This window comes from Lygodium microphyllum, chromosome 30 (genome assembly GCF_053477565.2).
Source record: "Lygodium microphyllum isolate KBCC chromosome 30, Lygodium_microphyllum_v1.1.10, whole genome shotgun sequence".
Lineage (NCBI taxonomy): Eukaryota > Viridiplantae > Streptophyta > Polypodiopsida > Schizaeales > Lygodiaceae > Lygodium > Lygodium microphyllum.
In genome coordinates this window covers 119,206,246-119,350,424 of record NC_141164.1, presented here as the reverse complement: position 1 = coordinate 119,350,424, position 144,179 = coordinate 119,206,246, and the positions used below count along the sequence as shown (strand labels likewise).

Below are 144,179 nucleotides of genomic sequence, written 5' to 3'. Positions count from 1 at the left end.
GGTACGTTAGTCCCCCTCCTCAAAGAGGCTGGAGCTCTCTGGCTCTGACCATCGAATTCGACACTAGCTTGGCTGATAATCGGGTTCCGCGCGCGCAACGTTGCGCACCTGTTACACAACACCCTCTTTAAGGTAGATCTAGACATGGAAGACAACATGCAGTCAGAGAGATAATCCAAGTCTGGGCTTTGGGATTAGGTTAACTCGGCATATCGTCATGACCATTCCATCCGTCTATTCATGTACATAGCATTTCACACCATCAACAATCTCAATCAAAAACATGGTATAACTTGGCTTCATGGCATCTTACACCCAGATTTTCTTATTTCTCCCCTCCCCTCTTTTCTGTTCTGGGTTCTACATACGAAGGATTATTTGTTGTACCATGCTTCCTCTTAGTCACTAAGACGTTCTCAATTTCAGCTTCTCTTCATCTCACAATTGAAATCTCAGACTGTATTAAAGCTCCTTAGTCCTTATGGTTCTGTTTCGTAGCTGATTTGGGTACTTAGAGTTTTGATCAAAACCCTAGACGTTGCTTTATTACTTTTTGCTGCTGGATTGAGTCCTAAGCATTGCATTATTATTATTTCATGCTAGTTGCAGTTGTGTGCATATTTGGAAGTGTTGAGGAGAGGACCTAGCTGACCGGGGTGGGGGGGGATCCGATCGTACACTCAGTTTGCAGCACATTCGGCCTCCTCATCAATTCTTTCCAAGTTGGGCTAATGCCATGACTCGCGAGTCGTGATCATCAGATCAGCAGGCTTTAGACATGTGCTGTGTACCTGTGTTCAGCATAAAAAACAAACAAACGTCCACAGGCACAGAACTATCTTTTTTGTTATTCACGCATGTGTCAAACGTTTCGTTGTCTCCTCGTCGATCAGAATTGAAACTCCCGTTCTCTGGCCAGTCGGTCGGTCGGGTCTGTCCGGTTTGAGTCTGTCCAGTCAACTCAATGGCTTTCGTCACTCGTGGAAAGAGTTTGTCTTGCGGTGGAGTATTGTAGGAATCTAAAAGCAGTGAAACATCCATTTGCACACGGCTCCTTGCAAGTTGCCAGGTCCCCTCTCCTTTCAGAACACAATAAAACAGTAAAGTCTTATGCAGTGACTTTCGAGTCCTCCACGCAACCTTCCAGGCAATTATAGCCATGGCATGTGTTACCATAAGCGCTGGTACTCGGGACGCGAATAGATGTCTACACGATAATAGCTATGCCATTTGTGACCATGGGCGCTCGTCCTTTCCTTCCAATCTTCTACGCGTTACATGGCTCGTACCATACATTCACCACTCGTCAAAAAAAGTTTTGTCGCATTCATAGTCTCTTTTTGCACTTGTTTTTGTGACTTATAAGCGGCGCATCACTTAAGCTGCTTGTATTGCCCCTGTAGGCTGTCAGCCTTCTCTCTCTCGAGTCTCAAGTTTTGCACGAAACCCAAAACGGTTCACATATTCTCAATGTACTGATTTAGGCCGCTTACCCACTGCCATAGCCCACCCAATCTACGCCCAATGGGTGGGCACACGAAAAGTCTACTTGGGCGGTCACTTGTCTGTTGGGCAGCAGATACTTTCTTAGCCAATAAGTGTTTGTTCATGTTCCGTCCGCAATCGTTAACACACCGGCCACCATCTCTATACTTGACACTTCTTAAATTATCCCCTAATCACATGTGAATGAAGGGATGCTATGATGATGATCATTAGTGATATAACAATTAATATTTGAATACTTGATTAAACACAATCATCGATGCTAGGGAATACCAAATGAGTACACAAAAAAATGAGATTTCTTTTTGTTTTTTGTTCCGTGATTTCATGCAAGGAAAAAGGTATGGTAAAAGACGGTTCAATTTATAGTTTAAGGAACTTTATTTCCAATATAGATGAATCAAAAGCTTTTCGATTTCAAGAGTAGTGTTGAAAGAGTAGATAACACAAGTTCATGTTATTGATGGGGAAAAGGGGATACAATTCATAAAACTAACACATATTACTAACATAATAATCCATATTAATCATTATTGGCACTTACTATTATTATTGCAATCCATGATTTACACAATCATTAGCTATAAGTATCACAAATTGATGTTACAAAACCAAAAAAAAAGTGATTAATAAAACTAACATAAATTAATATTGAAAAGAGAGTAGGGGAGTTGAACCCCTTTTACCATGTTGTTGAGGCATGGCTCTACCCAGCTCTCTGTAGAAAGGTGAAAAGAGGGAAATTTTATTAGCACACCACACCTCTTTCCACTTGCAATGCAGATGCTGTAGAAGTTTACTCACCGTTGTCTTCGTCGTTGATCTCCTCCCCGGAGTCAAAATCACCAAAGACTATTGTCACATTTGCATCCTCCCTCTCAAGACATGGCTCCGTCAATGTTGTCTCTTTGAGTTGCTCCCCTAGGTTGGCTTGCCCCTGGTGCTGGCTCTGTTGATTGAGCTCTTTGAATTGCTTGCATGGTACCTATGTTTGTTAGCATAGCAACCTCTACTAATCCATTCCTCAAACTATTTTGTTGGTCCATGTCTTGATGAGGTGTATTACTCTCTCTCAAGTTCCATTGTCACTTCACGTATCTATGCATCATCAAAACTATCTCCATGCACAATGCATATATTATGTAGAACAAGGCATGCTACCACAATCTTCAGGACATTTTGTAAAAGCATGTTACATCTCTTCAATAATATACGAAATTGCACTTTAATAAAGGATGTTGAATGCTCTTTTAACTAGCATATGAGTACTTGATTGCATGTAATTCCAATAATAACGTTCCAAAGATAGTCCATCCTTACTCTTGAAAGAAGGAAGCATCCAAAAGTGTGCAAGATAAGCACAATCGCCTAGTAGACAGTATTGTCCCAAAGCTTTGTTTGTGCATCATTTTCCTAGATCTGAACATTAAAAAACATTCCAATTATGCATAGAACCTGCCCAGCTAACGTCATAGTCCCAAACAACACAATTGTTGCCACAATGATTTGCAGAATAATTGAGTGTGGAAGCCCTTTCTATTAAAATATTCTTCATGGTTTTCTCTTGGGGCAATGATGGGTATATGGCTACCATCTACTACACCAACGACATATGATATACCTCGAAAGTCTTGAAATGCATCTATATATTTTTGCATTTTTTATGATGTTGACTACTTTGTATGTACATACCATGCAATCCAGATGCAGCCACTACATCGCAAAAGTCCAAAACAACCAATTGTTAAATGAAGTTGAGACACTGTACAAATCAGCTATAAGTCCCAAATTTGAGCTGCTCACCAGGCAATGCAAAGCCACACTGACCCACTTCTCAATATGTATTGCTCTTCGATAGTTCGTGTTTTTGCATCACATTTGTGGTGCTAACTTCACGACGATGAGATATTCAAATGTACTCCTGCTGACTCATAAGCTACTTTTAAACCTTCTGTTTGAATAACTCCCCAGAAGCCCCTGCTCCATAAAAATTTGTGGTCTAGGATAAGCCCAGCACGATCGTCGATCATCCCTTCAATTACCTATCCTAGCTCGACGTGCAACGTAACCTCGAGCCATTCACTCCATCAAAGTATGCAATTGCATATTGTCATCGTCCATGTTATCCAGATCACTTAACAATAGCTAAAACATTGCCATGACAGCAACTACAACACCGATGACACACATTATCAAAATATTTTCATTGTCCATTCTTCTATCAAAAGATCTGACGAGACTTTATGAGACAATAATTGAAGAGAGATGTATAAGTAGACTTTAAAAATATTTATATTTTTTTAAGTTCCAAATTCATCAACTATTGAAACCATCATTCTTTTTTAAAAATTTTGATTACATTTAATAGACCAGATACAGAGGAGGGAGACAAGTGTATCCGTGATAACGAGCTTGCACTCTTCAAATGCTTTCTTTTCCTCTAAGTTTGCTTTTTAGTTGGCTAACATTGATCGAGCGGTGCTAGCTACATCACTGACAGACTCCTCTATCTTTCTACCCTTCTTATTGTGTGCTCCTTAGCTAGTCATTTGATCTTGCCCGATCTTCGAAGGCTCATTAGAGCCAATGTCTTCCTAAGTGTGTTCACCTAGACCTTGAAGACTGATGTAATGTTGTCTTTTGAAAAGAAGACAACCCACCAGCAAATGAGGCATGTGCATCATTGACAACATTGGCACAATTCCACATATATTCATCCACAAGATCATACCATTGGCAAGTGATATTGCGATCATTGCTTGATATGGCATTGTGGGCCTTATTCTTTCTATATGACTCATAAACGCGTCCCCAATATTTTCTGCATGCCTCACCATCTTTGTCGAACTCCGGAAATAGTGATGCTAACTGTGTGGCTACCTTGGACCATATATCCACTCCTTGCTTTGGTAGCTTTGAGAATTCTACACTCATGGATCTTCAGATCTGAATGAGCTGCCCTGTCCATGCATCCTTCCACTGAGCAAACTATTTTTTTGTGGTTGTTGCACAATCTTGTGCCTCAAGTGTGACTTCCTAATTCTTTCCTTTTTGCACCCTCTTTGGTTTAGGAGGTTTTGGTGCATCAAAGTCCAATGAAGTTCGCCCTATGATGGACACTGCTTATTGGCATTTTTGGAATGTGGCACCATTGGTACTTGGATCTAAACCACATTAGCCTCATCACATGTGTCCTAGACTCTATCACAAGAACTTATTCCTTGCGGTTCTTGTTGTGGTGGTGCTGAGGGGCCATGTTGAGGACTATGTGGAATTGGACAAAGAATTATATTATTCTATATTGTTGTGGGTTCCTCTATACCTAACTGTCTTGGTCGTTGGAACAATGTGAATTGAGGAGAAAAAGGATTGATCAAAGGAGGGCGGTTTGGAAGCACATTTAGAGAAATATCACCACCTAGACTTTGGCTTGGAATGTGGCTTGGAACACCCACACTTTGCCTTGAAAAGTACATAAAGTCATTACTGCATATTCCATCCTGGCTCATTTCAGACATGAACTGTTGAAACTCCTCCATGGGAGTGCTTTCTTGTGAATCCATTGAGCTCCACCTTACTATGCATGAAAATAACAAAATGATTTTAAAAGTTGCTTGTCATGTGGAAAGTATCGTTGAAACTCATTACAAAGGAATGAGTTGTAGCTCTTTCCTATGCTCCATGCATTCACTTGTCTTTGATCAATATAGTTATTTACAATATGTGGATGGACTGAGGTTATTGTTCTTTACATAATTGATCCATTATTGTTCTTTACATAACTTTATGAGACAATCCGTATACAATATCATTGTATACATAACTTTATGATACACTGATTCAAGTCATGCATAACCAATTTGGAGCAATTCAATATATAGATCAAGCAGTGCTAACATTGATCGTAATGTGTCTACATGAATAAACATGCTCAAACTTTAAAAAAATTGTGCATAACTTTATGAGACAATCCGTATATAAGATCATTGTATGCATAGCTTTATGAGACAATTTGTATATGCATAATTAGTGTATGCATAACTTTATGAGACAATTTCAATATATGCATAATAAGTGTACACATAACCTTACAAGACAATCTGTAACCATAATCATTGTATAATCAGTGTATACATATTCAAATCAGGTATCATAATCTACACATTATCAACTTATACATAATCATGTATGATAATCACTACATAATTAGTATATACATAATCAGCGTATACATATTCAAATCATGTATGACAATCTATACATAATTAGTGTATACACATTCAAATCATGCAAGATTAGTCTGGATGCAATCAAATGAAGCATAACCCGTTTGTAATATATCAATATATGTATAATCAATATAGGCATGACGAATTTGTCAACATTCAATTTATAGATTAGGCTTTAATCAATTCATTAATGTATTGAACATGCAATCCATTAACCCCAATGTAAGAGAAAAAATGGGGGACAATACGTTTAGATTGGTTAATACTTAAAAAGTAGATATGTATGGATCAATCATGCAATCCAACAATCCCAATGCAAGAGAGACGGCCTACTACGTAGGGGGAACTATGGAGAGGGCACAACCTACATGAAAGAGCCAATTTTGGAGTAGCACTTTCAAATCATCTGGAGGAAGAATTGAAATCACACCATGGGATACTTGTGAATTGAATGCTTTCGCTTGTGGTGCTACTTAGATTGAGACACCAATATGGGGGGGGGGGGGGGGGGGGGAGCCTAAAATTGAAGCCTTCAATAAGGTGATTGCAATATTTGCAACTTGGAATTAAAAATTGCTATGGAAGAATCAATACCATGCAATCTTAGGAATGTGAAGTGTCATATTTCCAAAGCTTGGCTTATAACATGTCCATAACTACAAATGATGCTATTCCCAACTTAGGACAAACAAAGATATCCAACACAACCAGGCTCGAAATAGGTGCATACTATTTTGAAACAATTGTAACACTATCCAATTCAACCCATGACAGTGGTAGTAATTAAATTCTAGTCATCGTGAATTTCAAACTAAACTTTGAGCTGTGGAAAATTAAAGACATATTCATTAGCTGAAGGGAAATCAAAGAGCAATCTACCTAGTGTCAAAGTAGGGTGGCTCTTTCAATATGAATCAAATAGACATCTAGCAAAGGCAGCACCAGTACAAGGCAACCTAGATTTTGAAATAAGCAAGCAACATTTGGTCTTAAGTCTTATTACATCCATTAAATGTCCTAAATTCAATGAATAGCAGAAGCATATTGTCCAATTCAGTCCATGATGGTGGTAGCAAGTATATCTCAAAATCTACAAAGATCTGGGGATAAATTTCTATCATCATGAATTTTGAATTGAACTTTGAGCTATGAAAAATTAGAAACATATTCATCAGCTCTGAAGGGAAATCAAAGAGCAATCTACCTAATGTTAGCAGGGTGGTTCTTTCAATACGAATCAAATAGACTTCCAAAATCAAATATTTACATCTCCTAAATTCAATGAATAGCAGAAGTATAATTCATGTATTCTCATTATTACATTCATTACAAAATGGTTTCCTATTGTTATTTTCAAAATTTGATAGGGGCTACTGCAAATGTGAGATGACAAGGGATGAGAGAGCACCTGTGATAGATAAGATCATAGCCTTCAAGCACCTACAAACATAAAAAATGAAGCCATGCGTTGGCTCAATAGAGATGGACTGCACAAGCAACATGCAAAAAAAATCACAGGCATGGCTTCCCACCACTTTTATACAACAATAGTGTCGACAACGGCTTCTTTGCAAACAAGAAAGGGAGGGAGGGACCCGGCACACTGCAAGTAATTGGTGAGAGAGATGGAGGGACATGGCTTGGAGGCCTATGAACGAACTCAAACAGGGGACCTCCCCCGCCATGTGGAAGTCCAAAATAGGGTGGGGGGAGCATTCAATACCCCCCCTGTTGGACCTGTCAAGTGTCCCATGTGTATAAGAGGGGGGTGCCCTTTTTTGTTTTGGCCCCTTCTTATTGGCCCGACCTTGTGGACTTGGGCAACTGTATTTGGGTGTGTAACGGCCCTTGTAATGGCCCTTAAAATCATAACATGGTAATTCATGGAGGGATATCTTTTATATTTTTTAAAAAAGATGTGTGTGGGAAGAGCTTGCAATAAATAAAGGGTATACCACTAAACTTCCAATAAATATTAGCAAAAAAAATGTATGTATGGGAAGAGCTTGCAATAAATAAAGGGTATATGAATGAACACTCCCATGTGAGAAACTTTTAAAATGTCAAGCCACGCCATTTATATGTGTTGAAATATCTATTGAAATGGATATATCAGGATGACTATCAAAATGGTTTTCGAAATGATCATCGCCATACATTGATGGACATATCGATGATAATTCCCATGGACATTTTGAAGTTGTTTCGAATCATATTTTTTATGCATATTTCGACATGCGCAAAGAATTTTTTTGACATTACAAACGATGCAACCAAAGGTATCAAGATTGGCTTACAATCATTCATACCATACTTTTTCAACACATCCAAAGCATACTATCTTTGCGACAACCGTATACCCTCTGGAGTTTGTATTATCTCTAAACTAAGAAAATAGTGTAGCTCTCCAAATCCTTCATCTCAAACTCGTCCTTGTGAAGAATCTTCACATGGTCAATCTTTGTCTCTGATGCCAGGAGGCATATTCCACGGTGGATTCCGTGAGGTTTTACGATGGATTCCGTAAACTTAGATGACCGGGGCTCATACACAAAGTGGATTCTTTGTGCGAGAAGTTAATGGGGACATCTGTCCTTTTCGGGCGTTTCATTAATTTAGTGTGTACATGGGTGATTCCATAGCGGGTGATTCCGCAAAATGCATATTAAATTAATAAACGTTTATGAGTTTAGAGTGCACACTCGTAATAAATTAAGGTTAGGATTTATTTCTAACCAGTTGATTTATTTATGTAGCTGAAGACTGCTAGGTATTCACTTTTGTCGGTTTAATTGTATTATTTTACTAACGATTGTGAATGCTTCAATTGATGTGTAGAGATAGCAGCAGTGGCGGATGAAAGCATTGGAGTCTAGCGAGTATTCGACCTATGGATTATAGTTTGATAGGCGCCACGTCTATATTTTGTCATGTCTATTGAGGCATTGATTATTTATTATTATTTTGTATGCACCTATGCGCACGGATATGTTATTTCTATTTGGACATTGAGATTGGGCGTGCCAGACTCTATGGGCACCGTCCATTAGCTTTATTTCCTATTTTTGTAGAAAGCAAACTCAAAAGCTAAAAGCTTGTCATATTTTTGTAAATTGGGCTATTATTGAGCATGAAGATGGAAATATATATAAAATACATGCTTTGTGAAGCGCTCACACAAGGCATGGGGGGAGATTGAACCCAATTGGTCTCTTGCTTCTTGTCGTTCATGCTTTTACATTGTTTTTTGTGCAAAAAAGTAGAGTTCATTGTTCTTGGGGACCTTCCGAGATTCACTACGTGAGCATACAGCGACCGATCTATGCACCAGTGGTATCAGAGCGGAGCTGAGATCAAGAGCTTCCAATCGCTATCCATCTCGGGCGAAGGCGGAGCTCCTGAAACGATCGGGCTCTACAGTCAATCTCGTCGCGAACCGTCGATATAGGCAGACTTTTGGCGATCGAGAACCCCTGTTTCTACTCTCAGATCGCAAAGGACCAAGCTGTACAGGCGTAGGACCACGCATTCATCTCCTTCATCAAGTCGTCAAAAACCAGAGCTAAGTTTCAATTACAAGCCTAAAAGCTTTAAAAAATCAAAAGTCTTAAAGCTTAGTTAAGCTTTAATAAGCTTAACCACGAAAATTCATCTCCGGCGGCGTTAGTATAATCTCGCCGAGTTCAATCACGTCGTCAACATACTGCGATACCCGAAAATCAGATTTGGCTTGGTAAGCCATAAGTTCCATAACTAAGCTAAGTCATTCAAAGCTCTTAACTCCAGCAAGTCAACAAACTTCAGGTCCTGCGCACTAGAAAATCAAGTTCTGCAAGTCGACTGTAATCAAGTCTTGCAAGTTCACTAAGTCGGCTAAGTCTGCAACTCTGCAAGTCGGCTAAGTCCGCAACTCTGCAAGTCAGACTAGTCAACTGGAGTCAGAACTGACTAGTGCTCAAAACTCCTAGAAGGGTTGTTCCTGCGCAGAAACTCTGAACTGCAAAGATGTTCATGGCAAGGTATTCTACCCATCCACAGGTTCGCTGAAGTATTTTCAGCATACGAAGAAGAAAATATTGCAGATTTTCTGAAAATTGAGAAAGAAATACCCAAAAACACATAGCCTTGTAACCCCGAATTTGAGCTACGCTCATCCCGCTAACCTGATTTTGAGTAAGAAAGGTCTTTTGAGTTTTACAGGATGACGGAACCACATATGGATGATCCTATGGTGGCTGAAGACGACCTACCTGAGCCTACAATGGAACAAAAGCTGGATCTAATCATGATGCAATTGGAAGAAGAACGAAGGGCTAGGCAAGCATTGCAAGCGCAATTGACAAAATTACAAAGAGCATCTACCGACAAAGAAGAACCTCAAGCTGAAGATTTGATTCGATGTACCATCGACGCCACTCTTGAAGCTCAAACCATTCGCAAGGAATCAAAGATAAGTAAATGAAGTTTCAAATTCCGCACTTTCAATGGCATACGAGAAGGAAAGACTGTTTTATCATTCATTAGCCAGTTTGATGACTATTTCCATGAGAAAACCTATCCAGAAAAAGATAAAATCAAGTGTGTTACTAATCATTTGGTAGACAGAGCATCACTTTGGTGGACTGTAGTACGCAAGAGCATAGAATATCCTGCTACTTGGGAAGATTTCAAGAAGAAGTTCATGCAGAATTTCCTTCCACCGCAATTTCATGAGAAGGCTATCAAGCAGCAGGATCTACTTCAACAACGGGATTGTGAGCCTATACCACAGTATACAGAGCGTTTTTGGAATGCACTCCTACAGCTACGCATGCTTGAAGACGTACTAGAGACGACACATAAGCGGAAGTATATGTCTAGACTTCTTGGACATTACTACGCTGAAGTAAACATGTTCAAGCCTGCTACCCTTGAAGACGCCATCTCACTAGCTCACGACACTGAAGATAAGTTATGCGGTAGAGACAGACGACCACAGCAATTCCAAGCCAATGGTAATTATGGATCTAAACAATTCAATCCCAATTTTAGAAGGTTTAATCCAGGTCGTTTCTCTTCACCATCTTTCCGCAAGAATTGGGCTAAACCACCTGCATTACCATCCAATGTCAATCCAAATCCTAAGCCTATTCCACAAGCAAATCCAAATATACCCAGACTTCCAGCCATTGCAAATAATGTAGCCAAAGCCAAGTCAATAGTATGCTATAAATATCACCAGCTCGGACATCTCGCAGCAAATTGTCATTCAAAGAAGCCACCAGCTCATATCAACTATCTTAGAGCCATGGACGAAGACAAACATGAAGATATGCCTGATTTCACTGAAGATGAGGATGACACTACTACTATTCCTGACACTTTACCAGGTATGCCTACTCCACATTCATTATTGACTATGAAGTGTTTGGTGCATGGAAAGGAAAAGGCTATCTTGCATGATGACGGTAGTACTCATGACTTTATTTCAGCAAAATTGGTAAAGGAATTGAAATTACAGGCTGTACCTACGCATTATCGCATAAAAGCTGCATTTTTAGGCACTAGGTATAATGGTACACAAGAAGTTCAAGATTTAGAGATTCAAATTGGTTCATACACTGAAAGAAGAAACTTCTTAGTTGTTCCATTACAGTCAAGTGACATTATTTTAGGAATGCCTTGGCGACACCAGCATAATCCAAATATAGATTATTCCACACACACAATGCATATTAATTTTCAAGGAAAATCTATTACATTATATGGTATGCATGCATCTAATGTTTTTCCACTGCTTTCGCATACTCAAGCAAAACGTGCATTACGCAAGAGTAGTAAATCATATCTCATTTGGGTGAATGAATTGCAAGTAAAGGAAAATCATATGCACCCTAGGCATAAGGAATTTCTTGCATATTTTAAGGACTGTTTTGCCGAAGACCTACCACCAGGTTTACCTCCTTCACGTCCAGAAGACCATAAGATTGATTTGATACCTGGCACACAACCACCTTGCAAAGCACCATATAGGCACAATCAGATAGAGCAAAAAGAAATCCAGAGTCAAGTTGAAGAATTACTAAATAGAGGTTTAATTCGACCTAGTAATTCTCCATTCGGTGCACCTGTACTCTTAGTCAAGAAAAAGAATAATACCTATCGTATGTGTATTGACTACCGAGCTTTAAATAAGATCACTGTAAAGAATAGATATCCTATACCTAGAGTTGATGACCTTATGGACAAAGTGCAAGGATCTTCTATATTTAGTAAAATTGACCTTAAGTCTGGATATCATCAGGTGAGGCTAAATAAATCTGACATATTTAAGACTGCATTTAGAACACAGTTTGGCCATTACGAATTCTTAGTCATGCCATTCGGATTGACTAATACACCTGCCACTTTCAGTAGAATGATGAACCGTATCTTTTTAAAATATCAGTACTGTGTGATTGTTTTCTTTGATGATATTTTGGTGTTTAGTCAAAATGAAAAAGAGCATTATGAGCATTTGTCATTAGTTTTTCAATTATTGAAAGAAAATCAATTGTTTGCAAATCCTGAAAAGAGTGAATTCTTTAAGACAGAAATTGAGTATTTAGGTCATATTGTATCATCTGAAGGAATTAAAGTTGATCCTAAGAAAATTGATGCAATATTGCATTGGCCTGTTCCTAAAAACGTGCATGAGTTACGCTCATTCCTTGGTCTTGCTAGTTTCTATAGGAAGTTTGTCCGTAATTTTTCATTACTTGCTTTACCATTAACCAAACTTCTCAAGAAAGGAATTGTTTATCAATGGACCGAAAATCAGCAGAAATCCTTTGACTTACTGAAACATGCATTAACCAATGCCCCTGTTTTACAGTTGCCTGACTTTAATAGACCATTCTTTCTAGTTGTGACTGATGCTAGCGGATCAGGAATAGGAGCCGTACTAATGCAAGACAATCATCCTATAGCATATTCTAGTTGTAAGTTGAGACCCTCTGAGCTGAAATATTCCACTTATGACAAAGAACTATTAGCAGTTGTACAAGCATTAAGACAGTGGAAACACTACTTAATGGGTTCAGAATTTATGATAAAGACCGACCAGCAAAGCATTAGACATTTACTTAGCCAACCCCAAATTTCTGACCGTCATATCAAATGGGCTTCCTTTATTCAAAGTTTTCATCCTATCATTCAATACCAACCTGGAAAAGAAAATGTAGTTGTTGATGCATTGAGTAGAAGACCTGCAATTCATAATATTTCTGTCATATCTTTTGATTCTTTGATTGCTATGAAAGATACATATCACCAGGATATTACTTTTCATTCTGATTGGAATAAATTAGTACAAAATAATCTCATTCCTATTGATTCATTGTCATATAATGATGGATTTATGTTTTATGAAAAGAGACTGTGTGTTACTATTCCATTCCGATCTTTTGTTTTGAATGAAATTCATTGTCCCCCATATCAAGGTCATAGAGGTATCATATCTACATTACGTATGTTAACTGAAGATTTTTATTGGCCGCATATGGATACAGATGTATCTAATTTCGTTTCTGAATGTTTGATTTGTCAAAGAGTTAAGAGACATCATGGTAAACAGTATGGATTACTAATGCCTTTGTCTATTCCATCTAAACCTTGGGAACAAATCTCTATGGATTTCATTACTGGTTTACCAAATACTAAATCTAACCATGATATGATTTGGACAGTTGTAGATAGATTTAGTAAGCAAGCATATTTCATTCCATGTAAGAAAACTTTAACAGCATCACAGGCAGCACAGCTATTTTTGAAAACTGTTTTTACTAATCATGGATTGCCCAAAGTTATCATTTCAGATCGTGATCCTAGATTTTGTAACAATTTTTGGATTACACTATTTGCTAATCTAGGCACAAAGATTGATTTCTCATCTGCATTTCATCCAGAAACTAATGGACAAACAGAAGCCACAAACAGCACCATTCTAGATCTTTTACGTGCATATACTATCTCTAAACCTCAGACATGGGACACTCATTTGCATTTATTACAGTTTGCATATAACAATACACCGCACACATCTACAAAGAAAGCACCGTTTGAAGTTATTTATGGATATAGATTATCTACACCTGTTGCATCTTTGTCTAATAGAATTCAGAGTGCTGATGATATTGCTAGTATTCATAACAGTATTTTTGATGAGGTTAAGGATATGATTGCTAAAGCCCAACAATCATATACCAAACAAGCCAACAAGAAAAGACAAGCCATGAATTTCAAAGTTGATGATTATGTTTGGCTGAGAATAGAAAAACGTAGACTGCAAAGTGTAGATAGGCATCCAGTTGTCAAACTAGCTCCTAGATTCTATGGACCATTTAGAATCATTCATAAGATTAATGATAATGCATTCAAGTTAGAATTACCATCTCATTGGAAAATTCACAATACATTTCACATTAGTTTATTGAGACCATTTAGAGGCCAATTACCTATCCACCCTGTTTATGAAAACCCACCTTTATTAGAGAAAGAGACTGAAATACTTGAACCAGAAGCTATCATAGACACTGACTATATGACCACTAGAACTGGCCGAAGGTATTCTAGATATCTAGTTAAATTTAAGAACCATCCTGTAGAGGAAGCACAATGGATGCACGCTAGAGACTTAAATGCTTTCCCCACTCTGTTAGCTCCACATTGAGCTAATAGCAATTGAGGTCAATTGCTATCCCACCCCGGGGGTATGATACCAGGAGGCATATTCCACGGTGGATTCCGTGCCACGGTGGATTCCGTGAGGTTTTACGGTGGATTCCGTAAACTTAGATGACCGAGGCTCATACACAAAGTGGATTCTTTGTGCGAGAAGTTGATGGGGACGCCTGTCCTTTTCGGGCGTTTCATTAATTTAGTGTGTACATGGGTGATTCCATAGCGGGTGATTCCGCAAAATGCATATTAAATTAATAAGCGTTTATGAGTTTAGAGTGCGCACTCGTAATAAATTAAGGTTAGGATTTATTTCTAACCAATTAATTTATTTATGTAGCTGAAGACTGCTAGGTATTCACTTTTGTCGGTTTAATTGTATTATTTTACTAACGATTGTGAATGCTTCAGTTGATGTGTAGAGATAGCAGCAGTGGCGGATGAAAGCATTGGAGTCTAGCGAGTATTCAACCTATGGATTATATTTTGATAGGCGCCATGTCTATATTTTGTCACGTCTATTGAGACATTGATTATTTATTATTATTTTGTATGCGCCTATGCGCACGGATATGTTATTTCTATTTGGACATTGAGATTGGGCGTGCCAGACTCTATGGGCACCGTCCATTAGCTTTATTTCCTATTTTTGTAGAAAGCAAACTCAAAAGCTAAAAGCTTGTCATATTTTTGTAAATTGGGCTATTATTGAGCATGAAGATGGAAATATATATAAAATACATGCTTTGTGAAGCGCTCACACAAGGCATGGGGGGAGATTGAACCCAATTGGTCTCTTGCTTCTTGTCGTTCATGCTTTTACATTGTTTTTTGTGCAAAAAGGTAGAGTTCATTGTTCTTGGGGACCTTCCAGGATTCACTACGTGAGCATACAGCGACCGATCTGCGCACCAGTCTCATTATCACCCACAATGATTAAGTAATCTATATATATACTAACAACCACAATATCCACATCGCTCTCATATACGTAAAGTGAGTGATCAACCTATGCTCTACAAAAACCAATCCTAACAAGATATTCTGCAATCTTGTCATGCCATGCCGCAAGTGCTTACTTCACTCCGTATAAGGCATTACGAAGTATACATACATAATTAGGATAATCGTCATCCACATAACCAAGTGGCTACTAAACATAAACTTCTTCTTGGAAATCCCCATGTAAGAAGACATTTTTAGTATCCATATGATGCATGATCCAACCTTTTAATATAGCCACTACTATGATATCTCTCACAATATCCATTTTAGCCATTGGAGCAAAAGTCTCCTCTAATGAATACCATGAGTCTTTGTGTACCCTTTGCCACCTAGCCTTACCTTATAGTGCTCAACTAATCCATCAAACTTAGGCTTCACTTTCTAAACTCTTTTGCAATATCCAATAGCTTTTTTGCCCTCTGATAGAGGCACTAAATCCCATGTTTCATTTACCTTAAGTGATGTTATATCCTTATCCATACCATTATCCCAATGCTCATTACCTGTCGCATGCTCAAAACTCTTATGCTCTATATTTTGCATAACCTTAGCCATGTATGCATAGTGATGAGCTACATAGCTATCATAAGTCAATCGCTCAATGGGCTTTCTTCCTCTTTTTGACCTACATGAAATTAGATCACTACTAGGTGTCTTAACATCCTCTTGTGCTACCACAAGATACATGCCTTATACCGACGTTCAAAGCGATGAAAATGTTTACCAAAAAAATTACTCCCATCATCGCTAAATATGTCAGTACTAGCGATACCATAGAACCGTCGCTATTTGCGTCACTATTGGCACCGCTATTTACACCGATATTAGCGATGCGTGTAGTAAATTTGTGACACTAATAACGACAGTTACAGAGGGAAAAAAATTGTGGTAGGGTAGCTTGAGCACTGTGTGCTGTATTTGGGCCATACAAAAGGGTTACAGTAAAGTGTACAATGGCTGTCAAAATGAAAGCAAATGTACTTGAATCCACAAGATTGATACATAAAATAAATATAAGATCTCTTAATGAAAGTGCTCATGGAATCATGGCAAGATACAAAGGATGATAATAACATAGTGCATAAGAAATGCCTACATAAATCACAAGACCAAAAAAGAAGAGGATGTGCACTCCACGGATGCAAGCGCGAGCTATAGATCCTCGCCATCCAAAAGCTCGTCTTGCCGTAAAGGAGCATCAAACGGACTCTATAAAAAAAGAAACAACTACACAACAATCCATCATACAATAATGCATTTTAATTAAAATTAGTAACTACGAATAAGAAATATGAGTGACTTACTGAGCCGTCACCTGTATACAATCTATCGATCAATGTAGTGAGACCGTGTCTCTCTGCATATCGAGTCTCTAGGCCGGTGGGATCGCAATTTGTAATGGAGTACTGCAAAGAAAACAAAATTCAAATGTTAGAAACACTATTGTCAATACAAGAGATATTGCAAAAAAATAAGCGAGAAGAACAAAAGAAAAACATACAAAGTCCTCCAAATAAGTCATGTGGCCACCACTCCCAAGATGATGGACCACTCCTGCCTCCAGTCGTGCCCTCACTGCCTTGCGCTGTTGTCTCAACATCCTGGAGAATCTGTAGCCTCCTCTTTGAGTCGGTGCCAATCATCTGCATCTAGCCACTCAGGCTTTGAGGCCCCACTCTTAAGTGCCTTGCATGCGTCCCATTGTCTGTGTGACATGTATGCACGCATGCACTCCATCATCTAGCTTGTGGAAAACCTATCTACTACGGTAGGTACTAGAAACTCCTCATGCAAGGATGATACTATGTAGTCCTTGCTCCCCTTCGATATGTTCTTCCAATGATCCAAGACGTTGTGTCGAAAAACTTGTTAGTACAACTCTCTCATACGATCCATCACCCTCCTCCCCTCATCATTCATGATGACAGCTCCTGTTCTATCATCTATAAGGTATCCATACCCCTTTGGGGTATATCTAGGATGTGTCCTCTCCCACCTGTGGCTGTGCCCCTGGGCATATCCAAGAGACCCCTATACATCTGGTATACCCACGAGGGTGGTATCTCTCAGAGTAGCACCCATAGGGGTGCCACTTGCGGACGGCTAAGCAAAGGCTGGAGTGACTGGAGTAGACATCCCCATAGATGACACAACTCTAGCAGAACGATGATACGGAGACACTACGTCGGTACCTCCACAACAACCACTTGAACCGCCCTCTCTTGAACCTGCACGAGACTGCGAGCTCACTGCATCCACGTCTCTACAGCATCCCCCAAAACCACTCCCTCCGTCTAGCCCAAGTCTAGAGCGTCGACCTCATCTACTAGAAACCAAAGCATCAGCACGTACCAAAGTAGATCTAATGGAACGGCTTGATGGTGTCTGAGACAACTCCTGGTCCGCCATATCTCTGAATCAAGCCATCTAATCTGGAGATATACATGTGTGAAGATCTCCTGTAGCTCCTCGTCGCTCATCCCTCGACTCATCGTGATGTCCAAATATCCACAAAGGTCACTTGCACATACAAAAATTGATGTTAGCATAATCAATATAAAGATTCAAGCAAAGCACAGTAATATAACTCTAAAATTTTTTATCTTACTTAAAATGCATGGTAATATAAAGTAGGTGGATGCTCCAAGTATGACGTAGTCTATGGTCTCATGTCAATATCCTGACACAACTCCACATATACTGGAAGGTCGATAGAAAGGTCACCACAAAAGGATGAGTCCATCTCATTCTCAAAGAATTCTTGGCCTCCTGTCTCTCCATCATTGTTATTCAATTCTGCCTCCTCTACATGCTCCAAGCTTTGGGCGGCCTCCACCCCTTATAATATCGATGCCTCTATCTGCATACTATCCTCATCTACGTTGGGAATATTTCTTTCATCATATACTCTCGCAATCAGTTCATGACCCTCCGACAAGAAAGAGACATGTCCTTGATATACCATCTTCTTCATGGTTTGTGACCTTCGGGAATCTAACTGTGGCCCACACACTGGACATGCATAATAACCTCAAGTAACAAGACATGTCCCAACACCTCTATTTAGTGAACACAAACTTGAACGAGCTATGATAGATATGACCAATGAGAATGAAAGCCTACTTACCTAAGCACTCCCCGAATCCCAAAAAGTCATGCATGGTCTATATGAGAATGGCTCGTATATTGGCAGACTGTTGACCATCACACTTTCTCATATCTTCCACATCGACCCCCTCCTCCCACAAAATCTTAAGCTCATCGACTAATGGATGGAGATAGACATCCATATTCTTGACTTTGTAGTGGCCAAGAACAAGCAAGCTAAGTATTAGGTGTCATTTCTTCATAGAAAGTCATGGCGGGATGTTGTAGTTAACAAGGACTACAGGCTACACACTGTAAGAAGTTGAGTGGAGACCAAATGGGTTCACGCCATCCATAGCAAGATGACCGAGTCGAAGATTCCTTGGCTCTCATGCAAAGCGTGGAAAGGTAGACTCAATGTGGCTCCATGCTTGTGAATCCGTTGATATTCGTTGAACCCCATCTGTGGATCTATTCTGTGCATGCCACGTTGTCAAGCTCGCCAAGCCCGACGTATGAAACATCTGATGTATACAGTGGAAAGTATCCAAGAACTTTTTGAGGGATGGTTTGCCCTTGCAATTCCTGTCAATACCTGTGAACACCACACTTTGGACATGTCTCCATAGTCTCATACTCTCCTCAAAACAACACGCAATCATTGATACATGCATGGATACTATTGTAGTCCATACCAAGATTTCGTAAAACACGTCATGCATCATCACGAGACGCATGCATGGTATTTTCAAGTGGTAATATATGATACTTTAGCAACCTAAAAATAAATCATAAAACACCATGAAAAAGCACAACTATTTTTTATAATGGTACCGAAAAGAAATCAACAAAGCATATGTAGAAGGTACCTGAAAAACTTAGTCACAGTCGCATCGCTCCACCCGTATTTGGCTTGCACACTTAGGAGTGCAAGCAATATCTTCAGGTGAGATACTCGACACCCATCATATAATGGTATGGATACTTCCTCTCTAAGTGGATCAGATGTCTTAGCATCCATGGGTATCAATGCATCGATCATTGCCTCCATCTCAAGCTCCAAGATTGTAGAAAAGTCTGAAAGGTTGCATGTCTCCTCTAGTATTGACAGTATAGACTGGGTAGTGCCTTCCAAGTGGTGGATTAGCTTAAGCACTCCATCCATCGGATGCCCACGAACTCTTCTAACTGGTCGCAATAGGTGCACTCCTCCTTGGGATGAGATATCACCTCCCTGTAATAAATTTTACGACTACATCCAATGTTTTTGTATATGATATTCAATTAGTTTGCAAACACAATGCATGATTGATATATACTTTTATTACTGCTTGCTCAAAGTCTGAGATCGTATGATCAACGATCTCCGATTAAAACTCACCAAAGCATCGTACGTATTCTATAGACCATCGACGTTTTCGTCTAATTGCCAGCTTGCATTGAGAGCAAGGACATGGGACACGCTGATTAAGATACACCTTGCAATCTTGAACATCATGACCTTCATCATTTTCCATTTGGTCTACGTTATGACAAACAATTTATTTTTGTTTTCGTTCTCTTTTTCTTTCTTAAATTGTTTGAGAAGGTATTTCTTCTCTTGTAACTAAAATTAACGTCAACTAAATTATTGGTTTTCTCCCGCTTTCTTTGCACCTTTCTTTGCGCTCTTCGTTTTATGTACTTCTCTCCCCTTTCTCTTTCATATTTTCTTTGTCTTTCATGTTTATTCTCTCTTTCTCTTTCTCTCTTCCTCTTCCTTTCTTATTCTCCCTCTCTTTCTTTGTTGCCCCTCTCTTTATTTCTCTCCACCCCCTTATGGGTGGGCCTACAGTATGTAAAGTCTAATATGCTATACATGGGAGCGAGGTGGAAGCGAGGGACTAGCTATCCTACGTCGGAGTGTTCCCCATCCCGTGCTATTGCACCGGACCTCGCCACCTTTTTTCCTATCCCCTTGTGTTTTCTATATCCCCTCATGTTTTCTCATTCTTTCTCCTCTCTCCCTCCCTCGCTCTCTCTATTTCTCTCTTTCTTTATTATGTTTCATGTTTATTCCCTCTCTCTCTCTCGTTCTTTCTTCCTTTTTCTTTCTTCTTCTCCTCTCATTTCCTTTTTCTCCCTCAATGCACATCATTTTTTTAAATACAAAAAATGAAGAAATTAAAGAATAAGAACAAACCCTCTCTTTGTTTTTCTCTACCCCCTCGTGTTTTCTCATTCATTCTCCTCTCTCCCTCCCTCTCTCTCTCTATTTCTCTCTTTATTTATTATGTTTCATGTTTATTCCCTCTCTCTCTCTCGCTCTTTCTTCCTTTTTCTTTCTTCTTCTCCCTCTCTCATTTCCTCTCTTTCTCCCTCAATGCATCTCATTTTCAACAAAAACAAACAAAAGAAAAGGAGAAAGAACAAGAACAAACCAAGAGGGAGCAATGCACTCACCGCAAGGTCCCGAGGATGAATTATTTGTCTCCTCTTCATGACAACGGCTTCTCTTTGCCCTTCATGCACTTCCTCCTCTTCTTCGTGAACAGCGATGGCAGCGGCAGTGAGAAGCTCTCCTTCTCTCTCTTTCTCTCTTTATCCCTCTCCCTCCCAAAAAGCACTTTCTATTTCGCTCTCTCTTTCGTTCTTTGCGGAAAAAATGCCACGCTTGGGTTTTGGCCCATTTTTTTGTTTGGGGACCGTCGCTATTTGCGACACAAATAGCGACGCCGCTAATATGCGTCAGAACAACACGTCGCTATATTCCAATATCCTTGTAGTGTGCCTTCCTTACACTAGGTGTATTAATAGATGAAATCCCAAACTCTTCATCCAAGCTTTACTCATAATCATTTGAATCCACATCAACATGAAAGAAACTCGATGATGTATCATATAGGTAAAAAGCCAAATCTATCCTTGAAAGTATTGGAATGTATTGCTTATGTGCATATTCTTGATGAGTTGCAAAGTAAATTGGATCCCAAAGCAAATAAATGTGTATTTGTGGGATATTCTCTTGAGCAAAAGGGATACAAATGTTATAACCCTATTACACATGAGTTGAGAGCTAGTAGAAATGTCATCTTTGATGAAATGACTAGCTAGTATAGCAATGTGCAGGATAGGGTTAGGGTTAACATACATGAGAGTGTGGCTATATAGAAAATAGGTCAACAGATAGACATTGATTGTGGGCCACATAAGTCTCCTAGTCATGGATTAGTTGATAGACCTTGGAGTGATAGATTATGATCACATGTCACTTCACCAAGTACATCAAAACTATCAATGAAAGGTAATGAGCCCATAAGGAGAAGGTTGGGGACTCACCTATTATGACTTTTTCTTAGGTATCATGCCACATACATCAACTGTAGATGTCCTATTCATAATCTATACAACAATAGCAACTACTTCAGCCCAATATTAATCAGGCAAGTCTCTTTCAAAAATCAATGTTTGAAACACCTCTATAATATGCCTATTTTTTCACTAGCAGCTCCATTTTAATGCCAAGTGTACCTACATGTAAACTATCTTTGAGTACCATTTTTTCACAAGAAATCAAAAACGTCATTAGAGAAGTATTCCCCCCTACCATCCAACCTTAGGCATTTAATATGCAATCTTATCTCCTTCTCGACTAATCCTTAAAGCTTTTAAAGTGAGTGTCCACCTCACTTTTCACATGCATAAAGTAAACCCATAATTTTTTAGTTGATTGTCAATGAAGGAGATATAATACTTGTAACCACTCTCATAACCACTAATAGTTGCAATCTTTGTAGGATCCCATTCATCAGAATATATAATGCTCAAGTGGCTTCTTGCATATATGCTTTTTATGTGAAAAAGTATGTCTTGACTACTTTTCAGATTGACAATCTCTATATACTTTATGCATCCCATCAATTGTGAAATTTGATAAGATATCTATAATTTGTTTTGACTGCACATGTTTCAAACGTTGCACATTTACATGACCAATCTGCTTATGCTAAATTTCAATGTCAGCCACAATACTTGAATCTTATGAAAACATAGAGACATCCATTTTACGCAGCAAGAGTAAACAATATGTCAATATGTTTGCCTTTTTCAATCAATCTAATATACTAGAATGAGAAGAAAAAAGTGAGAAAATTATTAGCATGATGATGCCATTGATGATACTTGGAAAAAGTTATCATGAAACACAATTAACTTGGAGAATGAAAATGGTTTATTTCCTTTGCGGAAAGAGTTTGGAACCTTGAAAGGAGAGAGAGTGTGGGATTGCAAAAGGACAAGATGAATGGGGTGGTGAACTAAGTTTGGAACCTTGAAAGGAGAGAGAGTATGTGCTTTCTAGATGGACATCAAGTGTCATGGGTCTTTTCATGCTTCATGATGGTTGGAAATGTTGATGGTCACATTGCACTTTTTCTTTTCTAAAAGTGGATTATGATACAAGGTGGAAGAGGACTTGGAGGGGTGCATGAAGTTCTCTTTCTTTTATGTGTTAGCTTGGTGTTGATATTCCTATGGTGCCTTAACATTTCTTATTGACAAAATTCGGTGCTTAAAATATTTAGAGAGCTCTTTGCTTTGTTTCTTCCTATGTATACATATTCAGTATTGTGAATTTTGTGGTACTCCATGGCTTGAGTTTGCATATGAAATTGTATTTTCTTAATGGGTTGTATATAAGCACTACCTCATGATTAATAGGGTATGATGCCTATAGGGTGGCTAGGTCACGGTATCAGGGTAAATCCCTTGGGTTGCATTGTTTATACCCATCACGAATAGCTACCTTGGGGGGTTCATTACATATATATCCTCTATATCACATACGTTCAAAGTTCATAGGGTTACAAATAGGGCAAGCAACAAAGGGAAGAAGCGGGGAAAGAGATATGATAAATTTGAGTTTCTCTTAAGAAAGAGGGGGAAGTTGAAAAGGGGAAAAATGAAGAGTCAAACATTTAAAAAAAAGAAAATGAAAATTCAAGTTACAAAATTCCAAGAAGCGTCAGCATTGTATTCCCCACATTTTCCCTTATTTTGCTGAGGGAAGATTTTGGGCCATGATATGGCTAGAAGATTCATGTTACATGAATCTAGAATCCCAACTCTCTCATTGGTTAGGCCTATATTTGTTTATTCACTCCTTAAGGGCAAAAAAGAGAGTCCATATTTCTCCTAATGGGAGCATCGATAAGAGTTTAATGACTTAGTACTCTTATTTACTCATTTGGATTCACACAACTACACATTAAAAACATGAGAGAATCAAATGAGAGTCGCAATCCTTGGATCAGTACCATGATTCTCTTCAATTCCCTTTGGTTTATATGCCCTTATGAGTAGTAGGGTTCTAGTGGTACTCCTCTCCTTTGTCAATCACCCCCTCATGGTGTCAAGACTTTCAATAACAAGAGTAAAAGGTCACCAACATGTTCTCTCTAGGTCAAATGTAAAATGACCCCAATTACCCCCTCATGGTGTCAAGACTTTCGATAGCAAGAGTAAAAGGTCACCAATATGCTCTCTTTACCCAAGCTCGAAGATTTTCTTCACAAAACTTTACAGGTATATTGTTCTCTTTCGTTGGATGTTCTATGGTAAAGTTTTATCTCGTTTCGACAAAACCTGTGCAAGTTATGTGCATTCTCTAACATGTAATTTATTTTGCTTTGGTACTCTAGGAGTCTCTTACAGTCATGAACAATGATCTTTTGAACACAACTTCTTCTTCAGCATCTTAAGGTTTTTTTGTAAACAAAGTTACAGGTATATTGTCTTGTTTTTTTGTTGCTCCATAGTTATCTCATTTGGACAAAATGTATGCAAGCTATATGCATACTAAGTTTTCCTTTGTTGTTTTACTCCAACAATCTTCAAGTCAACTTCTTAAAAACTCAACTTCTTCAACATCTTTGGGCTTCTTTGCAAAGAGAGCCACATCTAGACAAGGTGGCCGATCTAGTAGCCAAGGAAGGTTGCAAGACTTTGCATTGAAGGAGTATATTGGCCAGCTTGTGAGCGATATTATTGTATTCCATAAGACATGCTCTCTGGCTTTTGCTGAGAACTTCTTGAAGTTGAGGGCACTAATGAACGTTGGGCTCTTCAAGACCATCCCAACGAACTCTACTCGGAGAAAGTAGTGTTACTTTGACGTTCGAAGCTCCTCTACTTATTCTCTAGTACTAGGTTTGGGCCACTTTTTTCCATGGTGGCCCGTGGCATGGTTGCTGTGTTGAAGACCCCAATGTCATTAGACAAGAACTACTAGGGAAAAATGTGTTGCTGCCTATGATCAAGAAGGGGAGTCTAGCTCAAAGAAGCCTAGGAGAGAGTAGATGTACTTAGTGCCAAATGATATCACATCACCAATGTAATATGATTTGTAATCTTCTCTTGAAGTAATAAAAATCGATATTTTTTGGATTTGCGTGCAATGTACTTTGTCATATGTATCGTTTATTATTGTTTTTAACTTGAATGTTACGTTTATTTATTAGATTTATATGCAATATGATTCCTACCCTAAATTTAATACGTACTACTTTATCGAGTTCGTGTACAACATGTATTCATTCGAACACATGTAACGATAACTCAAAGACATAAATAAAATAAATAACAAGTGAATAAACAAAAATAAGACGTGCTATCCACAAATCCCTATCGGTGACGGTGACTCTCCTTGCATGTACTGCTACATGACCAAGTCTCTGAACAAGATGACTTAAGCTTTGGCAGCTTCTTACAGTACAAGGAGGGCTTGGGCAGTCCAGCGATCGGGTTATTGCAAGCGTGTTCCATCTAGGAAGTGCCTCCTATTGTTCTTAATGAGTATGTCATCCATAACCTCATGCACTAGCTTCTAGAACGGAGCCTTTGGTATCAGGAGATACGTGGTCTTCTAGTAATGGCAAATCTCACGAAGAGCCACTGTGCCTAGCTTCCATCAATGCTTGTGATGCTGGTGTGGTGGTGGTGGTGGTGGATCTAGGGGAGGTGGCCTCTGCATAGGATTGTAGGGGGTGTCTTTGGGCCACTTGCTTGGTGCATGCCGTGTGTTCTAGGAGAGAAAACTCAAAACTCAAAAGTGAAATGTGTAAAGTGAGGTGAAACTTTAAACTTATAGCAAAGCTTTCTAAAAACCCTTAAACCTGAATGTATCCAGGCTTTGGAAAAATATGATCAGTGATCTGATGGACATGAAATTTTACTTATGGACTCCTCTAGGGTACATCAACTATTGAAAAAGTTTTTGGTCTCATCAAAGGTCTCTGGAACACCTGTCCGGAGGTCGGCATTTAGGGCCTTGAATCCCCAGACGCGAGCCTCCGGACATGCATCCCAAAGACTTTTGATGGGGCCAATTTTTTAATGTCCATGAGTTTTTATGATGCCTGGCGTGTGGGTGAAGTTTCACCATATTTCGATTTATAAAATTGACGGTTCAATCATTTTTTTAAAATGCATTAACTGGATTATACTTCACTGATAACAGAAAAACTCACCACCACACTGAGTGTGTGCAACTGCATATTAAATGTGTTGTCAACCAAACTACATGAATTATTGGAAACTAAAAAATTCACAAAAAAAAAGTCATGGGTCAAATGGAATATCGCATATCGAATATAGTGTTATCAAATCGCTAAATATTGTAAAGATATAGTGCATCGGCCCATGTACAACTGATCACTTATGTATGCATGATTGCACATTGAATTTATCCTCAACAAACTACTTTCAAAATTAGAAAATTGGAAATACGCACAATGCAAATCATGGCAAAATAGAAGATTAAATATCAAATTCGGCACTACAAAACCATGAAATACATGGTAGATAGTGCATTGCACCAAGTACAACTAGAGCTAGGCAAAATTTAGTGCCATTTTGAAGACCATTGCTATCAAATACTTGAAGGTCTACTAGAAAGGTAAACCAAAACTAAGCTCCTTACAATTTACAACCAAAACTAAGCTAAAAACATAGATCCAATTACAAGGTAGCTTCTCAAAGCATATTGTTGACATTAAGATTAAATGCATCCTTATTGTTGCAGATCCTACGAACAAGAACCATATCTATGGGCTTAATAGTGATACGTCGGGCATGAATGGCTAAAAGTTGAGAATCACCCATTAAATCAATCAATTAACTTTTAGTTGCTTCTTGGAGAGCAAGCAAGGCTTAGCTTGATCATCGCCCCACATTCTTGCTTGGTTCCTTAAAAAAAACTTGTGATGATGCCCTAACTACAAATCTTGCAGTATTTCTCACACCAACCTAGAGAATGGTGCCCTAGGAATAATCAAGTTGGTACTCTTCTGGAATTTCCTTATCTCATGTAGCACAGCTATGCTTGGTCTCCATCTTCGCTTCTTATGTGTTGGACGATTGAGTTGTGAGTCTTGACCAATTATTGTCATTACTACCATTTCTATCTCTAATAGTCAATGCATGAGAAATGTGGGTTGCATCAATGCTCTTTTTATTTACTTCTTCTATTAGTAGAGCATTCTCTACATCACTGTATTTAAAACCATCCTTAGGGGGATGACCACTCATAGCAGTACAAGAGGTATCATATGACTCAGGTAGTGTAACACAAGCAAGGACAAAGACTTGACATGATCTTCAAACAAAATGCCGTGCCGTAAAAGCTGGCTTAAAATGGAATGAAACTCATTCAAATGAGTAGATATAGATGTACCCTCTATGCAAAGATCCACAAGCTTCTTCAACCAATACAACTGAGATGTATGACTTTACTTGTCATAAAGATCACAAATCTTTTTCCATAATGCATAAGCACTACCCTTAGTATCAATGCCATTAAAATACACATGCTAATGACAAAATGATAGTGGACTTACATAGCTCATCAAGTTTTGCTCTATCCTTTGCATCATAAAGCTCAAGCTTTATGCCATCTAATTTCAATGGTTTAACCTACCTCTTTTGCACCAAAACTTGCCATATCTACATCTTCCAGTATTGGAAGTTATTACCATCAAGATTTTCAATAATGAAATAACATTGTCGGCTTATGAACTTGCCATAATGAACGTAAATATATGCAAATGAAAAGAGTACGGTGTCGTGCCACTATGCGCACACCGTGTAAAAAAATCTAGAGTGTGGCTTCCTTTTAGATTTAGAGAGCCAATGCCACTTTAGGCATTAGTGTTAGTGTCCATAATTCAAAATATTAGATTTTTTGGACAAGTTTTTAGTCAATTTTTTATATTCTAGATATTATCTCTTGTAAAAAAATCCATAAAACTATAGACAACTTCTAGATTAGGATGAGATGTAAAAGAAAGCATGTAGCTTCCAGCCAATTTGAGAGGATTTTATGTAAAAATAGAGATTGAGGAAATTGCGCAACACGCAATCACTGTTTTTAGGCAGTGAACAGCACTTCGAAGTGGGAGATGAAGAATGAGTGATCTGGCTTAATTTTGGTCAGGTGTCCTGGTATTTAACCCCCATTTCAGAGCTAATGGAGGCATCAGATTGGTGATCTGAGCAGCATAGAGTAAGGTATTATTTTGTACACGTTTTTGTTTATTAGAGTTATATTTTCTCATAATGCTGAAAGAAACTGACAAGCTTCATCTCTGTTAGTATTCTTCTATATTTTCTAATTCTTTTTGGGAGTATTCTTCTACATCTTCAATCTCTTAGAACCCCTTCTCTTCTGTCTACTCCTCTCCCTAAATCTACATTCACCCTGGTGTCTCTTATCTTTAAGAACTTGGCTTGAAACCTTCAACCCTTCTCTTATATCTACCATCTCCGGAGTAAAAGCTCTTGAACCCCCATACATTCTTCTCTTGCCAAAATGTGGTGACCTTCAACCCTACGTGCTGCGACAACGGGTCAATGTAAATTCAGCAAATTAGCCCCAAAATCGATCCAAAAGGGGAAGAAAAATAGTGGAAACAAATAAAGGTATAGCTTTCCACAAATTGCAATCAAAATAGTGCCAAAATAAATTGTTTGCTTGCAAAAAAATAATGAAAAACTGTAATTACAGCAATGTTGAAATAAAGGCATCTATATATGTCAACCCAACTATGGGCAAATAGCCAAGAATGCAAGCTCCCATTGACAAGGATATATGGATAGAAACTAAGATACAAAGAATTCAAATAGTAGGGACTAAGCATAGACCACTAGTATCAAAGATTATCATGAACTCAAAGTGTCAGTAAACTATACATCCCATAAGTATATACATAATGCATGTAGAATATCTCAAATACACAACTAACTAAGTTAAGAGCAATGTACTTAATACATAACCAATATGCATGTATACATCACTGATAAATTGGTAATAGAGATAAGTGTCGGTGTCTGAACAAAGCATATGAAATCAAACTAGCTCATAAGCAAAAGTAACTACATCCAATAGCATACAAGAGAGCATATACATAAACCAAGAGTCCCGTTGTCTCAAAGATCCAAGCTTTGTCAAAGTAATGGCAAGCATCTCCCATTGGAAGTGAATCCAAAATGCAAAATGAACAAGCAAAGCTCAAGACATATACATCAAAGCATCTAGGAAGTCAAAGCCCATCACAAATACATCCGGGAGCACAAATGTCCAATGAAGCTTCAATAGCCATAAGTGAGTAAGCGTAGAAGCTCAAAGCAATTGAACAAATCCCAAGTACATAAAATATAGCTCAAATCCAAGTACCAAAGCATATCATAACCATAACTGAGCTCATACATCAATGCTAGACATCACCATAGAGATGTAGCATACCCAAAATACCATGTAGGCACAATAGGCATTCAAAGCATGAAGCTCATTATCGTATACTTGCTATCCAAACTATTATTACAGAAGAAAACATGTCAACATTCTTGAGCTAATCAAGCTCTAATCAACCCAAAATCCTTTCCAGAGATTAATCCATCATCCACGCACTACAAACATTTCCCATAAGCATTAGTAGAGCATAAACTAATCAAATGCTTACTATCTAAACTAGAATTTTTCTATTCTATGTAAAACAAAGAACAAAAAACTTCATATAATCAACTATGTGACTACTTAATCTGTATCTCTCATTGCACTCTTTATTTCAAGCTATAGAACACATGAATCTAATATCATATGCAAAAGTTATAGCCAAAATATGAAGGTGTTATCAAGCTGCTATAGCTATATATGAGTTCTGTAGCATGCTTTGTATCTACTCAAAATGAATAGAGAAGCACTCAAAAAAGCTCAACTAAGCCTTGGGAAGCTCTTTGATAAGCTAGGAGCAAGCTTGAACAAGCCAGGTGAAGGAAAGGGTCAATGCATACCTTGAGAGGAAGAAACAATGGCTGCCATGAAACCTTGAGCTAAAGCTTCTTCATGGGCTGAGCAAATTGATCAATGAAGCTTCTTGAATACAAGCTTTGATGCTAATTGAAAGATAGAGCCCAAGTGGAAGCATGTAAGCAGAAGCAAAAGCTATGGCAAATGGACACACACATAGACCGTATGTGGGAACTCCAACAGTTACAATGTGTGGCCTACTTTTTCTTATTCTATTTTCCTAAGAGAATAAAGAATAAAGTGACATGATAGGTGCTTGCCACACCTACAGTGTATAAATGTGCAAGTCTGTATACAATAAATGTCAATAGCTAGGCACATGCAATCTTTAACCCCCAACATAGGTATTGGTAAGTTGGTGCTTGATGTCATTCTCCTTCAAGTAATCAACAAACTCGTTTGAAGTGAGATCTCATCCTCTAATACCTCCAAAATCCCTTTACCTTCTTGCTTATTGCATTGTTTACAAGATTTTGCTAATGCTTGAACTTAGAAAATATTTTTACCTTATCTTTAAGAGAGTACTCCCGCATATTTATAGATATAATCATGCATAAAAAGAATAAAGGAAAAAAATCCTCCCAAAGATTGAGTAGTCATCTTATCATAGAGATCAATATGCAGTAGCTTTGGAAGATTCTTTGCCCGAACGGTACTCTAATTGGAAAATGACTTTCTTTGTTGTTTGCCTATCAAATGAGCTTCACATGCTTGCCATATTTCACCAAAGGTAGGTAAGTGTCTAACCAACCCAATCTTCTACATTTCTTTGAGCATGGTGAAGCCAATGTGGAAAAATTTCTTGTGCCAAATATTATTAATGCTTTACCCAATGATGGCCATAAGAGCTATAAGTTCACATAGGTTGTCTCACCTCACTCCTTTGCCAACTACATTTCAAGTACCATTAAGAATCTCTACCCCCATGCTATCAAAGGCAATTTTGCGTATATGATTTGTAATTGAGGCTATGAATAACAAGTTTTCCTAAATTTGATGTACATGCAATGTATATGAAAGCTTCTTAGACTCTCCATTTGATGTAAGAAATGAAATAATAGATGTTTCTTCAACTAGGCATCTTGTATCATATCAGTATCAAAGTGATGGGTTCTCTTAAAGGCCTTAGAGAACTATATCACTCTTTCTTACCAATAATCTAACATGAAGCTCCACTATTTAGCACCCTAGATTCATCTACCTTTATTATTTGAACTAAGGATCAACCCTCCTAGTTGCTAAGAACAACTCCAACTGAGCTTCAGTAGTGTTCATGAAGTTTTTATCTTTGGAAAAATACCTTATATTACCATTCTTTTGATCACTCTCTTTCTTTATGCATTCCTTAACCATATGATTGCTCTTTCTATAAAAATGGAAATTTCATTTGAATCTCTTATTTGCATCCTTCTTATTCTCACCCTTAGCTTTGGTGTTTGTTTTGTGAAAGCAACATCTTCACCATCGTTTCAATCACGGCTCTTAAGTTGCATGTCCTCATTCAATAACATGGCACTAAACTTTTGAAAAACAAGAGAAGAAGCTCCAACCTATATATTCAATGCTATGATTTGACAATCATACATAGGGTGCAAAACTTGGATGTGTTTCCCATCTTTGCTATCTCAATTGTTGCCATTTGATCACATAGATTCCTAATTGACATAATGGATATCTCTACTACTTCTCCATCACAATGAACACAAGTACAATAGAGATAATGGGGAGAACAACAATATCCTCTTTGACCAAAGTGATACAATTGATAATTGAAGGCTCTATTCATTTGTACACTCCTACAAGAGTCAATGATATTCTAGAATACCAAAGATTGACTAGCCATAGGCACACATGGGAGGTTTGCTTTGACTCATCGCTCATGCGGTCCAATCGACCCATCAACCATCCACATATATGGCATATACTAGTTTAGGGAATATTTTTATCTTATCTACATCCATTTGACCTAGTAGTTAACTCCACATAGACCATCTCATAATGATTTGGTGTTCAAAGTTCCTCACACCATTTGACACTTAGTGCATAGATAGACAATTGAGAGGTGGGTGTTTCAATGTCCTCCAACAATATGATAGTGGAGGGGTTACAATTTATAGTGGCAAGGAATCACCCTTAGGGGTAGAGATTGAAGAAGATAAAGTGGGCCATTCAAGGCGTGGCATTGAAGAAGAAGGATTTGTTTAGCAAAGAGAGGTTGCCATGGGATTTAAAGTAGTGGTAGTGGAGATAGGAAGGATATTATTCCTTCTTGGAGGGGAGTCTTGTAGTGCAATAGGGCGAGTGAAGTGACAATCTTCATCATAGACCTTATTTATTTCTCATGAAGGAGGAAGAATTGAGTTGAGGTGGTTGCTTGAGTATGAAGAAGGATCGATGACAATAGTTGCAGCTATGGTGAAAGAGTGAGCTGACATAGGTAGGGGATTTTACAAGCCTTGAAGTTATTTTTGATGGAGGTTGGCAATCCAAACATTATAGGTGAAGAAGAAAAATGATTAGCAAAGCCAAAAGTAACCACATTGTTTGTGGTGACCAAAACCAAGCTATGAAAAGAATAGGGTCTGTGGGGTGTTGCATATAGAGTGTTGAAGTAACTAGGAGTTTGATATATTGATAGTACTTGAATAGAAGAACAAAAAAATATTTACAAATGTTATTGATTTTCTTGTACAACTACCACAAAAATGGAGGCGGATGCACTCAGAACCAACACTAACAGACACTGACATCACTTTCAACGTTCAAAGTCTAGGTTTAAGAGCGCACAAAGGTACTCAAGACTCAATCCAGAGGGTATTGCTGAAATCAAAGTCTATACATCACTTAGGGACCAACCAATCACCACATAGTTCTACCAAATACAAGAGCAAATCATTGACAGATACAATGACTAAGGAAATACTAGAGAGATTAAGCTTGAGAGCATCATGGACATGTGGTAGAGAGAAAGAGAAAGAGAGAGCTATTTTGATTTGGAAAGGATCAGACTAGATGTGATTGAGATTGCCTTTGTGAGGCTTCATGTTGTTGTTATGAGTAGTGTTTGAGTTCTTACCCAGAATAAATTAGATCCTAAGGCTAGGGTCCCAATAGTGACACTCCTTTGTAATTCAAAAATCAAATGTGAGTAGTAGAGGTCATTTCCATTGTTTGCCACTTGCATGTTGTTGGGTGAGATAGCCTTAAGAGAAGCATAGTTGGTCAAAACTTGAAAATTGTGGCCTTATAAAACCTAATGTAGATACCAAACTGTAAGTAGCATTAGAAATTCACTCTTTAGAGGTACCTAATGATAATTGAGATTTAATGTATTTCTTATTTCTCCTTTTGATATAGTGCGCCATCATTGTCCCTCCAATAGGAAAAGAGGGTTTCCTTTTTGTCAAGATACTTACTAGCATAACACCCACCAACTAGCCTGGTCAGCACTGTCAACTAGGCTTGCTAACCACAATTGGCATCACTGCAAAGCTTGTGAAGCTACACCTTGCTTCACATTTTGTTGAGAAAAGGGAAGCAATTGTGTGATATTAGAATGTGCTTTTGGGAAATTATTGTAAACTTACATATTGTCATGGGTAGCCTCCTAATCACACCTCATGCTTAGGTTGCTTACACACTATCCCATATGGCCATAACAGTGAGAAAAATTCCAACATTTTCTTTGTACATAGTCCACACTCAAATATGTCTAAAAAACATGGCTAGCCCATTGTTTAAAGCTTAATCTTTTGATAAATACAATTTTTCTTGTTGGGTATCGATTTAAGCCTTGAGTGCAAAAGATTCCCTTTACATATGCGTGCTTCACCCCTTCATTTTGCATGTTGATTCGTTGCATGGGCCTTTGTGTAACCATCCTCAATTATAGCCTATAGGGCGTGGGTAGTGTCCAACACTTGCAAATATTTTTCATTATCTTTAATATATTTCAAAATTGTAAGCATTTCCAAAAAAGAGAAACTAGATTGACACATGCATTTTGATGTATTCACTAAGATACAGATTGTCATTATATGCACCAAAATCGAGTGGGAAAAGAAATGGCAATAATGTGATCTTGAAAATGATACCTAGGCAATATGAGATTGTTGTTGGCAAGCCATTTGCTATGAGCATTGTTGTTCTTTCTAGAAGCTAGTTATTATTCTGTAGTAAGATGATGTATGCAAACTCATGTTGTTTGGTTTTTGGAATGCCTAGGGCTCGAATGTGTAGTTGAGTAGACCATAATCTACTTTGTTTTTTGCATCTAACATTATGGCAAATAGGGAGCTATCATGGTGGATTTTTAGAATTCTTTTAATTCATTGCTTGCTACAGATATAGAGACCTATCTTTGGATATGGATGTTCTGCTATTATGTTGTATTTTGGCATCATTGGATTATGTCACATACTAAAAGCAAAGACATTGACAATGCCAAATGTTGTTAAATGAAGCATGGTGGATTGTTGAGCAAATGATGCATCATTCTAAGACACCAAGGGATTGTCAAAAATCGATCATTGGTCCAACGTTCCACTTGTGATTGTTTGCTATTTTTGTTTTAGACATTGAGATTGGTCATGCACATCAATGATGATGCTCAAAAGCTATAGCTATAGTGGATGAGCATGGAGAATCCTTTTTGTATAGTTTGGCAATGGGGCAATTATGTACTTATTCTAATCTTTGTTTGCACATCACATTTCATATTTTGTTATTATGATCTTGACTTGGTGTTGTTGACATGGTATAATAAGGATTGTGCTAAAAAAGTTGTTGAAACTTGCATTTGTTCAATACATTGATCACTTATTTGTGAGAGGAGGTACGATGCTACATTGTGACTATTCCACAAGATTGTGCTTAAAAGAGTTGTTGAAACTTGAATTTGTTCAATACATTGATCACTTATTTGTGAGAGGAGGTATGATGCTACATTGTGACTATTCCACAAGATTTGCACATTGTTAGTGTGCCAATAATGTTTGCATATTCAATTGCCCAAGATGATTCAAATTTTTAAATATCGTACCAATTGTGACAAATTGTTTTAGTAGTGTTTTCTAAGAGGTTATAGTTTTCGTTTTCCTGGAAGACCTTAATGAGGCCTTACGATTTGGCATTTGTATGGAGTTGATTGTTTGTATTCTATTAGTGTAGAAATGTATGTTTTTCATGAGAGAATAGAGCCATTCTATGTTTAAATATAGGTTAAGCAAAATAAAACATCCCTTTTTTTAACTATGCATTTGATAAATAACACTCACGATTTTTTATAGCTAATTAGATTTCACTCCAAACTCGTTGTGTTGATGAAGAACACCTTGTAAAACATAAAACAAAAAAACCAAAAATTCACTTAGCCAAAGTTTAAGATGTGGTTTTTACATTTGACTTTTCTTATTGTTTAAGATTTCACTTATAACTTTGTAAAAGCATACCAATAACAAGTACTATGCCATAGGGTTGATTGGACTAATGAAGTCAATTCCCCATTTCTCAAATGGTTGGCGTGCTAACACTAGGGTCAATTCCATTTTGTCCTTATGAATAAGAACTTTCTATCTATTGGCACTCATCATAGTGCTTCACAAACTTAGCTACATCGCAAAATAGCGTTGGCCACTATAATTGAGACTAGAGCACCTTGTGTGCTATGGTGTCTCCACTGAAATGTCCTCCAGCAATCCCACCATGTGCTTCCATGAGCATATTGTGGATTTCATGTTCACAAACACATCTCCTTAAGAGTCCATCTTGTCCTAACCAATGCAATTGATCAGTAATCAACTGATAGGGTTGGATCTTTAAGATTAGTCTCCTTAACATAGCTTTTTCAATGGGTCATTCAACTCTCATTTAAGCAATCCATTCTGTAGGATGTGGACCACACCATTTGCCCAATATGGAGTGAGGTCTACTCTAAACAAATCTCGTTCATTGGAAATTCTAAAAATATGTGCATTTAGTAGGTCATCAATGATATCCTATCCAACTACTTCACCTATGGGTATGCAAGACATGTGATCTGCCATATAGTAATGTTTACCTTTGTGCACTTCCATAGAGAAGTCAAATTCCAAAAGCAGAAGTAACCATCAAGCAATGCGTCCTGTTGCACATGGTTTGTTCACAAGATAAAGCAATGCTTGATGATCCACAAACAAGGTAAATGGTGTCACTAGAAGATAGTGTATAAACTTCTTTATGACAAACACCATGGCTAACCCTTCCCTCTCTATTGTGGAATAGTTTATTTTCACATCAGTGAGTTTTCTGCTAGCAAAGCTCACTGTGATAATCAAGGTTATACTCACCAAGTTGGCATAACACTACCCCCATGGCAAACTTTGATGAATCAATGTACACATGGAAGGTAATGGACTAATCTGGGGCTCTTAGGATAGGAGCTAAAGTTAGATCCTGTTTAAGCTTTTTATAGGCTTGCTGACATTCTTTCATCCACTTGAATACTATCAATAGCTTGTACAAAGGTCTAGCAATTAATGCAAAGTTCAGCACAACACTACAAGATATAGACCTTATAGCGACGTTTAAAGCGACGAAAATACAAACAACAAAATTTGCCCCCGTCGTCGGCGTCGTTATTGACGACGCCATAGAATCGTCGCTATATGCGTCGCTATCTGCGTCGCATTTGCGACGCATATAGCGACCCATATAGCGACGGTTACAGAGAATTTGCGACGCTCATAGCGACGCGAGCAGTAAATATGCAACACAAATAGCGATGGTAATAGAGAAAAAAAAAATTGTGGCAGGGCAGATTGCATTGTGTGATGTATGAGAGCCATACAAAATAGTTTCTGCACTGTTGCATACAAAGCGCTTGCAAACAAAAAGAATGTATGCTAAAATCATAAAACTAATACATGAAATAAATACATGATCACATAAAATGCGATTGGTACAATCATGAAACGATATCACTAATACATAAAAAATGTCTACATAGATCAGGCGACTAAAAACTAAAGGTGTGTGAGCTCTAAGGATCCAAGGGCGAGCTACAAATCCTCGTCCCCTGAAAGCTCGTCCCGCCGCAAAGGAGCATCAAACGGATTCTGTAGAAAAGGAAATAACATATCAATCCACCATACAACAATGCATTCAAATATCTCATGGTAACTACGGACAAGAAAGATGAGTGACTTACAGGGCCGCCGCGTCTATACAATCGATCGATCAATGCCCTGAGACCGTGCCTCTCTGCATATCGAGTCTCAAGGCCTTGCGGATCGCGATTTGTAATGGAGTGCTGCAAAGAAAACAAAATGCTAACTGTTAGAAACATGATTGTCAGTACAAAGAATATCTCAAAAAAAACAAATAAGCAAAACAAAAGAGAAACTTACAAAGTCCTCCAAATATGTCCTGTGGCCGCCACTCCCAAGATGATGCACCGATCCGGCCTCGATTTGTGCCCTCGCCGTCTCCCGCTGCTGACTCCAACGTCCTGGCGAATCTGTAGCCTCCTCCCTCAGTCGGCGCCAGTCGTCTGCATCTAACCACTCGGGCTTTGGAGCCCCACTCTTGATTCCCTTGCGTGCGTCGGATCGTCTATGTGACATGTATGCACGCATGCAATCCATCATCCAGCCCGTAGAGAATCTATCTACTGCGGCTGGCACCGGGAACTCCTCGTGCAAAGATGCTACTATGTAGTCCTTGCTCCCCTCCGGTATGTTCCTCCAATGATCCAGGACGTTGTGCCGAAAAACTTGTTGGCACAACTCCCTCATGCGAGCCATCACCCTCCTCCCCTCATCATTCATGATGATGGCTCCTGACCTACTATCCACTAGGTATCCATAACCCCTAGGAGTCTGCCTAAGATGGACCTACTATCCACTAGGTATCCACTCCTCCATTGAGACCTCTGTCCCTTCGCTGGATGCTGCGGTCAAGACTCCATGCAACCATCGTGTTGACATAAACCGTGGCATCTCCTCCATGCCTTCGGGATATCGAATCGGTCGGTGACGCATACTGCGTCAGAATTCAGCTCGCGCTTCCTCTCGATCTTGCCTTGCAATCTGGTACTTGGCGAGCCACGTCTCCATGGAGGCATGGTGCAACATACAAAAGCGATTCACCTTCTCTTCCATTGAGGCATCCATTCTTTTTTCTACCCCATTTCCAACCACCACATCTCCAGTCAGCCTATCATCGTCCTTCAGCGTCCATAGCATTTCATTGTCTGGTTCCACCGTTGGTAGCCATTGTGAGATATGCACTAACGCCTCTGACACCAACCAACGTTCTGCCATGCTACCTTCTGGACGAGCTCGTTGTCGCACAAAGCCTTTCAGGGTTTTCATGAAGCGCTCCAGGAAGAATATCCATCGCGTATGGACAGGTCCAGCAATCTCCACTTCATCCACAAGATGCACAAGAAGGTGAACTTGTATCGTGAGCATGCTAGTGGGCAGGTATTTCTCAAAGAGACAGACCGTCTCAACTGCTCCCCACCTTGCGGATTCAATAGAGGACGTCTTAATCTCTTTCTGTGAGATCCATTGCACCAAAGTCGACAACTTGTAAATGGCCCCGCGAATTTCTGGAGTAAGGCATCCCGCGATCGCTATCGGTAGGACAAACTGCCACAAATGAGAAAGCATTATGAATAATGGTCACTTTTCAAATTTCAAAATGTCCACGCTAATTAAAATCCATTCTGTTCACAAACTTGACATATCTTATGCCAATCAGGGGATTTTAGCCCAGACATTTGGTCATCTTTAGAAAATGCGGACCTCAGAGAACGCATCATACCCGTCGGAGTGCGGATAGACTTGATTACTTGCTTCACAATGCGCTCTTCTTTGGTAGACAAAACCCAGGGAGCGTGAGGAAGCTGCACTCCCCCTTCAGCACTCGACTGCGGCCAAAGCGCCTCCATCTTACCTACCTCCTTTAAATCCATTCGTGACCCTATAGAGTCTCTCTTTCCTGTGATGTGGTCCCATAGCAAGCTGCCCACATTCTTGAAAATATGCATGGGATCCAACAAGTGGTTGACCTATAAGTGGGTCCAATATGGCAACTCGTAGAAAACTGAGAACCGTTGCATTTCATTTGGATGTGATTCCGGGTTTACCATTTTCAGCTCATACCAGCTTGCAGCGTTCATACGTGCTGGAGGTCGTCTAAGAAAACCTTCCCTGAGTTCATGATCCTCCGGCAAGAAAGCGGTGTGTCCTTGATATACCATCTTCTTCATGGTTCGTGACCTTCGGGAGTCTAACTGTGGCCCACACAATGGACATGCATGATAACCTGAGGTAACCAGACCTGTAAGGCGAGCCACGACCTATTGAATACTTGATTGAATGAAATAAAATATAGATATTACCAGCGAGAACAAAGGTCTACTCACCTAAGCACTCTCCCAATCCCGGAAAGTCATGCATTATCCACATGAGAATGGCTCGAATGTTTGTTGACCGCCGACTATCGCACCTGCTCATATCTTGCACCGTGACCCCCTCCTCCCACAAAATCTTAAGCTCATCGACTAATGGACGAAGATACACGTTCATATTTTTTACTTTGTAGCGGCCCGGGACGAGCAAGCTAAGGATGAGATGTCCTTTCTTCGTAGAAAGCCATGGAGGGATGTTGTAGTTGACAAGCACTATAGGCCACACACTGTAAGAAGTCGAGCGCAGACCGAATGGGTTCACACCATCCATGGCGAGACCGAGCCGAAGATTCCTTGGCTCTCGCGCAAAGCCTGGGAAGGTAGAGTCAATGTGGCTCCATGCGCGCGAATCTGCTGATATTCGTTGAACTCCATCCGTGGACCTATTCTGCACATGCCACGTTGTCAAGCTTGCCATGGCAGATGTGCGAAACATGTGGTTTATGCGGGGGATGAGCAGAAAGTGTCTAAGAACTTTTTGAGGGATGGTTTGCCCTTGCAAGTCCTATCGATACCTGTGAGCACCACACTTTGGACATGTCTCCATAGTCTCGTATTCATCTCGAAATAATATGCAGTCGTTGATACATGCATGGATGTTATTGTAGTCCATGCCAAGCTTCCGTAAAACATGTCGTGCATCATCACGAGACTCAGGCATGGTATTTGCAGGTGGTAATATATGATATTTCAATAACCTGAAAAAAATCATAAAATACCTTGAAAAAACACAAATGTTTGCAATAATACTGTTTTTTAAAAAAATCAATGAAGCCTGTGTGTAAGGTACCTGAATAACTCAGTCACACTCGTATCGCTCCAACCGTATTTTGCTTGCACACTTAAGAGTGCAAGCAATGTCTTCAACCGAGATACTCGGCACCCATCATATAATGGTATGGATGCTTCCTCTCTAAGCGGGTCAGATGTCTCAACATCCATGGGAATCAATGCATCGATCATTGCCTCCATCTCAGGCTCCAAGATTGTAGGCAGGTCGGGAAGGTTGTCTGTCTCCTCTGGCATTGACGGTATAGATGGGCCTTGCGAGTGGTCGATTGGCTCCTGCAATCCATCCATCGCACGTCCACGAACTCTTCTAATTGGCCGCAAAGGGTGCACTCCCCCTTGGGTCGAGACATCACCCCCCTGGATAGAAAATTTGCCAACAAGACCCAATCTTATTGTGTATGGTTTTCAATTAGCTTGAGAGTACAATGCATGATTAATATTAACTTCAAATTACCGTTTGCTGAAAATCCGCAATCGCTTGATCAATGATCTCAGATTGAAACTCGCCAAATCGTCGTACGTGTTCTATAGACAATCGGCGTTTTCGTCTAATTGCCAACTTGCATTGAGAGCAAGGACATGGGACACGCTGATTAAGATACGTCTCGCGGTCTTGAACAATAAGACCTTCTTCGTTTTCCATCTTATCTACATTACAGCAAACGAGACTTAAATGGATAGCTTTATGGAGATGTACGTCAAGTTGCAAGTTGACCATAAATCTTGCATTGTATATAGTAGTTGAGAGATTTTCGGATGTTATATCTTGGCCTTGTATCATGCTCAAGGATTTGTTTGTCCCGGTAGATAATTATTTGTTATATCTCGGCTTTGAGTATAAGTAATCCATTTTAAAATTAATGCGCGCCATCTATGAAATTTAATAACTATAGTAATAAAATTTATTTCAATCAATTCTACTCATAGTCATAAGACCTGAGAGAAATTATCCTATACTCAATTCAAGGGTTTCTTCTTCTATAACAATACTTTTGGGTTCATTTTGATGAAGTACCGTAATGACCATTAGCTAGGGTATCATTTTCTTTTAGTCCTTCCGTTAACTAGTTGCCATGATTTCTAATTTGGCATGCCTATAAAGTTAATACAAAAACAATGAATTATGCATATCACAATTAGATCCCCTACTTGGACATTATGAAGGAATTGACTATTTTTAAGCCATCTTAAAGAGTCACCAATGTACGTGGCCCATGGCAAAGCACATTGCATACCATTATCAATAAGTCTATTATCTTAAATTTCCTTCCCCTCCCTCTCCCTCTCTTTCTCTCCTTCTCTCTCCCTCTCCCTCTCTTTCTCTCTTTCTCTCTTTCTCTCTCATTTCCTCTCCTAAACAAGCAAAAAAAAAGTGATTCAAACAACAAACAACCAAACCCGTCGTGAGAGAGAGAATGCACTCTCTCTCTCTCACCCTCTCCCTCTCCCTCTCGTTCTCTTTCTCTCCCTCTCTCATTTCCTTCCCCTCCCTCTCCCTCTCCCTCTCTTTTCTCTTTTTCTCCCTCTTCCTCTCTATCTCTCTTTCTCTCTTATTTCCTAAACAAGCAAAAAATAAAGTGATTTAAACATCCTCCAAGCAAAAGGGAGAGGGAGAGAGACAATGCACTCTCCCTCTCTTTCTCTTTCTATCCCTCTCTCATTTCCTTCCCCTCCCTCTCGCTCTCTTTCTCTCTCATTTCCTCTCCTAAACAAGCAAAAAATAAAGTGATTTAAACATTAAACAAGCAAAAGGGAGAGGGAGAGAGAGAATGCACTCTCCCTCCTTCTCCCTCTCTTTCTCTTTCTCTCCCTCTCTCATTTCCTCCCCCTCCCTCTCCCTCTCCCTCTCCCTCTCTTTCTCTTTCTCTTTCTCTTTCTCTCCCTTTCCCTCTCCCTCTCCTTCTCTCTTACTCTCTCGTTTCCTCTCCTAAACAAGCAAAAAAGAAAGTGATTTAAACATTAAACAAGCAAAAGGGAGAGGGAGAGAGAGAATGCATTCTCCCTCTCTTTCTCTTTCTCTCCCTCTCCCTCTCCCTCTCTTTCTCTCCCTCTCTCTCCCTCTCCCTCTCCTTCTCTTTCATTTCCTCTCCTAAACAAGCAAAAGAGAATGATTTAAACCTTGAACAAGCAAAAGAAAGAGAGAGGGAGACTCACCAATGAGATATGGCGAGCGTGGGGCGGCTTCTCTTTGCAATGAGGGCTCCTCCTCTCCTTCGCGAACAACGGCGGCGGCGGCGGCGGCAGCAAGTCTTCTTCCTCTTCTTCTCTCACAAAGCCTTCGCTCTCTCCCTCGCTCTCACTCTCAAAAGTCAAAGCAAAAGAAATGAAAACCGCGCTCGGGTTTCGGCCGCTTTTTTTTTCCCTGCGACGTCGCTATTGGCGTCGTTATTTGCGTCGCAAATATGCGACGCAAATAGCGACACCGATATCCGCCGTCGCTAATCGGCGTCGCTAATTGCCCAATTCCTTGTAGTGCAAATCGTCGATAGTACTCTATGTGGCCTAAGAAGCATTAAACTCCCTTAAAGTTGTTCAAGGAGAGAAGGTCTATAATCACCCTAACTTTCAAGGAGTGTGTGGCTATTCCATTCCTTGATACAATTTCCCTAAAATACAACCGTGCTTCATCCAAAACTAGCACTTCAAGGGGTTCAGTGAGAGACCGTATTGCCTACACTGCTCAAAGTCTATTCATAGCCTTTCTAAGTGCTCTCTCTAGTTCATATGGATGCACAAGTCATCAACAAGCACCTCCAAACAATTTCTAAGTATGTCCTTGAAGATGGTACATGTAAGGCATTGAAAGGTAGCAGGGGTATTAGTCAGCCCAAATGACATGACTATGTAGGCAAACATCTCCCATTCAGTGGTGAATGCCATCTTGTGTCAAGATTGTGGGAGAGAAGGAAGGAGTCTCACTTGTAGCTTTCTTGCTTGCACAATGGGAGAATACACACAAGGGTGGAGGCTAAAAACAGTTTTCCTCTTCTTAGTTGTGTAAGCCAAAAAGAACTCTAATACAAAGAAATAGAAGAACCCTATATATGGGTCTCAAACCAAAGACAACTAACTAAGGTGGCATACTAACTGAGCCACGAAGTAGAGTAGATAAGGATAGTTGTCGTCTAGCTATTATTCATGGGCGGTGTACCAACCGCATCTATAACTGACAAGTCGGTGTCATAAATGCACAACGGTCACCCTGGCATATCACGAGTGGAGCTCGATATCTCAACACTCCCCCTCGAGCTCAATCCCAATTCTTGCACACCAAGCAGGTCTCTAAACTTGCGTAGCTTCTCTGCGCCCAATGCCTTCGTAAATATGTCAGCTACCTGATCCTCTGTGCTGACATAAACTAGATCAATAAGACCTAGTAAAACCCTCTCTCGAACATAGTGATAATGCACCTCAATGTACTTTATTCTAGCATGATAGACTGGGTTATTTACCAAGTGTATACTACTCATGTTGTCACAATAAATGACAACTGGCCCATCTGTAGACTGATGCATATCATAAAGTAGCTTATGCAACCAAGCTACCTCACATGCAGCCATTGCTGCACCCCTGTACTCAGCCTCTGTGCTCGACAAGACAACTGTAGGCTGTTTCTTGCTGCTCCAAGTGACTGCAGCACTCCCAAAAGAGAACACATATCCATTGGTAGATCGTCTATCAGAAATACTACCAGCCCAATCAGCATCAGTGTATCCATGCAGCTATATCTGAACCCCAGTCTCATAAAATAGTCCATACTGCAATGTGGACTTCACATACCTGAGTATGCGTCTAGCCGCATCCAAATGCGGTTTCCTTGGAGCCTGCATAAACTGACTTACCAATCCAACAACATAGCTCAAATCTGGCCTGGTAATAGTCATATAAATCAAGCTTCCTACTATGCGTCTGTACACAGTAGGGTCTTCCAGAAGCTCACCTGCATCTGCGCTCAGCTTCACATTCTGCTCCAAAGGAACTGAAATAGGCTTACAGCCTGTCATCCCATATTTGGACAGCATGTCCAATCCATACTGCCTCTGCAAGAGTTGTATCCCACTTGGTGATCTAATCACCTCAATGCCCAAGAAATAACGCAGCTCTCCCAATGTCTCTGCACATAAGCATACGATGCAATTTCTGTGGTAACTTTTCACCGACCTGTAGAACAGTGGTCGCACAGCATAAAACTGGGCCTTTTTCTGAGTGCGTGCAGAAAACTTCCGCCTCTAAAACAGGCCCCGAAATGGCCTCAAATCAAAAAAACAGGGTCGCTAAGGGCTAAAGCCCTTACCCGCAGCATATACTGCCCTCTTGCTTCACCGCGAAGGGCGTCTCAACTTGAGACAATGCACTTCTGCAATTTCCGGCTGTGCTACTTGCAGAGATCTGCTCCCAAAACAGAAAATGAAAGCAATACTGCTTCTCTTACCAGAAAACCGCGAGCTTGGCTTGCTTTCTTGAGCTCCTTACCACGAACAAGGCTCTGATACCATGTCAAGATTGTGGGAGAGAAGGAAGGAGTCTCACTTGTAGCTTTCTTGCTTGCACAATGGGAGAATACACACAAGGGTGGAGGCTGAAAACAGTTTTCCTCTTCTTAGTTGTGTAAGCCAAAAAGAACTCTAATACAAAGAAATAGAAGAACCCTATATATGGGTCTCAAACCAAAGACAACTAACTAAGGTGGCATACTAACTGAGCCACGAAGTAGAGTAGATAAGGATAGCTGTCGTCTAGCTATTATTCATGGGCGGTGTACCAACTGCATCTACAACTGACAAGTCGGTGTCATAAATGCACAACGGTCACCCTGGCATATCACGAGTGGAGCTCGATATCTCAACATCTTGTGCATGTCGTCCGAATAGACTTGCACTCAGTTATAGCCTGAGAAGCCATCCAAGAAACTTTAGGCTTCCTTTCCTACCACTCTCTCTAGAATGTGCTCAGTGTATGGTAATGGATGGTTGTCTCTCTTTGTAGCTACATTGACCTTTTTAAAGTTCACGCACACTCAAATCTTTCCATTCTATTTCATGACTATCACAATAGGTGATACCCATTCCGTGTGCTCTATCTTGTAAATGAATCCTGCAACTAGTAGCTTATCAATCTCTTCATTCGTTGTGCATGTGTATGCTTAGGATTCATTGCGTATGGTCATTGCTTAATTGGTAGTGCATCAAGGGTCATAGGAATATTATGAGTCATTATACTTGGATATATTCCTTTTAACTCACCTAAGGACGATGCAAACACGTCAAAGTATCCCCTTATTAAGAGATTTATGAGATTAGTCTCTTCCTCCTTAGTTAGGTCAGCCATTATGTACACGGGTCGAGGCTTGTCCCCTTTCCTTGCCAAGTTCACTTCTTTAACTCTGGATGATCCTTCAATGGGCTCACTTGCTTGGCCTTTCCACTTGGCTCCTACTAACACTACTATTCAATTAGCCTTCCTAAACTTCGTGAAGCGCTTGGGCAAATCCTAGGTTTTCTTTTGTCAATCCGCTTCCTTCTAAAAGACTTCAACTATTTCCTTCTCTCTTTCTTTAGCCTCTTGTGTCTTGGGTGGATTGAGAGGCCCCCCTTGGTGCATTTGGTCCTAGAGTTGAGGCATTTTAGGGTCATTATCAGATTTTACATCTTCTGACTCGGATTTGTACTCATAATCCTCACTAGAAGAGCTATCTCCCCTAGTAGTTGTAGCTTGGAGGCTAACTCCACTCCAAATAATGATGTGGTCACAATCTACCTTGACAACTCCTTCATTCACTCTAAAAGCTTTGACCTCTCGGGGTTTAGAATCTACCCTGATTTGCTCCATCACTCTTCCATTGATGTCATATTCTATGGTCTCCACTTCCTAATTGCTTTTCTCATTGATGGAACAATAGTACCCATACTCATCATTGGAATTCTTATACTCAAATTGTGCATTGTTTTCAGGGTTCCTATCCTCAAGTTTCTTCTCACTTGTAATGAGAGGCTAGTTGTCTAAAAGGTTCAAGTCATGCACCTTAGTTGTCTAAAAGGTTCAAGTCATGCACCTTAGTCCATTGTCACTCCTTACTCTCCTTGAGATCCTTAAGGGGCTTTAGGTTTGCAACTGGGTTTCCAGCTAGCTCACTTGTCAGGTTCTCAAGGATTCTATGGAGTTTCAATTTGTTAGTTGGGACATGATAGGTGATTGGTGTCCGTCAGTTGATGGAACTCCTAGCCATCATGCATAGCGGCACTATGGGTAGGTTAGAAGTTGTGACTTTGTTGGGTTTGCTAGCTGAGTATACAGCTTGCCTATATTCATCCTCATCATTTGAGAATGGTTGATCGATGATTGCCAACACATGCATCCAATCGCGCTCATCCTCAAGACAAAAAATGTACTTAGTTAAAGGCCCATAATCACTTCTGGCCTTTGAATCACCCTTCAACATGGCAGAGATGGCGTCTAGGTCCATTGGTGAGGTTTTCCAAGTGTCCACCTCTACTCGGACTGCTTCTAATCTAGTGCCTAAGAATACCAAGCCATTACCCCAATCCTCTATTACTCGGGCATTCCTCATCCAACGTCTGCCTAGTAGGATATCATAATCAACTCCCTTCACAACTATGAAGTTCATGGAGAATTGCATTCCCGCTATCTTTAAAGGCCAATCCTTTAGGACTGTGAAGGGTCTAGCCTTCATCCCATTCACTAGAGTGACATTGAACTGTGTAGTTTCTATCGGTGGGTTTCCCCAAACTTACAAGACTGCATAGCTAAGTGCACTAACTGCTACTCTTGTGTCTACTATCCCCTTTCGCATAGTATCCCCTAGGGCAATGATAGGTAAGAGTGTGTGCATCTTAGTGCCTTCCCAAAAGATATTCACTTGTGGGGACTTGGATGCGGCATTAAGCTTGGTATGTGCATCATGGCATCATGATCAAGCAAGTCTTACGGTTCATGTCTATTAGTTTATTCTACCCATTGCTTCAACCCTTGCCATAGTGCAAGGTCTTGCCTAAGCAATTCTCCTAGTGGCAATGTTACCGGAGTTGATATAAGTGTGTTCAGTAAATTTCCAACCGTCTTTCCCTCCTCGGCTTCATGGGATTCTTGCCAATGCCCTTGGTCAGCCTATCTATTCATGGCATCCATGCTTTGCCTATGCAATTGTGCATGTGGTGATGTTGCCTCCCCTGCTCTCAAGTACATAAAAGAGACTAGTGGGCTCATGGTTGAGAGTTCATTGATCTCATCCTCAATGATAGGCTTAGCATCTTGTAAGTGAGCTTATGCTTCTTCTATCCATTCCTTGATCTTATCCATAGCCTTTACTTGCTAGTTGGGATCATGGTACTCTCCAACCTTAGCACTTCCCTTCTTCCTCATCGTAGGAGTAGATGTTTTTGCTTTTGTATCAATAACCTGCTTTCCCTTTGTTAAGGTGGTCACTTTCTATTTTGAGTGTTACTTTTGCATCATTCCTCTTTTTTCTCCTTCATTGACTCTTCTTCCTTATAGAGGGTACATCTAGGTTGCTAGGTCTAGATAATGAGACATTGGTCTGCTTTGTTTGGGCTTGTGTCATGACATTTATAGGGATGGATGTGGCATTGTTGTCCAATGACTCAACACAAAAGAGTCCAAGTGACACAAATGGCATGATTGCCAAACTAGTGGAGGTTTTTTGCCTTGGGTAACTGACAAAAAATGTGTTTAACTCTGCATTTGGGACACCTCAAGTTGGCCTTCTCCCTATTTTCTTACTCCTTTTTAGGGCAATGGGATGAGATATGCCCTAGATGGCTGCACATCCAATATGCCATGGGCTCATGGTTTTGACCTCCTCCTAGGCCTCTACCTCTCCCTTTGCCTAAAGCCATGACTAGCACAGGCCTGAAGTCCATCAATATGGGATTGCCCTCCTCATTGTAAGAGGCATAAGGATTCATGTACGAGTCTTTCTCCAATGGTTCCTCTACAAAGTGCACTGGAGCATCACTTGGTGGATGGGTTATTATAGGTCCTAGCAATCTAGCAATTATTGTTGGGTTAATATCGATCCTTGGAGTAGTTAGCTTTGAATTTTTAGGTGCAAGTAGAGCCAAAGGGGCTCCTCTTCCAAGGTAAGGCTGCCGAACTCCTGGATAGTATGGCTAAGCATAGGGTTGCTGATATGGCAATTGTCTTGGTAATCGACAATGCATAGCATCATGCAGCATGAATCTTTCACAGTTGGCACTAGGACCGGGATCTAGGATCACGACATTAAGATGGCTCCCTCCACAATGCACACAATGTACGTGAAGTCACATTGGCCTTCCTATCGACTCCTATAGTGTGGTTAGCTCATCTATCACTTGGGTTTGGTTGACATGTTTTCCTTTATCTTGTTTGCTAGGAACTGATCATTCGCTAAGTGTTGTGGTTCTCTCGCTATTTCTAAATATGTTGTTCCCTTGTTATGTAACCCAAGAGCTTCTCTTTGCGAGCAAGTCATCCACTTGTGTATATCCCTTTGTAGGTTTGAGTTGCTCGCTAAGGCCTTATGGAGTTCTTCATTGCAAATTCCACTAATGAAGATGGTGGTGACCACTCTCTCATTGGGTCACTCAATTGCAAGTATCCTCTTGTAAAGACTCCTCACATGAGTGACATAGTCTCGTATACCCTCTTTGTCTCTTTGGTTGACATTCATCAGCTTAACAATGAGGTTATCAGAGTATCATGATTCCAAGAATCACTTGATGAAGATATTCTTCAAATTATTAAAATTATTGCGTTCGACATTATCTAAATTGGTAAACCAAGTTCGTCCTTTGTCTCCTAAGCAAAGACCAAATGCGTATGCCCGTTGAGCAGGGTCCATGAGGTTGTTAGTCTCGCACACCTGCTCAAACTGCATAATGAATCTATAGGGGTCATTACTGCTTGATATTTGTCATGTTGCTTGGCAACTATGGGTATCTTTGTTTGGCTCTTAGTATTTGGGGTAACTCCTAGACTAGCTTAGTAATGATGCTGCCAAGGCTGTCCCACTTTGCTCAGCACTAGTATTGTCTAGCAATTGCTTTGTGAGTAGCTTGCTTACTGTAAGATCTACTTCTAAGGCTCTCTCTCTCTATCAACATTTTCTCCCGTTTTGAGCCCTTTGCTCCTAGCTATAGCTCACTATGTGTTGCAGTGCAATCCTTTCTAACCTTCTCTTCTCCTCAAGGTCAGCTATGATATTGCCTAGGTCTTCCTTGACGTAACAGCTCTATGGACTCATTTGCAGATCTGGGTTTCAATGATTATGGGACAGCTAGCTGTAGACCCTAACAGGACTTGGAATGATTAAAAATGGTCAATTTTGGTGTTGTGGACAACTCATCCGAGTCCTAGACTCGACCCAAGAAAAATGACCATCCGAGTGGTTAGACTCGTCGACCTCAGATGAGGGGTGCCCATTCAAGTGTTCAAGTCGATCGTCTGAGGCCTGAAAGATGGTGTGAGTCCGAGTGGACTCTTATTCGATTTGAACGTCTAAATGGACTAAAGGTACCTGGACATCCAAGTCTAAGGAGAATTCTATTGTTTAAGCCCTATGAGTCACCATCCGTGTAGCACAAGAAAAAATGTCGAATGGTACAAAATTGATTCAAATGATTCAATACACTACTTGCTACTACACCCAGGGTTCTAGCTTAATGCAACAAACATCAATGAAGACTCAAGACATACCTGGAACACCTGAATGCGAGGATACCATAGATTGTTGTTGCTGCTACCTCTCGACCTATAGCTCTCTATCTCTCTCTCTCAATCTCTCAATGTGCAAATGAGTTCTCTATTTCCCCTTTCTCACCTTTTGTTTCACTCCTTCTCCCCTTACTCTCTATTTTCCTTCCTAAGCATTAAAAATCTTTTTCCTTTCTTTCTTTGTTACCCTATTTCCTGATTATACAGAGACTTACCTTTTCCTTCTTTTCTACTTAATTCCCAAACCTTAATGTCTCAAACCTTATCAAAATACACTTCTCCTACTCTAATCAATGCACAAAAGCTTCCTAAACTTGAACTATTCCATAAGAGAGATTGAATAGCCTCCGGCTCCCTCACTTCCTACCTAAAACCAAGTGTCGTTTCTAGCATTGGGACTATCTTCCACTTTTGATTTTTTCGAATTTCCCGTCTTGGTATTTCTGAGGGTTAACAATGAATATTGCTTGACCTTAGCTGTCATTGTGAAGGCACTATCTTATGACTATCGCCAATGTTCTCACAGTCATAATCAATTTATCAAGGTGCTGTCTCATTGGTTATCCATTTGGTTCATCCATCATCCTTACAAGGTAATCAACGATATCTAGTTAATAAGTATACTTTTTGGATTTATCAGTTGATTCATTGCATGTGATGCATCAATGACAATGCATTAGCCAGTGATTACATGTATGTTGTAATGCATAGCCACGATTGTGTGTGTGCACATTCTGCACTCAAGTATTAATCATTGATAGTCACATCAATGATTATGTGTGAGTTGCACAATGTGCCATCAATGTTTTTTGAACATGAAACTAATTATTATTCTACTTACAATTAATGTAGTTTGCTTATTTGGTTCATCTAATTGTTTCATCCTTAGTTTAGCAAAGGGAATTAGAATCGTCATGCTCAATTTAGTAAAGGAAACTAGAATCTTCATATATACAATCTTTCAAAAGGTTAGAATTTACCTTTTCTCTTTGTTATCATTGTCAATAATAAAGAAAAGAAAAGAAAAGAAAAGTATATATCTTCTTAAAAGACGTAGGAATGGCACCTTCCTCCCCATAATTATAAAACCACAAAGAGACTTATGATAGCTCTTTGGCATCTTGGTTATATACCTTCTTGATAATCCATAGAAAATTCTCACCGTACTATGCTCAAGCTAACGGTCAAGCCGAATCCATGAACAAAATCTTAGTGAATATCCTAATGAAGGTAGTCTTTGCTTCATGCAATGACTAGGACAACAAGCTCGTGGCAGTTTTATGGGCATATATGACAGCCTACAAAACAGCCATAGGATAGACCCCATTCAAATTGACCTATGGAATTGATGTGATTCTACCATTAGAATTTTTTGTTTTAAGCTTGAGAATAGAATCTAGGACAAATAGGAGAGCAAATAAGCATGGACAAATCAATTGATAGAGCTAGAATGCCTATGTGAGACTCGTCTCGTTGCAACCCATGCCCTAATTTGCGAGAAGGCACGACGCAAGAGTCAGTTTGACAAACATGTCAAACAACAAGACTTCAAGCAAGGAGACCTAGTCTTGCTGTACTTTGTTGAGGGACACAACCAAAATATGAAATTCAGGGGATTGGGACCTTTCAAGGTTTGCAATATCAGTAGAACAGGCAATGTCGAACTTGAAATCCTAGAGGGGGAGAGCATAGGTTTTTTCAACGAAAGTTGCATAAAAAAACATTACCCTCTGTCACATCCACTCCATGAACCTCCGATGATCGAACCAGCAATGAATGTGAGAGCTTCACCAATGAAGTCCAAGGAGGAGGATGAGGAAGTAGTAGCACCAGCCTATCTGAGAATAACATTGACCACTCGAAAGGCATTAACCTTTGATGCACTAATTAATGAGGGAGTTTCCTCTAACATCTTCATGTATGATCATTGGACCGCTACAGGTCAACCCCAATTGCAACCAACCAATGCAAAACTCAGCCTATTTGGGGGGCAGCCCTATCCACTCTTGGGGAAATGTAAACTAATGGTTTCGATCAAGACTGAGAGCCTACCCATCATCTTTTATGTGCTACCTAACAAAAAAAGTGTTGGCAAGGAATCATTATTGGATCGTGTGTTCAAAAGCAAGTTGACTGTAATGTTGATTACGACTCGCAGTGCATCCACCTTACCAATGACATGCCGTCAAGATTTTCGAGTATGATTGGATATATGTGGCCCCAATTTCATTTTAGGGTATTAGCCATGATAAAAAATTGGCCATTAGATGACAATATCATGCTACACCCATACTTGGATAGAATCCTAACCAAGGAGAAGCTCCACGTTGCAAGACGAATCAACTCAAGTGACCTCTTGACCGACATATTGACTTACATCACATAAGTGGGCATTTGTCCACAGGACACGGACTATCATGCAACACTATAGTATAATCCAAAGTTTTATGACTGGCTCTTGAAACAATAAGGCATACTAAGAACACACTGAAGGCCCTTCAACATTTACTTCTACAATCCTAGGGTGATTTTCATCATTTCCAAGGGGGAGCAGGTAAAGTGGAAGGTGAATGAAAGATCAAAATAGGAATTGAACTTCAAAAGAAAAAATGATAAATGCAATTTTTTTCTTCTTTTAGTAAATATGTTCCATGAAGTTATTGCATGAAATGTATGGATCGATTGATGTGAAAGTTCTCATTTTGTGATTCATACATTTCATCATCTAATAGTGTTTTTTCTAGTTGCTTTATCTTCTATGCAAGAAATACCCTTTAAGGAGAACTTATTTAGGGCTATTATATAGTGACAGGAACCCAAATGGCATGGCAATAGGATAAAACCAACAATCTCCCATTCTTCTCGAAGGAGGAACACAAAAAATATGGCTTGGCCATGGAGATACGTGCCTTCAACTAGCTAAAATACCACATCATCCATAACTTGGGGGAGTTGGTGATATTACAAGAGGCAATCATGCAGATAATAGAACAGTGTAATCTTGCTAGGTACCTGGAGAAGGTGGGGCAAGACATAGACCATGGCAAAATGCACTGAGTTTCTAAAGAGCTTTGATACCCAAAAGAATAGCGGCATGGTAATATTCAGGCAAGGAGATGTCATTGGAGGGTGGAAGTTGAAATTAGCCCAGAAATTGTGGAGAAGGCCTTGGGGCTAGTGGACAAGTCGAAGAAGAGGCTGAATAAAAATGTTTTTGGGATGCTGGGAATGGACAAGAAGAAAGTCTACGTGAATGACATAATCAACTTGGCTGATATCCTCGAGCCCACCATCAGACTACAAACAAAGATGCAACTTGGCTGATATCCTCGAGCCCACCATCAGACTACAAACAAAGATGGTCCACACCCTCTTCTCAAGTCAAAGGTATAATGCCCTAATGACAAGAATAGGAGTACCCTTGATGGAAAGCCTTATAGCAAATGCATTGGACAAGGTGAATTGGAATGCCTACGCTCGAAAAACAATTCAAACATTAGATAAGGTGCTAGCAATAGTACCAAGGGCAACAGGGGGAGAGTCTCTAGCTACAACATCAATGTCAGCGAGGAAAAAATCAGTGTCAAAGGCATCAACCGAAGGGTTTGTAGGGGTACTGGGAGCTATAATCTAAGAAGCCTTGGGGGAGATGGAAAGAGAAGAAGTAGTAGAAGAAACCCCCTAACAATCACCAATCCAAGAGAAGCATCACTCCCCCACTCTAGTGAGCCCTCCCGCTTCATTCTCAATAGGGAATGAGAGGGAGGAAGAATTCAATAGAGATCAATAGGAGAAGGCAGAACAAGCCACTAAGGAGAAAGAAGCCGACTGCCCCACTCAACAGTAGCAAAAAGCCTCAAGTGAAAGACAAAGCAAACATTAGGGCTTCGAGAGCCATCAAGCCAAGGAGAAAGAAAAAGGATCACACTGAAAATCCCTATCAGGAGAACCAAGTCCATCACGGAAGAAAACAGGAAATTGCAGAGGGTGAAAGAGGAATCCAAGAAACTTGAAGAGGAGCTCAAAAAGAGACAAGAGGAAGATGAAGAAAGATTGAGACAAGAGGAGGAGAAGTAGATAGCTTTGTCCATTAGAAGATCAGTGGAGCAATCCTCCCAATCTCAAGAGTTAGCTATGATTAGCTCCACATGAGAGGACGTGCCAAGCACAAGTACTGCCGTGGAGGAGGGGGTGAAAAGATCAATTCTGGAAGGCAAAGGAAAGGCTCCTTACACGCAATTCCACTAGTCATGGCCTTGACACCCACTCAATGCAAGGAACCCTCGAGGGGGAAGTTAATGAAAGCAATGTCATGGCTTGGATGCAGTACCTCATGAGCAAAGTGCAAGAACTCGCACCTGCACTAAGCGAAGGAGCCCTACTTGCAGGAACTAAAAGGCCAAGCAACTAATGTTGAATCATACAAAGTGTCGAAGGTACCCAACTTGGAAGTATCAACTACTTTGGTGCCCTCAACCATGCGCAACACAAAAGAGTATAATGTGCTGGTAAAAGAACCACAAAGCCAACTTGACAAGATGTCTAAAGAGAAAAAGGCTGCACTCGTTGAGCTAGAAGAAGAAAAGAATGCCTTCACAACCTACTGCTAAGAAAAAACAAGCCAGATGATCATAATAACTAGGGAGGTGATGGCATTAAAAGAAGATTTAAAGGCAAGGCGAGGCGAAGAAAGTCTAAAAGGATTATATGACGAAGAAAGGGAGAGCCGCATTGCTCTAGAGGCACAATGTGCTCTTGTATCTCAAGACAGGAAATGCCTTGAAGAAGAGATTGATAGGTTGAAGCAACAAAGATAACATCTATAAAAAGAACTACAAGAAGCAAAGGCACAAAGTGAGTAAGAAGAAAGGAGAAAGATGGCATAATTGCATAACCAACTCCACATAGCTCTTCATGAGCAGGAAATCCTAAAGGAATAAGTAGAGCATCGAAACCAAGAAAAAGAACAAATGAATATATTATTGTGAGAGCAAGAGTAGGTCATCATGACCCTAGCCCAATACTAAAACCAAGGTTTGGAGCAAATGAAAGAGAAGGAAAAAGAACGGGCAACCATGAATAATGATAGAATTAAATACTTAACTAACTGACTGGCCCATTCAGAGAGTGAACACGTCATGGCGGAACAAACCTGTAGCGGTAGAGATAAGGATGTTGGAGCAGCAAAGAGCCTTTTTAAATATAGTGCTAAATGTAACCCGGTCAAGAGAGAAAGTGACAATTGAGAAAGTCAAAAGGAAATTAGAGTTGGAAATGAGAGCAGTTAAACATGAACTCCATGCCAAGGCACCCAAATCTAGCACCATCTTGGGAGTAGAGGAGCAAAGAGCCCATTTAATCAAAGTTAGATTAACCATGCAAGAACTCGAATTGCTAGGGTTTAGGGAGTCAGAGCAACGAGCATAGCCTCTCCCTCAAAAATTGAGAGAGCCAACACTTGAAGAGGGGTTGGACTTTGAGCATGACCACATTGTAGAAGAGAAGCCATAAGAACTAAGCTCCCCTTTGCAACCACAAGCACAACTAGAATACCAAGGGGAGGAAGGCATACCACCCAAAAGAATGGTGGAGATGAGGCATAGGTGGAGAGAGTAGGTAGAACTAGTATGAAGAAAACTCTAAGCCAAGCCACTACAAGTTCCTCATGTGGCCATCCCTTAAGGAGAGAAGTGTGATCCTATGAGCTAGAGCCAAGAATTTGCAGTGTGGAAGCAATGGGAAAATCACAACTGTCCCTTTGAATTTGCCTTCACATTCCCTCGAACGTTGTACAGGGTGTTATCTCCAAGGGTGGTGGAGGATGTGATAAATCTCTAGGCAAGGCTAGGAAAGAGATGTTTAGAGGAGAGAATGAGACACCCCACAAGGCGGCAAACAAGAGCCTATGGATTATTGGGAAGACAAGGTAGTGGAGGTGCCCAAGAAAGTGAAAGGGTATGAGGCACAACTTAAGTAGCATAGAAATATGTGGGACTCTAACCTAGATGCCTGGATGGCTTTCTATAGCACCCTACCATATGAGAGGAATGATCCTACCTACATGCTTTACCCGTAGAGGATTGGAGTTGATTTCAATCGAGAGGTGAATGGTAGGTATGACTTCCCTATGATCTACAATGTGAGTGCCGCATCTCCAGAAGAATGCTTAACCTTCATTGAAAGGAACCTCCGCCCATCAATAGCGGGCTTCCTTATAACATTCTCCTCATGCCCAAATCTTGCTTTCATTACCACATGTAATTATCTTTGCCTTTTGCAAATACTACTAAAATAAAAGCCTACTATGGAGGAAGAGTGGTTACCAACCCTCTTTTTTGATATTAATGCAAGAATAGATAGTTGCAAAATGGCCTGTGAGAGCCACCCTCTTGCCAACATTTTGCATGAGTCTATTAAAAGATATGAGTGAGAATAGGTTCATTGGGTGCAACCATCCATTTTTGTCATCTACACCCCTCAATGTAAGAGTCAATTTGAAGGGCTATATGCAAAGTAGAGCCTTCCTAAGCAAATCTTTTAAGCCTCCCCGCAGCTTGGCCCTTGCCCATGAACAAGATGCCACTTAACGTGCTTCCTTGTAATTTAAAAAAAAGATAAAAAGAAAAAGTAAAAAAAAGAGATGAAGAGAAAGAAGTAAAAAAGAATAGAAAACAAAAAATGAAATCCCTCCAATTGCATTCTATGACTGTCACAACCACTGCACCTAGGAATCACCCTAGCCCCTCCTTCACTTCACAACTTAGGGCACATCAAGGGTGGGACATGTTTACAAGACCTGTCTCCCTAAGTCACTCACAACACCTTCCTTTACATGAACTGGGTCCTCAAGTGTAGGACAACACCTTAGGCTTATGATTCAGCCAATCTCTCAGTTCCACTATTACTTGCACAATGCACTACTACACAGTAAGGTAGACACACCCCCTAGGAAGTGCACTCTTCTTCTTTTAGGTATATTGTACGATAGCATGGCAAGCCAACAACTACGGAAGCCTCCTTCAACCAACCATCTATCTTCAACATCGGCAACATTCAAACCTTGCTTCACAGAGCGTCTCCAATATGACTTACCTTTCCAAAGGCCCCAAGAACCATTCCATACCGACCCTCAATATTTTTAGCTTGTACTATCGTGTGCCATGGGACTGGCACCCACTTGGGAGGGAGGTAATATTAATCATTAGAAGACTAAGATGAAAAATTTGGAAAAATTGAAAGTGGAAGATAGTCTTAAGGCAAGAGGAAGAGGGAGGACAAAGGCACACTAAAAAAAAATTTAAAGACGTGTATCACATGAAAAATTCTAAATGTAAAAGGAAGTGCACAATAATAAGTGCACCTTAATATTTTAGCAAGAAGAGCACCGGGCATGTTGTAATTTATTTTGTAAAAGAGCGTGGAGCTCTCTTCTATGCAAGTTGTAAATAATGAGAGGCACGGGCTAAGGCCAATGCTAATAGGAAGGAGGAGAAAAAAGAGTGGAATAATGAACAAAAGCTGGCAGACCAAAAAGGGAATGCCTGCCCAAGGAGGAGGAGATATGATATGTATAAAAGTCAAAAAGTGAATGGAGCTCATTCTTGGTGTGTGGCCAAACTTGCTCTTTTCTTGCTTCTTGCTCTTGTTTCATTCTTGTATATGAGAGAGGAAAAGAGTGTGCGTGTGAGAGCGAGGGACCTTGGAGAAGCTCTTCTTCTCCTCTCATCATCATCATCATCATCATTTTCTCTTCTCCTATCTCTCATGCTTATGACTATGGAGATTGAAGCTTGGAGCTTGGAGCTTGGAGACGGAGCTTGCTTGAGAGTGCAACTTGGATAGTGGAGCTACTTGTGGATTTGTGGGAGGAGGCAACTCAATTGGATTCAAATGTAAGCTCACTGCATTTGTGTGTGGGAGAGTGTGTACGGCTATGTGAGAGGTAACCATAGCTCTCGACTTGAAACGCTTGAAGTAATAAGTGATCTGGGGGTTTTGGCAGTGTGCTTGCAAGAGTGATGACTACTTTGAGAATGTTGATAACGACTACTAGGAAATACCTAATATAATAATGCTTTTCTTGCTAAGCTTTTGCAGCTATGAATGTTTTAATGCCATGTTACAATGCTTTTTGCAATAGTTTGCAATGCTTTAAGCCAAGAAAAACAGATAATGCATTTTGTAACAGTTTTCAATGTTTTTTACAATTGTTCTAGTTGAGAAAGCGTTCCTATTTCTCATAAAGTGATGATTAGCTAGCTGCACACGTAGAAAGCAAGGACCGAAGATTCAATACCCAGAGAGGACCCGGACGAATCCTACCGAATCCAGTAAATGGTATATATTTACGATACCTACTTCACTAGAAGGATGGTCAAACGAAACAGGACAGGCACAGGCAGTAAAAGAGAGAGAGGGAGAGAGAGCGTGCATGAAGAGTCCGATGGAGGCGGAGAGGCGGAATGGAGATGGAGGAGGAGACGTGGTGCTGATCACGGGATGCTCCAAGGGGGGCTTGGGCCACGCCCTGGCCCTTGCGTTTGCCCAGGCTGGCTGCCGTGTCGTCGCCACGGCGCGCTCCCTGGCCTCCATGGAGGGCCTCCTTGACGATGAGGATGCCAAGACCAAGGGGCAGCTCCGCATTGAGACCCTTCGGCTGGACGTGACCTCGCAGGAGTCCAGGGAGGAGGCCGTCGCTACCGTGCTGGATCACTATGGCCGTATCGACATCCTCGTCAACAACGCAGGCGTGCACTGCATTGCGCCTGTGGCCGAGATGCCCTTGTCCCTTCTCCACAGCGCATTCAACACCAATGTATTCGGTATCATCTCTCTCATATTCATGGTTTGAGTTAGTTAGTTAGTTAGTGTGTGACGCGCGCGCACGTACTCGCTCAATATGTCAGTCACGCCTTTGGAGTGTTAGTTAGTCAGTTAGTTTGTGTGTGTGTGTGCGTGTGTGCCCCGTCAACAATGCAGGCGTGCACTGCATTGCGCCTGTGGCCTGTGGCCGAGATGTCCTTGTCCCTTCTCCACAGCGCATTCAACACCAATGTGTTCGGTATCATATCTCTCACATTCATGGTTTGAGCTAGTTAGTTAGTTAGTTAGTTAGTGTGTGTGTGTGTGTGTGCGCGCCTGGGTGCGCACGTACTCGCTCAATATGTCAGTCACGCCTTTGGAGTGTTAGTTACTCAGTTAGTTTGTGTGTGTGCGCCCCTGTGAGTGCACATTACCGAATATGTCAGTTACACCTTTGGAGTGTTAAATGGTTTGTTCATCCATGTCGCGTGATTTCTCTCGACACATTGATATATCACTGCATATCACAAACTTATCTGGAAGAGATTTCTCAAGGACATGCAGTTCAAGGCTCCTCTGCTGTTTTCAATTATTTCATCAGTCCCAGCTCTATCTAGTAAACTAGTTAACTAAGGCACAGCTGCTCAGTCACTGTAGCCATTCCTAAAATTTCAGCTCTCCACAAGGAGGATGAACAGGGCAGAAGCTGGGAACAGCCAATCAGGTGCTGGGGCAGTCAGAATGGCTGTCTAACAGGCAGAAAATAGTGACCAGCAGGCAGGCGATAGTTGAAACTTTGAAAATGCAGCAGCTTGACTGGTCATGGGGTAGTAGAAGGGGCCGATCTCCACATTTGGGCTGGAAATGCAGTAGGTAGAAGCCTCTAGAAGTGCAGGCAGCAGTTGTAGATCACCACACCAGGAGCTGAAGAAGGTGGCAGGAGGTGGGTGATGATGCTGGCAGCCATGTTATGAGGTAGACTGAATGGGGTAGAATGGAACGGGATGCAAGTGACTATGCATACTATCTAAATGTAGACAAGGAACCAACTATGTTACATAGAAACACTTTTAGCATTAAAGTTTGCATTTCGGGGTTGTTTAATTGAGCTAATGAAGGTTTAATGGTCACAGCAATGCTAGGTTTTCAAATCATGTATCCTCCTTCCCCCCCTTAAAAGAAAAGAAAAGAAAAGAAAAACCAAAACACACACAACACACACACAGGTATGCGTGCGCGCGCGCACACACACACACAGAGTATACATGGCTCTTGACTCAATTCCTCAAGTTGTGCCAATAAGTGTATAATCCATCTTGATTGTCTTTTAGTTGTTAGGTTGTATGGGATCTCTTCCTTTACAAATCATACAATGGTGTTGGCTACCCAAAGTGTTGGGAATTCTTCACCTAGGGGTCCCTTATGTGTGTGAAGAGCTTGGTCACTAGTCTATCATGGTCCTAGGCCCTACCATTTTGTAAATGGACAATGGCTTCCTTCACTATGTTGGTATTCAAGATTGTTAAATTTATGAGGCATGCCTCTAGGGGTTGGTAATTGGGGGAGGGGTATTAGCAGCCATATCTAGTGGTTGACTTCTTCTGATGGTTAGGTTCTTACGTTTACTCACCATCTGTCATTGGAAATAGCATGAAGGTGCTTCGTGTTCAAGGTGCATGTGTTACACATGCTAGTAGCATCCATCTTGAGCAATGACCAAAGCCGCCATCAGATTTGTAGTTGCATCACTTATAGCTTCTTATGCTCTTCTAGCTCATTCTTCTGTGAAGGAGGCAGATTCAACATTGTTATGGAGAAATTAGAAGAAGATCTTCTATTTCCAAGTGCCAAGATTAAGGCGAATCTTCTCACTTCCTATTCTATTAGCTTGAGTCTTATCCCCAATACATCTATCCCTATTGGTTTGTTTGAAGATCACAAGCCTCTTTTATCCGTTCACTTATGAATCAAATTGAAGAGATGTTAAAAAAAAGCTTGGATTTGTTTGAAACATAATCTCCAAATCAACAATTTGGCAATGTGAGGTTACATTTGGCTATCCTCCTAGTCTCCTTCAAGCCTTGTTGAAATCCTCCTATAAAGAGAAATATTGGAAGGTGTAATATGACTCATTGTGTGAGTTGCGCTATCATTGTCATTGGAGAGTGATGCTTCCATGGTGTGGCAACCCTCTTTTTACCAACTCTTTTCATTGACATGTCCTTTAATTTCATGTAGGATCAAATTAAAGCTTGGGAGGCTCAAAATGAAAAGCACCTAAAAGTTAAATGTACTGTTACCCTCTTGCTATTAGCATTCTTGTATTTTTTATGTTTGTCATCTCCCAGTAGTGAGCTTTGTTAGAGTTTGATGGAGATAGTGAGCTTTGACTGTTCATGCATTTTAGTTTTCAGGTCTTGCACTACAGTACATTTCAGTTTTTTAGTGAGTTTAGTGTGTTTGCACTGCTGTTTAGTCACTTGACACCCAAGGCTGCATTCACACATGTATGGCAGTTTTAGGGGCTGACAATTTGTTTTTACCAGGTCAGTTGCATTAAAATCAGCTGCATGTAGCTGTCAGGCAGTTTTGGGGCTGTTTACAATGTAGAGCTGTTAGCCTGCCATATTTTGACAGTCTGCCGTCTCTTGGTTGTGAGCTTTGTTAGAGTTTGACGGAGACATTGGAGCATTGATTGTGTTTGCTCATTCAGTTTGTGTACATGTCTTCACTCAGTTAGTGTTAAGCGTGTTCACATGGTGTATGCAACCATTTTGTAGCCCTCCTAGAGGTTGCCCAACCCTATGATTGTGATCAGCCCCAGATGATGCTGTCATAATTTTTGTGTGCATTTATGGCTGGTTGGCCAGTTTTTGATTTGGCTGATCGCATATTTTTAGCCCATTTGGGGCAGTCGGCCAGATTTGGGGGCGTTAGGCTATCTATAGCACCCCCACCAGCTGGGGCAGATCATTGTCTTCTTTCTTCTGCATGTTGCACACTTTGTCTGCGTCTTTGTCTCCGTCACCATCTCTATCTCCAGTGCTCTTGATCCAATGCCCTCATTGATGTTGTGGGCTGCATGCAGCGATTGATCAGTCCATCATTGTATTCAAAATTCTTTCCAGATTTGTGCAAATTTCTCTTCCATTCCTGTTGTCTTTCTCTTCTCCTTTTTCTCCATGTTCGTGTTCCTCTTCCATTGCACACTCTCACAACAGCAGCCCCCCCTTCATTTTCAGCACATCTTATTTTGCAGATTTCAACACATTCTCTCCGTCAGCCTACATATTCCTTTGTCGTTAGCGTGATCCGGTGCCCTCATCAATGCCTTGGGCTGTTTGTAGGGAGATTGATCAGTCCAGATTTTATTCAGCATTCCATTTTCAGATTAGTGAAGATTTTTCCTTTCATTCTTTGCATTCATATCAATCACTCTTCGCTTCTCTCTTCGTGTTTGTGTTTCTTCTTTGGTTGTGCATTCTCAGATGGTATCAAAGCCAAAAGAGAGGATCTAGAGGTTGTACAAAGAGGATACCACAGATATCTTCCTGTATTTGTGCAAGTTTACATGCTAAACAGCCATCCAAGAGATGTTTGTGCAAGTTTACATGCGAAACAGCCATCCAAGAGATGGTGATTGCTGCCAACTGTTGGTGATGGCATTTTCAACCTTGACAACATCAAAACATAGAGCTATTTCCAACGTGTGTAGCATCTACAGCCTATTTTGTAGTAGTGTAGGTGACCACTCCTTTGCTTTTTGCTTAGGCAGCTCGATGTCCAAATGCAACAGATTCTTTTGTGTGTTTGTGCAAATACTTCGAAGGATAAATGGATTACCGGTTTGATTGGTTCGATGATAGTGATGAGGGCCATCAAAGCTTAGAATATCAATGCTCCCTTTGATTACGTGGTGAGAACTATTACAATCATCAAGATGGTGAGGAAGGGCATGAAGGAGACCAAAGATTGGAGCCCTAATCCAATAGAGGTTGGGACTTAGACAGGTCCAAAATATCGATGTAGTCGAGGCCTCATAGATCCCCACCTTCTCTCTTTGTTTCCACATGGGCTCCCATTGAGGGACCTTGCTTGGTTGTTATGACACCCTTTGTGTAGGTGCTTGTTCTTCCCACATTGCCTAAGAAGGATTATTTGGATGGCACAAACTACTCCCTTTGGTCTTGCAAAGTGGAGTGTATCTTGGATACTTTCAACTTATGGGATTTTGTCATTGCCATCCAGTGCTGAGACTAATATTGAATCGATTGATGAGTAAGTGGCTCTTTGAGGTAGGCTCAACTCTTGAGCCCGTTTCTCCCTATTTATGAGCTGCAAGGATTGAGTGCTTATACATGTTAGGAATCCACTCCGCAGTAGGGTTAAGACCAAGTTGTCTTTTTATACGAGGTCAAGACCTTTGCACATCGGTTCACTCTTAAGAAGAATCTCTGAATGCCATTTGTTGATGATTGTCCTTTCATAAAGGATTGTATCAACAAAATGGAGGAATGGTTGAATGAACTTGCATCCCTTGATAGGAAGGTATCATTTGAAGATATGGTTGTGACTCTCTTTACCAAGGATTGTGATGACGTGATCATCTCATTATTACTATATGTTCACTTACAAATTTTATGTTAATAACATTCAAATTAATGTTAACCTTCCACAACTTGCTATATTGACGATCTCAATAGGCTTTTGCATTTTCTCGAGCAGGCTTGCAAGGCTTTTAAAAAAGTCAGGTGGGCCGTCAAAATGAAAAATCCTCTACGAATAGAGGGCCTCACCATCATTTACCCCTCCTAGTTTTGAGGTGAGTCTCTTAGGGAGTTCATCCTTCTTAGGGTGAAGAACTCTCCTACAAGATAAAATCTCGGGAGTATCCTATGTATTGAGTGGATGGTCCTGAGAAACTTCTACTCTTGCTATAGAGATACTTAAAGACATAGAACCAGAACGCATCCATACAAAATTGAGTTGCTTGTTTTAGTTGGAGCAAGAGGTAATCCTTGATTGTTTGCTATTTTGTTCATGCTTTTGAAGAGATCTTGGAACAAAGCGCTTAATCTCTTGGGTAATTGGTCCTCTTATGGGCCCTACTTATTGTATAGATGAAGCATTGGGTTATGTATTATTAGTGAAACGTTTGTAATATTTAGATATTGGACTAACGTCCTAGCTTGGGCAATGTTAGTTTATGTTTTAGACATTTTTTGCTAATTGGACCATGTTATCCTTCATTGGGAAAAAATAGTTCATTAGTATTTGTTGGTCATTAGTTTGAATAAGTATTTCAATGCTGATTATTACTTGCATTTCATTTCATCCTTTTGATTCATAGGTTCTCAATTGCATCATGTTGCAACTTTCATACATCTTAAAACTAGATCAAAGATTGCAAATAAAATCACATTACATTGCAAAACATTGAAGACCACTAGTTGATGTGGATGTGAGTGTGTGCATAATTATGTTTATGATTGAAGTTTAAATGTTTGATTGCTTCATGGATTGCTATATTCCTTTATTATTGTGTTGCCTTATTACGTGTATTGTGGCGAGTAGCATCACACATCATTTAACCCCATGTGAATTACAATTTCTTCAATAGGGAACAACGATTTCCAAGTTTTCAAAGATATGTGGTGTTTTTTTCTTTGACACTAGCAATGCACAATCAGGTCCTAGCTCTAAGAAGAAGTCACAAGGGATAGAATGGCAATTTGCCAAAAACTTTTTAGGTGGATATATGCACTAGGAGTGTAAGGTTGGTCACATTGTGAAGTTTGGTGATGCCTCTCATATTAGTGACCACGTTAGGAATATCATACTTGGAGGTTGATACATTTGCCTTGCACAATGATGCTATCAATGTGGCTTGCTAGAAAACATAGAAAGCTTGCAAGTTCTCTTTAGGGCCCTTGGGAGACTAGAAAAGGTCGATGGGATTTTTTGATGTTACCATGTCAAAGTGACCTACTTCAAAGTGAATAAAAACGAGGGTGATTATGTAAACATGGTAACTACTTAGCCTAATCACATGAAATTTTATGTAATTACGTAAATATATGATCCTTGCTCTTGACTCATCTCCCATCTTCCAAGCACGATGTTTTCTACACTAGCCTACTTACCTCTAGGGTTTGGGACATTATACTTTGGGAGGAGTTTGTTCTATTGTTTTTGGAACATGGTTCTTAACACAAGGAGATAGGATTCGATAGGATTGGTGTCAGAATAGGCGACGAAGCAAAGAGATAGTAGGATTTGTGGGGAGAAACATAGAGTGTGTACTGTAAACAGTGAGAGAAGAAAAACTCAAAAAATACAAAAGAACAAGATGGTGAAGCACTGAATCATGCTATGTGTTGAGAGAGAAGAAAAACTCAAAAAATACAAAAGAACAAGATGGTGAAGCACTGAATTATGCTATGTGAAGGAAAACTAATACAGAAGAGCCGAAGTTCAGATTATGTCTGCACTGTCATGTTTGAATCAGGCAGTAGCACTTGAAGGAAATTTGGATAGTGAAGGGAATGAAATACAATCCTTCGGGCAATGGGCTATCGAAGTAATCACTGGAAGGTGAATGATAGTTGCCAAGGGAGCAAAGTGCAGTAGTCAGATGCCTTCAGGAATGAAGGAGATGATCAGTAGCTGTTGAGGGAGTGAAGCGTAGTCCTCAGATGTGCTAGGAAGTGGGCCAGGTTGCAAAATGCAAATGCTTGGGTGTGTAAGAGCTTTCAAACATAGGGAGAGTAGCCGAGATGTTGATGCTTGGATGAAGATGATGACACCAAATGTGTGGAGTGTCCCTAGGTTGCAAAATGCAAATGCGTGGGTCAATGGGGATGACGCTTGATGTTGGGAGTAAAGGCGCCTCTGCCTAGTTGCCCATGTATTACTACACTGACAGCATTTGCCACTATACACTGCAGGTGGCAGGCGCCTGTCACCATCACTTTATTCTTTATTCTTTTAGTGACAGTTTGAATAAAGGAAGGCTTGGTCACACATTGTGACTGTTGGAGTTCCCATTTTGTCTCTCTCTTTTTTGCTCTCGCTCTCTCGCCATAGCTCTTGCAAGCAAACTTTGATCCTTCTCACCTTTCAACTGGTATCAGAGCATGGTTGCTTGAGCATTCCGACTTGGTTTGTGACTCCTTCAACTTCCTATTGATTATCTACACTCATTGGGTCTCCTTCTCGGCAGCCATAGCCGATCTTCTCGAGCTCCCGTTACTCCTCGGTTTCTCAAGCACCTTCTCGGCCCCTTTGGGCACCCTCAAGGTATTGCATCAGAGGTATTTCTTCATTGGCTTAAGGGTTTCATTGAGTTCACAAGTCTACAGGTTTGAGAAGAGAAAGGGGGCAGCACCATTGAAGCTCTTGTACTTCATATCTCATCATAGACCTCTTGTGGCTACTTGAGGCTTCTTGTGTGTCTCCCTTGACACTTGGTAAAGCCCTTGAGCACCTTGAATCACATCAGCAGAAGCAACAAAACCCTCTAGTTAGCCAGCGTGATTTGCGCCAATTCATGGCAGCCCTTGGACAGCTCATCTTCCACTTGCTAGTGATCATGCTTGGACTCTTGGGCATTGTGGCACTACTTGGATTGATCCTTGGCATGCTTTGAGCCTTGTAGAGGCTTTGGGGCACTGATATTCAGCTCCAGTTTGATTGTATGAACAACAGACCTGCTGTCTATGTCTATAATTGACATTTACATCTACATTGGAGCTCTCTATGTTAGCAGAGTATTTGTCAGCTCATGTGTGAGTCTGAGCTTGATCTGGGCTGGGCATTTTTATTAGGTATTTTAGGTATTTTTTTGGTGTGGCATTTTATGCCATTGGGGCATTTTATGCACCAATCGGCCAGCATTAATGCTGTCCGACCAGCATTATTGCTCCCCACTTTTTCAGCCTATTTATACTCAGTGCTCCTCCTCAGTCATTATCATCATCTTCACCATCTGCAGACTCTGTGGAGAGAGGAGCCAGAGCCAGTGCCAGTGCCCATGTAGCCAGTGACTCACTGTTGTATGCGACTGTCTCGTGTTCAGATATATGGATTCCATTTCCCGTGCATACATCTGAGTTCTCATCTGTATCGTGTTCTTTTCTTTTCTCTTTTTGTCTTGTGTTTCAGCAGTTTATTTCAGCACATGTTTATGCTTCCACCGCTGCTCCACTTTTGACATGGTATCAGTTTTCAGGATTTGTGTTTCTGCAGTGTTTTCTTGCTGATTTCAGGACTGTTTTGTACCCCTGCTGATCAGGCGACTGCTGTCGCAGCTAGGCGACCTGTTTTGGGGCTGTTTTCAGCCTGCGTTTTCTGCAGTTTTGCCATCGCCTGCTGCCTACGCACCCTCTACTGCCTGCGTTTTTCATCTGCAGCTGCTGGCGACAGTTTTCTACCTATTTTTCTCCAGTTTACAGTCTGCGTTTTGCTGATTCAGTGTCTCTCGTGGCTGGGTGACTGTTACTTCAGGCCGTTTTTGCTGTTTTTGGCAGTTTTTGACTGATTTTTTGACTTTTTGCAGCAGATTTTGTCTTCTCTTGATCAGATTTTGGGTTCTATTGCATGTGAACTCTCATTTTCTGTAGTCTGTGCTTGTGTTTTGGCCGTGTTTCCTCTCTCAATTCCATCTCTTCTCTACTTCTCTTCTTATCCTCTCCATATGGCTCCTCCGTGCACTTCCACTGATGATAAGTTACATGGACCTGATTATCTCACATGGAGTGCTGTCATGAAAGCTTGGTTTGTGCAGAAGCGGCTATGGTACATCGTCTGTGGAGCTCTTGCTCGACCTCTCCGTCCTTTTCCTCTTCCTGAAGACTTTGATGAGGACAACCATGAGGAAGCGGTGCTCACATGGGACTCGGACGATGCCCGTGCTTACTCGGCGTTGCTTCGGTGTATTTCTAAACCGGTCTTACCGGCGGTTACCTCCTGTAGGACGTCTCCTGAAGTATGGCAGAAGTTGCAGCAGATGTACGAGGCACCTTCCACCATGCGGGCCGTCACACTTTATGGCCAGCTCTAGCAGATGAAGTTTGAGCCGAAAGATACTATTCAGTCTTTTCTTCTTCGTGTTACGCAGGTACAGGACCAGCTTCGGCACATGCAATCTGCTCTTCCCGAGGTGCATCTTGTCAGGACGGTCCTCTACAAGCTCCCCCCGGAGTTTGATGGAGTGGCCAATGCTTTGCGCGCGCAGACATCATCGACTCCTGTCAGTTTTACACATATGACCTCGATGCTTCTTGAGCATGAGGCATCCTTGAGATTATAGGGGCGACTTCCGGCACATTATGGAGGTGAGGCTTATGTAGCTTCAGAGAGGGGTGACGGGAAGAAGAAGTCGAAGGCCCAGTGTTACCACTATGGCAAGAAGGGACATTTGCGGAAGGACTGCAAGAAGTTAGCGGCTTCCAGGAAGAAGGAGCAGAAGACGAAGCGGGATGCTGACTCTACCGATGAGTCCTCTCCTTCATCAGACTCCGACTCCGATCCTCCGACCAAGGTGAAGTCCAAGGCGCGGAAGGGATCCTCTTCTTTGGATCGCGGGAAGGGCTTGGTGGCCCCTTCCTCGGCCACTTTCTAGTGGTGGTGATGAGGTCATCCCTCACGACTGTCTTGTGCCAGCGAGGGAGTGTGAGCGGGTGTTCAGATGGGGCAGCCGCGCCTCATCTATATTTTTATAAAGGTGCACAGGTTCTAGAGAGGGACGTCCTTGACGCATCGACTTCAGTCTGGCGGAATCAAATCCTGGAGTTGGGATTGACATCCAGGTTCATGCTGAGCTGGTTCTCTGACCGAGAGCGGGAGGCTTTCGTCTGGAGCTCACATGAGGGGACACTTTGGCAGTCTGGCTAAAGACGGGGAATCCATGGTCACCTATGTTCAGGGGCATTTTTGACCGGATGGTCTTGTATGCTACTGCGAGACATTGGTGATGGACACAGAGACATTCTATGATCTTCTCTGTTTTCAGGTGTTTGATACGATCGACATCGACATCAGGTTCTCTCCGAGGCACCTTGGTGGTGGCTTGATCACCCACTGCTTGGGTATCCATGGTTCTACTTGGTGGTTCTATAGTTTCTGATCCCTTTTCATTGTACTATTGTATTGTATCAGATCACTCATGATCTGAGAGAGGGTGTTAGCAGAGTATTTGTCAGCTCATGTGTGAGTCTGAGCTTGATCTGGGCTGGGCATTTTTATTAGGTATTTTAGGTATTTTTTTGGTGTGGCATTTTATGCCATTGGGGCATTTTATGCACCAGTTGGCCAGCATTAATGCTGTCCGACCAGCATTATTGCTTCCCACTTTTTCAGCCTATTTATACTCAGTGCTCCTCCTCAGTCATTATCATCATCTTCACCATCTGCAGACTCTGTGGAGAGAGGAGCCAGAGCCAGTGCCAGTGCCCACGCAGCGAGTGACTCACTGTTGTATGCGACTGTCTCGTGTTCAGATATATGGATTCCATTTCCCGTGCATACATCTGAGTTCTCATCTGTATCGTGTTCTTTTCTTTTCTCTTTTTGTCTTGTGTTTCAGTAGTTTATTTCAGCACATGTTTATGCTTCCACCTCTGCTCCACTTCTGACACTCTACATATACTACTTCATATTGTATGCTATGCCATTGATGTCTATGCTTGGTAGATGTTATGCACATGCTTTGCCATGATCTTGGACTGATTTTTGGGCTGAAAAATCACAGTTTTCAACAGTAAATCATTGCTCTACAACAGTGGGCTGAAGCCTATTACTTCATGTTTGCCAATGCCTCTTGGAATCGGGACATGCTTTAGAGATGTACTTTGATGTATTGATCATCGGGGATCGACTTTGAGCTTGATATTGCTTCGGATCATTGGTTGAGCTTGGCTCCGCTTTGTAGCACTTGAATCTCCGTCTTTGGATGCACTTTGGCATGTACCTCACTTATGTCTTGTTAGCAGATTAGTCAGCTCATGTGTGAGTCTGTGCTGCAGAGGCTGTGGCATTTCATTTAGCATTTTATGTAGTATTTTCTAGTGTATTTATTTGGCATTTTTTGGTGTCCTTTTTAGGGTTGGGGCGCATTTAATGCTGGTTGAATGTATTTATTGCTCCCCCCATTTTATGCCTATTTATTGCTGGGCTCCTCCTCCTCTGTGTGTACTTCAGCCATCACACGTGGATTCTTCAGGAGAGAGGAGCCGGTGCTAGGGTGCCCACACAGCAAGTGACTCACTGTTGTATGTTGCTGTCTGGTGTTCGATATGGATTTCGTTTTCCGAGCATACATTTGAGTTCTCATTTGTATTTGTGTTCATTCATTCATTCTTTCTCTTGTCTCGTGTTTCAGCAGTTTATTTCAGCATGTTGTTTATGCTTCCATTGTTGCACCACTTCTGACATCGTATCAAAGCTTAGGTTGGGCACACCTTGTGCTGTGTTTTATTATTGATTTCAGGACTGATTTAACCCTCTGCTGCCCTGGCGACTGCTGTCAACTTGATTGCGACGAGTTTTTGGCTTCCATACTCTACGTTTTGATCAACATTTGCATCGCCTGCCTGTCCAATACCTCCTGCTGCCTGTGTTTTCATCATCAGGCTGCTGGCATTTCCCTACACCTGTTTATGCAGTGTGCAGCTTGCGTTTTGTTGTTTTCAGCATTTGGGCTGGGCGACTGTCAGAACAAGCCGTTTTTGCTGTTTTTGGCAGTTTTGAACTGATTTTTTGACTTTGTGCAGCAACTTTTGGCTTATTTTGGTCAGATTTTGGGTTATATTGCATGTGAACTCTTATTTTTTTTGAGTTTTTGGTTGTGTTTTGGTTGTGCTTACTTTGCAAATACCTTTTTTTCTCTACTTTTCTAAATCCTCTACAGATGGCTCCTCCATGCACATCCAGTGATGACAAGCTCCATGAACCTGATTATTATACGTGGAGTGCAGTGATGAAGGCCTGGTTTATCCAGAAGCGTTTATGGTACGTGGTTGGCGGACCTATGGCACGTCCTCAACAACCTTTTCGTCTTTCATCTGATTTTGATGAAGACAACCATGAGGAGGCAGTCCTTACATGGGATTCGGATGATGCCCGTGCTTATTTGGCATTACTTCGGTGTATTTCCAAAGAAGTCCTACCGGTTGTCACCTCTTGTACGACAGCTTCCGACGTATGGTCAAAGTTACAGTTGATGTATGAGGCTCCTTCCACCATGAGGGCTGTTACTCTCTATGGCCAACTCCAACAATTGAAGTTTGAACCCAAGGATGCGATCCAATCATTCCTACTTCGAGTTACCCAACTCCAGGAACAGCTTTGCACTATGCAGTCTGTCCTATCAGAGGCCCATCTTGTTGGTACGGTACTCTAGAAGCTTCCTCGATAGTTTGATGGAGTGGCGAATGCTTTACGGGCGCAGACATCTACCACCCATGTCAGTTTTCTTCATATGTCCTTGATGCCACTTGAGCATGAGGCTACCTTACGGCTACAGGAGTGACTTCCGTCACACTATGGAGGATCAGGTGAGGCTCTTGCAACTTTAGAGAGGGGTTCGAAGAAAAAGAAGTCGAAGCCACAGTGTTACCATTGTGGAAAGAAAGGTCACCTTTGGAAGGACTGCAACGAGTTAGCGGCATCCAAGAAGAAGAAGGAGAAGAAGTCGAAGCGGGATATGGACTTCTTCAAGGAGTCATCATCTGCCGCTAATTCCGACTCCGATTCTCCGGCCACGGTGAAGTCCAAGATGCGGAAGGGATCAACTTCTACGGATCGTGGGAAGCAATTGATGGCCCCTTCCTCTGTTGCTTTCTAGTGATGGCATGATGACATCCCTCATGACTCTTTGGTGCTAGAGAGGGAGTGTGAGAGGGTGTGGTGGTGGGGCAGGCATGCCTCATCTATATTTTTATACAGATGCATAGGATCCAGCGAGGGATGCCCCTGACGCATCGTCGTTGTCTGGCAGTGAAATCCTAGAGTCTGGATTTGACATCTGGGTTCATGATGGGCCGTTCTTTTCTTGACAGAGCGCGGGAGGCTTTCGTCTGGAGCTCACATGAGGGGGCACTTTGGTAGTTTTGGCCAAAGGTGGGGATTCCATGGTCACATGTTCAAAGACATGTTTGGTAGATTGGTCTTGTATGTCCTGAGTGACATAGGTGACATACCACGGAGAGCTGCTAGGATTCTTCTCTATTTTCAAGTGGTGTTGTTATGATCGACATTGACATCAGATACTCTCCAAGGCATCTTGGTGGTGGGCTGGCCACTCATTGCTTGGATATCCATGGTTCTTCTGGTGGTTCTATGTTGTATAGTTTATGATTCCCCATCATTGTACTATTGTATTGTATCAGATCATCCCTGATCTGAGAGAGGGTGTTAGTAGATTAGTCAGCTCGTGTCTGTGCTATAGAGGCTGTGGCATTTCATTTAGCATTTTATGTAGTATTTTCTAGTGTATTTATCTGGCATTTTTTGGTGCTCTTTTTAGGGCTAGGGCGCATTTAATGTTGGCCGACCAACATTACATGTTGGCTGACTGCATTTATTGCTCCCCTCATTTCATGCCTATTTATTGTTGGGCTTCTCCTCTGTGTGTACTTCAGCCATCACACGTGGATTCTTTAGGAGAGAGGAGTTGGTGCCGGGGTGCCCACACAGCCAGTGACTCACTGTTGTATGTTGCTGTCTCGTGTTTGATATGGATTCGGTTTTTCGAGCATACATCTGAGTTCTCATTTGTATTTGTGTTTATTCATTCATTCTTTCTCTTGTCTTGTGTTTCAGCAGTTTGTTTTAGCATGTTGTTTATGCTTCCATTGTTGCACTACTTCTAACATGTCTTACTGGTCTTGACATGCTTGGCTTATGCCACTTATACATGGTAGTTACATTGTCTTGGAGTTGATTGCTATTGCGGCTTACTTGGACTTGACATTTGATTGCCTGGAGTTTACCTTGGCTATTTCTTGGCTTGCTAAAGTTATAGTTTGGATGTACTTGATGTCTATGGATGCTATGTATGGATGCTACGGAGCCTATATACTCCAGATGTCTCATTAATGCTTGATCTTGGATACTTGTCACTGGTGCACTCTTACATGCTTTGTTCAAGCTTTCTTGCTTTTCATTTACGGCTTTTGTGCCAGTGGGAGCTTCTTGATACGCTTGACAGACATAGAGCAGGTGGGTTTATGTTACTTGAGCATTCGGATACTTGAGATTGGGATCTTCACTTGGATGTTGCATGGTTGATATGTCGTGGTCCTCACAGATGTACTTGGGCTGATTTGGTCTTTGCACTCCCTGAGTATACACCTATTTGTGTGAAGCCTTGCCAGTGTTATGTACACTTTGCCCTATTACACAGGGGGTGTGCCGGCTTACTAACGGATTTATTTGACATGCTTGGGTGTTTGCTCGATGTCCATATCATTGTCACATGCTGATTTATGTCCGCTTGATGTTGGTTATGCTTTGACAGTGAGTGGTGGTTGACTTGGTGCATTCGTTTTGCCTATAGTTTACTCTCATTGTACCTGACTGTAATTTGTTACAGCAAGCAGTTATGCATGTACTGTGATGTATTTTTCATGCTGAATCATCTTGATTTTGTCAGAAGTGGAGCAGCGGTGGAAGCATAAACATGTGCTGAAATAAACTGCTGAAACACAAGACAAAAAGAGAAAAGAAAAGAACACGATACAGATGAGAACTCAGATGTATGCACGGGAAATGGAATCCATATATCTGAACACGAGACAGTCGCATACAACAGTGAGTCACTGGCTGCGTGGGCACTGGCACTGGCTCCTCTCTCCACAGAGTCTGCAGATGGTGAGATGAAGTGACTGACTGAGGAGGAGCCACTGAGTATAAATAGGCTGAAAAAGTGGGGAGCAATAATGCTGGTCGGACAGCATTAATGCTGGCCGACTGGTGCATAAAATGCCCCAATGGCATAAAATGCCATACCAGAAAAATACCTAAAATACCTAATAAAAATGCCCAGCCCAGATCAAGCTTAGACTCACACATGAGCTGACAAATACTCTGCTAACACCCTCTCTCAGATCATGGGTGATCTGATACAATACAATAGTACCATGAAAAGGATCAGAAACTATACAATATAGAACCACCAAGTAGAACCATGGATACCCAAGCAGTGGGTGATCAAGCCACCATCAAGGTGCCTCGGAGAGAACGTGATGTCGATGTCGATCGTACCAAACACCTGAAAATAGAGAAGATCATAGCATGTCTCTGTGTCCATCACCAATGTCGCGCAGTAGCAGACAAGACCATCCTGTCAAAAATGCCTCTGAACATAGGTGACCATGGATTCCCCGCCTTTGGCCAGACCGCCAAAGTGTCCCCTCATGTGAGCTCCAGACGAAAGCCTCCCGCTCTCTGTCAGATGACCAGCTCATCATGAACCTGGATGTCAATCCCAACTCAGGATTTGATTCCGCCAGACTGAAGTCGATGCGTCAGGAACGTCCCTCTCTGGAACTTGTGCACCTGTATAAAAATATAGATGAGGCGCGGCTGCCCCATCTGAACACCCGCTCACACTCCCTCTCTGGCACAAGAGAGTCGTGAGGGATGACCTCATCACCACCACTAGAAAGCAGCCGAGGAAGGGGCCACCAAGCCCTTCCCGCGATCCGAAGAAGAGGATCCCTTCCGCGCCTTGGACTTCACCTTGGTCGGAGGATCGGAGTTGGAGTTTGATGAAGGAGAGGACTCATCGGTAGAGTCAGCATCCCGCTTCGTCTTCTGCTCCTTCTTCCTGGAAGCCGCTAACTTCTTGCAGTCCTTCCGCAAATGTCCCTTCTTGCCATAGTGGTAACACTGGGCCTTCGACTTCTTCTTCCCGTCACCCCTCTCTGAAGCTACATAAGCCTCACCTCCATAATGTGCCGGAAGTCGCCCCTATAATCTCAAGGATGCCTCATGCTCAAGAAGCATCGAGGTCATATGTGTAAAACTGACAGGAGTCGATGATGTCTGCGCGCGCAAAGCATTGGCCACTCCATCAAACTCCGGGGGGAGCTTGTAGAGGACCGTCCCGACAAGATGCACCTCGGGAAGAGCAGATTGCATGTGCCGAAGCTGGTCCTGTACCTGCGTAACACGAAGAAGAAAAGACTGAATAGTATCTTTCGGCTCAAACTTCATCTGCTAGAGCTGGCCATAAAGTGTGACGGCCCGCATGGTGGAAGGTGCCTCGTACATCTGCTGCAACTTCTGCCATACTTCAGGAGACGTCCTACAGGAGGTAACCGCCGGTAAGACCGGTTTAGAAATACACCGAAGCAACGCTGAGTAAGCACGGGCATCGTCCGAGTCCCATGTGAGCACCGCTTCCTCATGGTTGTCCTCATCAAAGTCTTCAGGAAGAGGAAAAGGACGGAGAGGTCGAGCAAGAGCTCCACAGACGATGTACCATAGCCGCTTCTGCACAAACCAAGCTTTCATGACAGCACTCCATGTGAGATAATCAGGTCCATGTAACTTATCATCAGTGGAAGTGCACGGAGGAGCCATATGGAGAGGATAAGAAGAGAAGTAGAGAAAAGATGGAATTTAGAGAGGAAACACAGCCAAAACACAAGCACAGACTACAGAAAATGAGAGTTCACATGCAATAGAACCCAAAATCTGATCAATAGAAGACAAAAGCTGCTGCAGAAAGTCAAAAAATCAGTCAAAAACTGCCAAAAACAGCAAAAACGGCCTGAAGTAACCGTCACCCAGCCACGAGAGATGCTGAATCAGCAAAACGCAGACTGTAAACTGCAGAAAAAACAGGTAGAAAACTGTCGCCAGCAGCTGCAGATGAAAAACACAGGCAGCAGAGGGTGCGGAGGCAGCAGGCGATGGCAAAACTGCAAAAAACGCAGGCTGAAAACAGCCCCGAAACAGGTCGCCTGGCTGCGACAGTAGTCGTCTGATCAGCAAGGGTACAAAACAGTCCTGAAATCAGCAAGAAAACACAGCAGAAACACAAATCCAGAAAACTGGTACCATGTCAGAAGTGGAGCAGCGGTGGAAGCATAAACATGTGCTGAAATAAACTGCTGAAACACAAGACAAAAAGAGAAAAGAAAAGAACATGATACAGATGAGAACTCAGATGTATGCACGGGAAATGGAATCCATATATCTGAACACGAGACAGTCGCATACAACAGTGAGTCACTAGCTGCGTGGGCACTGGCACTGGCTCCTCTCTCCACAGAGTCTGCAGATGGTGAGATGAAGTGACTGACTGAGGAGGAGCCACTGAGTATAAATAGGCTGAAAAAGTGGGGAGCAATAATGCTGGTCGGATAGCATTAATGCTGGCCGACTGGTGCATAAAATGCCCCAATGGCATAAAATGCCATACCAGAAAAATACCTAAAATACCTAATAAAAATGCCCAGCCCAGATCAAGCTTAGACTCACACATGAGCTGACAAATACTCTGCTAACAGATTTTATGTACTTTTGATGGTATTTGGCAGGCAGTATCATTAGCTATCAGTTCGTGGTCATTCTGTCTTGGTTTTGATTGTATTTTGACTGTTTACATCGGAAAACGAGTAGTTTTAAACTGTCTGCCTGCATCGTTTTGGATTGCAGTATGACATGTTCTTACACTGACAGTGCTATCTTCAACATCACTAAGCTTGATGGTACGGATTATGCCTATTGGATGCCTATTGGAAGAGCCAAGTTTGGCAGGTATTGGTGCAAAAATCGCAGATAAAGCTACTAAGGATGAGTGGCAAGCGGCTTGAAACTATGACTGATGACGAATGGATGGAGCTTGACTCTCATCCTGTCTCTTACTGAATAGGTGCGTTACAATGTGGTTGAGGAAGCACAGAGTGCTTGGCAGCTTTGAGATAAGATCAAGAATCTCTATGACAAGAAAATTCTCGCAAGTGAGATGTATTGACTGATGCATTGCAGTTAGGTCTTAACATGTGCCCCTACCTACCACAATAGTAGCAAGGCTCTCGCTACCTCTACCAAGCATTACTTTCTGTTGGGCAGCTAGATAGCAAAGGTTACTTCACTACTTTTGGTGGTGGAATGTGGAAAATACAGAAAGGGTCTATGCTAGTCACTAGAGGTGGTAAAAAGGGGACTCTATATTATCTCTACTTTTTCTTGAAAGATAATGGTTTGGTTACACATAGGACATTTATGAAGCAGGTAAAAAAACCCAATAAGGATCTTGCAGCCACTACATTGTTGCGCAAATTTGAGAATAGGTTTTCATGGTTGGATGTTGTTGAGTAAGATTCATTAGAAGGTCAAAAGGTTGAATGATTTTTGAAAGCTGTAGTTGCTGAAGTACAATCACACATGGACCTATGGCACAAGCGTTTTGGACACATGAGCCAAAAGGGTTTGCAAGTACTTTTCTCACTTGGAAGAGTTAATGTGAAAAACTTAAAGCTTGACTTTTGTGATGATTGTGTTCTTGGTAAACATGTAAAGAGTCCATACTCTCATGGAGTCTCTAGGAAGGCATATATCTTGGATTTAGTCCATTCTAATGTATGTACCATGCCAATAAAAACTCATAGTGGTTTTCGTTATTTTGTGTCTTTTATTGATGACCATTCTAGGAAGCTATGGGTTTACTTACTTCAGTAGAAAAGTGAAGCATTGGATGCTTTCAAAAGGTTCTATGCATTGGTTAGTACTCAAAATGGTTTAGAATTAAAATGTATAAGAATAGACAATGGGGGAGAGTATGTATCTAAAGAATTCAATAAGTTTTGTGATGTCAATTGGATTAAATGGGAGCTTACAACTCCTTACAATCCATCATCTAATGGTGTGGCTGAGTGAATGAATCACACGTTATGTGAGAAGATTCGGTGCATGTTGTCCACATCTAATCTCTTGCAATCATTTTGGAGAGAGGTACTTAAAACCGCGGTGCATATTTGCAACCGATCTCCACATCCTGTACTTGAAAGTGGCATTCCTGAAGAGGTTTGGTCTGGCAAACTTGCTTCATATGACCACTTAAGGGTCTTTGGATATGAATGCTATGTACATGTACTTGTTGATAGCAGAACCAAACTTGACATGAAATCTCATAAAGGCATCTTTATGGGTTATGGAGATGAAGGTGAGATGGGCTATAGAGTTTGGGTTCAAAAGGTGCTACGCAGTCGAGATGTGGTATTTAATGAGTCAAAGCTGCTGAAAAATGTCACATCTAATGACTCAGACAAAAAGAAGGTTAAATTTCAGCATGATCAGTTACTTGAGCAGCCATCATCACTGAAAATTCAGCTCCTTTTGATGCTGATTATGAAAATCAGCATATCATTATTGAGCCATATGAAAATGGGCAGCAAGGGGATGCTAAACATCAGCTTGAGCACCAAAATCAGCACGCTGAAAATGAATTACAGCAGCTTGAAATTGTATTACAGCAACTTGAACATGCAGTTCAATAGCCCAATAATAAGGTCATTGATATTCCCTTGGATGTGGATCCATTACTTGATAACACAGATCATTGGGTAAGAAGGTCTACATGTGTCAGAAAACCTATACAAAGATTTGATCCTTCTTTGGACTGCATTTTGCTCACAGATGAAGGTGAGCCTCTTATGTATAAAGAGGCCTTATCATGTGAATTAAAGAAAAAGTGGGAGCTAGCTATGCAGAAAGAAATGAAGTCATTGTATCAGAATGATACTTGGGATTTGGTTACATTGCCTAAGGATATGAAAGCCATTATTAACAAATGGGTCTATAAAATCAAATGTGTGGATGGCAAACCCAAATACAAAGCCAGACTTGTGGCTAAGGGCTATATACAAAAAGAGGGCATTGATTTTCAGAAAGTGTTTTCTCTTGTTGTAAAAATAACCACTCTTAGAGTGTTATTTGCCATTGTAGTATCTATGGATCTTGAACTTGATTAGATCGATGTTAGAATTGCATTCCTATAAGGTGATCTGGAGGAAGAGTTATACATGAAACAGCCCGAAGGCTTTGCCATACAAGGAAAAGAGCATTTGGTATCTAAGCTTAAGAGAAGCTTATATGGGTTGAAACATGCTCCTAGACAATGGTATAAAAAGTTTGATGCCTTTATGCTCTCACATGGATTTAAAAGGAGTAGTGCAGATCACTACTTATATATTAAGAAGGCTGATGATGAAAGCCTTATTATACTTGTACTTTATGTGGATGATATGCTTATTGCTGTTAAGCACAAAAGTCAAATTAATGCATTGAAAAGACAGCTGAATTTAGCCTTTTCCATGAAGGATATGGATGCATTTGAACATATTTTGGGCATGCCTGTGACATGAGATAGAGAGCAACAACTCTTATTTCTGTCACAAGAAAAGTACATCAGCAAAGTACTTGATCGTTTTTCTATGGCTGATGCTAAGCCTCTTGGTATACCTTTTCCACCTTATCTTAAGCTTAGCAAGGTAGATTGCCTAAAAGGTGATAAGGCAGCCAGCTTTACGAAGGATGTTCCTTATGCTTCAGCTTGTGGTTTACTCATGTATGCTATGGTTGCCATTAGACCTGACATTGCTTATGCAGTGGGAGTTGTAAGTAGATTTATATCAAATCTTGGCAAAGCACATTGGGAAGCAGTGAAACGTATCTTACAGTACCTTAAGGGCACACAAAGAAAATGTATTTGCTATGGCAAGAGTACGTTAAATCTGAAGGGGTATTGTGATGCTGGCATGGCAGGTGACTTGGATACTCGCAAGTCTACTAGCGGGTACATCTCTACCTTGACTGGTAGGGCAATTTTTTGGTATTGTAGATTGCAAAAAATAGTAGTACTCTCTACCACTGAGGCCGAATTTATTTCAGCCATTGAAGCTTCAAAAGAAGCAGTTTGGCTTGGTTGTTTGGTCAAGGATTTTGGGCTCCCCACCAAAACACCTGTACTTGGATATGATAGCTAGAGTGTTGTATGCCTGGCTAAGAATGCCATGTTTCATGCACGTACCAAACATATTGATGTCCGGTATCATTTTATTAGATAGGTTCTGGATGATTTTCTAGTCACCTTGACAAAGATCAAATCACAGGATAACCCTGCAGATGTTCTCACTAAAAGTCTTGCAAAGGCTCAACATGAGCATTGCATTAGACTTGTGAGAGTTGGTTAAAGGTTCGCTTAGGACCTTTCAGTGGTAGGTTGTTGGGTGTAAAGGCCATTTACGCTCTCCCATGTATCTCGTATGTATATTATTTCACACACGTGAACTCACCCTAGCGGGGGTAAGTGTACTGTACCCTAAGTATAAATACACATTTTTTTCTTTGTGTGTACCACACTGGTACACATCCATCCATCGGCTCACTCTCACACTCTCTCACTATTCATCACTATTTAACACCTTGATTAATGTGTGTGCTCTCTCTGCTTCCGCTTCTACTCAACAAGCCCTAGAAGCAGTAGAAGTGTAGCACATTGTGGTGGTCTCAAGGAGATTGAGGTACCAAGTGACCCTCCTTTGGCTCGAAAGGACTTAGTGCGTATCGGATGCGTCCTATTGCCTTGAGCATAAAAATTTGAAAGACGGTGCAAAATAAACTCTATGGTACAGAAGGGAGAGGTGGCACAACAAGTGCTTGGGGGTAGTCGCATATACTTCAGTGGTGTACGGAGTAAAGGTCTATGTCGGCAAGCATTGGTGGGGGGGTCCAGTGATGCCACAATAGGAGCACCTAGTGGTCTATCTATGTGCCTATGGAGAAGTCATAGCACTAGAGTGTCAACTTGTAAAAGGGAAGGTGGGAGCGAGAGAAAGAGAAGGGTATCTGTGTCTCTTTGTGATGCAACAGAAATGAAGGGGAAAATGAGCAGATGATGCTGAACTTGCAACTTGTATTCGACTCCTCTAATGAATAGGATCTCTAGCTCTCTGAGCTCTTATGCTTTGATACCATGTCAGTGTTGGGAATAAAGGCCCTCGTGCCTTTAAATGTGCTCAGGTGTGAACACACCCTTAGCAGTTGTACTTACAAATATATATCTATCTAAAAGCCTAAAGGTACTCTCTCATCATTGTACCTAAAAACGTGCACACACTCTGCTCTGCTCTCTCTCTCACTCCCTCCGTCTCTCTGCGCCTAAGGAGCACTCGTCTCAATCTTCGTGCCAGACCTGTCACTACAAATTGATATCAGTGCGGGCAAGAGACAACTCAGGTATTATAGGAGTCCTAGGTGGACTTGATGAGTGTCAGTAGGCAATCAGTTATGAGCGGTAGTCGCTGGTAGGCAACAGTCGCAGGCAGTGAGGACAGTCCACAGCTGTAGGCATCGTGGGTAGTCGCAGGCAGTGTGGACAGTCGACAGTTGCAGGCACCGTGGGCAGACAATAGATTGTCGATGGCGTGAGTCAGTCATCAGGTGATGGACAACAGCGGGGTTCATGGTGGGACCAGCGGGCAGCACAAGCGACGTCTGTAGGGAGTCAAGGCGCGACAGATCACGGCGGGCAGCGAATAGCGTGCAACGGGCAACAGCTGACATGCGACCAGTGGGCGGCCATTTGGCAGGCGCGACAGGTCACGGACCTGAACGGTCGTTGATCCGCAATCCTTCTTTTTTATTCTTTTTCAAAATTTTGAGTTTGCTTTTACCTCCTCTCCTTCGGATGTTCGCGTGCGCAAGCACAGTGTGCTAATTTGTGCAGGTTTAGGCCCAGAAATTTGGGGCTTTTCCCGAAGTTGAGGATCTCAATGCAGAATTGGACAATTTGACTTAGAAATTGCAAAGTCGGTGCACATTTGCCTTGGAATTTTGGGATCTTTCACATTTTTAGTGAAATTCTTTCAATTTCACTGAAATTAGTGCACATAGGACTTGGAAAATTTGGGGATTTGTCCAGATTTGGTGCGAGCAAGATGCAACAGTGATATCTGTCTCAGAAATTGCAGGAATTTGTAACATTTTGTCCCTGGCATTTGGGCTTTTCATGTTCATGCACAAATTGGGCTGAAATTTACCCAATTTCTCGACATTGATGCACATTGGATCCCGTGCAATTTGGGGCTTTTGCAGTTTGGGCAAAATCTGTGCAGCATTTGGTCATTTTATGTACATGCAGGTTCAATTCCATGCAATTTGGACATCAACACTTGGTAAAATTTGGGGTTTTTGCTGAAATTGCTCTATTTTGGCAAAATTGGCCTGTTCTATGCATGACAAAGAAAATGCAGATGTGTGGTTGATGCTTTGAGCACAAAATTTTGGGGCTTTTGACGGTGCGTGTCAAATTTTATGCCCGTGGGTACATGTACAACAGAAATTGCAGCTACAATTTGGGATTTCTCATGTAATGTGATGTATATGCCCTTGGAACAACTGTAATCAGTTGTGGAATGCGGTAGCACATCGTTTGGTGCTTCTGAAAATTTAATTACAGAACTGAAATTTGTGCTTCTACATGGTCATTTATTGCTGGTTGGTACTTGTTTGTACCTTGGTCACTTGGGTGACAGTTTGGGCTTGCATTTGCTGATTTTTTGGTCACATTTGGGTTGAAAATCATGGCTGGCAGCAGTGACAGCAATAATCTCATGCACATAAAGAAGCATGAAGGAGCACATAACTTTGCAATTTGGCAAAAGCATTGCTACAATATCCTGTTGCAAAAGAAGCAGGCAAAGCCGATCAAAACACAAGGGGCAAAGCCCGCATATATGAAACATGACGATTGGGATAAATTAAATGAGCTTGTACGCTCAACCATCAAGCTATCGATTTTTGATGTCTTGTTGTTCAACTTTGAAGGTTTGGATTCTGCATATGCTATATGGACTCGACTGGAAGAACTGTATGCACAGAAAAGTGCTGGAAGCAAAGTGTATTGGCTAAAAAAGCTTATGGATTTGTGTATGAAAAAGGATACAACAATGTCTACTCACTTGAGTGAGTTTAACTCCAGTTTCAGCCAATTGGTTGCCTTGAAGTTCATGATTGATGAGGAATTTAAGGCTAATTTTTTGCTTTGCACTCTATCAGAGAGTTGGGATACATTCAGGACTGCTATGAGCAATTCTAATGTGATCCTTTTGTATGGTGATTTAGAGAGTACTCTACCCATGAAAGAAATGAATCGGGAGAACAATGTATCCAGTAAGTCTTCTAGTGCGTTACATACTAGGGGCAGATCATAGCAAGGGACGTAGTAAATCACGTGGCAAAGATGTTGAATGCCATCATTGTGGCAAGAAGGGTTACTTTAAACGTGACTGCTACAAAAGGAAGAAAGAAAAAGAAAAGGACGAGAATACAGATGATAGCAAGGAAGAGAAGAAATACTCTCAGCCTAAGAAGAGCAGTGTCAAAATTGAAGAGGTGAATGTAGTCACTCATGATGACAGTGATAGTGGGAGTGATGTACTCTTTGTCTCTTTACACTTTGGTGCACATGCTTTACTTGCAGATACATATGATAATGACATGCATACCTAGATTCTCGATTTAGGTGTTTCCTTTCATGTCACCCCCTCATCGTGAGTAGTTCTCTGACTATATAGGGGGTTGACATGGTGTTGTCCATCTTGGGGACAACTATGCATGTGACATTGCAGGTATTGGTAGTGTGCAATTGTAGTGTCGGTATGGCTTTGTCTTCACACTTCAGCATGTACGGCATGTACCTCAGCTCAAGAAGAGCTTGATTAGCACAGGGCAACTAGATGATTATGGTTTTCATACCACCTTTGCTGATGGAAAATGGAAGATCTGTAAGGGATCTAGGGTCATTGCCATAGGTTGCAAGAGTGATACTTTGTATCCACTTCATGTATCTAGTGTGTGTGACCATGTTGTTGCCGTGACCAAGCAGCCAAGTGTTTCTTTGTGGCATGGCCGGTTGGGACACATGAGTCGAACATGAATGAAAGTGCTTTCTTGTTTGGGTTATTTGCCTTGTCTTCGTTATGCTGATTTTGAGTATTGTAATCATTGTATTTATGGTAAACATGGACAGATGTCTCATAAAAAGTCTGTTTTTTGAAATCTTCTTCTTTAGAGTTAGTACATTTGGATGTATGCAAGATGCCAGGGTTATCTTTAGGGGGAAATAAATATTTTGTCACCTTTGTTGATAATGCTATACGGAAGGTATGGGTTTATCCTATTTGTAGCAAAGATGAAGTGCTTGACAAGTTTAAAAAATTATTGGCATTGGCTGAAAATCAGACTGATAAGACAGTTAAGTGTCTTCGCTCTAACAATGGAGGGGAATATGTGTCCAAGGCCTTTCATGCATTTTGTGACAACAAAGGGATAAAGAGGGAGCTCACTGCCCCTCATAATCCACCCCAAAATGGAGTTGGAGAACATATGAATCGGACCATACAGGATAAGGTCCGTACGATGCTGTCTCATGCTGCATTACCCCATGGTTTTTGGATAGAGGTTGTTATGACAGCCGTACACTTACAAGTCTTTGGGGGAGGAGAGTTCCCAAAGAAGCGTGGTCGGGCAAGCCACCTTTATATGCTCACCTGAAAGTGTTTGGCTGCGAGGCTTTTGTGCATATTCGTAAATAAAAATGCAGCAAACTTGAGCCAAAGTCTTGTAAATGCATTTTCCTAGGATATGGTGACGAGGGTGAAATGGGGTATAGACTGTGGAATCCCGAGAAAAGGAAAGTAGTACACAGCAATGATGTTATCTTTTTGGAACATCGCATGCATAAACAGTCCGAAAAGACTGAGGAGGTCCCTAGGGTTGTATTCCGAGAAGAAATACCTTTTGGACAACAAAATGTGTCCGTTGTACAACAGCAAATACATGCTGTAAATGAACTTGTAAATGCAAAAAATAATGCTGGAAATGATTAGCCAGCTATTGCCCATGATAATGAGCCACTACATGTGCAGGAACAGCCAGGACATCAAGCTGTTAATGCTGATTTGTAGGCTGAAATGCCAAGACAGCAAGCTGAAAATGCTCAACAACTAGCAAACATTGATCATTGGGTTAGGAGATCGTCTAGGGCTACTAGACAACCTGACAGATTTGTTCCTTGTGCAAGGCTGATTATGTCATGTTGACAGACTGTGGTGAACCATCTTGCTTCAAGGAAGCAATGAACAGACAAGACAACAAGAATTGTATAAAGCCATGTTGTCAGAAATGGAATCTCTTGAGAAAAATGGCACTTGGGACTTGGTGCAGTTGCTTAAAGGACAGAAAACACTTCCATGCAAATGGGTTTACAAGATGAAGGTCACTTCTGGTTCCTCATCAAAGTATAAAGCAAGATTGGTTGCAAAGGGGTACAAGCAGGAGCATGGAATTGACTTTGATGAGATTTTTTCTCTTATAGTCAAGATGACTACATTGAGAACCATTTTGGGCTTGGTTGCAGATGAATATATGGAGCTCATATAGACGAATGTAAAGACTGCGTTTTTACATGGTGATCTGCATGAAGACATGTATATGCAGCAGCCTGAAGGGTTTGTGGAAAAAGGGAAAGAAAAGAGGGTATGTAAACTCAAAAAGAGTTTGTATGGGCTGAAACAAGCACAAAGAGAATGGTATCATAAGTTTGATACATTTATGTAGTCTCAAGGTTTTCATAGAAGTCAAGTGGATCACTGCTTGTACACTAAGAAGGCAACAGATGACAGCCTGATTTTCTTGGTCCTGTATGTTGATGATATACTGATTGCTGGCAAGGATACTCATGCCTTGGATTCACTGAAGCAAAGTCTTCATGCCAGCTTTGACATGAAGGATCTTGGTGATGCAAATCACATTCTTGGCATGCGAATACTCAGAAATAGATCAAACGGCTTACTCTATCTTTCTCAGCAAGAGTATATCTCCAAGGTTTTGCAGTGCTTCAATATGGAGGAGAGGGGGAAACAATTGGGGTTCCATTGCCTCCATATGTGAAACTTAGTGCAGAGGACAACCCTAACATTTGATAATGAGAAGGCTGAAATGGCCAAGATACCATATGCTTCAACTGTTGGCAGTTTGATGTATGCTATGGTTGCTACACGTCCTGACATTGCCTTTGCAGTGGGAGTGGTTAGCAGATACATGGCAATCCTTAGCAATAAGCATTGGGAAGCAGTGAAAGGTATTATGAGATACCTCAAAGGCACAAAGGAGTTGTGCATCTGCTTTGGGAAGCAGAAGGCATCTGTTGCTGGCTTTACGGATGCAGACTATATTGGTCATGCGAACTGCAAAAAGTCCACTTCTAGGTATGTGTTTACTTTCACAGGAGGAGCAGTCTCTTGGATCTCCAGGCTACAAAAGTGTATTGCATTGTCTACTACAGAGGCAGAGTATGTGGTTGCTATCGAGGCATGCAAGGAGGCTTTATAGCTTTCACGTCTGGTAGGAGAGCTTGGTAACAGAGTTGCATGTTCTCCACCGTGATAGTCACAGTGCTATTATGCTAGCACGGAATCCTCTCTTTCATGCAAAGACAAAGCACATACAAGTGAAGTACCAATTCATTAGAGATGTACTTGACAGCAAGAGCATTGAGCTTGTCAAAGTGCATACAGATGATAATCATGTAGACCTTCTCACGAAGGGTTTTCCAGCAGAGTGGTTTGCTCATTGCCGACAGATGATGGAAGTTGGATAGATATATGTATTTCAGCTTTGTACATATCTAGACTTAGCTGATTTTTTTCTCCTCTTAAGGCACATTGCCTTTAGGTGGGAGATTGTTGGGAATAAAGGCCCTCGTGTCTTTAAACGTACTCGGGTGTGAACACACCCTTAGCACTTGTACTTACACATATATATCTATCTAAAAACCTAAAGGTACTCTCTTGTCATTGTACTTGAAAACGTTCATACTCTCTGCTCTGCTCTCTCTCACTCTCTTTGTCTCTCCGTGCCTAAGGAACACCTGTTGTCTCGATCTTTGTGCCGGACCCGTCACTAGAGTCAGAATGGGCGACGAAGCAGAAAGATAGTAGGGTTGTAAGGAGAAACATAATGTGTGTAAGGCAAACATTGAGAGAGAAGAGAAACTCAAAAAACACAGAAAAACAAGATGATGAAGCGTTGAATCATGCTATATGAAGAAAAATTGAACAGTAAAGTCAAAGCTCAAAAGATGATTGCACTGTCTTGTTTGAGTTTGTAGCACCTAAAGGGAATGTGCACAGTGAAGGGAGTGAAACGTAGTTCTCTAGGCAGTGGGCTATTGAAGTAATCACTGGAAGGTGAAGGATAGTTGTCGAGGTAGCAAAGCTTAGTTCTCAAATGCGATTAGGGATGAAGAAGATGACCACCATTTGTCGAGGGAGCGAAGCGTAGTTCTCAAATGCCAAGAAGTGGGCCAGGTTGCAAAATGCAAATGCCTAGGTGTGTGGGAGCTGCCAAACGTAGGGAGAGCAGCCTAGATGTGGACACTTGGATGAAGATGATGGCACCAGATGTGTGGAGTGTCTTTAGGCTGAAAAATGCCTAGGTTAATGGGGTTGATGCTTGACATGTGGTATTGACACTAAGATGGAGGATGCTGATGCCAATAAGGGAAGATGATGCTAGATCACTGAGGAACCTCCAAACTTGCCAAATTTAGATGCGAGAGTGATACTGGGTGTGTGGAAGTTGATGCTTGGTGTTGAAGATTCTCCTGAAGTGCAAATGCAAGTGTGAACCCTATTGCCAGATGTGGGGGAGATGACACCAGGTGTGGAGATGAAGGAAAGTGGCCATGAATTGCAATGTCCTTTGATAGGGGTATGAGCAGCAGTGGCAAGGAGAGAGAAAGATAGTGGAGTGACGGAGAGAAAAAGCGGAATGATACGAAGGATGGATAGTAAATGAGAGAAGAGTTGCCAAGTCCTCCCAAAACTAATGTCACCTATGCCTGCATTCGTAGGGCCTTGGGGTGCAATCCCTTGGTCCAAAAGCAGTCCCTTGGTCCAGAAGCCTCCCCTAATTGCTTCGAATGGTCTCCAACAGTAGGTGACTTGATCACATAGCCTCTCTTCAGTCGGTATACTATAGAATGATCATCTCTCTCTCCCTCTCCTAGCCTCCAAAAACGTTTTTCCCACTTGCATGGGCAAGTTTTATCGAGTGGTAGCTTTCCAAAACAATTTTTAGAACAAATTTCAGCATTATTTGGCTTTATTAAATAATTTTGAAAATATTAATTCTGAAATTTAATTTAATAATTATTTATGGCTTAAAAAAATTGATTAGCCAACAATTAATTGGCTAGGACCATTCATCACCCAAGTGGTCTCGAATATCATTAGCTTGAAACTAGCATAAATTAATTAATTAATACCAAATCTCTAGGGTCACGATCGATACTTACGGCTAATTAAATGGTCTAGGCTAAAATTTGACACTAGGTGTAATGTGTCCACTAGTATCATCCAGGACACATCTTAGCAGTCCATCGGAAAGGATGTCTAGAAAGCTCCGCCCAGCACTCCCATGGAATGTTACGGGGTTTTCGATCTAGGGCTTTCCGCGTCTGCCACGTAGCGGAAGTATTCCGGCCGTTCCCACTTAGGATCGACCTGAATTAGGGTTTTTCTAATTGGTCATTTCCTAACAGCAATTAGCGTCGGACCCAAGCGAACTACTTTACGTAGAAACGCCAGGTCCGAAGCGGATTCACGCTGCACTTGGTTCAAGGAGAATGGGAAACGAGAGGGATGCAAAGCTCAACCTCTCTGCCATAAGGCATAGTCCCATTCCGTTCCCCTAAAACAGCGTAAATCGGGTTTAATCATAACTCTAGGTCAATGGTGCAGTGGAACTAGTGGGTGGGATGGGTGGGAGATTAAATGGATTTGTGATTTGTGTAATTGTGGAAAATGAATTAGGTTTCTTTTATCCATTAAATGCAAATGATGAAAATGATGATTCACTAAAATCGATTTGACCATGAGATGTAAATGCTGAAGGAAAAGATGAAGGGGCACTCACTATTGATTCTTGCAACTTTTGCTTTTCATTTCTTGAGTCCAAATGGAAAAATCTACTTTCTTCATGGTTTATGAACCAATACTTGGTGTGAAGGGTTCCTTCATCTTGAGCATCACCAATATCTTGTAGAAAAGAGGAAGTGAATCTGCTATCCTGAACCAATTTTTAAACCGATCATTGAATTCGTCACCCTCTTGCTAGTCCTTAGTATCATTAAGTATAGAAGGCCTTGCATTTTGGTCAATACCAATGTTTTCAGCATGTTGTCCATGCTGCATGCCTTGTCTAAGATTAGACACTCATTTTCCCTTGGACTTTGTGAATTTCCAAGCTCAAAGGCATAGTTGTTAGGTATGAAAGATACGATATGGTACGATATGATTAAATATGGTACTAAATGGTATCTTATGATTTTATAAGGTATGGTACAATATTAGTACCCAATTTTTTTTTTTCACATGATGTTTTTAAAAACCATAATCATTAAAAGATAGAACATTCAATATATGTTCGAAGTGGAAATAGCCATTTCATTACAAAATAAGATGAATATATGAGGATGGCCATCGCGGTCACATGGGTTGCGCACAACATGTGATACAACTAGATGGTCCATGGTTGATGCATCATAGTGGCATGTGAATACAATGATAGCAGATACAAAAAATAGGGAGACCTATGAATCTATGATGAGGCATCACTATCATCATTAGAACCATTTGAGTGCTCATCAAGAGAGTTTGAAGATGACTCCTCGGCGTCAGATGATGAGACACTCTTATACTCATCCTCATTGATGAGGTTACCATCATCATCAAACGATAGCTCCCTAGGCGTCGATTATGTAGACAAGGGGGAGATGTCATCATGAGGCACCGGATGTGAGCTACTAGAGCTCCGCCTTACATATGTCTACAAGCTACTTAAACCCCTCCTTCTTGATGTCGAAGGGTGTTGAATGACCATGTCCTTGCTACTACCTACCCGAACTCCTCGACGCATTGACAATTCGATGCATTGTCGGCAACAACTTGCACCACATTCGAGGGACCCACCTATTGTTAGAGTGAAGCAGTGCGGAAGTGAATGACCGAGAGAGAGAGGGAGGAAGGGAGGGAGGGAGGGAGAGCCATGAGAGGGTGATCGAGCGGACACGCGATGGCCGACGGAACGATGGCGGATCCTTGCCCTGCGCGCCGCCCTGCCCTGCGCCTCCCTGCCCTGCGCGTCGCCTGATCCCTTTCCCCAGGGCTGCACAGGATCGACCTGACCCTGCATGTAGCTGGTCCTTGCGACCTGATCCCGCGACCTGACCCTGCGACCTGACCCTGTGAATCTGCTCCGTTTTTCCTGCCCGACGACCCTGACCGTTTGTATAGCAGGTACGCGCATGAGAGCGGGCGCCGTCTGTATTCCCTGCCAGACCTGTCGAATTTTGCCCTTGCCTTCCAGACATCTTTGTCCTGTCCTGCGCGCACTCTGTCCCACCACTCAGGCGGCTGCACTGCAGACTTCACCGTCAGTCCCCCGTCTCTTCTGGCCTTCGAATCCCCTGTACTAAGAGCGACCGGCACACAGTCTTCTAGGTTTCTGGCACAGCAGAAAGAATTCTGTGATATAGCAGAGGGTCGGCGGGGGCCTCCGCCGTGTGAGAAACCAGCTTACAGGGGTGCAGATTTCTAACTTGGTAGACAGAGACCTGTGCTGCAGCAAGACACAGAGAGAGAGAGAGAGAGAGAGAGAGAGAGAGAGAGAGAGAGAGAGGCCTGTGCTGTCTCGGTCTTCCGCGAGCTCCTGGTGTGGCATCCGACCTGCACACGTACTGAAACACCATGGCTGGACTGGATTTGGCTTTTATCGACCAAACAGTGGCAGCCCTTGGTCCGGATTCTGATTCAGAGAAACCAGAGGACATGGTTCCGTGTACGGAGGAGATGCCCCCTGGTCCAGACTTCCAGCTTGCGGGCAAACGCTCCAAGCATACGTCAGAAGAGATAATGGATTATCAGGAACGTTCGTATGCTCAGGTTGCCTCTGACTCTGTGGATTCGCAGGATATTAACTGGGAGCATTTATTAGAGTTTGCCAACACGCTGCTTGGCGAGTATGTCTAACATAATCATGCAGTGTTTTCTGACTCTGGAACTGACGATGTTCTGGAAGCCACGGTGGACCCGAAAAGTGTCTTGCACTCTTTTTCGGTGTTTTACGACCGCGCTGTTATACTCTTCTTCACTGGCAGGATTCCAGTGCTTTTCCACATTCGCCAGTGGCTGCATCATTTACTACAGGGGGGAGTGTGTTGAGGAGATTTTTGTTAGGCCCCCGAGGCTTCTATGAGGTACTGTTGAAATCTGAGGCGCATCGGGCTGAGCTTCTGTCTAAACTGCTATTGTTCTTTGATCGCCACTTGGTCCATGTTGTGCCATGGCGCCCTATGGCAGACTTTCAGCGCCTCCTTCAACGTGAATGCCCAGTGTGGGTTGAAGTGGAAAATTGCCCGGCTGTCTATTGGCCGTTGTTAAAGGATGCCATGGCTGTTGTGGGAACTGTTTTGGTCCCCCCGAGCCTAAGGGCCATGAATCGCAACCGTTTGTGTATGCTATGGGACACTGCTAGGAAAAGGCCTGCATGGCTTTGTATTAATTACTCTGGCATGCATCCTCTGCACTTTCGTTTGAAATGGGGCAACTTTGCAGGACATTGCTTTTCGTGTGGAAAATTGGGGCATTTTATGGCCGAATGCCTAGACAAGAAACCATATTCAGATGATGAGCATGTTGCGCTGCCGATGGAAGACATGGTGCTTGATACTCTGTCCGAGGATGCACTCGAGCCACAGAAAGTTCTAGATAAAGGTAAACAACCTGCTTCGGGTTTGGATTCCCGTGGCAATGACTGGGTAGAGGCACGTCCCAAAAAAGGTAAAAAGCTTGATGCTAGTGTGGCAGCTACTGGGCCTAATGTTTCACAAGATTTCATGCGCACGTATATACGCAGGAAAGAAATGTTGTCTTCAGAGCACGCTGCACGTACTATGGTTCCTTCTGCTCCCTATAATCAGTCTGCTAGGAAAGTATATATCGACGGTCCAAAGGGCCCATCTGCTAAGTTGGCTTTTGATACTCGAGGGAATGTGATTACGCCATGGGATCGTCGTTATCCCCGTTCCATCCCCAAGACAGTGGATATTCCGTCTACCTCTAAAGCTGGCCATCAGAACTCTTTTGCCGTGTTAGCTGATTTTTTGGATGATGGTGTCCTTGATATTCTAGCAGAAAAGGTTAAATCGAGGCAAGTGGTGCCTCGTTCCTGATTTTCTTTTTGGATACACATGAAGATAGCCACGTGGAATGTGCGAGGCATTTGTTCTCGCCATAAGCAACATGCCATGTGGACTGTATTACATGAGAATCAATGGGATGTCTTGTGTGCGGTAGAGCACAAGAGTCACGGTGAAGCAGGAAAAGTTGTGGATTGCCATGGGTTTCGCTTATTTTATGCAGGGACACCCGTTGGGCATTATTCTGGTGTGCTTATGATTGTAAATGAGAAATATCAGCCGGTTCTTATTAAAAATGATGTACATGGCCGCTTTGTGGTGGTTGAAGTTTTATTCGAAGGAGAAATCTTATGGTTGCTGGGCCTATATGCTCCGAATGATCCTTTATCCCGTCGGGATCTTTGGAATACCGTGAAGACCTCCTTGTCACTTGGCAGACGGGGTTTTTTGATGGGGGATTTTAATATGTGTGTTGATTCTTCACAATCCACTTCAGGGCATTTGGTGATGGACGCTCCGGAAAGTCGGGTGTGGAATGCGTTTGCTCTTGCCGTGCTTAAGCAAGATCTATGGTCCTGGCTACTCCCTTCTTCTACAGGGTTTACGTTCCATTCGGCGCAGTATGCCACTACATGGTCGAGGTTGGACCGAATGTATATCATGCAGGATGATGATTTTCTTCCTGAGATGCTAGAAATGACAGTCTTGCAGCAATATGCCTTGTCGGACCATTTCCCTCTCCAGCTTGAGATACTTGCACAACCCATTGCACCTTTTATGCAACTGCTGGATAGACTCCCTTTACGTTTCAACTCCTCTTATTTGAAGCATTCGCTCTTTCGGGGCTATATGCAACAATTGATTGATAGATTTTTATTGGACTTTGCCTCTGAGGGCACTGCTTCCTTTGAACGATTGCTCTCTAATGTGTAGCGGATAGCTCGGCAGTATGGGATCCACCGTGTCTCTCTTTGTCGGTAGCGTCGACACGCAGCGGAGGACTTACTAGCTTTGGTTCGTTCCCTGCTGATAGGCACTCCAGATGATGAATTTCTGCTGTCACTGGCAATGCGTTTGGCTGATCTTATTAAAGAGTTTCAGCTGAAATCTTATCGGCAGGCCAAATTACAAAAGTTGACTGAGAATTTGCAAGATAGTGCTTGTCAAACTCATAAGTTCTTTCGTGCGCTGCATGCCTCTCCGGCTCGAGAAAATATGACTAGACTCCAGAATTCAGAGGGTCAAATGGTCACTGACCCTCAGACTATTGTTAATATGTGCAGGAATTATTTTCTGGAGCTTCTTGGTTCTTCTCAGTCAACTTCTGACCAGGTTACGCATACACGTTCAGTCTTCTATGATCTGGTCCGACATCAGGTTCCACTTGATATGCAAATTACCTTGGAGTCTGATATTTGTGAGGAGGAGGTTATGGATGTTTTGTTGCACCTGCCTAAGGATAAAAGTCCCCGTTGGGATGGTCTCACCAATGAATTCTTTGAGAGCTCTGCTACCCAACTGGTGAAGCCATTGACGGCTATGTTTCAGCATTGGGTTAGGAGATCGTCTAGGGCTACTAGACAACTTGATAGATTCATTCCTGGTGCAAACAATGTGGTTGATTAGGTCGTGTTGACAAACTGTGGTGAACTGTCTTGCTTCAAGGAAGCAATGGACAGACAAGACAACAAGAAATGGTATAAAGCCATGTTGTCAGAGATGGAATCTCTTGAGAAAAATGACACTTGGGACTTTGTGTAGTTGCCTAAAGGGCAGAAAACCCTTCCATGTAAATGGGTTTACAAGATGAATATTACTTTTGGTTCCTCGCTAAGGTACAAAGCAAGATTGGTTGCAAAGGGATACAAGCAGGAATATGGAGTTGACTTTGATGAGATTTTCTCTTCTATAGTCAAGGTGACTACATTGAGAATCATTTTGGACTTTGTTGTAGTTGAAGATATGAAGCTCATACAGATGGATGTAAAGACTGCATTCTTACATGGTGATGTACATGAAGACATATATATACAACAGCTTGAAGGGTTTGTGGCAAAAGGAAAAGAGAAGATGGTATGTAAACTCGAAAGGAGTTTGTATGGGCTAAAACAAGCACCAAGAGAATGGTATCATAAGTTTGATACATTTATGTAGTCTCAAGGTTTTCATAGAAGTCAAGTGGATCACTGCTTGTACACCAAGAAGGTAGCAGATGGCAGCTTGATTTTCTTGGTTTTGTATGTTGATGACATACTGATTGCTGGTAGGGATACTTATGCCTTGGATTCACTGAAGTAAAGTCTTCATGGCAGCTTTGATATAAAGGATCGTGGTGATGCAAATCACATTCTTGGCGTGCGAATACTCAGAGATAGGTCGAAAGAATTACTCTATCTATCTTAGTAGGAGTATATCTCCAAGGTTTTGCAGTGCTTCAATATGGAAGGGTGGAAAACAATTGGAGTTTCATTGCCTCCATATGTGAAACTCAGTGCAGAGGACAGTCCTACATTTGATGATGAGAAGGCTAAAATGGCCAAGATACCATATGCTTCAGTTGTTGGCAGTTTGATATGTGCTATGGTTACTACACGTCATGACATTGCCTTTGCAGTGGGAGTGGTTAGCAGATATATGGCAAACCTTGGTAAATTGGGAAGGAGTGAAAGGTATTATGAGATACCTCAAAGGCACAAAGGATTTGTGCATCTACTTTCCCGTTTCGGCACCGCCAAAATGGATTGCCTGTTTCAGACCGGGACGAAAATGGGAGACCGCCGTTTCGCGATCCTGCGGCCCGTTTCAGAGTAGTTATCCAGCGCCGGATCGCAATTCGACTCATTCTCCTTTCCGACTTGCACACGTGGCACACTCCAGCAGCTCTTGCCTCCTCCTCATCGGACCTAGAGCTCCCGCCTCCTCTTCCTCTTTCTCTAAGCTCTTGTTCTTCTCGTTCTCGTTCTCGTTCTTCTTTTTTCTTCTTCTTCTTTTTTCTCTTCCTTCTTTTTTCCTCTTTCTCTTTCTCTTTCTCTTCCTCTTCCTCTTTTTCTTCTTTTTCTTCTTCTTCTTGTCCTCCTCCTTTAATCCATTAACCTAGGTCCTGACTCCTAAAGGCTAATCATATCATGGCGCTAGAGCCATATTGGAGGCATGTCACTCCAATCAAGGGATATGAGGGCTCCGACGGATCAAAGAAGTGGCAGTGCAACTATTGTGGATTGGAAAAATTAGAGAGTAACGTGGGTGAAAGACCACTTGGCATGCATTTCCAACAAAGATATCGGGCCTTGCGCAAATGTACCGACAGAAGTAACAGTAAGTCTTTATCTTTGGCGTCGAAAGCGTACGAGTATTGAGCTAGAAGAGGATGAATCAATAATACATCAAGCTAATGAAGCACAAGTGGGGCAAAGAGGCTAGTCTTGTGGCGCTAGCCAAATTGGAGGTGCGAGTGGCCCATAAAAAAGAAGTGCATCCATATCCGTATTAGATCCAAGTGCAAAAAGGACCCTGGACCCTTTTGCCATCTTCTAGTGGTGGTGGGCAAAAGGGCTTCTTGCACGGTGCAAGTGTCCATGAAGGACTTCAGAGGCAGGCAATTGTAGAGGCAACTAGGGAACTCACACGCTTACTTATTCAGTGTGCTATTCCTTTCAATGTGGCCACTACACATTAATGGAAGAAGATAATCAGGGCAGTAGGCTGCACAGGGTGTGAGTGGGAAGGCCCATCTGCAGATGCATTACGCACATGAGAGCTTCGAAAGGAGAAAGCATCCATAGAGACTCAATTGGAGTTCTTGAAGGAGACATGGGTGAAATATGGATGCATAATATTATGTGATGGATGGTCAGATATACCCCAAAGAAATGTTAACAATGTTTTGGTGTCATCATGTAAAGATATCATATTCATAAAGGCCATCGATGCCTCTGTCTTAGGTCTTACCATCACAGGAGCTTTCATTTGGGAGCACATGTGACAGGTCATCATGGACATAGGAGTCCAAAATGTGGTATAGGTGGTGACAGATAATGGAAGCAATTGTTTGTCTGTGGGACGTATGCGTGAGGAGTTTCCTAGCATAGTATGGACTCCATGTGCATCCCATTGCCTTGACTTACTTATTGAAGATGTTGGACAAATATCTTGGGTGGATGACATTTTCAAGACGGCAACAAGTATGATAGGATTTGTGAAGAAGAGACCATCTGTTACAAGCATGTTTCGAGCCAATAGCACACTTGAGCTATTGAAGCCTCCCACTACTAGATTTGCTTATATGTTTATTGTATTAGAGAGGTTGAAACGGGTCCGTCCAAATTTGATATGGACCATTGCATGCCAGGAATGGCTCACGTGGAGTGAGAGAGAGAGTCTCCGAAGGCTCTTGCTTTTAGGTCCAATATTTTAAATGAGAGTTGGTGGGTTGAGGCAGAGGCATTGGTGAAAAGTCTCACTCCTATTTACACTGTATTGCGTATCATTGATATGGAGGGGAGTACTTTGGAAGTATATGGATAAAATTGGCGAGGCCTTGCTTTGCAATAGCTTTTTGCTCCAAGACAAGCAAGTTTTTGTTAAATCTTTACATATGTAATTATTGTTACAAGATGCGGATCTAGAGCATGACACAAGCTATGGTGGATGAAAGATGAAGACCAAACTCATAATGACATGGACAAGTAGAGGCAAACTGTTACATAAGTGAATTAGGTTCCAAGATAGATTAGGTTGGACTCATAAACACAATCTTGTGTAAGATCGACAATAACAAGACAGTTAATTGAAGGTACAAAGCATCATGACATTGTATTCATTTTATATGAAAATGATAGTCAAGTACAATGCTTTATAGAATTTGGGTTGTTCCTTTCTCCTCACTGTGCATATGGGATTCATTACAGCTCTTCTTGGAGCATACATCATTTGTCTATTTCTCAACAATTATTTGGTATTTGATGATTGATCATTATTCTAACTTCTAAGTTTTTAACTTATTTTATCTATAGGGTTGATGAGATTCGTGCAGTGTGGAATGCACGATGGGATTGGTTCCATAAACCAATCCATGCTGTTGCACATATTTTACATTTCTTTTGGCGTAGCAAGAAGCAGTATACTAGCGAGGAGTTAGAGGAGGGCTTAATGGAGTACATGAGGTGTCTCACAAGGTTTGTTTTTTGCAAGTAAAATGTGACTGATTATATTACTCAAAAAACTGATTACAACGGAGTGCTCATGCTCAACAGACTAGCTGGAGCTGATGAAAGTCACAAATACATCATGTATACAAGCCTCTCAAGGCGGTCTGGGGGGGGGATGGGGTCAAAAAGCTATGGAAGGGGGGTGTATCACCATCTGGGGTTGCCTGCTTGCGTCACGAAAAACAAGTCCTGGCCGCCCCAAGTGCGCATGAAATGACATTGGAGCTTCCGAGAGAGCCTTGGACTCGCCTTGCACCTGATCCCATCGGCCGCGAAGGGAGTGGATGATGGAGGTCCAGAGCTCTACTAAGGTCACTTGTATTGAAAGTCTCTCTCCTCCGAAAGCCTCCTAAGACCATGCCTTCCAGATATGCCAATCGGTAAGACTCCCTATGATCTCCGGTACCTCAGAGCGGTTTGCTGTGGGCTCTAGTATCTTGCGGATGGGTAGAGCCTCTAAACCGACCACTGTGCACGACCCTGCTCGGATAATGAATATTATGTCATGCATCCTGGTCTCATACAGAAGGTGACAGCCTTGGTTGACTGTCTGCCAGCAGAAAGCTTTCCATGAGATACATCCAAGGTTGGGTGCTATATGACAAAGTATGCGGTATACTCCTCTTCACACGAGTTGCGTCGTCTCACACAACCAAAGGTAGTGCCTTGCGGTTTCCAGAGGCTGCTGTGTGCAACGCTTATAACTTTCCTCCTAAATCTGGATAAGCCAGCTTCGCACCGCCAAGCCTCCATGTGCCACCAGCTATAAAAAATACGATACTCTCCTCAATCTCCAGCTATCCCATAGGCGGCGCTAGAAGGTCCGTTGGAAAGACTTTGTGATACTGTGCTCCTCCCAGTGCCTGCTACGTGATGGCACCCAATCCATATCCTCCTGTATGAGTACGTGTTTGCCAATCCTGGTGGTGTACTCCAGGAACCTCGGTGGCTTCTTGGCGAGCGCAGTGGCCGGCCATAGCCACTCTCCCTGATTCCACTCCAGCTCATTAAGTGGCTTGTCCTCTTAGATCTAGAGGTGCTACTCCCTGAGCTCCTGCCAAAAGACAAAAGGGTCCAGCCGCCATGTCTTCCCTTGAAGGTCAATTATCCGGATCTTCTTTCATGAAAGGACATCTATCCCCTCATCGTGCTGCCCTCTGTCAAGAGCCAGACGCCCCCCCTCCTGTACGGTGAAGAAGGTCCCAGGTGGAGCGATGTCCACTCTACCTGTCACCTGTAGGGGGATGCTTGTTGGTGAAAACATAGTGGCCCATATCTCCCCGAGCTCTATCGGCTCTCGTATCGGGAGAGCAAGCTACTCCTGAGATATTGTTGCATCTATCTCCCTTCTCCTCAGCTCCACTTCCCTCTGGCAGCCTGATACTCATTGCAGCACCTCCGCGTCCACCATCTTGTACACCTCCGGTCATGTCCTGATGGTACGAGCTGGGCTAGCCTTTCAATCAGCCCATTGGATGTGGGGGCGCTCGCCAATCTGTGCTCCTTCCCGATCCTTGACCTAGGGGTTCCAGATCACCGTTCGACAGTCTATCTCCTCCTGGCAGCCTGGGGGGCTCTGGATTAGGGCCTTACAGAGGCCCTGCCACACGCGGAGCATGTTGCGTGGGAAGGGTAATCTGGGGGGGTGATCTAGGTTGACGTGATTCATCTCAAGGACAGCCTCCACTCACCGCCAAGCCTCGGTCTACAATCTTGAAGACCCTCTTGTAATAGGACCTTTCAGGTTTGCCCTCTCAGTGTGAGGCCGCGGACAACTAGCTTACCCAGGAGGGCCATACTCTGATACTTTGGGTCTATGATCCCAAGCCCTCCCTCTGACCTATGCCGTATGATAGTCGCCCATGCCGCCTTGGCCGTGGAATCCTTAGAGCCGTCTGACCCGGACCAAAGGAAGTTTCCTACTAGGCGGCGAAGCTATACTACACAGGATGAGAAGCATCAACATGAGGCGATGTACTAGGCCGTCGCTAGGAGGACCTAGTTAACCACCAAGGCTTGGTCGGCTAGTGAGAGGTGAGCCGTGCTCTAGTAAGTTAGCTTTCTCTGAATAGAATTGAGGACTGGAGGAAACTGCTGGGCAGGAGTAAAGTTGAGTCCCACTTGGAACCCTAGGTATCAGACGGTCTGCCCTCTGCTCACCCATCTAAATCCTAGGTCGACGCCTCACTCCGCGCTAGAGTTCGGGTCTGTGAGGAAACCAACAGTCGATTTTTGCTTCTGTTGAAGAACAGAACACCTCAAGAGCTAGCCTCACTCCCTCCGGCATCAACTCATCGTCCTCTATGTAGAGTGTTGTATCATTTGTATACTCTGAGTCTAACAACTCAGTCTCCTCTCTCATTGGAAGTTGGAGGCTGTGTAATCCGCTCACACGTGACCTGAGGAAGTGAGACATCGCCTCTGCAAAGAGTAGGAATAGGTACAGGGCCAAGGGCAGCCCTACTGGACCGACCTCTCTAGCTGAAACTCCTTCCCTCGCCTACCACCTATGAGAACCCTGTTGGTGGCTGATCTATAAAGTGCAGAGACCCTGCGAATCCAAGCCTGGGAAAAACCTAACCTCACCATGGTGCCCTCTAGGAAATCCCAGTCCATCTTGTCATAAGCTTTCTCGAAATCCAATAGTAGTACAGCCAATCTCTGCCCACTGTGCTGACCCCACTCTGTCACCTCAAAGAAATTGAATAGATTGTCTAGGATACTCCTATCTCAGACAAAGTCTGTCTGTGTGTCATGGATGATGTCTGGGAGCACGGGGCATAGTCGACTACCAATCATCTTTGCCAGTGCCTTATAGGCCATTGACAATAAGGTGATCGGTCTCCACTAGGAAAGCTGCAACCGGTCTTCCCCTTTGGGGAGAAGACTGATAAGGCTTGCCGAAAGACTCACTGGAAAATGTCTTGAAGTGAAAATCTTTTGGATGACCATCAGTAGGGGGTCCTTTACCACTTTCCAGTAGGTAGTGAAGAAGGTCTTAGAGAGGCCATCCTCTCCCGGGCATTTCTACCCGTCCTGTGTATAGAAAGCCTTCTCTAGTTCCTTCTTTGTGAAGGGGGCTAGGAGGGAGCGTCTCATCTCCTCGGTAACAAGGGACGGCGGGATGTGATTCTAGACCTGCTGTCTACATTACTGTCCTCTAGTTGAGGCTGTCTCCTGCTGGAAGAGGCGTTTGTAGTAGTCAGTGGCAATCTCCATCACCTTGTTTGGGCTAGAACGGGTCCTCCCATAACAATCTCGAAGGCTACGTATCTGCTCTCTTGAGGTGCGAGGTTGGTGCACCTGAAAAAACTCCCTGCACATCATGTCTTCCTTCTGCGCCTAGAAAGCTGCTGAGGTGTGGAAAAAGAACTCTGAGTACCTGTCCTCTCGGGCAGCAATGGCTGCTCGCGTGCACACCTCCCCTGCGTGGAGGGTGGGATCCCCTAGAGCCTCCTGTAATAATCTCTGCATGGGTGCGAAGTCTCGCCGGAGTGCTCTCTCCTCCTTCGAGCTCTGCTGCCTGGCCTGTATGGCTGCCTCTTGGTATATTCTACTCGACTCAGCTAGGACCTTTGCAACCTCCTCTGCGATCCGGTTGCTCCTACACCACTCCTTGGTCCAAATCTGCTCTATCTGTCTCGTCACCTCCTCCCTTCTATAGATCGAGTCAGGGATCCAACAGGATCATGTATCTAGGGCAGATGTTGGGGGTGCTAGTGTCAGGAGAATCGGGCAATGATCGGACAACGTGGTGCTCGCCAGCTGCCCAATCTGGCCTCCATGAGAGCCTTCCCACTCTCCCGCATAAAACTTGTCCAACCGCTCTAGCAGGACTCTACCTAGCCGCTTGTATCCCCAAGAGAAGTCCGACCTCTCCCTCCTATGAAAGATAGGGTCTCTCCAAGCATCACGTGCTCTTACTGCCAGTAGAAAGACCTCCCATGCCTCTTGCTCCTCTCCAACAATGCCCTGGTAGTGTCTGCCTCTGCCTTGTTGGTTCTCCAAAGCCTCTAGGTTGTTGAAGTCTCCTCCAACGATCCAGGAGTCTACCTTTGGGAGTCCATCTGCAATCTCCACCCAGAACTTGATGCGTGCCCTAACCTCCATAGGGGCATAGACATTGAGAACTCCAAGGCACGAGTCCCCAATATCCAATCTGATCCATAGAACCCTCCCTGCTACTATTGTCTCGTAGTCTTGTACACATGTGGTGAGACTTGGGCCAATAGAGACGCATACGTCTCCACTACTGCCGTGGGCACCTATGGCGTGCTCCTAGTAGGTGTGCGAGCTGCTCGAGAGTACCTTTCCTAGCCACTAAGCTTGGGTGGGAGTGAGCTTATGCTCTTGTAGAAGTAAGATGTCGATCCGTCCGGGCAAGGGCAGGCTGTAGCTCCTGTCGAACAATCAACTTCTTGGAACCACGTGCCCCATTGTAATGGAGACTATTTACATTCCAGGATGCAAGGTGTAGGTTCATGAGGAAATTTGCGACTGACCAAACAGGCATTTGTTCGGTGTGGAGGCTGCTGATGAGAAGGAAAAACTATGGGGCATGCGAGTACGCTTTGTCGCAGGTCTAGACGGCGAATTGCAGTCCCCCATGGTGGCCCTTGGTCGGACCATAGGGTGATAGATGCTCCAGGTGGTACTATCAATGCATCTATTAGCCATGCTGAGAATCGTGACTCTGTACACTGGTATAAACGTGCCAACTGTGCTAGGGGCCACTCGATCACATCCCTCGGAGCTCTTCATTGTGGAGGAGCTCGAACGATAATGCTCAAGTGTGGGACCTCGGCACCAGCCCACCAATTAATGTCCATCATGCAACAAGGCCACTGCTGTGCAAACAGTGCTAGTCCTTTTTTCTCCCATCCACTGGGAGATGTGGTCCGCCACCTGACTCTTCAACTCCTCTATCTGTGTCGTTGTCTAATTCCCTGAGTGAGAGGACTGAAGGAAAAAAGCGAAGTTTGGTCCATCCGTTGGTGCTAGTAGATGCAGTGATAGCTGTAGGAGTCCCAAAGGTATGAGTGGCCATGAAAGACGCAAAGAGTATACCAAAGTTCTTGGAGATTGAGGCAGGAGGTCACTTCTTTAGGCAATAGGTCATTGTGACTCGGCAACTAGGGCAGTGTTTGCACTGGCACAACTTTGAGTATTAGGCAGCAGATTGCATGCGTTTCAGAGCCAAGGCGGCTTCATCAACATGCCCACAGGTGGATGCTAACGGCTTCGTACAAGTCCAGAGACAACAGAGAGGGAGACGGCAGGGGGGGTGCAGCTAGCTCGTCAGACGTAGCCTTGACAGTAGGAAGTAGGAGGGCGAACGACGTTTCCTCGCAGAACACTCTCCACTAACTCACGAGTTGCATCCGCAGAGGTGAGTTGAACCATGAAGATCCCTTGGCTCATGAGGACTGTCTCCACGATCTGCGCTGTGCCAATGCGCAGTGTGGAGTGGACTCAATCTCACAGTTGGGCTCTTGATGAGGAGTCTCCAACAATCTGACCAAAGATTGCTGTTTCTTTCAACTCCAGCTCTGTTGCTCGGACGACTAAGAGCTATTCCTTAGAGAGGATGATATCCAAGGTGTTTGATTGGGTGGCACTCGCAGAATGTGTCGGCGTTGACCAAAGGTTGGCATTGCGTGTCCTTGCTGAGAATCTACCTATCACGCTGCAATGCTAGCCGGGGGGGAGAGTTGTTGCAGGGGGAGGGAGCAAGTAAAGGGGAGGGAAAGGAAAAGTTGATGTTTTTCAAAAAAAGGTGGTGTGTCTGCCTAGCCAGGTCTCAAGGCGGAGGTAGCGCGAGGGGGAGGGGGAGAAATGGCAAGGTCTGACTTGGCGGGGGAGGGATTGGTGCAAGGCCTTGCAGGCACCCGAGGGGAGAGGGGGTTGTTTGGACGGGCACCCCACTGGCCGCAGGCAAGGCGACGGGCAGGGCGGTGTCTCCAGGCAGGGGTGATAGAGGGCGGCGAGCAATCCAAGCTCCACCAGGCCGCATTTGGGGGGGTGACGGGGCCACAGGCAAGGGACAGATGCGGGGCCACAGGTGACGGCGACGGCAGGGGCCGGTGTGATGCGATAGTCAGGGGTAGGGTAGCAGACTACGTGACGGTTAGGGAGTCCATTTGCAAGAGTTGATAATGGTTTCTTACAAGGGATGATATAGATATGATGAGAATAGTAGATGATGATTTACTGGCATTTTGCCAGTTTCAGCTTGTCTCTTGATGGGAGAAATACGGCAATTGTGCTCGTATTTTGGTTTGTGACTGGTGACTTATATTTTGAATCTTGATTATCTAATGCATTATATAACCTAGCTAACAAGATCTGTAATCTATTACCCACTCAAATGTTGATTTTGTGGCATGTATATTAGCAATTGCCAATTACTTAATCTCAATCTCTTAAATTTTAATAGAAATGTATTGCCATTTGGATCCTTTCGCAAGATTGTAGTTCAAGGCCCGTTGAGAGGAACTTGAGCACATGGATCATTTTTCACACAAAAAAGAGAAACAAGCTCACAACTGCCCAGCTGGACCGTTTAGTGTTTTGCTATTGCAATCTCTAGCTTCTTGAGAGGACCGCTCTGTCCTCTGAGCCTTCACAGGTAAATTGGTAATGATTAGTATTATGTATAATTAATTTTTTATCCTTGAGTCCTTGACACTTGACATTGCTAATTTGCTTGAAAGTTGGATTGTAAATTGTGATATGTATGAACATTGAACATATTGAATCTCCTCTCATATAATATATCTTTGTCTCGTTCATCTTTATAGGTGAATGTTGACAAGATTGATATAGAGAAGGTGCGTGACATTCCGTAGATACCACAGGAGGAGGCAGATATCTACTCCATGCTCTATGAGGAGCTATCGACACCGGTGCATGCGACTCGTGCACAAAGAAGGGTTAGAGTGAGGGCCACACATGGTCATGCATCACAGGCAGAATCAAAGCCAGAGTCTGAGGATGAGGTTGAGGCTGATTCATCAACTTCTCAATCAAGGTTCTCGGAGTCGGATGAGGAGATGGTGCACAGGTTCTTAGAGTCCGGATGAGTCATGAGTCATGACTCGTGATATACAGGTGTCAGTTTAGCAGTGCAGAGTCTAGACTAGAGTTACCAGTTGTTCATTGATGTTGATACTTATAGTCTCACTGGACTGTGGAGTTTTGACAGATTATTCACATGACATAGTTACTATCATTGTATCTTGATCCCACTTATTATGCATCTTGATTCTTATTCCATTGTTCTTGATGTCAGTCTTCACTGCTCTTAGATCATAGATTATTTATGAGTTATAAATTCTAATTCATTTTGTTGCCTTAAGTTTTGAAAATTGAGTCTTAATTGTGTTAAGTTGTCTTAAGTTTCAACCATTGAGTCCTTAGTCTTGACTCCTCAATCTTCACTCGTGAGTCGTGAGTTGTGACTCGTGAAATGTGTAATGAATCATGATTTCAATCATATGACATAAAGACTCAAGTTTTGTATGAAATTTGGATACATGTTGCTGTAGGCATTGATATATTTACATACCCATATATTATTGTATTTTTTTTAGTGTACAATCCGAAATGCCGTTTCCTAGTTTCCAAAATTTGGTTGAAACTCCGAAACTCCGGTTTTTCCTGTTTCTATTTTCCCCGTTTTCGAAACTCCCCCGTACTATGTTACGGATGTAGACTATGCTGGTCATGCGGATTGCAGAAAGTCCACTTTTGGGTATGTGTCTACCTTCATAGGAGGAGCAATCTCTTGGATCTCCAGGCTACAAAAGTGTGTTGTATTGTCTACTACAGAGGCAGAGTATGTGGTTGCCACCAATGCATGGAAGGAGGCTTTATGGCTTTTACGCCTGGTGGGAGAGCTTGGCATTACAGAGTTACTTGTTCTCCATTGTGATAGTTAGAGTGCTATCATACTATCATGGAATCCCGTCTTTTATGCAAAGACGAAGCACATACATGTGAAGTATCACTTCATTAGAGATGTCCCTGACAGCAACAACATTGAGCTTGTTAAAGTACATATAGATGATAATCCTACAGATCTTCTCTCAAAGAGTCTTTTAGTAGAGCAGTTTGCTCATTGCCAATAGATGATGGGAGTTGGATAGATATATGTATTTCAGCTTTGTACATACCTAGACTTACTTGATTCTTTTCTCCTCCTAAGGTACATTGCCTTTAGGTGGGAGGTTGTTGGGAATAAAGGGCCCTCGTGCCTTTTGTATATGCTCGGATGTGAATATACCCTTAGCACACTTGTACTTACATATATATATATATATATATATATATATATATATATATATATATATATATATATATATATATATCTAAAAACCTAAAGAGGTACACTCATCATTGTACCCACAAGTTGTGTTCACTCTCCTCACTACTCTGCTCTCTGTGTGTATTGCTAGCAAGCACTGCGTGTCTCTATCCTCGCTCCCATCGAATACAACACCTTCCAGTGACTTGTCTTGCCACGTGTGACAAGTGGACTCCTTTTTCTTGTCCTTTGATTTGTCCTCCTCCTTTTTCTTTTGGTCCTTTCCTTTTTTTTTAGAAGACTGACCAACCAAGGTCTTAAATTTAGAAACATTGGTCCCTTTCAATTGTTTCTCTTGATCTAATTTGCCAATAAGTGCAAATAGAATAAAAGATGTGGCTTTGCTAGAAGCCCATATGATTTTAAAACAAAACGAGAGCAAAATCAAAACTTAATCATGCCAAGTTGATCTTGCTATGGCGCTATTAGGGCTACTTAATGATCAAAAGAGCAAAGTAAGTAAGGTCCAAGACCATAAGAACCAACTCCTCCCATCGAAGAGTCTCAAACCGCCTTGAAGCAATCAAGGCGGAATAAAAGCCACTGAAACAGAGCAATAACTATGCAAGAAGAGTTATCACCATGTCTTCAAAAGCGATCATATTCCTTGCATTTTGTACTCGCATTTGAAGGTGCCTCAACTCATTAATATGCTCCCACATAGAAGATGACTTGTTGACACTTGTGGTCCTCATCTACACTTCCAAAGCAATCTGCAGTGTATTCAGAAAATGACTCCAAGGAGGGAGTATCATGAAAAGAGGCACCACTGTCCACTATCCATGATTGGGATAGCCCATCATGAGCTGAAAGTAAGGCATCAATTACTTCCTTTTTGGTGATGTGTATATCACATGCTGTTGCCATATTGTCCACTATCCATGATTGGGACAGCCCATCATGAGCTGAAAGTAAGGCATCAATTACTTCCTTCTTGGTGATGTGCATATCACCTGCTGTTGCCATAGTGTCTACATTGCATGAGGCTACAACAAGTATGTCTCCAGTGTCAGAGAGCTCTTCAATGGCCACTAGATGCAACATTTGCCTTTGCAACTTCTTTTGAGGGAGAGCTGCCATCATCTTTCTTGTCATCCTTTTTCTTTCATTGCTGTTTTTTTCTTTCTTGCTCTTTCTTGTAATACCGGTATTGGGGGCTGCTTCTCCATTGGACTTTCTTTTGATCTCCTCATTGAGGATAGAGCCCCTAACACCATCAAAGGTTAAAGTAGTATTGTTGCTAAGCGAAACAACCAAAGCCTTCCAACTATCAGGTAAAGTCATCAACAAGAAAATAGCCTTTAGTTTATCATTGAAGGGTCTTGCAATTGACTCAAAATCTTTGTGAAAGCACTCAAATGCTTAGATGCCGGCTTAGATTCATCCAACTCCATGTTCACAAGCTTGGGCATGAGATGCACTTGATTTACTAGAGTTGTATTTCCATAAGTATCTATTAACTTTCTCCATACAGCATAAGCTATATCAAGACACTTAATGTTTGTAAGTACATCATCAGATACAACCATTTTAATGTATGCAATGGCCTTTTGTTGAGTCTAGCCCAATCCTCATCTGCCATAGCTGCAGGCTTAGTTTCCAAGAGAGCATCATCACAGTCTTTGAGAAACAAAATGCCTTGCATCTTGTTCTTCCATAGATCAAAGCTAGTGCTATCAAACCTCTTGATTTCAAGGAGAGATTTAGTGTCATTGCTGCTAAAAGCATTAGTGGCCATTTGTCAACACAATACCAAGTACCAATGTTGTAATCTATGACAGCAAACAACAGGCCGAATATTCAGCTGATTTCAGCCAAAAATTTTGAGGAAATAAGGGCAAGATTTAGTGTCACTGTAGTACAAACAATGCCCTAATACAAGTACAGCAGTAGAGGGAATGGCTTTCAGCAATATAATTGAAACTTCAGCATACATGATATGCATACATCATTGCCAGGTGACTCCCACTTTAGCAATGTCACCAAAAATACATCTGCAACAATCCTAGATCTACAAATGCTCTCTAAGACTGCTGTACCATGAATATTCAGCAATATATCAACTCAATAGTAGCTGCTTGACATGTATACTGCATACATATTTGCCCAAATCAACTTTTAATACACAAAAATACCCAAGAATTCTCTGCAATTTCTCCTCACAAGCGGGAGATAAACGACTCAAAATACACTGCTTACATAACCAAAATTGCTTCAGCAATGTCCCCAAAATGCATTATAGATTAAATTTTCCAAAATCCACAAATCTCAGCAAAAGCTCCAAAATTTTATTGATCAATCTGCCCCAATTGCATTAATGTGTTCCGGATAGCATAAAACGAGCAAATTTAGCAAAATTTCATCAAAATTTTGCAAAACCCCCAATTTCTCAGGTCCAAATGTGCACCAATGTCAATAAATTCAGCTTAGCTGAGCAAAATTTCATTGATACATGAAAAGCCCCAAAAATTTTCAAAGCCAATGTGCACTTTGTTTGTAGTTTCGGGGTTAGATGTTACTGTTATGCATGAACAGCATCAAATTTGGGAGATGGCTTGAAATTTTTGCAAAATCTTAATTGTGCTTCCATGCGTGAACCGGGGCTTGTATAGATGTGCCAAGTCACAAAAATGTTGAGGGGATTGTTGGCTGATTGTTGGGAGTTGTCGCAAGCTTCTGCTAGTTGTCGTGAGCTATCACTTGGTCCTCGTTACTCAAAAATGACTGTCGCCAGCTGTCATGAGCTATCCCTTGGTCCATGCTGACTTGGAATTGTCGCTTGTGACCTGGGAAATATCGATTGCCCTCGCTTGGTCAAAACGACTGCACAGATTTAGGGTTTTTGACCTGTTGCTTGTCTACCCAGCACACACGTGCTTGAAGCTGTCGTCTACACTCGACCTGGCTTCTATGTGTGGACAAGTTGAATTTGACACGCACAGACTTTGGGAAGCGTGCACACCTTAGCCGTAGCTCTGAACTAGTTTGAAGGGATGAGTGCACAATGGGAGTGCGAGTTATGAGTGGAGCAACAATGTCGAGTGGGAGAGAGAGTGAATTCCAAGATGAGTGTACCAGATTGTGATGGTACACTAAAGAATAAAGAATGTATTTATATGTTAGGGTCCAAATAAGGGTGTGTTCACACCCGTACAACTTTACACAGAGACGAAGGGACTTTACACCCAATAGAGCCTTCCACATGTCCATAAAAGCATGATTACAACCTTGGCTGTATGTCGATATTTTCAGACATGCCATGTTGCATTCCAAGTTGTGCACCACCAAAAACATTACCATGCAATTGCTGCAAACCAGCTGTAAACCGGCAACTAAATTCATTTCATACCAAGACCACTTAATGCATTGCCATCCATGCCTAGAACACTAAACCATATTCGAAATAACCTGCATGTATAGATGGTTGCTGCATAGTTAGCTGCCCAAATGCATGCTGAAAATTATTCCCTTGTGCATGCTTGCTAGCATTATGCCCATGTATAGACTATTGAATTGGTTCCCCATGTGCATTGGGCTGCTGCTCATTAAATGTCATAAATTGAGACATCTGCCCTTATGCTCCTCTAGCATGTCTAGAATGCGAATGCCTCTTCTTGTGCTTCAACTTTTGAGGACCAAGCCACATGATAAAACTTTGGCTGTTGAGCAACCTTTATTAATGCATTCAGTGCATTCATCAATTCACCCGAAGCATTGCATTTCTGTCATCTTCCTTTGGTGACTCAGAAGTTCCACTAGAAGGAGATACATTCACTTGTGTAGTATTAGTTGCATAAGTGTGTTGCTGTTCAACATTGACATATCCTTCCATTGAACCTGCACTACACAATGATTGTTCTTGGGCAGTAGACAATGAGTTGTCATCACTTGCCTCTTGTTCCCTGTGAGACATCTTTACTGAATTTCCAGAAATTCACTGCCGTACATTGAATAAGAGCAAGCCAAAACTTGTGTATGCACCTCGAGACAACTAGAGAGCACCCCCCGAGGAAAGATGGTGATGTCTTGGTGACTGAACCATGAAACTGGCCTTCGAAGAAGTAGACCACATTTAGCAAACACTAATTTAGCTTAATACATTCAGCAAGAAAAATATACACAAAATAAGAGCTAGAGTGCTCCTGCATCAGCATGACACTTGTTGGCACCAAAAGCTTGGTGCTCCTTTCAGTATTTCTTTAGAGTATTGATGTATGCTCGAAATTGGTCACAATGGCTATATTTTCAGCAATTTCTCATGACACAACTGATCTATGGATGATGAAAAACTTGTCAAAAGATGACGTACTAGCAAGACAGTATGGTTTGCGAGGTGGGGGGGGGGGGGGGGGGGAACACGGAGTGAACTCGGCAAACATGGAGAAGAGAAGAGAAGAGAGAGAAGAAACTCCAATGAATGGAATGAATAAAGATTTGAATCATAGAGTGCCGTAGCACAAGGAAGATGTTGAAGACAACCACGAACCATGAACTGCAATGTCCTCTTGAAGGGGTGTGAGGGTAGTGGAGAGGTTGGAGAGAAGAGGTGATGGATTGAATGAATTAATATTGAGGAATGAATGAGAGAGTGGTCTATAAATAGGCACAGTCAGTTTATGTTGGCATCTCTTTTTGGGGCTGCAAATCCTAAGCGCAAACCCTAAATGCAAAACGCAGAAATGCAAACAGCGGGTGAAGGGTTCTCAACATCCCCTCTCAAGCCCAAAAAGGGGAACAAGAGAAGAGCGAGGTTGAGATGGAATGTTACATGCTGAAGAATGCTTATGTAGCAGGTGTCACTTGAACAGTGTTCCTCCTGGGAAAATGGTTCACTTGCCCAGGCGCCCTAGTACAAAGATGATGAAAACATGCAATGCAAAGAAGAAATGCCGGACTTTGTGTGGTACCAAGAGCCATAAGCATATGCCGATCCTTGATTTCGGAAGGTGGCTCCATGCTGACCAAGGACGAAGAAGATCCACCGAGTAATTTGAGAATACTACCTGAAAGGAGACCTTTAAAGATAGTCAGGAGATCGGATGAGCTGTAGAACCCGAAACTCAACCTTGGGAGAGAAGCCACCAGCTCCATGACTCTATACTGCAAGGAATACTAAGGTCTAGTCACCAAGTCGTTGCTGAAGACCCAAGGGCCACGATCTAGGTAGATCCTCTAGATCCTAGGTATGAGTAGAGGAAATGATTGCTCAAAGGAGACCCACTTCGCGAAAGTGAAAGGTGGTGGTGTGTGAAGAACTTCATGGCACATAGGGTCCCTCTCTGAATCAAAAGGAGTAGAAGTAGGAGCCTTCTTTGAAGTCGAAGAACTAAAAGTCCTCTCTAAGGGCGAAGTAAGAAAATCCCTCTCTGAATCCCAGTTTCAGAGAGAGGGAATCCAACCACTCATGGCTCACGGATTGTGAAGCATTTGATGACGAAAGAAGTGCCATTGGTCATGCCGAAGAAGGTATTTGGGGCTTGGAAGAAGCAGGAAAGCACCCAGAAGTGGCCTTCCGAACCTTAGTGGAAGAGGGTGGGGAAGGAGGCTCAGGATGAGCCAAGGGTGGGGAACGGTCACGGGCTCTCAGGAGAGTGAACCGTGGAAGCCACTGTACCCGAAAGTGGGTGGGGGAAATCTCCGTGTAGTGGGGTGGTCTCCAGGAGGGCTTATCGCCTCGTAAGGTCTTAGAGTCTCTCTGTGCTCAAAAGGACTCAGTGAGCATTGATTGCGGCTTATTGCCTTGAGCATAATACTCCGATATTCGATGCAGAACAATCTCTAAGGCCCAGAAGGAAGAGGTGGCACAAGGAGTGCTTAGTGGAAAAAGCATATACTCCGAAAGGGTGGGGAGCAAAGGTCAAAGTCAACAGTCTTCGGCGAGATGAGTGTTCGTGCCAGAGTAGGAACACCCAATAGATTGGTTATCTTTTGTGGAGGAACACAGGTACATGAGGAGAGAGAAATATTGGGCCACAACAAGTGAGTGCAAATGCAGCCACTAGGAGCAAAGCGATAGGTAGAAGAAAGACAAAACACCAAACGTAGATGCCAAATGACCAGGTGACAATTTGATAGTAGTGGCAACACCTCCAATAGGTGGTGACAACACCAAACAAAATCTAGCAGGTGGCGACAACTTGTGAGTGATGGCAACAGCTCCAGGGTATCAGATGATAGATCTAGGATGCAGGCAACAGCCAATAGTTGGAGATTGAGATTGGAATTAGGCACTAGATGGTAGCATATAGCAAGGGGACGGCCTAACTGCGATGTCCTCCGCGAACAGGGTCTGGGCAGCAGAGTTACAACTCCCAAGAAACACTCCAAAATTGTCAAACATAAGCAGCAACCTACTAATGATACCGGATTTTAAAAGGAGCAGATCAATATCATTGCTGTAAAGCAATCAATCATACAGACCACAAGGAAACATAAGATGGAGCAGATGTAGAAGAACCACTGCAAGTTTAATTCAACAAGAAGCGGTTACAGTTTTTGCTCAATCAGAATTATGAGAGTGGGTATCATGATTATAGCTTCTGATCTTAGTGCATAAATGGACGAGAATCAATTGAGAGTAAGAATCAACATATTGGCTACTGATGCCAAGATCATTGCATACGATCGATATGGCAAGTAGAATGAGCATTGCTGCTAGCCACAAAGTAGGTTAGAAGCTCTGCAAGGGATGGACATCAACTCAACCATCTACATGTATGTTCCAACTCTTGGCGTGTGCATAACAAGAATCCAGCACATCAGTCTTTGATCCTCACTGCTCAGCCAGCTGGATAGACAAGGCAACTCGTTGCTCTATATTTTTTCTCTTGATCCTTGCGGGCACTGCCCATCAGATAGTAGTTTTTGCTTCAGCATTGCAGCTGTTTGGCATGATCATTCTCCTCCATCCAATTCACTTAAGTCACATGCTACTCTGTGCATGGTTTCTACCATAGCCACCATAAACATTGCGTCCTGTTTCATGTTTCGAGCTTTGGAGGTTTTGTTTCATATTTCGTTTCATTACCTACCTTGAGGTTTCGAGGTTTCAAAAATATTATTTATAATAATTAAAATTACTATATATTAGTAGTATTAGAGGAAGAAAAATAGATCTATATATTGTATTATTAGAGGAAGAAAATAGATTTATAAAATGAAAATGCTCATTCTAGCTAGGTCCTAGAGTCAAAAGTCAAAAGCCTAAAATCAAAACATCCATTTCACCTACCGATTTAGAAATTGGCATTTATCACTCACAAATCCAAATGCTTAGGCTGCAACATACATACAGTAGACAATGTAAAGTGAAAGCAGAAAATACTGTTCAAGAGCGAAAACCTTGTGGGGAAACATTTTTGCTTGAGGTGGAGGCCTAGGGTAGAGAAGTTGGAGTAGTGTCTGGAAGAGGTGGAGGAAAAAGGGGAGGAAGAGATGAGGTGGAGATGGAGGGAGACGATGTGGAGTGGGAAGAGATGGAGGAGGAGAAGATGCACGAGGAGGAGGAGGTGATGGGGTGTGTAACAAGGGTGGAAAAATATGAAGTATAAAAGAAAAATAGTCAGAATATCGTATTCAGAAAATTCTGTTTCGCAAATTTTCTGTTTTGTTTTGCGACCCTACGTCTCATGAAACGAAATGTTTCGCATGTTTAGAGGTTTCACATTTTACCAGGACAACACGTTTTTTGGTTACTATGGTCCCTACACCTCTTAGATTATTCTAACTTCTGGCACTTACATTCCTAGCGTTCACATAATCTGCTTCCTTGGCAATGGTTGACCTACTTTTTGTTTATACAACATTGAGTGTTGTTAGCATATGTACTCTCAAAATGTGACGTGCCCAGGTCATTATATCATATCTTCAACATTCCAAGGTGACTTGTGTTGAGTGCCAATGCTATTGCATAGCATATTATTTTGTCATTACTTCACTAATGCAATGCATTTTAATTTGTGATAGCTTGTGGATGTGTTCTAATGTTTTGTTCTTGCTTTGTCATGTTTCGTAGAAGTTGTAGTAGTCGTTTACCTGATATTATCCCTTTCTTTCCCACTTTGTGACATAGATTATCGTGCATTTCATCAAGAGTGTTGCAACTTAGGAGTCAAGTGCTTTAGTTGGGAGATATTAATATCAAGCCTTAGAATTTTATTTGTACAAAACATCGAACTAACTTTCTTTCCGGCTTTTGTGTAGCTCCCATTGGTCTTGTTCAAGCAGTTGTGCCTCAAATGATAGCACGTAGGAAAGGCAAAATTGTAAATATTGGGAGTGTTGCAGCATTCACATCAGGACCATGGGCCGGCGGATATTCAGCATCCAAAGCTGCTATTCATGCATTATCAGATAGTTTAAGGTGGGCTTATATGGCAGCTGTTTCATGTACCTACTTTTCTGCCGTTTGCCTTGACAACTTAATGTGATCAAGGCTGTATGAGACTTAAATATCTGGATTAGGAAAACTGAAGTTTTTGGATGGTTCCAACACTCGTGCAAGCTTAAGGGGAGACACCTGGATTTCAAAATTAGAATTAACCACTCATTTGCTCTTTTGCATGTTTCCTTCATGTCTCTAAGGTTAATGGACTCTAACTTGGGTCAGACAATGATTGGCCATATACTAAGCATATGTGACTGACCTGAAAGGTGCATGAGGAATCTGGAAAATGAAAGACATATCTGTTGCCCACATTCCACCGCAGTGGTATTCCTGGATTCTAACTAGGTGGAGTTCCTTCAGTTTTTGTCAGGTTCTCCAGAGTGTGGCACGTTAGTCTGGAGAATGCTTGTACGTAATTAAAATGCATGTTGATTGCATTGTGTCTGCCAAAAATACCGTAGCCTGTTTCTAAGCCATTGCAGAGGTTACGGAGGGTATTTCTAGGAGTCAGATATGCAGTGTGCTGTAAAGGAGGGGTTGTGTTGATAGCTTTAATCCCAGTGTTGTTAACGTGGGTAATCTGGTTAATCTGTCAATAAAGGGTTTTCCTTGAATGTTGTTGGATACAGGATGGAGTTGGGTATTTCTAGGAGTCAGACATGCAGTCAGTGTTAACTTCCTTCAATGTTGTGGGATACAGGGTGGAGTTGAAGCCATTTGGGGTAGACGTGATCGTGGTGGCTCCAGGTGCAATCAAGTCCAATATTGAGGTCAATGCGTCCCAGGTGTTTCAAGGCCTGCCTCGCTGGAAATTCTACCAGCCATGGGAGAATTCGATGAAGAAAAGGATGGGAATGTCTCAGCAATCCGGTTCTACCACTGCAGAAGAGTTTGCAGGCAGAACTGTCAAGGAAGTATTGAAGGGAAAGCCAAAGCCTATTTTTATTGTTGGCGCTCTCTCGTTCAAGCTCACACTTCTTTACTATCTTCCTTTGTGGGTCACGGACTTCATTTACATGAAAATATTTGGCTTGAAAGCTGATCAGATTCCTAACAAGATGGATTAGCGCTTGTCAAATCGTGTGGTGTAGAGATGGAAAGTGTTGAGAAACTTGCCATTCTTTATTTTATTACAGAGCCAATGATGCAAAATTTTTCGTCACAATCAACTGGGGTTGTCCATATTGGAAATTTAGCATGTCGTATCTTGTAGGTATCTCAATTTATTGTGCTTAAAGTGGGGGTAGAACATCCTCAAGTTCGTTTACATTCTTCTATGTATTTTATTTTGAACTAATGTCTTGGCTTATGTGAAATATCTTTGCTTCCTTCTCAAAACTTTAGGTTAGTGATGTCAATGTAGAAAATGGAGCCATGTTGCATGCTGCTAACCCTTATCCATATGTACTTATGGTAAGCAGCATCTCATATCATCAATAACTCTGCATTGTCTAATGCTATGATTTTACATATTGTAGATAAGTTCCATTGATTTATAGGTTAAACTAGTTAACTCGTTCTAGGATCTTACGGCCAACACCATTGAAGAATCCTAGAGTGATACATGAATCAATGTAGTATATTGATGAATTGAGCCACAATAACTTTTTGCAAACATGGTGATAATTGATTATCTCAGGGACCTACTCATCAAACAAGAAAATGGAGGAAAAAGTATAGTAAAAGAATTTGTGAAGTTATTTGCAAGAAAGGCAATTGAAGTTATTGAATAGTAAATAAAAAGTTGACTTTGTTGAACCATGGATTAGAGAGAGAGAGAGAGAGAGAGAGAGAGAGAGAGAGAGAGAGAGAGAGAGAGAGAGAGATTACATGCTATCATGAAAAAAGAGAGATTACGTGCTACTTCCTTGTAGATTGAGTTGTTGGTTGTGTATTGGTAGCTCGCATGGGAATGAAAATTGGATGATTGCTCCAAGTTCAATTGAATAGCATGTCTTGGCTTGGTTTCTATTGTAAATGAAATGTTGTCAACTTTTAGTATAATGATGTCTTTTTGCATGGCCAAATGGGTTTTGCACATACCATGATTTGTGGGATGTGATCTCAGCACAATTGCAAGATAGGCAACCCTTTTCCATTATTGATTTAGATCATCATTTGTAGGATTGGAGACTTTTAGGTCAATTACATCTAGAGCGTGCACCGATTAACTAGATTTAGTGTCTATTGATTTGAGATAGTTGTTGGTTGGTGACCAAGGGTGGATCCATAAGATTTCATTAAAATTCATAGTCTCTCTATGAAGAATGATCGGTAGTCTACCTTGCCTCTTTCATTTCCAAGTGGCTATTTCCAATGGCAAATTTTTTAAAAATACTAGTTTGAAATCTGCTTGTCACAAATTTAATTTCGTGTCCATTGGCTAAGAAGATTGGGTCTCTTGTGTTGTAGAGTTGCAGTGGGATCTTTATTGCATTCCTTTTAATTGGGTCTTTGGCATGGCAAAATATTCTACTATGCATCTACATATGAATATATATTTTCATTGTTGTAGATTCAAGGGATGGCGCAACTGTGTCACTTGGAATGCCTTCATCTTTAATTTTACCTTTGGGATTCAAAGTCATGTTTGCTATGTTGAAGGGTCTTTTCCATTGGCAACTGGATGTCATTCAACACGCATACCTTCTCCCTCCAGAGGACTTAATTTCGTAGTATATGATATTTTCTTTTGCTTCTTTGTTGTGACTTTTGTACTTCTCACGTGATTAGTATGATTGCCCATCATGCGAGAAAGAAAGAAAGAGAGATGTATTTGCATCTCCAAGAAGCCAGAATAGCCCATGAAACGAAGAAACACGTGCATTTGACCATGTCATCTTGAGTCAAGAGTAACAATATACTTGAAAAATGTTTAAATATGTTATTGTGTTGCTTACAATCCTAATGATGTTAAGTATAAGGTACCATCTTGTACAAAATGATCTCTTGATGATCCTTTGTTGGCTTATATGATCCCACTGTGGCTCAGTAAAGCTATTTAGAAACATTGTACTCTCCATCATGGCTTGGTCTAAGATAACACACACACACACACACACACACACACACACATTGCAGTTGGGAGTAGGGATATCACAATCATGAAGACTCCCTCGGGGTTAATATGGATGTGTACTCCCTTTAGGATGCAACGAAATTTGTGGCACACACGATAAATGATATGAATAATGTACTTAGGGATTTTATACCACAATTGACAATGCCCTTCTTGGATGATGTTGAAATCAAAAGGTGTGATGTGGATGAAAAGAATGAAGAGATGGATGCTCATGAGTGCAGATCATTTGTTGCAGACTATATTGTTGATTGTGAGAATTTTGACACGTCTAGAAGAAGTGCATTTAACTCTTTCTAGGCAAAAGTCAATCTTTGGAGTTGAAGAGGTTTTGATTGTTGTGGGTATATGTGTGGGATTTATGTGAGAAGACCATCACACTAGTGAAAATAGATGGGATTGATAGAATGCAAGATGTATGCACGAATGTATTCGAGGTGTGTAAATTCTTGGGTGCATGTGTGTTTTATTTGATATGGATCCCTTACTTTGCACATGTAGTTGATGCTTTACATAAGCTCTTGAGGAAAGTTCAAAGGTTTCGCTAGAAAAGGAAGCATAAGAAAGCAATGAAGAAATTGAAGCAACACTTGAAATGCGCTTCTACATTGAGAAGGTTGATTATTCACATGGAAAGCCTATCATTATTATTGTTGATACAAGCCTAATCAAGATTGAATGGGCAATTAGACAAGATGACGAGGAAGGGCAAACTATGCAATTTGGTTTGATGTTAGAGTATTGACCAAATGATAGAGAAGGTATCCACAGGTAAAAAGAGGATTATAGGGAATTGTGACAGCCCTTAAATGTGATAATGAATATTTTATGGGTGCTCGTCTATCATTGAGATTGATTGTTTATCGGTATTGCGTATGATTACTAGTTGTGCTACCCTGGACATTGCTATGCTTAGGTGGATTGCATACATTAAATCTTTGAATCTTGAATTTCAACATATTATAGGAAGAGATAACCGAGTGACAAATATGTTATCTCAGGCACACTATGAGAATGAAGATGGGATGATGGATGAGGAAAAAGATGACTTTCTTGCTGCTGAAAATAATATTTTCATTGGTGAAACTAAATTAGAATCTATTGTAACTACAAGTATAACTCTCAATAATGTAAGGACAACATTAAATGTAGTAAGTACAATAGTTGGTTTGTCAAGTACAAGTGTTGTAATAGTGAATTCAACAATGTAGAGAGTTGTTATGGTACTAATAGAAGCTGCAAGAGTGGTTGAGAATTGATCAATACCTCAACACATTAATAAAGAAAGAAGAGTGCTTGAATGAGGAGTTTAAGAAGATCAAGGGGAAAGCATACGGGGTTTTCTTAAAAGATGGGTACTTTGGAAACATGCTAAGAAGAAATAGGGTATGCCATTGCGAGTTCTAGGTGACAAAGCTTCACAAGCACACGTTATGCAGGCGTTTCATGAAAGCTTATGGGATGGTCATAGAGGCATTTGGGATACTTTTGCAAAGATCATAGGATGATATTGGTGGCAGGGCATGTATAAGGATGCTGCTCACTTTGTGGAAATATATATGACATATCAAATGTAGTCATCTGTGAGACATCACGATGGATTGCAATCAACATATCCCTTGCCTCTTCATTTTAAGTGGGTGGTGGATTAGTCACAATGCTTACAGGTCTTTGGCAAATGAGGTATATTATACTTGCCCGTGAAGAATTGACTAATCAAGTGGAAGGGAGGGTTCTATGTATCAAGACAACAAAAATAATGTGTACTTTTCTATTAGAAGATATCTTTTGTCAGTATGGCTATGTGGAAAAATTTATAGTAGACAATGGTGAATTGGATGCGGATGAAGCCCATGATTTTTTTGCACGGTTGCGGATAAAGCTTACTTAACTTCAGCTTATAAACTTGAAGAAAATGGAAAAAGTGAAAGAGATCATCATCTATTGTGAAGGCATTGGCAAAAGCATGTGGAGAGATGGTAAAAGAGTAGCCACTATTGCTTCCTTAATAGAACAACTCATAATGTTGTTACAAGATATATGCCTGTTAAATTGATGTATGGGCAAAAACCTATCATGTTGATAGAAGAGATGACAATTACTTAGAGTATGCTACCTTGGGAAGAGGAGTTGAATCGAAAGGAGTTATTGGCCTTATGTATTAGATAGTTGGAAAGAAAGATAGAAGACATAAAGGCAACAATTGCAAAGTTAAGGGGAACAATAATAGTGAACAAGAAACAGTTTGACAAGAGACATAACTTGAGACTAAGAACCATACAAGATGGGGATTGAATGTTGTTTCTGTAAAATATTACACGGCGCAGCGAACAGAATCTGAGAAAGAGATAGAGAGTACACAACAGATAAGAGGAGAATCAGTAAAATTCTTTAACTCCAAACAACTGATACAAAGATGGCTCTGTCCACCCGTGCGCTTCCACTGAGTGAAGCTTAGATGGCGATCTAGACAGAAGATAGGCGAAGAGCTTAAGGCTAGCTGGAACAACAACTCTGACTGGGTGAAAGATGAGTGAATGATGGCCGCGAAGGGTTTAGCTTTTATAGCCCGCGAAGGTCGTTAGGTCGGCCTGCTGACCGACCTACCATATGAGCCTCCACTAGTCGGCCAGGGAATATTCCAGGGAATATTCCCTTTACCATCGGGCCGGGGGCGCTGCCCCCGGACCCCCGCCAGGGGGGCCGCTGGCCCCCCTGGGACCCCCCAGCCAGGGGCCGCTTCCGCGGCCCCCGGACCCCACAATAGGGGCCCCTTTTAACTCCCTTACCACGCAACTCAATGCAATGTGCCTCGAGTTGCTACCAGCTTAACCACTCCGTCTAACCCAAAGATTAGACCCACAACAGTCACCTTTTTGCCATCCGGTCACATAGACCTCATCTGATATACAAGTCAGGACTCAACCAATGTCCGGGCTCACATTTGGCTTCTCCTCATAATGGGGGCCTTACAACTTTGAGCACCATGGATCATTGGTAGCACCTAATGAGGGTGGGGCATTGATCATATCTAACACCCCCCCTCAATGTCCACCCATAGGTGAACTATCTCCTCGGCCCAATGCCGAGTCTCTGAAGATGAACTTGAAGCAGATCCTTCGTAAGTGCTTTGGTGAAGATATCTGCTCCATTCTCCTCTGTTGGACAGTAGACCAATTCCACTATCCCATCCTCCATCAAATCACGCACATAGTGATACTGGATCTCTATATGTTTGGTGCGTGCATGAAACACTGGATTTTTGGCAATGGCGATGCAACTCTGATTGTCACATCTCAGCACAGTTGGTTCTTCATCCTGCACTCCCATATGCCATAGAATCCTTCTCAACCATACGGCCTCACATGCAGCAAAACAAGCTGCCTTGTACTCTGCTTCGGTAGAAGACAATGCCACTGTTGGTTGCTTCTTACTAATCCAAGAGAAAATTCCTGAACCCAAAGAGAAACAATAACCAGAAACTGACTTCCTGGAATCAATGTCTCCTGCCCAATCTGAGTCACAGTTCCCCACAAGAGAAGTTCCGAAACTGTATGTGATACCATAGTCAAGAGTTTTCTTCAAGTATCTGAGCACCCGCATCCCAGCCTTCCAATGACTCTCATGAGGTTTGTTTGAGAACCTGCTCAAAACACCAACAGCAAAACTGATATATGGTCTGGTGTTACACAAGTAGATTAGACTGCCGACCAACCTCCTATACCTCCCAATGTCTGCTAATGCTGATGTATCCTCGACGGATAACTTTGCATTCACCTCCATAGGTGTAGCTATCTCCTTGCACTCGGTCATGCCAAATGCCTTCAAGATCTCCCATGCATACTTCTTCTGAGAGATGAAGATCTTTCCTGGCTCTTGCCAGACTTCAATCCCCAAACAATAGTGCAGCAAGCCCAAGTCTGTCATTTCAAACTCAGAACTCAAAGCCTTTCGAGTTTGGTTGATCATATCTTCATAGTCACCTGTAATAAGAAGGTCGTCCACATATAGGACAATCACTACAGACTTTTTACCATCCCTGTAAACATACAAGTTAGCATCTGAGGCACATCTTTTGAAGTTTAGGTTTAAAAAGAACCTATCTATCCGCTGGTACCATGCTCTGGGGGCTTGTTTCAGCCCATACAATGCCTTCTTCAGTTTACACACTTTGTTCTCAGAATGGGGGGCCTCAAACCCTGGTGGCTGAGCCACGTACACCTCCTCCTTGAGGTCACCATTTAAGAACGCTGACTTAACATCCATTTGGTACACTGGCCACTTCTTGTGGGCAGCCACTGCAAGTACCGTGCGAATAGTGGTCATTCTGGCAGTTGGGGCAAATGACTCTTGAAAATCAAACCCTTCAACTTGTGAAAATCCTTGGGCAACCAGTCTAGCTTTGTACTTTTCTAAGGTACCATCAGCCTTGTACTTTACCTTCCAGATCCACTTGGTGCCAATAATCTTCCGCTTTGCTGGCCGATCCACTAGCTCCCAAGTGTCATTCTTCATTATGCTGTCATACTCCGCCTGCATAGCAGCCTTCCATGATGGATCTGCAAGTGCTTCTTCTAAGTCAGTTGGCTCCTTTACGTCTCTCATAATCTCAACCATCAAGGCCATGTTGACTATGTGAGCAGAAGCCCTCCTTTGCTCCTCTATTCTCTGAGACCTCCTTGGTCCGTCTGCCTTCTCCTCAACAGATGCAGGCATAGGATTATTGTGGTCATAGAGCTGCTTCACCCAGCGCGGCAATGGCTTTTCCGATGGGGTGATGTCAGGTTGGTGAACTTTTTCCTCATCATCTGAAGATGATGCTTCCTCCTCCTTAAGGATAGGGATAGCTCTCGGGACAGGTTCATAGTGGACTACTTCTTCGCTTGATGATAAAGTGGAAGACCTTGCCTTCTCCTCCTCCACTGTATGCGGCTCCTCCTTGAACACCACATCACGGCTCGCGATGATCTTCTTTGCCTCTTGGTCATATAACTTGTAAGCCTTCTGCTCATCACTATAACCCAAGAAGATACATTTTCTGCTTTTTGGTTGTAACTTGTTTCTCTTCTCATCTGGAACATGTGCATAACATTCACATCCAAAAATTCTGAAATGTGAAACAGATGGTTTCTTACCAGTGTAAGCCTCATGAGGTGTTTTTCCCTTGAGAGCCTTTGTGTAGCTCCGATTTAGAATGTAGACTGCAGTATTAACAGCTTCAGCCCAAAAATGGTTAGGCAATCCCTTGCCCTTTAGCATGCATCTTGCCATCTCCACAATGGTACGATTCCTGCGTTCCACAACACCATTCTGCTGAGGTGTGTGAGGCGTCGTCAATTGACGCTTGATCCCTTTGCTCTTGCAAAAGCCTTCAAACTCCTTTGAGTTGAACTCACCACCACCATCTGTTCTAAATTTCTTCACACTTTTCCCTGTTTCATTCTCAACAAGTATTAGCCATTCTTTAAACTTACCAAAAGCTTGAGCCTTATCACGAAGGAAGTACACCCACATCTTCCTACTGTAGTCGTCGACAATCAACATAAAATAAGAAGATCCCCCCAAGGCCTGTGTAGGCATCTTACCACACAAGTCAGCATGCACCAACTCTAGAGGAGCATGTGCTCTATTCTTGCTTTCTTGTGGAAATGCCTTTCTCTGTTGCTTGCCCATCATACAAGCTTCACATGGTTCCTTCAATTCAGTTATTGTAGGTAGGTGAGCAACCATACCTTGCTTTTGCATCTCCTTCAATACTGCAAATCCGATGTGTCCAAACCTTTCATGCCAAAGCTTACTTGTGCCCACTCCAGTGGTGGCTGTAAGAGCACTTAGCTCATACAGGTTGTTCCTTCTTTCTCCTTTGCCAACAATTGTGCCAGCACTATCAATAATTTCTGCACCTGTCTTCTTGAACCTCACTTCATGACCAAGATCAGTTATGACAGCAACTGATAAGAGATTTCTCCTGATTTCGGGAACATACAACACATTTGAAAGCTTTTTTACTTCACCATTTGCAGCAACAAAAGAAATAGTACCTGTGCCCGCAGCAGGGCATTTAGCATCATTTCCAACCGTCACAGTGATGGATTCTTGTAGAGGCTGCATAGAACTGTATAGACCTTTCTTGTTGGTCATGTGACGGGAGGCCCCACTATCCAACACCCAAGAGTCAGTGGTAGATTCTTCTTGCGCCGAGGAGCACACTTCCTCAATGGTCGCCATGAATAATTCCAACTCTGCTTCAGCCGTATTGGCTGTCTCTTTCCCTTTAGTTTTAAGGGTACCATTCTTTTCATCTGCCTTCTTGACACGACAATCTGCAATCGCATGTCCTTTCTTCTTACAGTAGAAGCACTCTCCTTGAAACTTCTTCTTGCCACCCTTTTTCTTTTTGTCACCATCATTTTTGGTGGAGGAAACACCTTTGCCTTTTGCATTGGCAGAGAATGCAGCATCTCCATTGTTGCTTCCTTCTCGGGCTTTCAGCCTCAACTCCTCCTCCATTAATAATGCACAAAACTCCTCAAAAGTCAAAGCTTGAGGTCTCACCTGAGTATTAAGGGCAGTTACTAGTCCATCAAACTTTTGTGGACAAATCCGAAGACACCTCCGAGCTAGCTCTTCGCTAGTCTTTTGTATCCCAGCGCCAGCCATCTGGTCGCGCAGATTCTTAATCCGAGTGATGAATGCTTCAACCGTCTCTCCTTCAGCAAACTTCTCTGCTGCTAGTTGATTCTCCAAGTTTTGAATCCTTGTTTGGTTTCGTGTTTCATACTGACTCCTTAGTACATTCCAAGCCTCTGACGCTTTGGTTGTATGCTGAATCAGAGTCAAAACACTGTCAGAACAGCTTGTAACTAAGGCACACAATGCATCTGCATTCCTTCGTTTCCAAGCTCGTAGAAGATCTGCATTCGGAGGAATCATCACACTAGGATTTGATGGGTCGGGGATAGGCTGTGGTTCTGCGTCAGTCCCCAGCACAGTCTCCAGAAGCTCATAAGAATCAAGGATAGTTGTAATTTTGAACTTCCACAAGGTGTAGTTTGTACCATCTAACTTGCCTTCACTGAAGGTTGGTGGACGAATCCTCAGTGTTTGAATAGCTGGTACAGCAGCACCACCTCCTGCACCGCTTCCTGATGCACCAGAACTACTTCCCGGAGTCGACATCGATTCTCTTTGCTGTTGAAGCCTTTGCCTCTTGCACGCTCTCCGATCTCTAGAGCCCCCTGGGCTCTGATACCATGTAAAATATTACACGGCGCAGCGAACAGAATCTGAGAAAGAGATAGAGAGTACACAACAGATAAGAGGAGAATCAGTAAAATTCTTTAACTCCAAACAACTGATACAAAGATGGCTCTGTCCACCCGTGCGCTTCCACTGAGTGAAGCTTAGATGGCGATCTAGACAGAAGATAGGCGAAGAGCTTAAGGCTAGCTGGAACAACAACTCTGACTGGGTGAAAGATGAGTGAATGATGGCCGCGAAGGGTTTAGCTTTTATAGCCCGCGAAGGTCGTTAGGTCGGCCTGCTGACCGACCTACCATATGAGCCTCCACTAGTCGGCCAGGGAATATTCCAGGGAATATTCCCTTTACCATCGGGCCGGGGGCGCTGCCCCCGGACCCCCGCCAGGGGGGCCGCTGGCCCCCCTGGGACCCCCCAGCCAGGGGCCGCTTCCGCGGCCCCCGGACCCCACAATAGGGGCCCCTTTTAACTCCCTTACCACGCAACTCAATGCAATGTGCCTCGAGTTGCTACCAGCTTAACCACTCCGTCTAACCCAAAGATTAGACCCACAACAGTCACCTTTTTGCCATCCGGTCACATAGACCTCATCTGATATACAAGTCAGGACTCAACCAATGTCCGGGCTCACATTTGGCTTCTCCTCATAATGGGGGCCTTACAACTTTGAGCACCATGGATCATTGGTAGCACCTAATGAGGGTGGGGCATTGATCATATCTAACAGTTTCATGATAGTAGTTTGGAAAATCAGCATAATGCCATGCGTAAAGTCTCCAAACGATGGTTCAGACCCTATGTGGTAAGATATATAAGTTTGTATGTAATGCATGGGGAGTCTGAATCATTGAGCTTTGTCGTTATCTTGTGTAAAGGCTCTGGCAGACTTGGTAGAAGGTATTATGATTGATTCATAATGTATGGATATGTCTTGAAGAGAACTTGATTTTGAGCATTCTTGGGATTCATTTGAATCTCTTGCCTATTCTTTTTTTTTTCTCTTCTAAAACCCCTCTGATAACGTTTAAGCAGAGTTTCTTGTGGGTGATGGCAATAAGGCCTCCATTGCTATTAAAATCTTCAGAAGAGATTGACCTCACTGATCATGTCTTGTTTGGAAACACACACCAAAATGGACTACAAAGTTGAAAGCAAAAAGAAAGTAAACTTTCCTATGCATACATTGATGAGAACACTAGACTAGATGGGCTTAATGATTGTAGATACTAGAATAGGGCTAGTATTTATGATGGTTGCAATTCGACTTGTGGTAAAAGTTGATAGAAGATAATGAGGAGAGAAGAAAACGCATGATAATGATCGATATATTGTGAGTGGTGCTAATTTCTTGTCACAACTAGGTGGCAGCCTTATTAGAGAGTAGTGTTAATGAGGTTAGTTATGGACTTAGTATTTACCCCCACTTGTCCTCAAAACAGTCCATGTATTTTGTTACATATTGAGCACATCAAATCTTTTCAAAAAGATGTGGCTGGCACATTGGTAAGGGCTAAAGCCTTTCATCCTATAGGTCTCAAGTTCAATACTTTGTATAAACATTGTACTTTCTTTTTTAATAAAGGTGAAAAGTGGATTGTCCTTCTAACTTGGGCATACATTAAACTCTCAAACGGGAAAAACCCGGACCCAAATCTATCTATTGCGTGAGTTGTGGAACCAACTAGTTGTTGACATGTCATCTCAACACCCCTATTTTGCATCCCCAAACTATCCCAAATTGGCTGTTTGGGCCTATGTGTAACCATCATGAGGCTCTAAGGTAGCCCAAGTGCAAAATAGATGTGGCAATGATCTTTTTACTACATGCGGGCATAGCATGGCATGAAGCAAAGTAGTTGTTGAATCAATGTGAAATGCCACTCTAATGACTACAAAAAAAAGGCAACTACCTGACATGTCAAGGTTGGGTGGTTGAAAGAAGATTAAGTAGGCAACTTAGTGATGGTCAAAGGAATTAGAGGTATGATTATCATGTTTCAATGTTGTGGTAACTTAGGATAATGATTGGTAGTTATGAAAAAAGATATTCAATCTTTATGATAGGAAAAGTCCTGCTTCACATATGTAATTGATTGAAACAGGTCATGGATCTTTGCATGAAGAAAGGGACTAGTGTGTCTGTACATTTGAATGAGTTTCACTCATTTTTCAACTAGTTGACTTTGCAAGACATTGAGTTTGAGGATAACCTTATTCCCTTGTTCTTGCTTGTGACACTACTTGAGTCATGGGACACTTTTCATACTACCATGTGTGCTAATATGCCTAAGGATGATTTGAAATTCTAAGATACCTTACTCATAGAGTCTAAACAAAAAGAATGTGGATGTAGCCCATACTTCTCATGCATTGACTATTAGGAGTACATGATGGTAAGACTGGTAATAACCATTATGGTAAAGACTCACAAAGGTCTCAACCTTGCAGGTAGTTTCGTAGTAAGTCTTGTGGTTGGTAGTAAGGCCTCTCTTATATATCCTTATTGTGGGAAGTAGGGTCATATTAGGCTAGCATTGGGCTACTTGGTTGTGTGTGTGAGACAAAAAAATTTAGTGCAAAATTGGACCATGTACCATAACAAAAAGGAGGGGTCTTAACTCAATTGATGTTCAATCATTATGCTCATAGGTGGGCACTTGGCATCATAAAGGTTTATTCTTGGGCAACTTCAATGCACCTAAAAGTTTGCATATGTGAGTATCAAAAGGTTCATCCTTCTGAATCATTTTCTAGCATTGTTCCTAGTAAGTCTAGTGTGAAAATTGAGGAGATAAATACATTGGAACAAGTTTGATAATGATTACATTTTGGTAGCTGCTTCTCTTGATGCTAGAAGTGTTGGCTCATCTAATTTTTCTTATATTGGTTGCTTGATTTGGGAGCTTCTTTTCATATGATCTTGTATAACGATTGGTTTCACTTCTATCACAATATGATAGGTTTTGTGAAACTAGGAAATGAATTTGCAGTGTCCTTGCTCGAGGTGCAAAGATTGGCAGCCTCTATCCCTTGCTTATATCTAGATCTATTGACCATATTTTGGCTGTGGCTAACATACAACATGTATCTTTTGTCACAAATTGCATGGTGGAGAGACTTTGCATTGTCGTGCCAAACACACACCATACATACAAAGGAAGCTCAGTCAAGAATACAAGACGAGAGATGGAGGCCAATTTTTTTTCTTGTTGGTTTCTTCTTCTTTTTTTACACACAATACTATGTACACAAAGTACAGATAAGCTACAACATAAAGGAAAGTGGCCTACTAAGTCAAACACTGCATAACTAACTATACTAATCAATTGACACTATAACTATGTTAGTTATGAGTAGCTGCAATAAACGAAACATAATAAGTGATAAGTTAGTGGCCATGTGAGGATCATAATGACCAATGATATACTAAGTGTAGATGGACAGATCCATCTAACTAGGTGGTCCATCATTAATATCCGCATGTTTTGAGCTTAATATCTCAACACTCCCCCTCAAGCTCAACCGTATCTCTTCAACTTGAAGTAGGCTTCAATTTTTTTGAAGCTTCTCTACATCCAATGACTTTGTGAAAATGTTAGCTATCTAATTCTTTGTGTTAACATATACCAAGCCAATCTTCTTGTAAGAACCTTCTCTCTCACAAAATGATAATGCACTTCAATGTGTTTTTTCCTAGTAGCATGGAATACTAGGTTCCTAGCTAAGTATATGCTACTCATGTTGTCACAATGAATGATAGTTGGACCATCTCTTTGCACATCCAAATCACCCAATAACTTTTCCATCCATACCACCTCACATGCTACCATAGTAGTATCTCTATACATAGCCTCTGTGCTTGATAAAGCAATCATAGGTTGCTTTTTGGTACTCCATGTAACTTCTACACTACCAAGGCAAAACATGAATCCATAGGTAGACCTTTTGTCAAATATACTACTAACCCAATCTACATCTATATATCCAAACACCTGTATATTTTTATTTACCTTAGAAAAAATCCCACAATGTACAGTGGACTTCATATATCTTAATATTCATCTAGCTATATCCAAACAAGGCTTTCTAGGCATGTGCATGTATTGACTGATAAGACCAATAGCATGGCTGGTCTTGTGATAATTATGTAAATCAAATTTCCTACTAACCTCCTGAACATAGTAGGGTCTTCTATCTCATCCCCAATATCAGTACTCAACTTCACATTTTGCTCCAATGGCACTGAAAGAGACTTACATGCTATCATACTATACTTGGATAATATATCCAAGCTATATAGTCTTTTGGATTGCCATATACCATCATCACATCTGATCACCTCAATATAAAAAAAGTACCTTAGCTCACCCAAATCCTTTATCTCAAACTTCTTCTTTAGAAAATCCTTTTGAGGCTATGCCAAGAAACTGAAGGCAGTGTTTCATAAATTGTAGACTTATATTCCCATCGTAGCTCTTGCTTGACTATAGTACTCTTTGCAAGCGCTAGACATTAACATCCAGATATAATTGAGCAATGTTGCTCTTGTTGGCATTGATACGACTATTACATGAGCAAAGGAGGTAAAGCCATGATTACAAGCAGCTTAGGTCTTTAGGGAAAACTCGAATTCGAGTTTAGGATTTGGAAATAATTTGGTGTTAACTGGTGGAATTCAAGGAATACCCATGACCAATTTGAATGGGAGAGGAAGCATAATGCAAAGTGAATTGAGAGCGGATTTTTAGAGCTCGATTTGATGCGAAAAAGTGGCACGAGAGGCACAAAAGATAAATTTTCCATGCAAAATGAAATGGCTCTGAACCAATGAGTTGGAGTTTTCCTAGATGGAGTTTGATGCCAGGAATTCAATGTAAGTCTCCACTCGTCAATCGAAGTTTGTTTGACCCCCCATTTAATCCCTGCAAGGTTTGGGGCATTACAAAGGAGCTATGTGATTCATGAGTCAGAAAGTGTATGATGGAGGCTAGGTTTATAGATTTAAATATCACGAAGTTGGCCATCCATTCTATTCTCAAATTGGAGTTTGTTTGGGCCCTCCTATGGTAGAAAACCACATTGTATAGTGTGAAACCTTCAATATTGAATTAGTTATTGTAATAGTTAAGCTTAACGAGCTCAACTAATGGAATAATGAAAAGGCATAAGAAATATGAAATGTGGGGGGAGGGGGGGGGGGCATCGTTTTTTTTGTGCCCCCAAATTTGCCATTTTTAATCATATTTTTTGTTATTAGAATCATGAGGAAGAACGAAAATAGCAAGACACAAAATTTCTTCGCCATCCATCACTTCAGAGTGATCAGAAATTGATGCATTCTATCAAGAGATCAGTTTTTATTATTTCTCTCTCCTCTCTTCTCTCTTCTCTCTCCTCTCTCCTCTTGTTATGTATTTCCATGGACTAATGAGAAGGGGGTGGACAAAGATGAAAGTTTTGATCATGGGATGATGCCAGAGCATAAAGGAGTGTAGATCGAGGTTGGATGGATCATCATCGACTATTATGAAGCGTCATCATGCCTCCAATTACGAGATATGTACATCATAAGGTGTGATTTTATGAGTAAGTCGTAGATTTTATTACTTTATGATAAATTTTGGTTGAAAATTATTGCATTTGGTTGCCAATGTTCTGATTTATCAAAAATGTTAAAGAAATCAATAAAAACCAATCATTTAATAATTTATTTATTGGCTGGCCAAAGACCAAGTCACTTTTAGCCAGGTTATCAAGCCAACTCCTAGGAGTTGTTGCACTGAATATGTGATATTGGTAACTAATTTCTATGATTTATTCTAGCCTTCCTCAATATTTATGACACTCATTCGTAGTAGTCCAACTAATCTAATATCGAAAACTTAGTAAGATCACTTAATCTTGCACTGTCTCTATCTCTATACTAGACACTAAAATACTAAACCTAGGATTTCTATCTCTAAAGGAATTGATTTCAGAGTAGAGACCTAATAGATCTATCTGCACATCTCCATTTAAATTCCCTTTAAATGATCTCTTCTCTACCTTTATATAATAAATTTCTTTTATTATTTATTAATAAGTAAACATTTAAAATAAATCAACTAACATTCCACAAACCCATAAACTCTAATTTCCATTTAAAAACATTTCCCTTGTCCCATATTGGTATAACTTAATCCCTTGTCAACAGTTTAATTTGCATAAAGTTAGACACACCATATTTTATATTAATAATGTTCAAAGTAATAACATCAAATTAATTTTCTTTTTCTCTAACCCCAAGAAAATTCCATAAAACATCCAAAACTATATTCTCAGGTTTTCTATAAAAGATCCTAATTTTTATTGAATTAAAAATATAATTTTTATCAATAAATATTGTAATTTTCATCCAAAATAACTGTTTTTGATTTTTAAGACATATTAAACATCTTCCAAATTTTTTATAAAAACTTAAAAATACTTTTGATCGTATATATATCATTTAAAAAATATTATATCTTACAATTATTTAACCAAATATTTTGTAAAAAATTTATCTATACCATTTTTATATTATTTAAAAGCATTTTAAACTATTTTTGATTTTTAAATGATAAAATCAGACCTACATAAATTCTAACAACTATCTAGAGTTGAAAATGAGATTCAAATATATTTTATAAAAATTCTAAACCAAAGAAATGTTTATTTTGAATCACTTATTTATGTTAAACGAGTTAAAGTACTTACGTAATGTACGAGAGTCGCAATTACGCTTTTGGAAACCGTGTCCTTTGTAGTTCGGTCAAGATTTACCTTCCACCCAGTTGTCTCGAACACGAGATCATTATTTTTACTTCATCGCAGCTTCCTACACGCTAATTGCTCATTACCAATGGGAATGGTGTTTATGAGATAAAGCTATTAAGCTTTAATTGAGAGTTTAATAACTATAGCTATAGCTTCTTCATAGGGTGATGACTTATGAAGGGAACGACAACTAATTGCATATCTTGACAGTCTGGCCGCAGAATCCTGCACGAAGTAGAGCGAATTGAAGAGGAAAAATTCTTCTCGAAGTCTGTAATCTCAGTTTGGGTGGGTACATTGAAGTTCCCAGTTCCATGTTTGAAGGGAAGGCATGGTGATGATCATGTAGGAGGCATTGGCTTCAATTCTCCCCTCTTTGTCTTCTCCAACTACAAATTTTGGTCCATTTTCTAGTTGTGATTGGCTCAAGAAGCCTTCTCATGTATCCCTCTCTCTAATAATGGTGCCCATGAAAATGGCGTCCAAGAAGATGATGGCGCCATCTCCCAATCTCCCTCCTCTTTCAATTCCTTCTCTCCCATTGACATGAAGATGACATCTCTCTTCTTTTCTCCTGCAGTGCTGAAGATGAGCTACATGTTTGGGATACTAGTGATAAAGCCACCCTGCCACCACCAGTGTCTAATTGGGCCAACTTTGGAACACTAGTTGGTGAGGGTTCTTACGTACATCTTCTCCTCAGTGATTGGTTCTCCCCCCTCTTTCAATCCCTTTTGTGGATAACAAGGATAGTCTGAAGAGTTGCTCCTGATTATAATTTAGAAGATGAAGAGTGGGGGTCATGGCATGTTCTCTCCTTTTCTCTCCTTCTTATTCATGGTGCTTCCCTCCTCTTCACGACTCCTCCTTTCTTCAACGGCCTCTCCTCTTGCTAATTTCCAAATTTTCTTTTAATTTATTTCCTTCCCTTCCCTTGTGTACTTCCAATGAAGGATATTTATAGATATATACATTTGGGTGGAATCCCTTTTTACAAACTGCAAAATATTCTTTGGATGGATGCACTATTCGACACCCAATGCCTTCACCACCCATGCTCAATCAAGAGACTACTTTGACACATGGTGTCAAGGTCTAGAAACTGTATAGAATTTCCACAAATGTGAATTAATGTTCTCGATGCAATGTAGACCAAATTGTACCTTCGGCCCCCCTTCTAAACCTTAATAAAACCATTATTATGGTTATTGTGTCAATTAATGTAGCTTTTCTCACAGGCATTTTCCGCTTAGGACATAGTAGTAACCCCCGAATTGACAAGGCAATTTGTATGTCAACTTGGTCCTTGCTTGAATGTCCTGCTTTGCAAAAATTCCCACTCTTCCTTTGCCCCCCATACAATTTGTGAATAGTTCCAAATCAAGTTCTCTCTAGGATAGTTGCATTATAGAAATTGAACTTCTTTGTGTTTCTATTCTTCTTTAAAAGAGCTTGATACTCATGACAAACTTGAAGGAAAACTTCGCTACTTGCAGCAACCACAATATTTACCAAGAAATATCCAACAATCACAACAAGAGTGATAAAATAAGCCACTGTATATTTGAACTCAAAATTCTCTATAACATACATGACAAAGCTCCACCCTTCTAATGACACAACCTTGCATGCTAAATTGCTTGGGCACTTAAGTCCTCTACATGAGAAATGTAAACAATATATTACATGGTACGACAATTTGACCATCTATCTTTCTTATACACCTATATTCAAGATTAGACCCAAAGAACTGAAGTCCAATCAGTGAATAGAGAAATAGCGTAACAAGTGCAAGTAACATCACATCTTCAAGTGGCTCCATACTTCTCTGGAGAGCTTCAAGGATTGCTAGCACATTACAATCTACTCGATGTCACGCAACCAATCTACTAACATTGAAACTGCCCCCAAATAAATTGTGCTTTGCATTGCGGGTTACGAAGGGCATGCAAGTGTTACTTAAGTGATAGCCACCACAAAGCTCCTAGACTTGCCTCTTTTCACTAAAACAAAATCAAATTTGGTATTGGAAAGAGGGAAGTCATGGGAGAGAAGACAAGATCTTATCTTCTCTAGGTGATAATAATTCCCTTGGTAAAATTTTAGATGGTCATGGTTGGGATTCACTAAGGAAATCTATAAGATTTTATCTATAGCACCACCTTTCTCTCATACAAGAACTTCCTTGCACCGACATCTCTTGGCCAAATTGTAGAGACACGGCCTCCAAAAACAACAACCACAAGCACCCCATTTGCATTAAATTAATGTAAAAAGTTGGTAACAATGTGCCAATTGTGTACAATTTTGCTAAAAATTTTGCAATAGTAGGCATTGTTTCTAGGTGTTGTCATTTATAAACACGTAAAACCTATAACATTACAGTTTAAGGAAATTTATGCAGTTTTGGGGTTTTGTTGTGCATATGTCGTTCGTATGGGTTGAAATGTGATAAGAAAAATCATACCCAATAAGATTAGATAGTCTAAATCAGTAAAAAATATATATCAATAATTATCCATAAATAAATAGTAAAAATAAAAAAAATAGAAAAAATAGTTTTTTTGAATCTGAAAAATAGAAAAGAATAAGATTTGTATTTGTGAATGTATGGTAGAGTTGAGACATGAGGTTTAGTCTTAGTTCAGCCCTATCTCTATGTTAAAGTGGGTTTTTATTGCTTTCGTGAAATAAAAATACATAAAAATCGCTCTCTAAGCCTACCATCGAATGCATAACTTTAAGTGGTAGGGAGAAGGGGGTTGTAAAGTGCTTAAAGTACATTGATTTATGATGTTTTTATGATGCATGTCATACAGGGTACATTGTTTTCTAAAGTTAAGAGGGTCTAGTAGCACGAGAATTCTCGGTGTTAGTCCTAAGCAAGAGAATAATCTCGCTTAGAAGAAATACATGAAAAGACATGCTTTTACACCTTCATAATGCTGGTTGTTAATGAATAAACTTGTTTGAGGATGGTAATCATACACAATTGTATTGTATACACCATATGGTATCATCCAGGATGCATAGCAATTGTTTTCATGAACGACAACCTATGTTGAGTGTGAGTTACCCTAGGTTGTAGGGTTAGTGCTTAGATTCCTTGGGGAATATTCAATAAGGATTATCTTTTATCTCTTAGATTGATTTAATTAAAAGAATGGATTATGTATCAAATGTGCTTTATGTGGTCACGACACATCTTGGTGCCAAACCCTGAGGTGTAGGAGAGCCATAGTGGGGCCACAACAATTAGACAAGGGGTGCTCCCTTTGTGTGTGCTTACATGGTATATGACACCATTATGCTTAGCAACTCCCTCTGAGGAGTGTGGGAAGGCTTATCTTTTGGATTACAATCCATATAAATGTGAAATTTTTGTATTTGAGGTTGGGGTAATATACCCCTTAGATACTCCTGGCCACAAGGTCATGTGAGGTGGTTTGAGGTATATAGTAGAGGCTCGGTTAGTGCCTTAGAGCCAGTGTGTCAAGCCCATTTTAGGTCTTGAAAAAGTGGTGCGTTTGTTGGGAGCCACTAATAGGTGGTGGTTTTCGAATCTCAGTCAAATAGGAACCAATTTATTAGTGTATACCAAAATGCAACGAGATATATCCAAAATACCATCAAAACGAGCTTCAGAAGTAAGAAAAAGCTGAACGGGCTAGACGATTGACTGGAATTATAAGAAGATATTATCCACAAAGGAGTGGTCCAATTATCCCTACAAGGAAGGGGTCTTAGTAACCCTAGTTTGATGCATAGTCCATTAGGAGGATGAAGTTCTAGTACTTCCCCCCTTCCAGTTAGTCAGCCCACTTCGAGTGGAGTAATAGTTTCCATCATTCAAACTCATTTAGCAAATCCAATTGTCATGGCACAACCCATTGCAATCCCAATAGGAACACTGAACTTGCCAGCCTTGGGATTTCCTCTACTCATTTTTAATGGGTTAGTAGAGGAAGACGCGTAACTTCATATCAGTGAATTCCAAAAGTTAATGTTTAACTATCGAATCCAAGATGAAGGACACTTGATGATGTTCTTTAATATGACTTTGAAAGGATAAGCTATTGTATGGTATCATAGCCTAGAGGCTAGAACCATAACTACGATTGATTTCTTCTTTGCGGCCTTTTGGAGAGAGTTTTCCCTTGAAAGGGGAGGTCAGTAGTACTGGCTACATGCTCTCAACGTGACACATCAAGAACCTCACGAGAATGTTTGAGGCTATGCTAAGAAATTGAAGTATTTTGTAATTTTCAAACCTATATTCCTATTTCGGCTACTGCTCAGTTCGCAGTACTTTTTGAATGGGCTAGACTTTAACATTTAGATGCAGCTAAGTAGTGTTGCTCATGATGACAGTGATATGGCTATTACATGAGCAGAGGTGATAGAGTCGCAATTACAAGTCGCATATACCTCTAGGGAAAACTGGAATTTGAGTGTAGGTGTTGAAAATTCTTTAGCACTAATGAATGAAGGTTAAGGGATGTCCATGAGCACTCCCAATGGGAGAGAAAGCATGATTCCGAATGTGCCCATGTTGTCGGCTTCTCCTAGTGTGGCCATGCCTATGGTTAGTCAAATGGCTCCACCAAATGTTGGAGGCCAAACAATAAACCCTAATGTTGTTTGAAGGAATCAACAACCAATTTCCAATAAAGTGGTTAGACTAATGGAACAACAGGTAGACAGTCACAACTATGAGTCAAGTGCCTCAAATGTCCTTGGCAGAGTTAAGGATATGATGAAGCACTGTATTGACATGATCACTGAACAATATAGGAAAATAGCAATTGATGTCAATTTTCTTAAGCAACATAATTTATTAGGAAGTCGATGCCCTGAAGAGGGTGCCCCCTCAAGATTCATCTATAAGTGGTGTGGTGGCCAATGTTTTCCTAGGAATTTTCCAATGGTAAAATGTGACATATGTGGGAAGTCTAGCCATTTTAGCTAGTACTTGTTGGAGAAAGATTAGTTCTCTCCAGCAAGGAAGTAAATAGCCAAGTCTAGTAGACTATCAAGCAAAAGGGAATAATCTCTAGCAAGGTGAGGGATCGAAACAAATATTGCATAGAGGAAAAGCTATTGTAGAGAAGCTATCTAGTGACAATGGTGTCAGCCTTATTCAAGCCATTTGTGTCAATAGCACTGAAACTTCTAATCTGTGGATTACTACAAGAAGTAAAAAGGGTAAATACATTGACAAAGACAAGGTAAGACCTATCGAAGAAAATCCTAGGCAAGATGATAAGGGAACGCAAGTCCTTAATCTTGACATGGAAGGTGTGTCAAGATTGTGGGAGAGAAGGAAGGAGTCTCACTTGTAGCTTTCTTGCTTGCACAATGGGGGAATACACACAAGGGTGGAGGCTGAAAACAGTTTTCCTCTTCTTAGTTGTGGAAGCCAAAAGAACTCTCATACATAGAAATAGAAGAACCCTATATATGGGTCTCAAACCACACTCAACTAACTAAGGTGGCATACTAACTGAGCCACGAACTAGAGTAGATAAGGATAGCTGTCATCTAGCTATTATTCATGGGCGGTGTACCAACCGCATCTGCAACAACTGACAAGTCGGTGATATAAATACACAACGGTCACCCTGGCGTATCACGAGTGGAGCTCGATATCTCAACACTCCCCCTCGAGCTCAATCCCAATTCCTGCACACCAAGCAGGTCTCTGAACTTGCGCAGCTTCTCTGCGCCCAATGCCTTCGTGAATATGTCAGCTACCTGATCCTTTGTGCTGACATAAACTAGATCAATAAGACCTAGTAAAACCCTCTCCCGCACATAGTGATAATGCACCTCAATGTGCTTTGTTCTAGCATGATAGACTGGGTTATTTGCCAAGTGTATACTACTCATGTTGTCACAATAAATGACAACTAGCCCATCTGTAGGCTGATGCATATCATAAAGTAGCTTATGCAACCAAGCTACCTCACATGCAGCCATTGCTGCACCCCTGTACTCAGCCTCTGTGCTCGACAAGGAAACTGTAGGCTGTTTCTTGCTGCTCCAAGTGACTGCAGCACTCCCAAAAGAGAACACATATCCACTGGTAGATCGTCTATCAGAAATGCTACCAGCCCAATCAGCATCAGTGTATCCATGCAACTGTATCTGAACCCCAGTCTCATAAAATAGTCCATACTGTAATGTGGACTTCACATACCTGAGTATGCGTCTAGCCGCATCCAAATGCGATTTCCTTGGAGCCTGCATAAACTGACTTACCAATCCAACAGCATAGCTCAAATCTGGCCTGGTAATAGTCATATAAATCAAGCTTCCTACTATGCGTCTGTACATAGTAGGGTCTTCCAGAAGCTCACCTGCATCTGCGCTCAGCTTCACATTCTGCTCCAAAGGAACTGAAATAGGCTTACAGCCTGTCATCCCATATTTGGATAGCATGTCCAATCCATACTGCCTCTGCAAGAGCTGTATCCCACTTGGTGATCTAATCACCTCAATGCCCAAGAAATAACGCAGCTCTCCCAAATCCTTCATCTCAAACTTCTGCTTCAATAGCATTTTTACATGAAGGATATCTTCATCACTGTCACCTGTCATAATCAAATCATCAACATAAATGACAAGTAGCATAATACCTTTCTCTGTTTTTCTCACATAAAGTGAGAAATCTGCCTTGGAAATCTGAAAGCCAATAGTGACAAGATACTGTCCTATCTTGTCAGACCATGCTCTAGGTGCTTGCTTCAAGCCATACAAGGCTTTCTTCAACTTGCAAACAAACCGAGGATGAACAGCATGCACATAATCTGGTGGCTGCTCCATATAGACCTCTTCTTGCAAATCACCATGCAAGAAGGTATTCTTTACATCCATCTGATGTAAAGACCATCCCTTTGATGCAGCCATAGCAATGACTGCTCTTACGGTTGCCATCCTTGCAACCGGATTGAATGTTTCTTCATAGTCAATGCCATATGTTTGTGCATATCCCTTGACTACTAATCTTGCCTTGTATCTGTTCACAGAACCATCTGCATTGTGCTTCACCTTATAAACCCACTTACAGCCAATTGCATTCTTACCTTTAGGCAAAGGTACCAATTCCCATGTAGCATTTGCTTCCAAGGCATCCATTTCTTCATCCATGGCTTTCTCCCATTTTTCTTTTCCCATGGCTTGCTCAAAAGAAGTGGGTTCTAGTTCTTGTATCACTTTGACCATATATGCATAGTGAATGGTTGTAAATCCATCATATTTCAGCCTATCCACAGGATACCTAGCTCTCGTAGACCTGCGCAAAATAGGTTCACTCCCAGGTGCTCTCAAAACATCCCTGGTATTCCTTACTCTAGGTGTAACAATAGAAGGAATACCCAACTCATCATCAATGCTCTGTTCTGAGCCACTGGATTCACCATCCACATAAGAGTGACCTGCATTCACATCAAACATGGGCTGATCAACCTTCTCTTTTCCTTTTTGTGATACCTGCATACCACTATCTGCATTGCTTTGAGAAGATTCTCCTGATCTCAATCTGCCTGTCCATGGCGAAGAATGTGAACCACTACTAGAGGATGCTCCAGGTCCACTAATATTTTGTGACTGCTGCTGTGAATTCTGTGCAGCATTACCATTTTGTGCATCTACATCATCAATCACATTTACTGGTTTATACCAGCTACTCATCTCATAAAAAACAACATCTCTGCTCACTGTAAACTTACAAGTAGAAGGGTTATAGCATCTATACCCTTTTTTCTGCAGAGAATAACCAATAAAGATGCACTTCTCAGCTTTTGGATCCAACTTGGATCTCAACTCATCTGGCACATGTACATAGGCAATGCAACCAAAAATTTTCAAATGAGAAATATCTGGTTTCCTACGAGTATACCTCTCCTCTGGAGTCATCCCATGTATTGCTGCAGTGGGAGTCATGTTCATTATATAGACTGCTGTAGCAACTGCTTCAGTCCAATAAAAATCTGGCAAGTCTTTTTCATTGAGCATGGCACGAGATACCTCTCCAATATGCCTGTTTTTCCTTTCTGCAATTCCATTTTGTTGTGGGGTATGATTGCATGAATATTGCTGCTTTATGCCATGCTCCTGCAGGAACCTTGCAAATTCATTTGAGAGGTACTCTCCCCCTCCATCTGACCTTAGGCATTTTATTTGCAGACCTGTTTCTTTTTCAGCCATAGCTTTAAGAGTTTTGAAATGCCCAAAAACTTCACTTTTCTTTTTCATGAAATACACCCAAACTTTTCTGCTATAGCCATCAATAAAAGTGACAAAATAATGACAGCCTCCAAGAGATGCAGCTTTAGTAGTCTACACATCAGAGTGGATTAATTCCAATGGCTTCTTACTCTCTTGAACATGTCTAGGAAATGGTTTCCTTGCCTGTTTTCCAAACTGACAGGCTTCACATACCTTATGCATTTCTGCAACCTTGAATTTAGGCAATCCTGCAACAATGTTTTGGGCCTGCATTGATTTGAGTCGTTGTACATTAACATGACCAATGCGTTTATGCCAGATATGAATATCTGCAACTACACCAGTCCCATGTGCAAACATTGCTGCACTCAATTCAGACATATCTGCATCCAACGTAAACATTCTGCCCTTCTTCTTTCCTTTTGCTATCAAGCGACCTTTATTTTTCATATCCTCAACAAAGCATCCATGAGGATTAAATCTGACCTGCAAGCCCTGCTCAACCATTTGACCAACAGAAACTAGATTCTTGGTGATATTCGAGACATGAAATACATCAGACATGTATTTCTTTTTCCCATCCTGTATAGACAAAGGAAATTTTCCAATCTGCACAATAGGATGTGCAGTATCATCACCAGTCTCCACAAATCCTGGTTTTTCCATTTTCCTTGCATCCTCCATCCATTCTGCATGACCTGTCATGTGGTTTGATGCACTTGAGTCAACATACCATACATCATTGCTTTCTTCTGCACTTGTCACAGAATTGTTCATGTGCTGCACAATAAACAAATGCTCATTTCTGTCATCACCCTGTCTACTAGAAGATGCATAATTCTCTTATTGCAATTTTTCATTCATGATGTCATTCTGCTTTTTATAGCAGTCTTTAGCCATATGACCCATTTTACCACAGTAGTAGCATTCAACATTACTGTTTGCATTTTGGCCTCTTTGCCATCCACCACGATCTCTTTGGCTCCCCCTGCATCTAGAGTTACCACGTCCTCCTCCGTAGGACTGGTTTTCTTGAGTTTGCTGCATATTCTGATTTCTACCACGGCCTCCAAATCGGCCTCCTCTACCTCTCCCTCTACCTCTTCCAGCATTTGAGTAGAAGACAGCTTCTTTTGAAGTTCCTCCTGAAGAGGATGCACCACGATTTCTCTGCTCCTCAGAAATTAGAAGAGCAATCAACTCCTCAAAATCAGGAAATCTTTCACGGACGGAAATAGATGTTCGGAACTGTGCATAATCCTTTCCTAGACCATTCAAGGTCACGGAAACTAAATCATCATCTTCCACTGGCAACCCAATGGAAGCAAGTGCATCTGCAATCTTCTTCAGCTTCATGTGGTATCCATTGATGCTCATACTTTCTCTTTGCACATTATGCAACTCTTGCTTGAGCTGCATTTTCCTGGCTTGCGTATTTGTGCTATACATTTTTGACAAAGTATCACATGCCTCCTTTGGCGTACTTGCATCCTGAATATGCACAATCATAGAGTCTGAAATACTGATAGACAGCCAGTACATAACTTTCCTGGCTCTCTCATGCCATGCTTTGAATGCCTGCATTTGCTGTTGATTGGGAACATCAGGAAGAACTGGTTCTTCTTCATTTCCTGCAACAAATTCCCAATATCCTTTTCCCATAAGGAAATTCATCATTCTAAACTTCCATGCTTGGAAGTTGTTCTTGTCAAGCTTTTCAGTGACAATCTGTGAGAGAGAATCAGACGCCATTATAGAACACTGCAAAAAATTCTGTCACTGCAAAGAACACAGCTTCAGCCTCACAAAGGCAAATATGCAAAACTGACGAAAGTGGTATTTGACCACACAGTCACTTCCTAGTGACGATTTTGCATCAACAGGCAACATGGATGATTCTGTAACTCCCAATGTCTCTGCACACAAGCATACGATGCAATTTCTACAGTAACTTTTCACCGACCTGTAGAACAATGGTTGCACAGTATAAAACTGGGCCTTTTCCTGAGTGCGTGGAGAAAAACTTCCGCCTCCAAAACAGGCCCCGAAATGGCCTCAAATAAAAAAAACAGGGTCACCATGGGCTAAAGCCCTCTCCCGTAGCATATACTGCCCTCTTGCTTCACCGCGAAGGGCGTCTCAACCTGAGACAATGCACTCTTGCAATTTCCGGCTGTGCTACCTGTAGAGATTTGCTCCCAAAACAGAAAATGAAAGCAACACTGCTCCTCTTACCATAACACCGCGAGCTTGGCTTGCTTTCTTGAGCTCCTTACCACGAACAAGGCTCTGATACCATATCAAGATTGTGGGAGAGAAGGAAGGAGTCTCACTTGTAGCTTTCTTGCTTGCACAATGGGGGAATACACACAAGGGTGGAGGCTGAAAACAATTTTCCTCTTCTTAGTTGTGGAAGCCAAAAGAACTCTCATACATAGAAATAGAAGAACCCTATATATGGGTCTCAAACCACACTCAACTAACTAAGGTGGCATACTATCTGAGCCACGAACTAGAGTAGATAAGGATAGCTGTCATCTAGCTATTATTCATGGGTGGTGTACCAACCGCATCTGCAACAACTGACAAGTGGGTGACATAAATACACAACGGTCACCCTGGCATATCACGAGTGGAGCTCGATATCTCAACAAGGTGGACCTCTAAAAGCCATTGATAGTAAAGCCAACCCCAAGAAGGATAAGGAATTACCAAAGAAGAAGGAAAAAGCCAAGAAAGAGGCACCAACGATGGTTCAAAAACCAAAAGAGAGAATGGTTTGGTGGGAGAAGAGAGCTCTTGCTAGCTATCATGAATTTGATTTAGTGAGTCCTCTTTGCGAAGTTAAAACGTCCTGAAATTGATTAAGTTGTCTCTAGGAGTGGGAAAAGAGTTTAAGAAGATTCTTTGCATTGGTTATATTGTTGAGCCCTTGGGAATAACACAAGTAGGAGATGATTGGTTTGAGCGTGTTGAAAAGCATTGTCCAAGGGTAGCAACATATGTTGATGGAATATTACTTGATTATGCTATTGTGGATATGTGATTCTCCATTAACATTATGAGTTTGGAATCCATGGAGAGGCTGGGGTTAGAAATCAATAAAGATACCTCCATGATTCTCCAAATGGATGATGATAGCTTAAGACAACTTGAAAGGTGCATTACTAAAGTCCACGTGACTGTTGCTAATGTTGAATGCATTTTGGACTTTAGGGTGATCAGGTTCACACGGTGCCCTAGCTATCAACTATTTCTAAGCAGGCCATGGATTTTACAAGCATCCTGTTAGGTTGATATACCCATTGGTTGGTTGATCTTTGGCAAAGGTGCCAGATGTGTAGTAGTAGATGCCTACCCTGAATCTCCTCAAAGTGAGAGAGTTCCTTTATCCTCAACTGAGATAGATACATTGGAGAATGCAGCTAGTAGTGAGAAATCATTAAGTGATGAATCCAACGAGGGATCTACTAGAGGATATCAATCAAGTAACTTTGGATGATCCAATAGAGGCTCAAGAGAGGATAATATTTGCAGATGTAATAGAGCTAGACCTTGGTATGATAAATGATTCACTGCCAATTAAATGAGGGTCCATGCTCAGTTTGGAAGAATGAAAGGACTATGTGCCCTTGATACAGGAATTTCGCAACATCTTTGCTTGGAGTTATGATGAGTTGAGAGATATTTCCCCTAGCATGGCTATTCATACAATTCCCTTACAGGAAGGTAGCTACCCTATGCAATAAAAAGTAAGGTGTATGCCTTTTGAACTAAGGGATGGGCTATTTGAGTAGTTGACAAAACTACAAAAAGCTAGCCTAATATTTTTGATTCAACACACAAAATGGTATTCACTAATTGTTATCAGGAAGAAGAATAATAATCAGATTCGGCTAGATTTTAGAGAACTTAATAAGTAGATGGTTAAGGATTACTATCTTTCACAAAATTTTATCAGATTTTAGATAAATTAACATGTAGGAAAATCTATTCATTTTTGGATTGCTTTGCTGGCTACAACCAAATGGTTATTACTGAGGAAGATAAATTGAAAACGACATTTCGCTATCTTTGGTACTTTGTGTATCATGTAATGGCCTTTGGGTTATGCAATGCACCTGATTCTAGGAAACGAATAGCTGATAAGACTTTTGGTGATATCTCCCCAAAGGAGTTAAAAAGTCTTTATCGATGATTTAGGGGTAACCACCACAAGGGAAAGTCAACTAATTAATTTAAGGTAATGTTTTGAGCATTGTAGACAGTTTTTCATTGCTCTTAATCCTAGAAAGTGCATCTTTGGCATGCCCTATGGATTATTACTAGGCCATGTGGTTAGCTCGTGGGGATTGTGACTAACCCTAAAAAGATAAATGTAATAGTCACCATGAGCCCGCAATGTAATCCAAAAGAAGTGTATAGCTTTTTGTCATCAATGGGATTTATAGAAGATTTATCAATGCAATGGTAGAAAGAATGTTTCCATTGAAGAATTTGTTATCTTTTAATTGTCTATTCAATTGGAGTTAAGATTGTCAAGTATCCTTCGAGGATGTGAAGCAAGAAATAGCAAAAGCTCCAATCCTAAAAGCACCTAGAAGAGGTGAGGTCTTTTATATATTTTTAGCAACAACAATGCATAGTATTAGCTGTTGTTTATCCCAAATTTAGAAGTAAAAATAGTATCATCCAATAGCCTTTGCTAGCTATAAATTGGGGATAATTGAAGTTAACTATACTTATATGGAGAAACTGTGCCTTGGTATGGTTTTTGAGACAAAGAAATTTAAGCACTACATTCTCTATGAAAATGTGGTAATTTTTATAAAGGCAGAAGGACTTAGACTGTTAATGAACAAGTTGCAGTCACCTGACCATTTAACAAAGTGGTTAATTACTTTGCAAGAGTTTGATTATAAGATCCACCAAATCT

The 144,179-nt window shown here is 41.5% G+C and overlaps 2 protein-coding genes across 4 annotated transcripts in view; both read left to right on the top strand.

Annotated features, from left to right (window-relative positions):
• LOC148010283 (uncharacterized) overlaps positions 1-441 on the top strand; it is a 1,392-nt gene extending 951 nt beyond the window's left edge. For all 3 annotated transcript variants that reach the window (XM_087672478.1, XM_087672476.1, XM_087672477.1), the window contains one exon: positions 1-441. This exon is cut by the window's left edge. In XM_087672478.1, the coding sequence (XP_087528604.1) occupies positions 1-48 (48 nt within the window). In that variant the 3' untranslated portion in view covers positions 49-441.
• A 57,786-nt stretch (positions 442-58,227) lies between these two features.
• On the top strand, positions 58,228-115,049 carry LOC148010282 (short-chain dehydrogenase ptmH-like). The gene is made up of 3 exons (XM_087672754.1): positions 58,228-58,665; positions 113,697-113,856; positions 114,581-115,049. The coding sequence occupies exons 1-3, from the start codon at positions 58,275-58,277 to the stop codon at positions 114,945-114,947; spliced, it is 918 nt and encodes a 305-aa protein (XP_087528880.1). The 5' UTR covers positions 58,228-58,274; the 3' UTR covers positions 114,948-115,049.
• Positions 115,050-144,179: the final 29,130 nt, after the last annotated feature.

Coding starts and splice junctions, on each gene's coding strand:
- LOC148010282 (XM_087672754.1), top strand. CDS start 58,275: ATGAAGAGTCCGATGGAGGCGGAGAGGCGGAATGGAGATGGAGGAGGA. Junction 58,666..113,696: donor ATTCAACACCAATGTATTCG/GTATCATCTCTC, acceptor GCTTTTGTGTAG/CTCCCATTGGTCTTGTTCAA. Junction 113,857..114,580: donor GCATTATCAGATAGTTTAAG/GTGGGCTTATAT, acceptor TGTGGGATACAG/GGTGGAGTTGAAGCCATTTG.